This window comes from Trachypithecus francoisi, unplaced genomic scaffold (assembly GCF_009764315.1).
Source record: "Trachypithecus francoisi isolate TF-2019V2 unplaced genomic scaffold, Tfra_2.0 Lachesis_group20, whole genome shotgun sequence".
NCBI classification, from domain to species: domain Eukaryota; kingdom Metazoa; phylum Chordata; class Mammalia; order Primates; family Cercopithecidae; genus Trachypithecus; species Trachypithecus francoisi.
In genome coordinates, this window is record NW_022681466.1 from 16,072,793 (window position 1) to 16,194,688 (window position 121,896).

Below are 121,896 nucleotides of genomic sequence, written 5' to 3' on the forward strand. Positions count from 1 at the left end.
CGCCCACCTTGGCCTCTCAAAGTGCTGGAATTACAGGCGTGAGCCACTGTACCTGGCCCTAAACTCTCTTTAAAGTAGAGGTGTCTCTTCTGTCCTTGCTTGCTTTTTGCCTTCATCTCATGCCCCATCCCCCTACCCCGCTGATCCCGCAGAGGCCTGTCCATGATTACAAGCATGTTTTGACCCTCGAGCCCTTCTGTCTGTCTGGCACTGATGGTTTCCTGGTTTATTTCAGGTTAGCCTAATTTTCTTTGTCTTGCTGATGCTCAAACGATCTCTGCCCAGCAATGGACTTATCAACACTGCCTCTGACATCCTTGAAAGTTTTCTTGCTTCCTGGGATCAACCAGATTTTCAAGTCACATCCTGATTTTCTGGGTTTTTTTTTTTTTTTTTTTTTGTCTTAAGACAGGGTCTCACTCTGTTGCCCAGGCTGGAGTGCACTGGTGCGATCATGGCTCACTGCAGCCTCAACCTCCCAGGCTCAATAGAGCCTCCGCTCTCTGCCTTCCAAGTAGCTGAGACTACAGCCACACACCATCATGCCTAGCTAATTTTTTTTTTTTTTTTTTTTTGAGACTAAGTCTTGCTCTGTCCCCAGGCTGGAGTGCAGTGGCGTGATCTCGGCTCACTGCAACCTCCACCTCCTGGGTTCAAGTGATTCTCCTGCCTCAGCCTCCCGAGCAGCTGGGACTATGGGCGCGCACCACCACGCCCAGTTAATTTTTGTATTTTTAGTAGAGATGGGGTTTCACCACATTGGCCAAGATGATCTCGATCTCTTGACCTCGTGATTCCCCCCACCTTGGCCTCCCAGAGTGCTGGGATTACAGGCTTGAGCCACTGCGCCTAGCCACGCCCAGCTGATTTTTAAATTTTTTGTAGAGACAGTGGCTGACTATGTTGCTCCAGCTGGTCTCAACCTCTTAAGCTCAAGCAATCCTCCCACCTCAGCCTCCCAAAGTGCTGGGATTACAGGCGTGAGCCACTGTACCAGGACCTGACTTTCTTTTTCACACCCCAAGACAGAGAATCCATTATCATCCTAAGAATCTTATTTCCTTTGAGTGGAAATGTATTAGAGATTAACATCTGGATGTGGGGCCACATTTAGTGTGGCCAGTGGCCTCCAGTGGCAAAGAGTCCTGGTGTGAGCAAACACCCCCACGGTGGGGTCCTGCAAATCCAGGGTCTGCTGGGCAGATGAGGCAGAAGACAGGTGTTTATACATCACAGCGACTGGCACTCCTTCGTGGCATCTACCCTCCAGGCCTTCCTGTCTGAGATGAAGAAGGAATGGCAGGAGCCACCAAACTGCTGGCTCATTTCATCATTGACACACCTGCTACCAGGCTTCCAGCACGTTTACCTCTCTGCTAAATCACAGGAGGAAATCCCTACTAATTCCTGGGATTTGCTGGCCAAAATGATGTGTAACTTGGTGCATGAGTGGCTCCTATAGGCCCTGGGATGCTGCTTCTCTCTGCACAGACCCAGGATTGGGTGCGTTTACTCTCCCCTAGGCTTGGAGGCTTCCAGGTCCCTCAGCTTGGGTTTCAAATTTCTGTATCCCCAGGTGCCTAGCGCAGTGCCTGACACATGGGTGGTGCAGAGTGGGTTCAAAATAAATGTTTGTAGGTTGACTACCTGAATGAATAAATGAACCAACTTCCCCCATCTTCTCAAAGTGGAGGCTAGGAAACTCCATTCTTCCTATTTCCAAAGGATAAACTGAGGCACAGACTGGAAACTGAGCCCCACCCCAAGGCTGACATAAGAACCAGTATGTTTCCTCCAAAGCAAGATGGGTTAATATTGGCCCCTCCCAAGTCTCTCAGCTGACAGCACCGGGTTCTGAGATAGGAGCCTGGGCCCCATAGACACCAGTCTCTACTCCCCACCCAACCCCACCCAGGGCTCCTTCAACACCACGGACCCAGAGCCAGCTGAAATTAACCAGTGCAGGCCGGGCGCGGTGGCTCAAGCCTGTAATCCCAGCACTTTGGGAGGCCAAGACGGGCGGATCACGAGGTCAGGAGATCGAGACCATCCTGGCTAACACAGTGAAACCCCCTCTCTACTAAAAATACAAAAAAACTAGCCGGGCGAGGTGGCGGGCGCCTGTAGTCCCAGCTACTCGGGAGGCTGAGGCAGGAGAATGGCGTAAACCCGGGAGGCGGAGCTTGCAGTGAGCTGAGATCTGGCCACTGCACTCCAGTCCGGGCGACAGAGCGAGACTCCGCCTCAAAAAAAAAAAAAAAGAAAAGAAATTAACCAGTGCAGAGGCAGGCCTGCAGCTCTGGGTCCTGATTGGCTGCTCCAAGGTCTATTCAGAAAGAAACAAGAGGTGGCAGGACATGGGGGCTCACACCTGTAATCCCAGCACTCTGTGAAGCCTAGGCAGGTGGATCACTTGAGGTCAGGGGTTCAAGACCAGCAAAAACCCTTCTCTACCAAAAATTTTAAAAAATAGCCAGGCATCATGGCACATGCCTGTAATCCAAGCTACTTGGGAGGTTGAGGCAGGAGAATCACTTGAACCTAGGAGGCAGAGGTTGCAGTGAGTAAGATTGTACCACTGCACTCCAGCCTGGATGACAGAGTGAGACTCTGTCTCAAAAAAAAAAAAAAAACCCAAAAACCAAAAAAAAAAACAAGAGGAGCTTGGGAAAGGTGGCTCACTCTCCTAATCCCAGCACTTTGGTAGGCCGAAGTGAGAGGATCACTTGAGTCCATGAGTTCCAGACCAGCCTATGCTATATTGGGAGACCTGGTCTCAACAACAACAACAATTAGCCCAGCATGGTGGTGTGTGGCTGTGGTCCCAGCTACTTGGGGCCTGAGGTGGGAGGATCGCTTGAGCCCAGGAGTTCGAGGCTGCAGTGAGCTGTGATTGCGCCACTGCACTCCAGCCTGGATGACAGAGCCAGACCAAGTCACTAAAAACAGAAAGAAAGAAAGAAACAAGGAGCCAGAAGTATGGGGGAGCTTGGACTTGGGGGCTCCTTGTCCTTCTACAGGCTCTCGGAGGGACAGCTGAGTCTGAGTGGAGTCAGCTGGGGTCTGCTTGACCTCCCACCACAAAGGGAGACTGAGGCATAGAGGAGGAATAGACATTTCTGGGGTTTTCCCTAATAGGTCTCCCCGGAGCTCAACCTTCCTGCTGGGATTGGAGGTGGGCTTCTCAAGTCCCCTACTTGGGAAAGTCCACAAAGGAGGAGAAGCCAGGGCCAGGGGTTTGGGGCCCAAAGGGGTTTTTACTCCATCAGCCAGGCCTTTGGGTATCTAACTCCCTGCCCAGAGCATCCTGAAGGTGGCAGAGGTCCCTGGTCTCAGGGCCCAGAACAGGGAAGTCTCCCACAGCAGCCCCCATGCTCACTGGGGTTTCTCCTAAAAGTGACAATAGCTGCTATTTATCAAGCTTAACTGTGTGCATGGAGCTGTGCTAAGGGCTGCCTATGCAATGTCACCTACCAGCATATCCTCTCTAGGAGGCTGGGTGTTAAGGATGAAGAATTTTTTTTTTTTTTTTGAGATGGAGTCTCTCTGTCGCCCAGGCTGGAGTGCAGTTGCGCAGTCTCAGCTCACTGCAACCTCTACCTCCCAGGTTCAAGCAATTCTCCTACCTCAGTTTCTCAAGTAGCTGGGTTTACAGGCACCCGCCACCACACCCAGCTAATTTTTTGTATTTTTAGTAGAGATGGGGTTTCACCATGTTGGCCAGGCTGGTCTTGAACTCCTGACCTCAGGTGATCCACCCACCTTGGTCTCCCAAAGTGCTGGGGTTACAGGCGTGAGCCACCATGCCTGGCCATAAGGATGAAGAACTTGACTTTAGAGACCTCTGGGAACTTATTCAAGGTCGCACAACTAGTAAGACACCAGACCTTCTCAAAGCCATTGGCTTAACTGCTCCCCTACCTGCCCTGCCAAACACACACACAGTGGGGGACACACCCATAGCCCTGGCCCTGTGACAGACCCTGCCATCAGCTGTCAGGTGGAGGCCCCAAACATCTGGCTTAGCAGATAGGAGAGACCAAGAAGGGTTTGAGCTGCTCCCCAAGGGAGGCTTGGCCCTTTTCTGGGGGAACCATCTGTTCCCTCCTCCAGCACAGACATAGATAGAGTTTTTCCAACAAGGAAGGTGCCCTCATGGGCTCGGATGGGAGGCCAGGACTGACAAGAGGAGCTACCTGCCCTGAGGAAGGTTGGGTCAGCCACCGAGACGACCCAGGAACCAGGGTATTTGTAGTGGAGACAAGACAGGAGCAAGCCAGAGGGAAAATGGGAGTTGATCACCAACAATGCCATCCTTACCCCCTTGGGTGCACCAGCCACTGCCTTGTCATACAGACATGCCCTAGGACACGCAGGCACGTTGGCACGAGAGAGACTCTCCTTCCCTTTACCTCCACCCACCCCCCTGCTCCCCCTTCCTGGCCCAGCCCAGGCCTAGCCAGGAGTGTGGGTGGTCCAGTCACTTGCTGCTGTTTTGGGTTGATGTGGATTCACAGCTGCCGTGATTCTTATTTTATTTATTTGTTTGTTTGTTTGTTTGTTTGTTTGTTTGTTTTCAGACGGAGTCTTGCTCTGTCGCCCAGGCTGGAGTGCAGTGGCGCCATCTCGGCTCACTGTAATTTTCACCTCCTGGGTTCAAGCAATTCTCCTGCCTCCGCCTCCAGAGTAGCTAGGATGACAGGTGTGTGCCACCACGCCCGGCTAATTTTTTTGTATTTTTAGTAGAGACAGGGTTTCATCTTGTTGGCCAGCCTAGTTTCGAACTCCTGACCTCAAGTGACCTGCCCACCTCGGCCTCCCAAAGTTCCAGGATTACAGGCGTGAGCCACTGCACCTGGGCAGGGATTCGTATTTTAACAGTGTTCGGTTGGCTTTAAATCAAGTGCACAGCAGGGGTGGGGGAACCCCTCCTTAATGCTCGGGTTCCTTTCACACAGCCCATGTTGTCCATGGGAGCCCAAGTGTACCCTTCTAGACACAGCATCTCCCTACCCTGGCTCCAGGCATCAGGGGCCCTCTGATGGCCCCTGGGATGCTGCCTGTGGCTGACCCCTGACCTCTACCTTTACCCCACAGCAGAGGAGGTTGCTCTGTGGTTCTGGGTATTTCAAAGGGTCATGTCTTGCTGGGGGCTGGGGCGGTGCGGAGGCAGCTTCCCCAGCAGCGGCCTCAGGCAGTCAGCCCCCATCACACCTTGTTCTGAGCCACTGTGTGCCTGCTGCCCTGAAAGCAGAGGGTGACTGAGTCACGGGTGGGTCCTCAGAACTTAGAGGAAGGGGAGGCATGCATGGCAGAGGTCCGATGGGTTTCAGGAGAGAGGAGAGGAAAGCCAGTCCTCCACACCAGGTCCAAGTCGAAGAAGGAGTGGAAGCTGGACTGCAGAGAGGCCTGAGCTCAATTTTAAAGTGAATGAAGCTAAGGGAGTGTGCAGAGACAGGACCAGTAGGGCAGGCTGGGGATGGAGAGCAAGTTCACAGCAGAGGCCACGTCAGATGGAGGAATTTGGACTTTACCCTGAGGCCACAGGGAACAGCTGGAAGGGTCAAAAGTGGGAGGGAGCTAGGAGTGCAGGGTCAGGGGAGGAAGAGGGGGCTACCAGCCATAGGTTCTCCTCCACAGGGCTCCCCAGCATAGATTCCCCCGAGACATAGGATAGGTACTCTCCCCACACGGGTCCCACGCCCTGCAGGTTCTCTGCACCTGCATGCACGCCCTTCCAGGCACCCCCCTATGTCAGGCCTGCATTCCCATCACCTAAGCCTGAGTAGACAAAGCTGAGGGCTTCAACCACTGACTCCAATGACGTAGTGAATCAGGGCTGGGAACCAAGGCTGTCCCCGCCCTACCCAGCCAGCCCTACAGGCCAAGGTCAGTCTTAGTCGGCTGTGGTTTCCGGTCTGCTGCAGCCCCGCCAGAGCCTGGCTCCCTCTGGCCGGTTTGACCTCGAAATTTCACCGACTGAGAAGAGCCATTTCCTGGAGAGTTTCCCCTCCCTACCCCCATCCCAAGCTTCAGTGTGCAAATCCCCATTCCCAATCCAGCTCTGCTGCTTATGAGCTGTGTGACCTCGGGGAATTTACTTCACCTCTCTGTACCCTACTTCCTTCAAGTTTTAGGAAGATTGAGTACAGGCTGACAGTAAAGACAGCACCTCTTATTGAGGATGGTCTTTGTGATGAGCCTCTCATCCTGGGCTGGGGCTTTTTCCAAGACTAAACTATCCTTTTTTTTTTTTTTTTTTGAGATGGAGTTTCGCTGTCATCGCCCAGGCTGAAGTGCAAAGGCACAATCTTGGCTCACCGCAACCTCTGCCTCCCAGGTTTAAGTGATTCTCCTGCCTCAGTCTCCTGAGTAGCTAGGATTGCAGGTGCCTGCCACCGAGCCTAGCTAATTTTTGTATTTTAGTAGAGACGGGATTTTGTCATGTTAGCCAGGCTGGTCTCAAACTCCTGACCTCAGGTGATCCACTTGCCTCAGGCTCTCAAAGTGCTGAGATTACAGGCATGAGCCACCGCGCCCAGGCTCAATTATTTTTAATTTTAATTTTTGTGGGCACATAGTAGGTATATATATTTATGGGGTACATATATGGGGTACATGAGATGCTTGGGTACAGGCATGCAATGTGAAATAAGCACATCATGGAGAATGGGATATCCATCCCCTCAAGCATCTAAATGCTCTTTGGTGATCCTTGTGTGAGCTAGAGTTTTTGTTTTTGTTTTGAGACAAGGTCTTGCTCTGTCACCCAGGCCAGAGTGCAGTGGTGTGATCATGGCTCACTGCAGCCTCGACCTCCTGGGCCCAGGTGATCCTCCTGCCTCAGCCTCCTTAGTAGCTGGGACTACAGGTGTGCACCACCACACCTGGCTAATTTTTATATTTTTTTGTAGAAATGGGGTTTCACCATGTTGACCAAGCTGGTCTTAAACTCCTGGGCTCAAGCAATCCACCTGCCTGGGCCTCCCAAAGTGCTGGGCTGAGATGACAGGCATGAGCCACCACCCCTGATCATGTGAGCAGGTGTTGAACGAATAAAGGAATAGTAATTGCTGGTTGACTTGGTCATTTTGAACCCCTGGGTCTCTGGAAACTTGTGAGCCATCTGAGGGCAGCTCTATCCACCCATGGGCTGATTTTCGCCCCTGGGGACAGAAGCTAGACAGTGGGATTAGTAATGGTTAGAGGGTACCTAAAAGGATGGGAAGATGCAGGCCAGAATGGGAATTAGAGGTGACCTGGGAGGTCAGCACTACAGGGTACAGGAATGATTGTCAAATTTTCTCCATCAGAGGGTTCTACCCATCCTTCGAGTTGTCTCTTCTAGAAGCCTTCCCTGACCACTTCATTCTCTTGTTCAATAATTCCTGGGGCATGAGAAGCTACAGTTCAGCCACTGTGAGCTGAGTGTACCCTGTGACCACATGTGACATGAGCTGACCATCTCTGCAGCATCAAATCATTTCTAAAGAGCTTGCCAATACATTAGCTCACTTAACCCTCTTAACAGCCCTGGGACGGAGGAGTTATGTGTTTATCACCTCAGTTCTAAGGTCCAGGGAAGTTTGAATGTCTCGCTCACAGGAGCATTGGCTTAGACTCAAGTTTAGGCTCCCTGGTTCCAAATCACATACATTCTGTTCATTACAGCACTTTACCTGAGGTTGGGGCTGCCTCTGGGTTCTGCATGCTTACTTAAAATTCTAAGTTTCGTAGCAGCCAAAGTAAAAAGGGAAACCTGATGACTTAGATGGCCCTGCCTTGTCTGAAACAAAGAAACCTATCAGTTCATCTGGAGTTTCAGACTGTATCTGGTACTTATTTCTAGCAGGATTGATTTTATGGATTCTATGTGACATCCTCACCCGTTGATTGGCAGGAAGGTTACAGAAACTCTTCCCAAACAACAAGGTATTATGTTGATCCCATTAGAGGCTATAGGCATGATATTAGTGAGAACTTGGGGTGGAATTTCCCAGGGAAATTGCACTAAGAGATTCCGGTGATTACCTCCTGCCTTCTTCTTTTCCTTTTTTTTTTTTTTTTTTTAAATAGAGATGGGGTCTCCCTCTATTGTCCAGGTTGGTCTTGCACTCCTGAGCTCAAGGAATCCTGCTGCCTCAGCCTCCCAAAGTGCTGGGATTACAGGCATGAGCCACCGCACCCAGCCAAGTTTCCTGGCATCTAACTTGATCCAGGGTGGAGCTGAGACATCAGGGGAGCCAGCATGTGAAGTGGAAAGTGTTGAAGAGTGCTGGAGCCACAGAGAGCAAGGTTCAAATCTTGGCCCTACTGCCAACTGTCCTTAGGCAAGTTACTTAATTTCTTTGAGTCTCATTTTCCCCACGTGTAAGATGGGAACGAGAATGCATTCTCATGTCATTATTGTGGGGAGTCATTCAATCATTCATTCAGTAAAAATGTAGAGCCCGCTTTTGCCAGGCTCTGTGCCTAGGCACTGGCAACATGATGACAGACAAGGATGGCAAAGGACCTGCCCCCATTAAGCTTACGTTCTAGAGACAGCAATAGATCATAATAAACAAATAATTAAATAAGAAACTGTCGACCGGGCACAGTGGCTCATGCCTGTAATCCCAGCACTTTGGGAGGCCGAGGCGGGTGGATCACAAGGTCAGGAGTTCGAGACCAGCCTGACCAATATGGTGAAACCCCGTCTCTACTAAAAATACAAAAATTAGCCAGGCGTGATGGGGGATTCCTGTAGTCCCAGCTACTCAAGAGGCTGAGGCAGGAGAATCGCAAAAAAAAGAAAAGAAAAGAAAGGAAACTGTCAGCTGATAGGGAAAAGATAATTTAGTAGGTGATATGATGATATCATTCTGGCTGAGATTACTAGGGGCCTTCTAATTTCCATTCTCCTCTTCTTCTGGTGGAATAGAACACAGGACTTCCCAGAATAAAGGCTACATTTCCTAAGCTCCCTTGAAGCTAAATGTAGCCATGGAACTGAGTCTGGGCCAATGGGATGTAAACAGAAGCAACCTTTGGGAAATACCCTTAAAGAAAGGGAACACAGGCTGGATGCAGTGACTCACGCCTGTAATCCCAGCACTTTGAGAGGTCAAGGCCGGCGGAACACCTGAGGTCAGGAGTTCAAGACCAGCCTGACCAACATGGAGAAACTCCATCTCTACTAAAAATACAAAAATTAGCCAGGTGTGGTGGCGTGTAGCCTGTGGTTCCAGCTACTAAGGAAGCTGAGGCAAGAGAATCACTTGAATCGGGAGGCCGAGGTTGCGATGAGCCAAGATCGTGCCATTGCACTCCAGCCTAGGCAACAACAGCGAACTCCATCTCAAAAAATAATAGAATAAAGTAAGGGGACACATTCCTCTTTACCCCTTCCTGCTACCTGCAGAGCAAGACTCTGTCTCAAAAAAAAAATAGAGACAGGGTCTTACTATGTTGCCCAAGCTGGTCTCAAACTCCTGACCTCAAGTGATCCGCCTGCCTTGGCCTCCCAAAGTGCTGGGATTGCAGGTGTGAGCCACTGCGCCCAGTCAAGAAATAAACTTCTATCTTGCTCAAGCCACTAAAATTTTGAGTCTTCTCTCGCACACGGCCTGTCTTGATTTTCTTTGCCACAGCAAGAGTGGCTGGGGTTAATGTCCAATTGGGTGATGAAAGAAGGCCTTAGAAGGCCTTTCGCAGGGGTATAATATTTGACCTGAGACTTGCCTGGTGAGAAGGAGCCAGCCATGGGGAGATCAGGGAGCAGCATCCTGACAGGATGGCACTCATGCTTTCGAGGAACAGAGGAGGTGAGCAGAGGGCAGGAGTTGCCCGGAGTAAGGAATAGGTGTGGAAAAGTCATAAAGGATTTTACACACAGGATGATATCGTCTGATTTATGTTTCTAAAAGGTCACTCTGGCTGCTGTGTGGCAGCTGCATTTTAGGGGGCCTAAGTGAAGCCAGGAGGCCAGGTGGGAGACTCCTGGGGTGATGGAGGAGCGTGATGAGAGGTCCGGGGGTGGGCAGTGGAAATGAGGCGAAGAGGATGGAAGCATGAAGCTGGACCCAGTAGAATGAGCTGTTATTGGATGTGGGGATTGGGAGTGAGGGAAAAATAAGAATCAAGGAAGCAACTGGGTTTGGGGATTTGAGGAAGCAAGTGGATGGAGAGGACTGGGGGAGGCTCACGGTTTGTTTCTTTGCTTGCTTGTGTTTAGGGAAAAGATTCGAATTAAATAAGACTGTTAATGTATCACTTGTTTGACCTTTCTCAAATACTAGTTTTCTTTTCTTTTTGAGACATGGTCTCGCCCTGTCACCCAGGCTGGAGTGCAGTGGCACTATGTCGGCTCACTGCAACCTCCACCTCTCAGGTTCAAGCAATTCTCGTGCCTCAGCCTCCTGAGTAGCTGGGATTACAGATGTGTGCCACCATGCCTGGTTAATTTTTGTATTTTTAGCGGAGATGGGGTTTCACCATATTGACCAGGCTGGTCTCGAACTCCTGACCTCAAGTGATCTCCCTGCCTTGGCCTCTCAAGGTGCTGGGATTATAGGCATAAGCCACTGCGTCCAACCCAAATATTAGTTTTCTCACCTATAGTTTTGGCAGTGGGGTAAGGGACATAATTTTTTTTTTTGAATAGAGACAAGGTTTCACTGTATTGCCCAGGTTGGTCTCAAACTCCCAGTCTCAAGTGATCCTCCTGCCTCGGCCTCCCAAAGTGCTGGAATTACAGGCATGTGCCACTGCACTCGGCCAAGGGACGGATTTTTGTATTGATTTCATTCAAGTCAACAAACCCATATAAACTATTAACTACTGTCAGAGCCCTGGTCAGGTTTAAGGGCCTGAGTGAGGGTCCTTGTCCTTGGGAACATGATCTGTGGAGAAGACACACAGGACCATGGACCATCCCAGTAGGGAACAGAGAGGCAATGACACAGGTGGGCGCTGGGCTGGGACCTGTCAATCTCCAGGGGGTGGAAAGTGGGTGGGAGAGAAGGAATTCACAGAGTTGGGAATGCAAACAATGAACCTTGAAGGTCAAAGCTTTGGTCCAGCAAGTTTGGAAAAGAAAGGCATCTCAGGACAAGGGAACAGTGCATGGAAAGACCCAGAAGCCAAGAGAACAGAGAACATTCAGAGAAGGGGCGAGTGTCAAGACTCAGAGAGCTCACAGCCTGCCTTGAGCCCCTCAAGCAGATCCTCCTCCCAGGACACCCCCACACACTGACCTCTCTGCAGAGCCAAACTGATCCCACAGCTCTCCAAACCTGCCCTTTGTTTGTGTTTTTTAAATTATTTTATTTATATATTATTATTTTTTGAGATACGGTCTTCCTCTGTTCTACAGACTGGAGTGCAGTAGTAAGATCTCAGCTCACTGCAACCTGGGCTCTGCCTCCTGGGCTCAAGTGACTGTCGTGCCTCAGCCCTCTGAGGAGCTGGGATTATAGGCATGCGCCACCACACTCAGCTAATTTTTGTATTTTTAGTAGAGACAGGCTTTCACCTTGTTGGCCAGGTTGGTCTCGAACTCCTGACCTCAAGTGATCTGCTTGCCTCAGCCTCCCAAAGCTCTGGGATTACAGGTGTGAGCCACCAAGATAGTTATTTATTTTCTCTATTAGAGACAGAGTCTCAGTCACTCAGGCAGGAGTGCAGTGGTGCCATCATGGCTCACTGCAGTCTTGAACTCCTGGACTCAAGCGATCTTCCCATCTCAGCCTCCCAGGTAGCTAAGGCTACAGGCCTGTGTCACCACACTTGGCTAAAAAAGTAACATTTTTTTTTTTTTTTTTTTACTTTTTGTAGAGATGGTGTCTTGCTATGTTGCTCAGGCTGGTCTTGAATTCCTGGCCTCAAGGAATTCTCCCACCTTGGCCTCCCAAAGTGCCAATTACAGGCCTGAGCCGCCACACTGGCCCAAACCTGCCCTTTGACCTCCTTCCTCCTCCCATTTGGAGAAACTGCCCCCATCCTTCAAAGTCCTGCTGGAACTCCCGCTTCCCCTCTTTCTCCTCCCCAGCTCTCAGGGGACCCTGCAGAACTCCCAGCGTGTATCTCTGGAAGGATGCTCAGGGTGAGTTATTTTTGCACAAATCTGGCCTGGCTGCCCCCAGACAGTAGAAACCTCCTTCTTCCCAGGACTCCCCAGGGCCCAGCCGAGGGTGCTGGTGATGAGGGTCACGGGGCACAGGGTTCTGAGGGTAGGGGGACTGGATTGGCTCAGCTCTGAGGGCCTTTCCAGTTCCAGCCCCATCCCCCCGCTCTCCCACCCGATTCCCCGCACCTCCCCACTCCCTCACCGGGTGATAAAGGTGACTGGTCTATTCCTAATGTGTGTGCATCCTGCCCCACTTCATCCACCCTCAGAATGCTCAGGGCTGCACCTCACACCTCTAGGCCCTCCACCAGCATGGTCTCCCTGGGGACATCTCATACTTTCCACATTACTTGTCCCTCTGGGCCCATCCTTTGTTTACATCCCTTATCCTCCCTCTGAGGTTTGTATACGCTCCCCGCTGGACATGAACTCCTATTGCTGTGTGGCCTCTGCCCTGCACAGGCTTGGCACAGGATGCCTGATACACAAGCCCCATGACTCCTTCTCCCGTTCACTACTTAGCCCCTTGCCTGGGTCTAGAGAAGACTGTTTTCAAGCTGTTTCCCACCTGTCATCCCATGTGGTCACAACAGTCCAGAGAGGAAAAGGAAGTCCAGAGAGAGGATGTGGGGGTGTAGTCAGCTCAAGATCACACAGGGCTTCCAACCCGAGTAGGTCCTCTACAGCCCACATGTCCCGGCCATGAGACACTTGCCTTTAATGCAAAATTCCAGAGGTCTGAGTCCCTAGTCTATGAGGGCACAGAAAGTATCTTCACCGAGTCATGTACATAGGTCCCTCTAGGCCACCTTGGCTAGACCACATCCCTTCCTCCAGCCTCCTGGCTTCAGCCACCACACCTCCCTTCAGGGGCTTCCCTGTGCCATCTGGATGTCTACTCACCTTAGCTACCACCACAAACCATGGCCTGCTCTACCCCAAACATGGTCTCAGACCGTCCCCTCCATCTGCATGAGGTAGCAGAGGCAGGTGATCCAGTCCAGCAAGCTTTGCTGAGGACTTCAGGATAGCAGTTGAGAATTACCGGCTGGATGTGGAATTGCAGATGTGAGAGTCTGCTCACATGGAATGGGTCTGCCCTCAGCAGTCACAGGCCAAGCTGACACCTCATTGCCAAGCCCATTGCAAGAGACAGCTCCCTTAACCACTATCGAGCCCCCATTCTACCTAGTCTCAGCTTCTACTCCTGAGAGTAAGATAGAGAAAGCAACTGGCCCTTCTAAGGCCACTACCAAGTCCTCACTTCTCACTTGAGGGCTGACTGCATCCAGGATGATTGAAAAATGAGAAAGTAATGCCAGGTGCAGTGGCTCACACCTGATATCCCAGCACTTTGGGAGGCCGAGGTGGATCACTTGAGGCCAGGAGTTTGAGACCAGCTTGGGCAACATAACAAGTCCCCATCTCTACAAAAATTACAAAACTCGCCAGGTATAGTGGTGTGCACCTGTAGTCCCCGCTACTCAGGAACTCAGGAGGCTGAGGTAGGAGGATTACTTGAGCCGGGGAGGCGGAGGCTGCAGTGAGCTGAGATCGCACCACTGCACTCCAGCCTGGGCAACAGAGTGAGATTCTGTCTCAAAAGAAAGGAAAGAAGAAGGAAGGAATGAAGGAAGGAAGGAATGAAGGAAGGAAGGAAGGAAGGAAGGAAGGGAGGAGGGAGGAGGGAGGGAGGGAAAAAAGAAAATGAGAAAGTCTTGTCCTTTCAGAAGAACTCCACCCTCTGCCCATAGAGTCTCCCTCTGGGACAACCCATCCCAACCTGTGATACCTCAGCTGTGTGGTCTGAAATAACATTACAGGGTTCGCCCTCAGCTCACTTCGTTCCTGCTGACGTCTGCCTGGGCTCCCAACTTTCTCCCAAGCGAGCATAAATTTGAACGAGGACACATATGGACCTTGGGGAGGGGAATCTGATTGCTCCTCCCTTAGTGCTCTAGGAAGTGGTAGAGCAGTAGTGACAAGAGGGACTCCAAGGAAAGAGGAGGATGGGCTGTGAGTATGTGAAGGGCCACTCAGGGCACAGCTTAAGGCATCTTGGGACTCTGTTCAAGCCCTACAGGTGCCAATTTTCTGACCATCTCTGTCCAGCCCAGGGCATAGCCAAAGGGAGGTAAGACTCCCTCCTGCCTTGCTTCCCCAGAGGCCAGCCTAGTATCAGGCACATGGAGGCCTTCAGATGAATCATACTGACCCAAGTCCAAATTGGAATAAAATGAGTGAGGGTTGGTTGCCCTCACCTCTTCCTGGAAAAGCATAAACAAGAGTAAATGTGGGCCAGGCAAGGTGGCTCACACCTGTAATCCCAGCACTTGGGAGGCCGAGATAGGCAGATCACTTGAGGTTGGGAGTTCAAGATCAGCCTGGCCAACATGGTGAAACTCTACTAAAAATATAAAATTTAGCTGGGCGTGATGGTGGGCATCTGTAATCCCAGCTACTTAAGAGGCCGAGGCAGGAGAATCACTTGAACCTGGGAGGTGGAGGTTGCAGTGAGCTGAGATTGAGCCACTGCATTCCAGACGTCGGGCGCGGTGGCTCACGCCTGTAATCCCAGCACTATGGGAGGCAGACGAATCATCTGAGGTCAGGAGTTCGAGACCAGCCTGGCCAACATGATGAAACCCCATCTCTACTAAAAATACAAAAAGTAGCTGGGCATGGTGGTGGGCGCCCATAATCCCAGCTACTTCGGAGACTGAAGCAGGAGAATCACTTAAACCTGGGAGGCAGAGGTTGAAGTGAGCCGAGATTGCGCCATCGCACTCCAGCCTGGGCAACAAGAGCGAAGCACCGCCTCAAAAAAAAAAAAAGAATAAATGTGACATTGGGCAGAGTTAGAAAAGAAACATCTACATTCAGCCAGGGCAACAGGAATGATCTAGAACATGTGGTGTGAGTGGAAAGAACCAGCGTCCAAGTTGCTGTGCCTCTGCCTGGGTGTCTAGTGGGGCTGCCAGGGGGTGGTGCCTGCAGAACAGCCAAACAGCTGGCCAGATTCTCCTCCTAAGCCAGATGATGCCATTTGTTGTTCCATCCCCAGCCAGCTGCCAGCCCTGCGGTCCCGGGCCCCAGGAGAGGTGCGCCATTGCAGCCCCCTGCACTCAGCTGCCTCTGACTCCTAGGGCAGACAGAGGGGCAAGGGGACTGGGCACACTGGCTGGGTCAGGGAGTCAAGGCCTTCACTTGGTACTCACTGCCTCAGGCCATAGGAAGCCAATCCAGTGTGGGCCCAGGGTTTGGGACAGATCCCACCAGCTGGAGCAGGAGAAGGCACCTCCAGCCCCCTTTGGCCAGGGCCAATCTCTGTTCCTGACTGGCACGAAGGCCTGGGTGGCGGGAGGGGCTCAGATCCGGTGGAACACCAGCTGTCCAGGCAGATTACCAGGTCGGAGTGCCCACTCCGGCTTCACCAGCCCAGAGGCCTTGGGCAAGTCACTTCTCTCCTCTTGCTGCCCTTTCTCTATGAGAGATGAAAAAACATCGTAAACAGTGTTGTCCTCAGATGGGATTAGAGAGCTTGGCAAGATAGCGCACGTGAAGCCCCCTCATGGTGCGCTGCACAGGGCAGGTACTGGTCCGTTGGGCATTCCTTTTCCTGGGAAAGCCTCTCTGTGGTTTGTTTCCTCCTCTGTGAAGTGGGAGGTTTGTAGGAATCCAGCGTGACCACAAGGTGAAGGCCTCAGCATAGTTCCTAGAACCGAGGTCCCCCATAAACAGGATTCTGTCTCAGGGTCTGAGTCCCTGCCCTTTTCTCTCTCCACAGGACTCAGCCCCTGGCAGGCTTGTGCTGGAGACAGTGAATGGTCTTGTAGTGGCGGGATTTGCCCACCTCTGTGTCCCTGTGTTTGAGTCTCTTCTGCTTGAGTCTGAACTTCAGGCTGGTGGCCACAGAAGCCAACACTCTCACTTTACAGATGAGAAAACGGAAGCCTGGAGAGGGCCAGGGACTTGCCCCGGTTCCCACAGCCAGTCCATGCCGGAGCTGCGCTAGGACACCCTCCTCTCTGCGCCCAGAGCGATGGCCACAACACCCCTTTCTGTCTGCTGGAAAACTCCTTCATTCTTGCCGATCTGTACTCATCTTTCAGTCTCTGCCTCTTTAGCAACCAGAGCCTATGAAGAGGTGACCAGGCCCCGGTCACTCCCCGGAGCAGAGAAACTGGAGGTGTAGGGGTGGGAACTGAAGGGGAGGGGCATGGCAGGGGCCGAGAATGTGGCTGCTCTGGCCCGGGGCCTGAGCCAGGCTGCCTACAGAGGAGCCAGTATGCCCAGACATTAGGGCTTTGTGAGTTGAAGAGTTCGGTGTGGGGATGGTTGTTTTGTTGAGCTGACATTGTTTCAGGTTGACTGAATGTCAGTGTCTTGGTGTCCAGGAGCCAGCTCTTTAGAGCCAGCCAGGGTCTTGGGGAGAATGTGGCTGGAGCATCCTAGTCTGGATCAAGGAGGGGAGGGGGCTGCCCGTGCCCCATAAGCGCTGAGCAGGTCCTTGAGGAGAAGACTGCAGAGGAGGAGTGAGTCCTAGCGTGGATACCAAGAGAGGCGAGAGGAACAGGCGCCCTTGCATCTTGGGGCCAAAGTAGAAGGGCCTGGCCAGAGTGGAGGATGGACAGAGGCAGGACAGGGACCTCTGGAGGCTGGTGCCTTCCTGCCAGGGCACTGGGAGCCCTGAGGACACAGCGATTAAACCTTCGTCCACAAAGGAAGAACCAAGAGAACCCTGGGGACCAGGAGGGCCCCAGGAGGACTTGGGGACTGGCCAGACGGGTGGGGTGGGCCAGACTCACAGCTGTCCAGATGTGGGTAAGAGATAACTCTGTTTACTGGGCACCCAGTGGGAGCAGGGCGGGGGTTGGGAAGGGGCTCCCAGGGCCAGTGGGGCGGGCAGATTAGGAGGCGGGGGCATGAGTCAGGGGTTTGCGAGCTGCCCCTGGGGCACTGGTGCTGTCAGAACGAGTGGGAACGTAGCTGGTCGCAGAGGGCACCAGCGGCTGCAGGACTTCACCGAGGGACCCTGAGGCTCGTGAGCAGGTGGGCAGGGCAGGGAGGGGCTGGGGATGGTCCTTTGGTGCCTGCCCTGAGGGTTTCTGCAGGTGCCCAGCCTGAATCTATGCCCAGGTGGGCAAGGCTCCTGACCTCCAAGGGGATGCAGGTGGGTAAGGTGAGAATGTTACCAGGCGCATGTTGCCCCTAAGGGAACAGGCCCATTGGCACCTGAAAAGAGGAGGGTGGCAGGTGGCCAGTGGCAGCAGTGGTGTGTGTGGCTCTGGCGTGTGTGTTGCTGGGGGTATCTGATCCCCTCCAGGTATGGGCCCTTGTCAGCTTGTTGGATCCCACAGGCTCAGGTCTCGTCCACCTCAGACTCCTTCCTTCCTAATAGAGGTCCTCAGGCCACCCCATCTCCCACCTAGGAGGCAGGATGTCAGATGACACAGTCTTCCCTTTGGGACACTTCCAGGGTCCACCTGGGGCACCCGGCTCCATGCCCAGCGTGGTCAGTATTGGAGGGAACTACAGAGCCTCCTACCATGTGAGAATCTTAAAACGCTTAGCTCAGGCTGATTCCATGGGAATTGAGGGCAAATCAGAGGGGAAATGAAGATGGCAAGTCTGACTATAACCCCAGCAGCAGGGATAATGACAGCAAACATTTTCATAGAGCTCCTTATATGCTAGGCACTGTTCTAAGCCCCTTACACATGTAAACTTCCTTAATGCTTACAACAGGCCTATGAGGTGGGCATCATTATTATCACTCCCATTTTACTCATGAGAAAACTGAGGCACAGAGAGTTCAAGTCACTTGCAGTTAGTAAACGGCAGGGCTGGGCTTTGAACCCAGGCAGTCTGACTGCAGAGTCCGTGACCTTAACCACTAACTCTACACTAGCTATCAGTTGTTTTGTTGGAGGTAACTCAGCGTAGTGCTTAGGGATGTGGCTGGAGCCAGGTAGTCCAGGTTGTAACCTGCCTCTGATACCTACCTGCTGGGTGGCTGAAGCAGGTAAATGTCTCTGAACCTCAGCTTTCACATCTGTAGAATGGACTAATGACATTACTCTTCTTCCTCTTAGAATCTCCAAACCACTTCACAGAGTGCTTTGGGAATTCTAAGAGTTAAGGCATTAAGGTTCTTTGTGCAGTTCAGGCTGATTACACAAACGTGGTGCCACACCATTAGGAAGCTGTCCCTGTCATCTGGTCAGCCCCCTTCCCCACTGTGTCTTCCCAGCTGCGCTATACTTTCTAGGTTCAGCTGTCCTGCTCACCCTTATCTGGCCAGGTGTTTGGTACACTTCCAAACTTGGGGCAGCGGTCTGGGTCCAGGCCCTTATCAGTGCTAGGCAGCACAAGGCCTGAAGCTGGGGGTTGGCCGGGCTGGCGGGTGGCAATCCAGGTCATGGGCGTGCCCTGTAAGTCTCCAGCTGAGCTCAAGGCACCCCCGTTTTCCCCTCTTCTTTCTTACTGATGTCTCAGAACCCTGGTGGGAAGGCACTCCCATTGTACAGATGGGGTGACTGAGGCCTAGAGGCTAGAAGCTGCCCAAGGCCCTTCAGCCAGTCAGTGGAAGAGAGGCAGCCTGGACCTCTGGATTCTCCAGCTCTGAGGGCCCCTCTGACCGTTACAGTCCTCAGATGGGCAACCAAGGCCACAGTCCCAGCCCCATGGGCGGGACTTTTAGTACCTAAGGATTAGACATCCTGGAGACCACTCAGGATCTGAGGTCTAAGAAGGTACATGGGGAAGTCCAGAGAAGGAAGAAAGTGAATAAAGATGGAAGAGAAAGAGAGAGGAACTTTGGGAGAAGCAGAGAGGGAGGAGGAAAAAGAGAGAGAGAGAAGAGGTGGGTGATCAGGGTCCTCAGGAGCAAAGCCAAGCCCTGCAGTAGGGACTACCTCATCCTCAGGTCCAGGACCCCTCCCCTGCACCCCATCACTTGCCCCACCTGCCAAGGCAGGGGCCTCTCGCATTCTCCAGTCTGGTGAGACCCAGTAATCCCCTCCCTAGCCCCAGGACTGCAGGGTCACCCATTCCTCAGAAAGAAGGGGCTCTGCACATCCCTTTCCTTCTTTTCCCTTTTTTTTTTTTTTTTTGAGATGGAGTCACGATCTCAGCTCACTGCAACCTCTGCCTCCCTGGTTCGAGGGATTCTCCTGCCTCAGCCTCCCAAGTAGCTGGTATTACAGGCATGTGCCACCACGCCTGGCTAATTTTTGTGTTTTCAGTAGAGACGGGGCTCACCATGATGGCCAGGCTCCCTGCCCCATGCCCTCACGTGGCATTTTCCCACCTTGCTCAGCCCACCTGTGCAGCTCCATCCAGCCATGCCTCACACCTGGGTCCCAGACCTTCAAATCTCACTTGTGCTTTTAGGCTACACCAGTGACCCCTCCTCCAGTGACTCCACCCACCGGGTGCTGCAAATGCATCCTGCTCTTCCTCCTGCCATACAGATCCTTGGCACTCAGCATATTCGGCCCCTGGGGTCCACGTCACCTCGGAAGCACTGAGGCTGCCCTGTGTTCCTGTTTGCCTCCTTATCAGGGCTAGGAGCTTCCCCAGTGTAGGGATAGGCCTTGTTCAGCTCAGCACGCCCTCCCACCAGCCCCCAGTGCTCAGCACCCCCTCCCACAGCCCCCCGTGCTCAGCACCCCCTCCCACAGCCCCCAGTGCTCAGCACTCCCTCCCACAGCCCCCAGTGCTCAGCATTCCCTCCCACCAGCCCCCAGTGCTCAGCACCTCCTCCCACAGCCCCCAGTGCTCAGCACCGCCTCCCACCAGCCCCCAGTGCTCAGCACTCCCTCCCACAGCCCCCCATGCTCAGCACCCCCTCCCACAGCCCCCAGTGCTCAGCACTCCCTCCCACAGCCCCCAGTGCTCAGCATTCCCTCCCTCCCACCAGCCTCCAGTGCTCAGCACCCCCTCCCACAGCCCCCAGTGCTCAGCACCCCCTCCCACAGCCCCCAGTGCTCAGCACCCCCTCCCATAGCCCCCAGTGCTCAACACAATGCCAGGCACAGACTGGGAACCTTTGTTGAACCAACCCAATTCCCTGTCACCACAATGCCCTGTGCTATAGTGGGTGAGGGGGGAAAGGAGTCCCCTCCACACCCAGTCTGGGGCCACCTTAGGTGACCCCTGTCTTCCCCTTGGACCTGCCCTCACATTCCTGGGGAGGGCACACCTTTCTCTCTGCTAGGGGCACAACTGAGAAAACTGAGACCCCGAGCTCAGAGGCCTCTTGCCTGGGACCTAGTCATCCTGGCTCCCCAATCCCAGAGCCCCAACCCTGCAATAGGGAACCATTCTTACAGTCATTCGATAAATGTTTATTGAGCACCTACTGTGTGACAGCCACTCTGCTAGGAGTGGGGAATTTTGTAGGGATTGAGAGGTACAGGGTCTTCGCACTCAGGTGGCTTCCCTTCCAGAAGCATTGTCAGACAATATGAATACAAATCAATCAAGAAACCATGTATTGGTTTTTTTTGTTTTGTTTTGTTTTGTTTTGTTTTTCTTCTGAGAGAGCCTCACTCTGTCATCTAGGCTGGAGTGCAGTAGTGCCATCTTGGCTCACTGCAACCTCTGCCTCCCAGGCTTAGGCAATCCTCCCACCTCAGCCTTTCAAGTAGTTGGGACTACAGGTATGTGTCACCACACTCAGCTAATTTTTGTATTTTTGTAGACACGTGGTTTCACTATGTTGCCCAATTGGTCTCGGACTCCTGAGCTCAAGCAATCTGCCCACCTCAGCCTCCCAACATGTTAGGATTACAGGTGTGAGCCACCACGCCCAACCAAGAAACCATTTAAAAATTAGTCAGGCATGGTGGTGTGTGCCTGTGGTCCCAGCTACTCTGGTGACTGAGGTGGGAGGATCACTTAAGTCCAGGAGTTTGAGGCTGCTGTGAACTGTAATCATGCCACTGAATTCCAGCCTGGGTAACAGGGGGAGACCCTCTCTCAAAAAAAGAAAAAAGAGGAAGAAATCAGCAGCCCAGGCTGAGATAGTGAGACCCTGTTTTACACACAATTTTTTTTTTAATTAGCTGGGCACTGTGGCATGCCTATAATTCCAGTTACTCGGGAGGCTGAGTCAGGAGGATCCCCTGGGCCCAGGAGTTCAAGGTTGCAGTGAATTATGATCATACCACTGCACTCTAAGCCTGGGTGACAATGAGACTCTGTCTCAAAAAAGAAAAGAGAGAGAGAGAGAGAGAAGGAAGGCGGGGATGTAGGAAGGAAGGAAGGAAGAATGAAAAGGAAGGAAAAGAAACCAGAAGATGACAGATTGGGGGCCAGACACGGTGGCTCACACCTGTAATCCCAGCACTTTGGGAGGCCGAGGTGGGCTGATCACAAGGTCAGGAGATCAAGACCATCCTGGCTAACATGGTGAAACCCCGTCTCTACTAAAAATACAAAAAAATTAACCGGGCATGGTGGCGGGTGCCTGTAGCCCCAGCTACTTGGGAGGCTGAGGCAGGAGAAAGGCGTGAACCCGGGAGGCGGAGCTTGCAGTGAGCCAAGATCACGCCAGTGCATTCCAGCCTGAGCAACAGAGCGAGACTCTGTCTCAAAAAAAAAAAAACAAAAAACAAAAAAACAAGGTGACAGAGTGACAGATTGGGTCAAGGTGGTGGTCAGGGAGGGCCTCTGAAGAGAAGACATTTGAGCTGAGATGCGAGAAGGGCTGAGGTGTTATGGGGAGGGTGTCCGGGATACGGACAGCTGGATGTGCAAAGGCCCTGGGACATGAAAGGGCTTAGTGAGTTCTAGGAACCACAGGAGGCCAATAGGCTAACGGGGAGAGAGCAAGAGAGACGGAGTACAAGATGGGGTCAGGGAAAGAAGCAGGACCACATCATCCAGACCTGCGGACCACTCCCAAGGATGCTGCAGCCCATGCCCAGTAAGCAGCAGCTATTTCTGAGAGAAGAGCATGTGTTTAGAGCCCCTCAGGGGAGCTAAGCCCCCTCAAGAAGGGACCGGCATGTCCCCTGACATTGGCTGAGTCCCAGGGATGGGTAAGAAAAGAAGCCAGGTGAAGACTAGAGAATGAAGGAGGGAGATAGACCTGAGGGTCACCTGCCTATCTTCCCCAAACATCTTTCACTGGTGCCAGCCAGACTTACCTCTTCCCTGCACTGCCCCTCTCTCCTTGCCCCTGCTCACCTACCCTCACACCTGTAAATCCAGCTTGTTCTCCCGTTCCCTCCACACTTCCTTCCTCTGACCCTACCACCTCCAACACGTGGATCCCCTACACCGACATGTGGCCTCCTCTGGAGGAGGACCAGGAGATCCTGGGATGCCCTATGCCCCACTCAGCCTGTGCCCTCTGCTGCAGGGACCCGCGGTGCGGGTTATGCTGGGGGCTCGGATCACCGTGGACAACTGGACACTCAGGACCACGCCATGGAGGAGCTGCAGGTGGGTGTTCCCTGGCATCAGCAGCGCTCCCACCTGGAGGCTCTGGGGACCCCGGCCCTAGACTCCTATTTTCGTTGGGGGTGGAAGAGCCCCTCACAGCCCAGCCTCAATGGCCGCTTCCCACAGGATGATTATGAAGATGTGTTGGAGGAGAATCTGGAGCTGGAGGAATATGAAGACCCAGGCGTCCTCAAGCCCCAGGTGGAGGAGCCGGCAGGTAAGCCCCTCTCCCTCCCTCTGCTGGGAGCCCTAGACAGGGACAGGAGGGGCACTTGTCCTCTCCCCTTCTCCACAGTCCTCCTTCTAAGCCCCATGAGCCGTTCTCCCCTCAATTCTGGCTGATTAAAGGATAAACAGAGTTTTGTTTGAAATGATCACAGGAGGTGACTGGGAGAGCAGGGGCAGTCACCCATCCAGTGCTCCTGCAATGTGAGAGGGGTGGGCAGCCCGTTTAGGACAAGGGTGTGAGCCCACATGCCATCTGTGCCCATCCAATGCCAGCTTCCAGGCAAGAAATTGGGCTTGTTCTTGGGGAAAGAGGTCCTGAGAAATGAGGGGCTTGTGGGGACCCTCCTGGGTGGAAAGACACCAGGAACCACCCTGCCTTCCCTGGTCTGTCCAAGGTTTTAGGTGGGGAGCCCCAAGCAGGGCCTGTTTACTGTCAACAGGACTTAAGTGCTGGAGATTGGGATTAAAGTTAAGAGGCCCCTCTCGGAAATGAGGGCTGGGGGTGGGAGGGGTGGGAATATAAGGGGCTGACCCACCCTGGTGCCTGAGCTCAGTGAGACACTGCACGGATGCTGATGGGCTCACTGAGGCAGGTGGGAAAAGAGACTGGCCTCAGAGGTGGAAGGGGAGGGAGGAGGTCCTAGGAGGATCCTGAAAATTGCCACTCAGGGCTCTGCAGTCACCTTGGAGTGGTCCCTTCACTTCATCACTGCGGAGAGGCTAGGCCTCCCTGGCTGAGTTCCAGGAGTCCTCGACAAGGCTCAGATGGGGAGCCCAAGGCTAGGCCCAGCACAGGTGTGGGGAGCCCCATCCACTGAGTGGCCAGTGTGGGATGGGGCACCAGAGGCCCAGCCCAGGGCCATTGGGAAGGAGGGGGCATCCGCCCATGCCTAGGTCTCTGAGGCTCATGGTGGATCGTGAAGAGCCTCAGGTGGGGGACAGGCAGGTCAATACTAACCGACCTCCGGTTTTCAGCTCACGACACCGAGGCAACAGCCACAGACTACCACACCACATCGCACCCGGGTACCCACGAGGTGAGGATCCCAGCCTCCCCCATTCTCTCCCATGCTGCCTTTGGGGTCCACCATTTGACCCGGGAAGAGAGGAGCAAGGGGATAGAGGCAGCTTCAGACTGGGGGAGACCCTGCAGCCGATAGAGGAGTGACGGTCCCAGGAAATAGGTGGGAGGGATGCCCCACTGACGGGGAGGCCTGGGCCCCCTTCCAGAAGCACCCTGGGCAGGGATAACCTGATTGACAAGGGCTGAGTCCCCAGGCCCTCAGGCCCTGACTGGGCTGTCGGGCTTCACTGGGGAAGCACAGAATTGAAGACTTGCTTTCCTCTGCCCAGGCCCCTCAGGTCTCCACTGAGCACCGAACTGTCTAGCTGGTTAGGAATTTGGGCCGGCCCTCAGCTATGGCCCTTGGAGCAACCACCTGGCCCAGGGACATGCTGAGGCACAACCACGAACAATCTTAGAGGCTGGAGACTGACCCAATGACTCCAAAGTCCCCTTTAGCCTCAGCCTGCAAGGCCTCCGCTTCCTACTCCTTTCCCTCCCCAGTGGCCTCTCCAGCATCCCTTTGGGTCAGGGTTCTCCAAATGCCTTCTCAAAATGGGGTGAGGGCCTGGCCAGGAAGTTGGGAGATAGGGGAATGGTGTGAGCCATATCTACCCATATCTACGGACCCTTGAGCACAGGGATCCAAGCCTCACAAGCACAAGCCTCTCTCGAGAGCGGCTGAGCACCCACTATGCCCTGGACTATACCTGACGGACTAACTCAGGCGCATGGGGCCACAGGTCTATGTGGAGCTACAGGAGCTGGTGATGGATGAAAAGAACCAGGAACTGAGATGGATGGAGGTGGCGCGCTGGGTGCGACTGGAGGAGAACCTGGGGGAGAACGGGGCCTGGGGCCGCCCGCACCTCTCTCACCTCACCTTCTGGAGCCTTCTAGAGTTGCACAAAGTCTTCACCAAGGGTGAGCCTCCTGGGTCCTTGTGGGCCCCCTGCAGGTGAGACTTGTTGTGTGGGGCTATGGCTCAGCCTCCCAGCTCACTCTTCCACTGTCTGCAGGTACCGTCCTCCTGGACCTGCAAGAGACCTCCCTGGCTGGAGTGGCCAACCAACTGCTAGACAGGTTTATCTTTGAGGACCAGATCCGGCCTCAGGACCGAGAGGAGCTGCTCCGGGTCCTGCTGCTCAAACACAGGTGCCCCTGCCTGCCAGGGCTTGGATTCCATATTCAGCGGGCCCACTTCCCCAGCCCACTTGCCCCAAGTTCTCCCCAGGAATCCAGGTGGCCCTACCCTCACCAAGCAAGGGCTCACTTTCCTCCACTATGGCTCCCATCTCTGACACCTTGAAAGGGGTGGCCATGTCCTATGCTCAGAGTTGGGGGCTGCTGGTCCCCAGGAGGGCAGACCTGCAAGGCCCTTTTCTCTAGCCATTCTTTTGATCCTGCCTCGTCATTCCAGAGGCCACCCACTTACATCTACAAGGTACTTGAAGAGGAGGCTCTGATTCTCCTTCCATCCCAGGGTCTCTCTGGTCTGGTCTGGGAAGTCCCAGATGTCTACCCTTGATGTCTACCCCCGTCCCTTGATGTTGGCCCTTGATCCCTCCCACCACTGATAGCTCGGCCTGAACAGCTTACTCAGCCCATGTCCCCTGTACGTCCTGCAGCCATGCCGGAGAGCTGGAGGCCCTGGGGGGTGTGAAGCCTGCGGTCCTGACGCGCTCTGGGGATCCTTCACAGCCTCTGCTCCCTCAACACTCCTCACTGGAGACACAGCTCTTCTGTGAGCAGGTGCGTCAGTCACACGGTCAGGGCCAGGGTGGGGCATGGAGAGAGCTTCCTCAAACGCCAGCAGAGGTCCTGAAAAAACCACCACAAGCAGAGGACCAGAAGTACTCCTGCAACTGGGGTGTGCCAGGAGAGTTGCGAAGCCCCCAACCTGAACATGGTGGGAAGTGAGAATGGGAAGGGGAGGAAGGGGAGGATGCTCAGGTCTCTCAGGTCAGAGTGGCCCGAGGACTCCTGTCACCACCCTCCTTCCCACAGGGAGATGGGGGCACAGAAGGACATTCACCATCTGGAATTCTGGAAAAGATTCCCCCAGATTCAGAGGCCACACTGGTGCTAGTGGGTAAGAACAGGCATCTCTACCCTCAGCCCTCCACACCCCTTGTGTCCTGGCTCAGCCTGTCTTTCCCTCAGCCTGGACCCCCGCAGCCCCACCTCTTCAGCACACCCACCCTGGGCTCCTCGGCCTGGCCTGATCTTCTGGTCCCCTAACAGGCCGAGCCACCTTCCTGCAGCGGCCAGTGCTGGGCTTCGTGAGGCTGCAGGAGGCAGCGGAGCTGGAGGCAGTGGAGCAGCCCATGCCTGTGCGCTTCCTCTTTGTGTTGCTGGGACCTGAGGACCCCCACATTGATTACACTCAGCTCGGCCGGGCTACTGCCACCCTCATGTCAGAGAGAGTGAGGAAGGGCCGGAGAGGGCTGGGCTGGGGGAGCTTGGGAGCTGGGTGGTGGCTGAGGCCTGCTCTCCAACCTGACCTGGGTTACTTTAGGTTCACTGGTTTGACCCATTCAGCCTAATCCAGCTGCTGCTGTGCTACCTGACAGGGGAAGTCGGGTGTGTGCAGTCTGGCCCAGCTCTGCCTGCTCCGGCCTGGTCTCATCTGGTTGGCTTTGGCCTGGCTTAGTCTAGTCCAGCCCACTCTGACCTGGTTCCACCTGGTCAGGTCTGGCTTGGTCGGGCTTAGTTAGCTCTAGTTTCGTCTAGTCTGCTTAACCCACCAGGTTAGCTTAGTTCCTTCTTTCCCCACCCGGGGCCCCTGTCTGTCTCCCCAGAGCCCTTTCTTAGTGGAGAGAAGGGGTGGGAGTGGGTAGGAAAAGCAGTTCCTGGCAATGGGAGCTGCTGCCTAAGGGGGTTCTGGTCCCTGGAGGCCCTGACTTCGGACTCCTGGGTCCTTTCCCTCCGCAGGTCCAGACAGCCCTGACCCTGTCTCCTGCCCCTAGGTGTTCCGCATGGATGCCTACCTGGCTCAGAGCCGAGGGGAGCTGCTGCGCTCCCTGGAGGGCTTCCTGGACTGCAGCCTAGTGCTGCCTCCTACCGATGCCCCCTCCGAGCAGGCACTGCTCAGTCTGGTGCCTGTGCAGAGGGAGCTGCTTCGAAGACGCTACCAGCCCAGCCCTGCCAAGCCAGACTCCAGCTTCTACAAGGGCCTAGGTACCTGCCCTTCCCAGCCTAGGCTTTTTGAGCCCCCACCAACTCCCAGACACCTCAGCGTAGCCTGTCTCCCATCACATGTCCCTCTCTCACCGCTCCCTATGCCCACATTTCCCAGCCTTCTTGGCCACCCCATTCCAATCAGACAGTCTCCCCTACACCCTCCAGTCCCCTTTCCCCTCACGTCCTCCAGCTGCTCCCTCTGACCATGCTCTTATCCTCCACCACAGACTTAAATGGGGGCCTACGGGGTCCTGGGGGCCCAGACGATCCTCTGCAGCAGACAGGCCAGCTCTTCGGGGGCCTGGTGCGTGACATCCGGCGCCGCTACCCCTATTACCTGAGTGACATCACAGATGCATTCAGCCCCCAGGTCCTGGCTGCCGTCATCTTCATCTACTTTGCTGCCCTGTCACCTGCCATCACATTCGGTGGCCTCCTGGGTCAGTGCCAATACCTGTCTCCCTAACTCTCGCCTCTGATCCTCTGGCCTCTGTCTCAGCCCCAACTTCTGACTCTTTCTGACCCTCCAGACCCCTGCATCAGCCTGCCCATGACTTGCTCTATGGGCCCCTGGAAATGATCTTCTGACCTTGAGCCCACTGTGACCTCTACCCACAGGAGAAAAGACCGGGAACCAGATAGGAGTGTCGGAACTGCTGATCTCCACGGCAGTGCAGGGCATTCTCTTCGCCCTGCTGGGGGCTCAGCCCCTGCTTGTGGTTGGCTTCTCAGGACCCCTGCTGGTGTTTGAAGAAGCCTTCTTCTCGGTAGCTCTGTCCTTGCCCCACTGACCTGACCCTGTCATGTCCCCCGCCCCACCTGCCTGATGCACGGTGCCTTGCCCCAAGGCCCTCTTTGTCCGACCGAATTCTTCTGACCACCCTGCAGTTCTGTGAGAGCAACGGTCTAGAGTACATCGTGGGCCGTGTGTGGATCGGCTTCTGGCTCATCCTGCTGGTGGTGCTGGTGGTGGCCTTCGAGGGTAGCTTTCTGGTCCGCTTCATCTCCCGCTATACCCAGGAGATCTTCTCCTTCCTCATCTCCCTCATCTTCATCTATGAGACCTTCTCCAAGCTGATCAAGGTGGGGGCCTATGGGGATGTTAATGCACACGGGAGGTTGTGTATAAGACCGAGACCCTGACTGGGCGTGAGGGTTCACGCCTATAATCCCAGAACTTTGGGAGGCTGAGGCGGGTGGATCACCCGAGGGCAGGAGTTCAAGACCAGCCTGGCCAACATAGTGAAACCCCATCTCTATTAAAAATACAAAAATCAGCCAGGTGTGGTAGCGGGCACCTGTAATCCCAGCTACTCGGGAGGCTGAGGCTGAAGAATCGCTTGAACCCAGGAGGTGGATGTTGCAGTGAGCCGAGATTGTGCCACTGCACTCCAGCCTGGGCAACAGAGCAAAACTCTGTCTCAAAAAAAAAAAAAAGACTGAGCCATTGTGTCCTCGTACATGTGTCTGTGCAGCATTTGTGTGGCTTTGCTTTCACCTGTGTACATAACCATGTGACTGTGCATGTGACTGTGGCAACATGTGTGTGTGTGTCTGTGTAGTCACACATCTGCACACAGGACTGTGCAGCTGTGTTGACTGTGACCACATATGTGTTGGCACCTGCTGCTGCCTGTGGAAAGCATTCTTGCTGAGGCATGAGACGGTGCCTCTGCGTGCACATGTCCAGTTCATGACCACACATGATGTGAGCAATGGGTAAGTATGGGCGTGACACAGCATGTGAAACACATGCACAGTGAGAGCAAGGGGGACTCTGGAGCCTCTGAAGTCCCCCACTCCCTCCCCTGCACTTGTTCTCAAGAGCTGCAGGGCTTGTGGATAGAGTGCCCACCCACTTTGGCTTGCCTCCTGTCATCTTAAGGTCTGCTTGCATCTGTACCTGCATTTTACATGGAAGAAGGGTGGGCCCTATGTGTTGTCCCCTGATTCTGTCAGATGGAGGGTCTTTCTGTGTCCAGGTCTTTTAACCCCTTGTTGGAAACTTCCCTGACCCTTGTTTCCTGACCTCCAGCCTTCTCATGTCTCCCAGGTCCTGGGTGTGCATGTGTGCTCACACACACATGCATTGCCTTCCATGGCCCTCCCTGCCCAAACCTGGGCATCTTCATTCCTGAAAACCAAGCTGTAGAATCCCATTTATCCTCTGTTTCCATGTCAATTGAGGAAGAAGATAGATGGATGGATGGATGAATAGATGGATAATGGATGGATGCATGAATGATTGATGGATAATGAGTGGATGGATGATGGATGGATGAATGGATGGATAAATGGGTGGATGGATAGATGATAGGTAGGTGGATGGATGGGTAGATGGATATGAATGGATGGATGAATAATCAATGGAAGATCAATGAACAATGGATGGTTGAATGATGAATGGGTGGATAAATGGATGGATGATGAATTAATAGATGACTGGATGCATGGATGGTAGTGCTGGGTAGTTAGCTGGTGGTACTTTCCAGCCCAAGCCAAGGCTGGGAGGGAACAGAATGCCTTGGTTTTCTGCTGCAGATCTTCCAGGACCACCCACTACAGAAGACTTATGACCACAATGTGTTGATGGTGCCCAAACCTCAGGGCCCCCTGCCCAACACAGCCCTCCTCTCCCTTGTGCTCATGGCTGGTACTTTCTTCTTTGCCGTGATGCTGCGCAAGTTCAAGAACAGCTCCTACTTCCCTGGCAAGGTCAGCACACCCTCCTCACCTGTCCTTACCAATACTGCCCTATCCCAGCCCAAAGCCCCCCACTCCAAATTCCCCAGTGCCCTTAGCTTCCCTTCTTTTCCAGATTCCCATTCCCAATTCCAACCTCCCCTGGCCCTATCCTTACCTAGGGTTTCACTGAGGGCAAGCCCCTCCCACTTTTGTGGCATGCCCAGCCTGAGAACTGCTGGGGGAAAAAGAAAGGAGGCAGACATAGCTGAGGTGCAGGACAGGGCATTATATGCTGATGGATCCCCTGGAAGAGTAGGGCCCCCTGGGTGAATATAGGACAGGAAGGTGGCAGGAGGTGGGGAGTGACTGGGCACTGACCACTGGTCCTTTCACCTGTCCCCAGCTGCGCCGGGTCATCGGGGACTTTGGGGTCCCCATCTCCATCCTGATCATGGTCCTGGTGGATTTCTTCATTGAGGATACCTACACCCAGGTGACCCCTCCTCCCAGCCCTCAGACCATGATACCCCCCAGGTCCTCATTTCCACCCCCTAGCATGCCCCTTCCCTAGAATAGCTTTCCCCAACCTGAAGCCAGCTGGGACTACCTCTATCCCATCCATGCCTCCTCTGGGAGTCCCTTGTGCTTCTCACAGCCACAGAGGACCCCTGTGGCCAAAGCAAGGGACTGGGCCAAGTTTCTACCTTCATTCCTTAACCCAGAGCAGTAGGAATAGGTATTCTTTGGAGTCAAGCAGATCTAGGCATGAATCCCATCTCTGCCATCAAATAGCTGTGTGATGTGGGGCAAGCTACATAACCTCTCTGATTCTCTTTCCTCATCTGTAAAGCGGGGAACAAGCAGATGGATGTAAAGGGATTAGTGTAATGATTAGGTACAGAGCAAGTGCTCAATATAAGTAAGTTCCTGAGTGCTGCCAACCTAACTGCCCGACCCCCAGGACCCAACCCTGGCTCCTCCTGCTCCCACCCTTCCCCATCCTTCTGCCCTTGGCATTCTTACCTGCTACCCCCTCCCACAGAAACTCTCAGTGCCTGATGGCTTCAAGGTATCCAACTCCTCAGCCCGGGGCTGGGTCATCCACCCACTGGGCTTGCGTTCCCACTTTCCCATCTGGATGATGTTTGCCTCTGCCCTGCCTGCTCTGCTGGTCTTCATCCTCATATTCCTGGAGTCTCAGATCACCACGTGAGAGACAGGGTGGGGGCTGGGCCTGGGAGGGTGGGAGGCAGGGACCTTTCCCTGGCATTCTCCCAGGCAGGCAAGAGACCCAGGACTGCAAGCTAGTCCCTGTGGGTGTATGGCCCTCCCAACTAGCAGGAATAGTGAAAAGCCAGGGGCAGTTCCAGGTTTTGTGGGACCTGAGGTTGTATAATTTGGAGAGCTCTTTTTAAGAAAAAAAAAAAAAAATGTGGCCGGGCACAGTGGCTCACACCTGTAATCCCAGCACTTTGGCAGGTCAAGGCAGGCGGATGACCTGAGGTCAAGAGTTTGAGACCAGCTTGGCTAACACGGTGAAACCCTGTTCCTACTAAAAATACGAAAAATTAGCCAGGCATGAGCCTGTAATCCCAGCTACTCAGGAGGCTGAGGCAGGAGAATCGCTTGAACCCAGGAGGCGGAGGTTGCAGTGAGCCAAGATCTCACCATTACACTCCAACTTGGGCAACGAGAGCGAAACTTCATCTCAAAAAAAAAAAAAAAAACGCCAGGCGAGGTGGCTCACATCTGTAATTGTAGCACTTTGGGAGGCCAAGACGGGGATCACGAAGTCAGTAGTTTGAGACCAGCCTGGCTAATGTGGTGAAACCCCATTTCTACTAAAAATACAAAAATTAGCCAGGTGTGGTGGTACGCGCCTGTAGTCCCAGCACCTCGGGAGGCTGAAACAGGAGAATCATTTGAACCCAGGAGGCGGAGGTTGTAGTGAGCCAAGATCACACCACTGCACTCCAGCCTGGGTGACAGAGCAAGACTCTAGAAAAAGAAAGAAAAAGAAAAAAAAATGCAAAATGACAACTATAAAGTTAGGTGCTGGATCTTGGAGAGGCGTGTACAAGCAAAGCTCCCTGAAGCTGAAGGTTCATTGCCTGCGAATCAGCCTTGAATGTTGTGAAGACATTTCTGCTCTTCAGAGTCTGGATTCTCAAGATGGGGCGGGAGGGAGGGAGCAAGGAACTCAAAGAGGGAGGGGCACAGAAGACAAAACTGAGCTACAAGGACACCAAATATGGAGAAGGAAGGGTAGGTGGAGGAGGCAGGGGAGAACCCTGCTTACACCTCGCCTTCCCCTACCGCAGGCTGATTGTCAGCAAACCCGAGCGCAAGATGGTCAAGGGCTCCGGCTTCCACCTGGACCTGCTGCTGGTAGTGGGCATGGGCGGGGTGGCTGCCCTCTTTGGGATGCCCTGGCTCAGCGCCACCACTGTGCATTCCGTCACCCATGCCAACGCCCTCACTGTCATGGGCAAAGCCAGCACCCCAGGGGCTGCAGCCCAGATCCAGGAGGTCAAAGAGCAGCGGATCAGTGGACTCCTGGTCTCTGTGCTTGTGGGTGAGTGAAAGCTGGGTCGGGTCTCCACCATCCTCCTGTCCCCCACCCCCGGCCCCTTCCCCTACCCCTTCAGACCCAGTACCTCCTCCAGCCTCTTCCATCCTGCACCACTTTCCCACATCTCCCCAGCATCCCCTACTCAAATGAGGGGATCCTGGAGGAAAGGCCAAGGCACTGGGCTGGGCGTCTGAGCAGGGAGGAAGGGAGCTCCACTCCCGAGGCCTTCTCCAGACCAGATCCCACCTTCTGACTTATCCAACAGAAGTCCAGTGAACCGTGGGTTCTAGCCCTGCCCTGCTGCTAACCCCGTGTTCCTCCTTGTCTCTGGGTCTCAGTTTCCCTGTCTGCGCAGTTGGAGGGTTCATCAGATGTCCCCAAGTTATCTTCCAGCTCAGCTGCTCCATGACTGATACAAGGGGCGGTGCTCTAGGCATAGTCTAGGGATGTAGAGGGGAAGAAAGAAGGGTCACTGGGGTTGATTTCAGTTCTGGAGCAGCCAAGAGTCGAGCTGGCTTCAGTGTGGGCAGTGCCATGGTTGCAGATGGAGAGGTCAGGGAAAATTCTTAAAGGAGGCAAAGTTGATGGTATTCTGGACTGGGGTGAGGAGAAAGGTGTGTGTCTTTGACCTCTGTGACCCTCATTAGGTTAAGGGAGTGGGCTTACGTCAGGTAGGCAGGACTTTGACTGCCTGCCAGCTGTGTGGCCTTAGGCAGGTTGTTTACGTCTCTGAGCCTGTTTCCTCATCTGTAAAATTGGGGTAATACCTATAAAAAGGACCGATAGAGGCTGGGGGTGGTGGCTCACGCCTGTAATCCCAGCACTTTTGGAGGCTGAGGCAGGTGGGTTACCTGAGGTCAGGAGCTGGAGACCACCCTGTCCAACATGGTGAAACCATGTCACTTCTAAAATTACAAAATTAGCCAGGCATGGTGGTGCACGCTTGTAATCCCAGCTACTTGGGAGGCTGAGGCAGGAGAATTGCTTGAACCAGGGAGGCGGAGGTTGTAGTGAGCTGAGATTGCGCCACTGCACTCCAGCCTGGGCGACAGAGCGAGACTCCGTCTAAAAAAAAAAGACTCATAGGAATGGTTCCAAGCCAGGCGTGGGATCCCAACACTTTGGGAGGCCAAGGCAGGAGAATCACTTGAGCCCAAGAGTTCAAGACTAGCCTGGGCAACATAGTGAGACCTTGTCTGTACTAAAAATTAAAAAAAAAAAAAAAAGAGCCAGGTGTGGTAGTATGTACCTGTAGTCCCAGCAACTAGGGAGACTGAGGTGGGAGGATCACTTGAGACCAAGTGAGGTCAAGTCTGTTGTGAGCCGAGATCACACCACTGCACTCCGGCCTGGATGACAGAGCAAGACCTTGTCTCAAAAAAAAAAGAAAAGAAAAGAAAAAAAAAATGGCTCCATATGGTGCCTGTGTTTTATTCCCAGCCCCAGATAGGGGCCTGACCCCCACTGGTGCCAGGCCTCAGGCAACCTGGGCTGAGAGTATGCGGCTCCCCCACAGGCCTGTCCATCCTCATGGAGCCCATCCTGTCCCGCATCCCCCTGGCTGTACTGTTTGGCATCTTCCTCTACATGGGGGTCACATCGCTCAGCGGCATCCAGCTCTTTGACCGCATCTTGCTTCTGCTCAAGCCATCCAAGTACCACCCAGATGTGCCCTACGTCAAGCGAGTACAGGACCCTTTTCTGACTGCCCAGCCTGGGGTGGTGGAGGGTGCCGGGGCATGATAGGCACTGACCCCAGTCTCCCCCTGCAGGTGAAGACCTGGCGCATGCACTTGTTCACCGGCATCCAGATCATCTGCCTGGCAGTGCTGTGGGTGGTGAAGTCCACGCCGGCCTCCCTGGCCCTGCCCTTTGCCCTCATCCTCACTGTGCCTCTGCGGCGCGTCCTGCTGCCACTCATCTTCAGGAACCTGGAGCTTCAGTGTGTGAGTGGCTGCCTGGGCCTGGGGCACAAGAGCTGGGAGCATGTAAGGGGTGCATCTCAGAACTAGGGCAGGCAGGACAGCATCATGGGTAAAGTCTGGGGCTAGGGCTGGTGTCCAGGTTCTGGCCTGCTGTGTCCTAGTATATGATCTGGAGTACAGGGCCTCGTTTCTCTGTGCCTTCATTTTGCTCACCTGTAAAGGAGGGGAATGATGGCACGGCTGGGGAGAGTGTCAAGAGGCAAACAGGGTGTGCTGGGTGTGAGCTGGACCCCTGAGCAGCAAGTCCTGCCGTCTTCCGAGTCATTTGGGACAGAGTCACTCCTCTAATAGGATTTTTCCACAGTGTGACTCAGGTCACTGTGGGGCTGCCCTGGTGAAGAGGTCCCCTGCTCACCCTCTGCAGGCCCTCCCCTGCCAGGGTCCACATCCCCAGCGTTGCCTCCCACTTTGACAACTACTTATTTAGGCCAGTCCTAGTGGCTGGGGTGATAAAACAGGAGTGGCCCAAGGTTCAAGACAGCCAGACACTCTCCTAACTCCAGAGATACCTCTCGTGCCTAGGGAGGGCTCTTCTGGACCCAGAGTCTCTCACCCTGTCTCTCTCCTGTCCCTCCCCTCCAGCTAGATGCTGATGATGCCAAGGCAACCTTTGATGAGGAGGAAGGTCGAGATGAATACGACGAAGTGGCGATGCCTGTGTGAGGGGCGGGCCCAGGCCCTAGACCCTCCCCCACCATTCCACGTCCCCACTTTCCCAGGAAAAGCAGAAGTTCATGGGCACCTCACGGACTCCAGGCTCCTCCTGGAGCAGCAGCTGAGGTCGCAGGGCTGTGGGTGGGGAAGGAAGGGGTGTCCAGGAGACCTTCCACAAAGGGTAGCCTGGCTTTTCTGGCTGGAGACGGCCAACAGGGCCCACATTAGGGGGTTTGCTCCACAGTCCCTCCTGTTGCCACACTTTCACTGGGGACCCTGTGCTGGAAGACTTAGATCTGAGCCCTCCCTCTTCCCACCTCAGGCAGGGGTAGAAGCAAAGGCAGGAGGTGGGTGGGCAAGTGGGGTGCTTGCTGTGTGACCTTGGGCAAGTCCCTTGACCTTTCCGGCCTATACTTCCTTTTCTGTAAAATGGGTATATAGATGATAATACCCACATTACAGGATGGTTACTGAGGACCAAAGATACATGTAAAATAGGGCTTTGTAAACTCCACAAGGACTGTTCTACAGCAGTCGTCATTTGTCTTTGAACATACCCAAGGTCCCATAGCTGGGATTTGAACTGGGCTGTGCAGCTGGAATTTGAACCAGGCCTTCTGACTTTGAGGTCTGAGCTCTGTCCTCTGTCAGTCATGCGTCCACCTTCCGTTCCCCTGTGACTCCTCCCTTCCCCACTCTGCTCCCAGCCCCTACCTTGAGACCCTCTTCTCTGGGCCCAGAGAGAGGCGTCCTGGCGAAGGCAAGGTACAGGTGAGGATGATCCAGGGATCGGGCCTGGGACTCAGGTCCCCTGTGTTTGGTTCCTCCCTCCAAACACTCATGAGTTCACTCATTCATTCATTCCACAACATTTACTGAAGGCCCTGGAGTCAGTGGACTCCAAGGGGACTGAGACAAGCCCTGCCCTGGGGTGGGGGTGGGGGGCAAGGTACAGTCAATACTAGATTTGGATAGGGAGTTGGGGAGGGTGGGAAGGTAGAGGCGGGACAGGGAGGGGGTTTGTAATTTATTAATTGTGTATTTTCTAAGAGTTTTCATCGTACTTTGGCTTCACACACTGCTCCAGGCCCCTCATTTGAGACCCACTATCCTCAACCCCATCTAGATTGAATCTTGGGGAGAACCCAGATCTGACCAATTGGGGTAGGAGACAGCAGGCTCTCCAGAACATGGGCAAATTTATTTTTTTATAAAACAAAAAGATAAAAAGAGTTGAAAGACGTGGAAGTGGTGAGAGAGGGGGAAACAGAATCAGGGAGTGGTAGAAAAGAGAAGAGGTAGACTGGCGCAGTGGCTAATGTTTATAATCCCAGCACTTTGGGAGGTCAAGGTGGGTGGATCGTTTAAAGGCAGGAGTTCCAGACCAGCCTGGCCAACATGGTGAAACCCCGTTTCTACTAAAAATACAAAAATTAGCCGGGTGTCATGACAGGCACCTGTAATCCCAGCTACTCGGGAGGCTGAGGCAAGAGAATCACCTGAACCCAGGAGGCAGAGGTTGCAGTGAGCCAAAATTGTACCACTGCACTCCAGCCTGGGCAATAGAGCAAGACCTTGTCTCAGAAAAAACAAACAAACAAACAAAAAAAACAGAAGGAAGCATCAGCCTTCAGCCTTGGGGCCACAGACTCAACATGTGTGTGTGGTGGGGTTCTAGCCCGACATAGGGGATCATTATTTATGCCTCCCGGGCTAGCTGAATCCATGGGGGCTCTCCAGGTGTCCCTGAAAGCTGACATCCACCTTTCACCACTTCACCATGCTACAGCTCAGTTTTCTCATCTGTAAAGTGGGGATGATAATGGTACCTACCTTGCAGGGTTGTTATAAGGATTAAAGGAGACAGTGCAAGAAAAGGCTTTGGTTGGTGAAGAGCCAACCTCGGAGGGGAGCTGCTGGAATCTTTATCTTGATTGGGATGTCCCTGTCTCCCCCTCCCCTTGCTCCTTGAACATGACCAAGGAAAGTGAAAAACAAAAATTATTCACTCGGCTGCACCCTTCCCCTTGATGCCTGGGAGTAGGTTTTGCCAATAAATGTATCTGTGTTGGAGTGGCTGCCTTGCCTGCATTCCCCTTCCCAGAGGCGGGGATTCCGGGGGTCTTGGCTGAACTAGGTGGGCATGGTGTGTGTGGCACAGGCCTGGCACAGGGCTGCATCTGTGTGGCAAGGGGAGCCAGGCTGAAGTGTGACCCTGAGCCCTAGGGTGGGAGGCCAGCCCCCAGAGAGTGGCTAGGGATCAAGAGATGAGATTATGCTCTGAGACTCCTTCCTCTCTCTAATAAGCAAGACCTGTGGTGGTGGGAGGAGGGGCTGTAAGGGGACCCTGCCCTCTGCCCCTTGTACTTGTGAGCCCCCAATTCCCTTTAGAACAGTGGGCCCCTTACCAGGAAGCTGGACAACCCCTTTGACACAGATGACCAGAGAAGGAAACAGAGGCCCTGAGAGGGCGCATGGCCACACAGGCACAGGGTCTCCTGGCCAGCTTTCTGCTTACCCTCACCCTGGTCCCCTACCCCCAACCACTTCCAGCAATTCTAGGGTGCTGTTGGGCTAGATGTCCCCCACTCCGGGAGAGGAGGGTGCCGGGACTGGACATCTGCCCTCCCCAGACTTCCAATGAGAGGGCAGTGCAGGGCTGGGCCACCTGGCTTCCTGCCCTGGATCTATATTTACTGCCTATCCCCAGCTGACCCCTCCCAGGCTGGCCAGGGCAGCTGCCAAAGGGCCAGAGAGCTAACTGCCAGCGGAGAGCTGTCCCAGCGTCCACCTCCCACACATAGCAGCTGCAGATCCCCACAGCACTGGCCCTGTCCCCAGGGCTCGCCAGACCCCCCATTCCCTACCTGCATGTACCCAGAAGTCAGGCTATGAGACAAGCTTGCAGAGAGCTCAGGCCTCAGGCATCCCCAGGCCTCTTCCACAGGCTGGCTGTGCAGCCAGGGACAAGCCAGTCCCTTCTCTGGGCCTCCGTTTTCTGCTGGGCTAATTCTTTCTGGCAGATCCTTTCCATCACCTGGAGAAGGATCCTTTCCATCCTTCTCCAGCTCATCATATCTGGACTTTGGGAAATAAAAGCCGCCTCAATTTGGAAGACCACTTCCTGCTCCTGCCAAGGGTTAAGCATGTTTTTAATTGTAATTCTGAAACAGTACCTGGAGCTCGGGCAGCAGGGGAGGCTGGGACCCTGGCCAGAATCCATAGGGCATTGCTACTCAGTGGGGCTCTGGGACCAGCAGCAGTGCCATTTCTAGGGAGCTTGCCAGTAATCCAGGAGCTCAGGCCCTGCCCCAGAATTGAGAAATAAGAATCTGCATTTTAACCAGATCCCCAGGTGATGTCCAGCACGGGAAGCTGGGCCTAAGAACAGATAGCCAGGGAGCAGGGCGAGGGTGTGCAGACCTCACGCTTCTGCTTGTCCATCCCACTCCTCCCACCCTTAGAGAAGATTCAGAGGCCTTCTTGAGGGAGTAGAGGGGGCCTTGGGTGGGGGCGGGGTATCAGGGCAAAGAGAGAGTGGCTGGATCACAGTCTGCCTAATTCCCCTTCTACTGCACCTCAGACCCCAAATAGCTTGGGCCAGGAAGGCATTAGGGAAATGTGGGGGACACAGGAATCCCCCCAGACTGACTTCCTGCCTGGCTGAAGGCCTCACACTACCCCAATTTCCTGTACCTCACATGATCTCCCATCCCCCAACACACACACACACAGACACACGCGCGCACACACACACACACAGACACGCGCACACACACACAGACACGCGCCCACACACACACAGACACGCGCGCACACACACACAGACATGCGCGCGCACACACACACAGTCTCTGGGTTTTTCGGGGAGTTTTTTTTTTGTTTGTTTTTGTTTTGTTTTGTTTTGTTTTGTTTTGAGATGGAGTTTCGCTCTTGTGGCCCAGGCTGGAGTGCAGCGGCAAGATCTCAGCTCACTGCAACTTCCACCTCCCGGGTTCAAGCAATTCTCCTGCCTCAGCCTCCCAAGTAGCTGGGATTACAGGCATGAGCCACCACCCCGGCTAATTTTTGTATTTTTAGTAGAGACGGGGTTTCACCATGTTAGCCAGGCTGGCCCTGAACTAACGTGATCCTAATGTCCTCACGTGATCCACCTACCTCGGCTTCCCAAAATGCTGGGATTACATGTGTGAGCCACTGCATCTTGCCCGTCTCTGGGTTTTAACTCCTGCTTGCCCCTTCAACTCATTTGTGAAAACCATGTCAACGAGAATGAACTACTATAATGAGATCAACATTTGTGTGTGAACACAAAGGAACCCCACCCTGATAAGGAAGTAATTCAACAGGCTCAGAAAGCTCTGGACCTGAAGATAATTTATAGGACTATCTATGTGAGCAGAAAGCTAGAAAGAGCCCAAATACTCAGAAATAGGACAGCAGTTAGTAAATTACAGTAAATTACCCTCCATCAATACAATGGACCAGTAGGCAGACCTTAATAAGAATAATTATGAGGAAGCTATTGGATCAATTTAATGGCATCACATGACCCTGGGCCTTTGAGGCCAAGGTGTTTGGAACACCAGCTTTGTGATTTATTTTTTCATTTTGTTTTGTATAGATGGGGTCTCATTATGTTGCCTAGGCTGGTTTTGAATTCCTGGCCTCAAGCAATCATCCTACCTTGGCCTCCCAAAGTGCCAGCTTTGTAATTTATTAATAGTAGAAGTTGGATGAATAACCTGATCTCTGAGGTTAAATGTATCTGTAAAATAGAGATAATGATACTCACCTTACAATGTTGTTAAGCGGATAAAATGATATCATATATCCAGAAGTTCTGGCCCAGTGCTGGCATTTTCATAGGCAAAAATTCAGTGATGTGTTCCTCATGGTGACAGCCAGATAGAAATATATAGTAGGGTGCACAGGAGTGAGGGTTCGAGGCTTAGACAGAAAAAGTTAAAATGCCACCATGACAGAGTTATAGGAGATATCATTTTCTTTTTCTCCTTTGGACTTTAGGTGCAGAGGGTTCAATTAGTCATCCTCCTGAGGTCAGGGCAGGTTATCATCAACTGTTCTTGTGTCCTTTCTTTCTTCCTTTTCTCATTCCATTTCTTCTTTTCTTCGTCGGTCTTTTTTTTTTTTTTTTTTGAGACGGAGTCTCTCTCTGCCGCCCAGGCTGGAGTGCAGTGGCGCGATCTTGGCTCACTGCAAGCTCCGCCTCCTGGGTTCACGCCATTCTCCTGTCTCAGCCTCCTGAGTAGCTGGGACTACAGGTGCCCGCCACCATGCCCAGCTAATTTTTTGTATTTTTAGTAGAGATGGGGGTTTCACCGTGTTAGCCAGGATGGTCTCAATCTCCTGACCTCGTGATCTGCCTGCCTCGGCCTCCCGAAGTGCTGGGATTACAGGTGTGAGCCACCACGCCCAGAGCTCTTTTTTTTTTTTTTTTTGAGACAGAGTCTTGCTCTGTCACCCAGGCTGGAGTTCAGTGGCACGATCTTGGCTCACTGCAATCTCTGCCCCCTGGGTTTAAGCGATTCTCCTGCCTCAGCCTCCTGAGAAGCTGGGATTACAGGGGCCCACCACCATGCCTAACTAATTTTTGTATTTTTTAGTACAGATGGGTTTTCACCATGTTGCCTAGGCTGGCCTCGAACTCCTGACTGACCTCAAGTGATCCTCCTGCCTCGGTCTCCCAAAGTGCCTGGATTACAGGCATGAGCCACCACACCCGGCCTGCTCCTCTTTTGTCCTCATTCCCTACTCCTATTTTATTCCCCCTCCACAGCAACCATTTTAACTTGCTTAATTTGTTTATTTTTATGTGAATGGGTTCTTGAAAACATGCGTCATTGTTGTTTTTTAAAATTTTTTTTTTTTTTTTTTTTTTTTTTTGAGGCTGAGTCTTGCTCTGTCGCCCAGGCTGGAGTGCAGTGGCCAGATCTCAGCTCACGGCAAGCTCCGCCTCCCGGGTTCCCGCCATTCTCCTGCCTCAGCCTCCCGAGTAGCTGGGACTACAGGCGCCCGCCACCTCGCCCGGCTAGTTTTTTGTATTTTTAGTAGAGACGGGGTTTCACTGTGTTCGCCAGGATGGTCTCGATCTCCTGACCTTGTGATCCGCCCGTCTCGGCCTCCCAAAGTGCTGGGATTACAGGCTTGAGCCACCGCGCCCGGCCTGTTTTTTAAAATTTTATTACGAAAATTTTTATACACAAAAATAGAGAAAGAATCCCAATATACTCATCTGTCAAATTCAGAAATTATCATCTGGGTGTGGTGGCTAATGTCTGTAATCCCAGCACTGTGGGAGGCTGAGGAGGGAGGATTGCTTGAGCCCAGGAGTTCAAGGCTGCAGTGAGCTAAGATCATGCCACTGCATGCCAGCCTGGACAACAGAGTCAAACTTATTCTCTTAAAAAAATAATAAAATAGGTCGGGCGCAGTGGCTCACACTGTAATCCCAGCACTTTGGGAGGCTGAGGCAGGAGGATCACTTGAGGTCAGGAATTCAAGACCAGCCTGGCCAAAATGGTGAAACCCCATCTCTACTAAAAAATACAAAAATTAGTCTGGGCAAGGTGGCTCACACCTGTAATCCTAGCACTTTGGGAGGCCGAGGCAGGCGGATCACGAGATCAAGAGATCGAGACCATCTGGCCAGCACAGTGAAACCCTGTCTCTACTAAAAATACAAAAATTAGCTCGGCGTGGTGGCGCATGCCTGTATTCCCAGCTACTCGGGGGGCTGAGGCAGGAGAATCACTTGAACCCAGAAGGCAGAGGTTGCAGTGAGCTGAGATTGCGCCACTGCACTCCAGCCTGGAGATAGAGCAAGACGTCGTCTCAAAAAAAAAAAAAAAAAGTAGCTGGGTATGGTGGCATGTACCTGTAATCCCAGCTACTCAGGAGGCTGAGACAGGAGAATCGCTTGAACCTAGGAGGCAGAGGTTGCAGTGAGCCTAGATGGCATCACTGCACTCCATCCTGGGTGACAGAGCAAGATTCTGTCAAAATAATAATAATAATAATAATAAAATAAAAACAAAAATTATCAAAATTGTGCGTTGAAATCTTGCTTAAATATTTGCCTAAAATACATTTGCTTTATCTTCCTCTTTTTTCCCTTTGCCGAAATACTTTAAATCCCAGACTTCATGCCATTTCACCCCTATATTATTTAGCTATGCATGCCCCCCTCATTGAACCTAACCACAATGCTATCACACCCAACAAAATTAGCAGTAATACCTTCATATCATCTCATATCTAATCCATAACCAACATTTTTAAATTGTCTCAAAATGTACCTTTACACTTGGTTTGTCTTATGTGTATTTCTATATGTAATCAGCATTAGATTCTATATCTTGATCTGTTGTTTCCTCTTTTATTTTTTCTTCATTTCTTTTTTTTTTTTTTCTTTTGAGATGGGATCTCACTCTCACCCTGGCTGGAGTACAGTGGCACAATCACAGCTCATTACAGCCCCCACCTCCCAGGCTCAAGGGATCCTCCCGCCTCAGCCTCCCGGGAAGCTGGGACCACAGACACTTGCCACCATGCCCAACTAAATTTTTTTTGTAGAGACAGGGTCTTGGCACGTTGCCCAGGCTGGTCTCCAACTCCCTGGCTCAAGCGATCCTCCCACCTCGGCCTCCCAAAGTGTTGGGATTACAGGCTTGAGCCACCACGCCTGGTCTTTCTTTTCTTACAAAGCCACCAGTTCCCCTCCCATGATAACTCACTAATCCATTAACCCATTAATTCATTAATCCATGAATGGATTAGTCCATTCATGAAGGCAGAGCCTTCATGACCCAATCATCTCTTAGAGTCTTACCTCTTGGCTGGCGCAGTGGCTTACACCTGTAATCCAGCACTTTGGGAGGCCGAGGTGGGCAGATCACCTGAGGTCGGGAGTTCAAGACCAGCCTGACCAACATGGAGAAACCCCATCTCTACTAAAAATACAAAATTAGCTGGGCATGCCTGTAATCCCAGTTATTCGGGAGGCTGAGGCAGGAGAATCGCTTGCACCAGGGAGGCGGAGGTTGCAGTGAGCCAAGATTGCACCATTGCACTCCAGCCTGGGCAACAAGAGCAAAACTCCCTCCCCCACAAAAAAAAAAAAAAAAAAAAAAGCCCTACCTCTCTCTGGGTGCGGTGGCTCACACCTGTAATCCCAGCACTTTGGAGGCCAAGATGGGCGGATCACAAGGTCAGGAACTCGAGACCAGCCTGGCCAATATGGTGAAACCCCATCTCTACTAAAAATACAAAAATTAGCTGGGTGTGGTGGCGGGCGCCTGTAATCCCAGCTACTCAGGAGGCTGAGTACGGAGAATCTATTCAGGAGGCTGAAGCAGGAGAATTGCTTGAACTCGGGAGGCAGAGGTTGCAGTGAGCCAAGATCACACCACTGCACTCCAGCCTGGGCTACAAGAGCAAAACTCCATCTTAAAAAAAAAACATCTCATATATGGGGTCCTGTCTCTGTCTTCTCCGTTGTGTTTCTTCAGACTATTTCACGGCTCTTTTTATTACCAAAGTTTTAGAGAAGGCCTTAATATCTGGTAGACCAAGTCCTCCTTGTATTAAGATAGGGTAGATCATCTTGTGGTGATAACCCCAAATCTCAGTGGCTTAATCCATGAATGTTTATCTCCCACTTACACAAGATCCACTGCATTTGTCCATGGCAGCTTCCTTCATATGGGGCCCATGGATCCAAGATGATTATATCTGTGGTGAAACTGAAATATATGACTTCCAGGTCACTTTGGCAGAAGAAGAAAGGGCTGGAGGATGCAAACAAGCTCTTAAATGCCTGAGCTGGGCAATGACGAAGTCACTGTGCTTATAGCCCTTTGACCAGAACTAGTCATGTGGCCCCGCCTAACTTCAAAGAGGCCCCAGAACAGGAAGAAGCCAGTGATATTCAAAGCAGACTAAAATGTTTCCAACCAAACGCCTCTTCATTCTTTTTCATAAAGATAATTTAGCTATAATGAGGGCCTTTATTCTTACTCTTATTGTAGTCTTCCAAAACATTCAATTGGAAATCTGATTGAGATCGCTTAAATGTTTCTAATGTTGTTGGCATATCTTTTTTTTTTTTTTTTTTTAATTTGAAACGGAGTTTCGCTCTGTCGCCCAGGCTGGAGTGCAGTGGTGCTATCTTAGCTCACTGCAACCTCCACCTCCCGGGTTCAAGCAATTCTCATGCCTCAGCCTCCCAAGTAGCTGCAAACCTGGCTAACTTTTGTATTTTTTTAGGAGAGACAGGTTTTCACCATGTTGGCCAGGCTGGCCATGAACGCCTGACCTCAAGTGATCCACCCACCTTGGCCTCCCAAAGTGCTGGGATTACAGGCATGAGCCACCCTGCTTGGTCTTATTTTAATGAGAAAGATCATCTACCCTAACAAGTCCAAAGGCTGAGGCTGGAATGCTACCTCTTCCTTTATCCTTTATGTCCCCGAAGGCTCCCACTCCTGGGCTTCCAAGCCCTAGGTTTATATTTATTCTTTTTTTTTTTTTTGAAAGGATCTCACTCTGTCGCTCTTTTGCCCAGGCCAGAATGCAATGGTGTGATCTAGGCTCACTGCAACCTCCACCTCCCAGGCTAAAGGGATCCTCCCACTTCAGCCTCCCGAGTAACTGGGACTATAGGCACACACCACCACACCTGGCTAAGTTTTGTTTGTTTTTTTTGTTTGTTTGTTTGTTTGTTTTGAGACGGAGCCTAGCTCTGCTGCCCAGGCTGGAGTGCAGTGGCCGGATCTCAGCTCACTGCAAGCTCCACCTCCCGAGTTCATGCCATTCTCCTGCCTCAGCCTCCTGAGTAGCTGGGACTACAGGTGCCCACCACCACGCCCGGCTAGTTTTTTGTATTTTTTTTAGTAGAGATGGGGTTTCACCGTGTTAGACAGGATGGTCTCGATCTCCTGACCTCGTGATCCGCCTGTCTTGGCCTCACAAAATACTGGGATTACAGGCCACCGCACCCGGCCTAAGTTTTGTATTTTTTATAGAGATGGAGTCTCGCCATGTTGCCCAGGCTGATCTCAAATTCCTGAGCTCGAGCGGTCCTCCCACCTCAGCCTCCCAAAGTTCTGGAACTACAGGAGTGAGGCACCATGCAGGCCTATATTTATTCTTACAGTTGTGCGGCACTCTCCATTTTGATTTTTGTTGCTTATCCATGTCTAATCTCTCCCAATTGAGTGGAAGATCCCAGAAGTGGGGACTTTAGGTTGAGCATTTCTTTCCTCCTCCCACCTATACCCCAACCCCTGTTCCTAGCACAGTTTATGGGAAGACCGCACCCTAAGTTCAGTGTTGAGGCCAGGGTGGGGTTGGAAACTTGGGAGAGGTCTTGAAGGCTAAGAACCAGGGATAGGAACCCCACTCCTCTTTATTGGAGAGAGGCAGAGCCTGGAACTTGGAAACTCTTTCTGGTGCCCTGTGGCCATGCAGGGCATCACATCACATGGTCAGGGGGCTGAGCTTGCTGAAATGCTAATTCAGGTTTCTCTTCTTCTTATAAAGCTACCAGTCCCCCTCTAACCATTAATTATGAATGAATTAGTTCGTTCATGAGGGCCGCCCTCAAGATCCCTATCATCTCTCGCTCTGTCACCCAGGCTGGAGTGCAGTGGTGCTATCTCGGCTCACTGCAACCTCCGCCTCCCAGGTTCAAGCAATTCTCCTGCCTCAGCCTCCTGAGTAGCTGGGACTACAGGCGCCCGCCACCACGCCTAGCTAATTTTTGTATTTTTAGTAGAGATGGGGTTTCACCGTATTGACCAGGCTGGTCTTGAACTCCTGACCTTGTGATCCGCCCACCTTGGCCTGCCAAAGTGCTGGGATTACAGGCATGAGCCAACGCACCCGGCTCCCATCATCTAAAGGTCTCACCTTTCTCATTTTTTTTGTTTGTTTGTTTTTTGTTTGTTTGTTTGTTTGTTTTGAGACGGAGCCTAGCTCTGCTGCCCAGGCTGGAGTGCAGTGGCCGGATCTCAGCTCACTGCAAGCTCCACCTCCCGAGTTCATGCCATTCTCCTGCCTCAGCCTCCTGAGTAGCTGGGACTACAGGTGCCCACCACCACGCCCGGCTAGTTTTTTGTATTTTTTTTAGTAGAGATGGGGTTTCACCGTGTTAGACAGGATGGTCTCGATCTCCTGACCTCGTGATCCGCCTGTCTTGGCCTCACAAAATACTGGGATTACAGGCCACCGCACCCGGCCTAAGTTTTGTATTTTTTATAGAGATGGAGTCTCGCCATGTTGCCCAGGCTGATCTCAAATTCCTGAGCTCGAGCGGTCCTCCCACCTCAGCCTCCCAAAGTTCTGGAACTACAGGAGTGAGGCACCATGCAGGCCTATATTTATTCTTACAGTTGTGCGGCACTCTCCATTTTGATTTTTGTTGCTTATCCATGTCTAATCTCTCCCAATTGAGTGGAAGATCCCAGAAGTGGGGACTTTAGGTTGAGCATTTCTTTCCTCCTCCCACCTATACCCCAACCCCTGTTCCTAGCACAGTTTATGGGAAGACCGCACCCTAAGTTCAGTGTTGAGGCCAGGGTGGGGTTGGAAACTTGGGAGAGGTCTTGAAGGCTAAGAACCAGGGATAGGAACCCCACTCCTCTTTATTGGAGAGAGGCAGAGCCTGGAACTTGGAAACTCTTTCTGGTGCCCTGTGGCCATGCAGGGCATCACATCACATGGTCAGGGGGCTGAGCTTGCTGAAATGCTAATTCAGGTTTCTCTTCTTCTTATAAAGCTACCAGTCCCCCTCTAACCATTAATTATGAATGAATTAGTTCGTTCATGAGGGCCGCCCTCAAGATCCCTATCATCTCTCGCTCTGTCACCCAGGCTGGAGTGCAGTGGTGCTATCTCGGCTCACTGCAACCTCCGCCTCCCAGGTTCAAGCAATTCTCCTGCCTCAGCCTCCTGAGTAGCTGGGACTACAGGCGCCCGCCACCACGCCTAGCTAATTTTTGTATTTTTAGTAGAGATGGGGTTTCACCGTATTGACCAGGCTGGTCTTGAACTCCTGACCTTGTGATCCGCCCACCTTGGCCTGCCAAAGTGCTGGGATTACAGGCATGAGCCAACGCACCCGGCTCCCATCATCTAAAGGTCTCACCTTTCTCATTTTTTTTGTTTGTTTGTTTTTTGTTTTTTTGACGGAGTTTGGCTCTTGTCGCCCAGGCTGGAGTGCAAGAGCATGGTGGCGTGGTCTCGGCTCACTACAACCTCTGCTTCCCGGGTTCAAGTGATTCTCTTGCCTCAGCCTCCCAAGAAACTGAGAATACAGGCACCCCCCACCATGCTGTACTAAGTCTTGTATTTTTAGTAGAGATAGGGTTTCACCATGTTGACCAGGCTGGCAAACTCCTGACCTCAGGTGATCTGCCCGCCTGGACCTCCCAAAGTGCTGGGATTACAGGCATGAGCCACCACGCCTGGCCAGCCTCACCTTTCTCTTCTGCTCTCAGTCTTCTAGGCCCCTTCCCTCTTTGGGCCCTATCAAGTTGTTGAGAATTGTTGGGTGGGGGATGGTGTCACTCCCAGGCTGGGTAATAAACCCTTTTCTCTTCTGATCACTGCTAACAAGGTGTGTCATATTTGGGAGGTTAGTTTCTGTCTCTTTGTAAATGGGGGGTCTGGGTTCTCAGTTTTGCTGATCATATGGAACAGTTCTAGGGCTGTGTGACAGGATGTGACCCAGGGTTGGCAGGCTACAGGGATATGAGCTGTGGAAATTGAGAGGGCAGAGAGCAGAATAAGCTGAATAAGTAGCTTTTAGTATTTATTGAGCACATACTATGTGCTAGGCACAGTTCCAGGTGCTTTCCGTGTTCTTACTCTTTTCCTTCTCACAATAACCCTGTGAGGTCAGTTCTAGCCCCATTTTAGTGATAAAGAAACTGAAGCACAGAGAAGATAAGGAACTCACCATAGGTCATATGGCTTCTAAGAGGCAGGGTGGGATTCAGGCGCACGGCTGTTTGACCAAGAGCCTGGTGTCCTTCTACACCTCTATGCCATCAAGCTCATGTAGTCCAGAGACAGAAGGCTTCTGGAGAAGAGGAACTAGACTTTGGACACTGGATAAAATTCAAGATGGGGGCGTGCACAGTGGCTCACTCCTGTAATCCCAGCACTTTGGGAGGCTGAGGTGGGCGGATCACCTGAGGCCAGGAGTTCGAGACCAGCCTGACCAACATGGCAAAACCCTGTCTCTACTAAAAATACAAAAATAGTTGGGTGTGGGGGCATGCACCTGTAATCCCAGCTACTTGGGAGGCTGAGGCAGGACAATTGCTTGAACCTGGGAGGTGGAGGTTGCAGTGAGTGGAGATGAGATCGTGCCACTGCACTCCAGCCTGGGTGACAAGAGCAAAACTCCGTCTCAAAAAAAACAAAAGGGAATTCAAGTTGGTCTCTAAGGTCAGGGATAATGGAGGGTGGGGCAACTCCCAGGTAGGTAGGGGAGTGGTTTGGCCAAGGGCAGGGAGGTAGGAATGGTGTATGGACAGCACAGGGAAGGCTTGACTGCAGAGGTAAGTCCTTCTAGAACAGGTTCATATAAGATGGGGAAAGCAAGGTCAGGTTTGAAGAATCCTAACTGCCAAGAAGGGTTTGGACTTGATTCAGGGGGCACTAGGGAGTCTTGCAGGTTCTTGGGCTGGGAAGTGACATGATTAAAGTGATTCACTTAGAAGTGAATTCATACAGGAGGAATTCGCTGTAAGGAGGCAAATTGGGAATCTGTGCATGTCAGTGAGTCAGTAGCAGAGGCAGGTGGACATAGCCCATGCTGTCATAGGGCCTGCAGTCAGTATGGGAGCCTGACATTCATCAAGAGTGAGCACTGGCTGGCCATGGTGCTCATGCCTGTAAACCCAGCACCTTGGGAGGGGCTGAGGTGGGCAGATGCCTTGAGCCCAGGAGTTTGAGACTAGCCTGGGCAACGTGGCAAAACCCTGTCTCCAAAAAAAGAAAAAAGAAAAAATAGCCAGGCTTGGTGGCACGCACCTATAGTCAGTATTCGAGAGGCTGCGGTGGGAGGATCACTTGAGTCCAGGAGGTGAAGGCTACAGTGAGCCGTGATCGCACCACTGCACCCCAGCCTGGGTGACGGAGTGAGACTTTGTCTCAAAAACAAAACAAAAGAAAACACTGGTATTGTGCAGGGAGTGGCAGCAGCAGAGGGAGCTGGAGTTAGGCAGGGCTTCTTAGAGGCAGAGACATTTGATCTGACTCCCGAAGGACAAGCAGTAACTGTCCCAGTGATGAGAGAGGTGGAATATCTTGAAGGAATAGAGTCTAGGAAATGGAATATATGTGAGAAGTAGCCTGAAGAGAAATGGGTGAAATTTGCTCAGCAGAGTGAAGTGACATCATGGAAAGCCTACGGGGTTGGCAGACCACATGGTGACCTCAGAAGGTTGTTTCTTCCCCATGTACCTGCGCCCAAAGCCAGCTGACAGGAGGTGAGGAGGGAAGGGCCGGGTGAGGAAGCAGAAGCAGGACGTGTGGGTTGTGGTCTGAGGGTCCAGCAGGAGTGCTCAGCTGACTTTTTCCCAAGATGGACCAGAAAATGCTTGGCAGGCTGGGGGGACACATTCACACTCACACACATCAAATCGTCTCTCTCTTTCCTTTAAAACATATCTTTGTATTTTCCGATTTCAAAAATAATACATGTATAAAATACCTACAGGGCCGGGCGCGGTGGCTCAAGCCTGTAATCCCAGCACTTTGGGAGGCCGAGACGGGCGGATCACGAGGTCAGGAGATCGAGACCATCCTGGCTAACATGGTGAAACCCCGTCTCTACTAAAAAAAATACAAAAAACTAGCCGGGCGAGGTGGCAGGCGCCTGTAGTCCCAGCCACTCGGGAGGCTGAGGCAGGAGAATGGTGTAAACCCAGGAGGCGGAGCTTGCAGTGAGCTGAGGTCCGGCCACTGCACTCCAGCCTGGGCGACAGAGCGAGACTCTGTCTCAAAAAAAAAATAAATAAATAAAATAAAATAAAATAAAATACCTACAGAATGATCTAACATAGAGAATAAAAATCTCTAATAATTTGGCCAAGTGTGGTGGCTCATGCCTGTAATGCCAGTACTTTGGGAGGCCAAGGCAGGAGGATCACTTGAGGTCAGGAGTTCAAGACCAGCCTGGGCAACATGGTGAGACTTTGTGTCTGCTAAAAATTTAAAAACTAGCCAGGTGTAGTGGTGCTCACCTGTAGTCCCAGCTACTACTCAAGAGGCTAAGGTGGGAGGATCACTTGAGCCCAGGACTTTGAGGCTGCAGTGAGCTATGATGGCACCGCTGCTCTCCAGCAGAGTAAGGCAGAGTGGGAGGCTGTCTCTAAAAAAACAAAAAAAAATCTCCAGTAATCACTGTTAATAATTTAGAGTATAATATTATATGTGAACACTAATTTGCATACATATTTTTCTTTCTTTCTTCTTTTTTTTTTTTTTTCAAGACAGGGTCTTGCTCTGTCTCCCAGGCTGGAGTGCAGTGGCACGATCTTGGCTCACTGCAACCTCCACCTCCTGGGCTCAAGTGATTTTCCCACCTCAGCCTCCCTAGTAGCTGGGACTACAGGTGTGTTCTACCACGCCCAGCTAATTTTTTAAATTTTTGGTAGAGGTGGGGTTTTATCATGTTGCCCAAGCTGGTCTTGAACTCTTGGACTCAAGTGATTTCACCCGCCTCAGGCTCCCAAAGTGCTGGGATTAACAGGTGTGAGCCACCGCGCCCAGCCTACCTTACATATATTTTTAAATAGAGCATGTCTGTATGCACGTGTGTATTTTTTTTTTTTTCTTTAATTTTAGAGTGTCCCACTCTGTCACCTAGGCTGGAGTACAGTGGCTCAATCACGGCTCACTGCAGCCTCAACTTCCCAGGCTGAAGTAATCCTCCTACCTCAGTCTCTGGAGTAGCTAGGACAACAGGCACCAATCACCACACCCAGTCAATTAAAAAATAAAATTTGAGGCCGGGCGCGGTGGCTCAAGCCTGTAATCCCAGCACTTTGGGAGGTCGAGACGGGCGGATCACGAGGTCAGGAGATCGAGACCATCCTGGCTAACACGGTGAAACCCTGTCTCTACTAAAAAACACAAAAAACTAGCCAGGCGAGGTGGCGGGCGCCTGTAGTCCCAGCTACTTGGGAGGCTGAGGCAGGAGAATGGCGTGAACCCGGGAGGCGGAGCTTGCAGTGAGCTGAGATCCAGCTACTGCACTGCAGCCTGGGCGGCAGAGCGGGACTCCGTCTCAATAAATAAAATAAAATAGGCCGGGCGCAGTGGCTCACGCCTATAATCCCAGCACTTTGGGAGGCCGAGGCGGGCGAATCATGAGGTCAGGAGATCGAGACCATCCTGGCGAACACGGTGAAACCCCGTCTCTACTGAAAATACAAAAAAATTAGCCGGGCGTGGTGGTGGGCGTCTGTAGTCCCAGCTACTCGGGAGGCTGAGGCAGGAGAATGGCATAAACCCGCGAGGCGGCAGAGCTTGCAGTGAGCGGAGATTGTGCCACTGCACTCCAGCCTGGGTGACAGAGCAAGACTCCGTGTCAGAAAAAAATAAAAAAAATAAAATAAAATAAAATAAAATAAAATTTGGTAGATACAAGGTCTTCCTATGTTGCGTAGGGTGGTCTCAAACTCCTGGGCCCAAGTGATCCCCTCGACCTCCCAAAGTGCTGGGATTATAGGCGCGAGTCATTCTACCTGGCCCTTATATAATTTTTTTAAACAAAACTTCAAAATACATGAAGTTAAAACTGATGGAACTGAAAGGAGAAATAGATAACTCTACCATTATGGCAGGAAGCTACCACTACTCTCTCAGTAATCGATAGAACTAGTACACAGAAAAGCACGAAGGATATAGAACACTTAAATAGCACTAGAAACCAACTTGACCTAATTTATCTTTGGGGGACACTCCACCCAACTACAGCAGAATACATATTATTTTCAAATGCCCATGGATCATTCACCTTAAAATAGACAACATTCTGGGCCACAAACATAAACCTTAACAAATTAAAAGAATGGAAATCACAGAAAACATAGCCTATGTTCATAACATTATTAAATTATACATCAATAACAGAAAGCCATCTAGCAAATCCCTAAATATTGTTTTTGTTTGTTTGTTTTGAGATGGAGTCTCTCTCTGTTGCCCAGGCTGGAGTGCAGTGGTGCAATCTCAGCTCACTGCAAGCTCCACCTCCTGGGTTTAGCAATTCTCCTGCCTCAGTCTTCCAGGTAACTGGGATTACAGGTGTGTGTCACTATGACCAGCTAATTTTTGTATTTTTAATAGAGATGATGGGGTTTTACCATGTTGGCCAGGCTGCTCTCAAACTCCTGACCTCAAATGATCTGCCCACCTAGCAAAGTGCTAGGATTACAGGCATGAGCCACAGCACCAGGCCACAAATCCCTAAGTATTTGGAAAGTAAAACAATGCACTTCTAAATAACCCATAGACCAAAGCTAAAGTCATAAGTGAAATTGGCAAATATTTTGAACTAAAGGAAGATGAAACCATATCAAAATTTGTGAGATGCAATGAAGTAGTGCTTAGAGGGAAACGGAGCCTTAAATACCTAGATTGGAAAATAAGAGGCCAGGTGAGGTGGCTCACACCTGTAATCTCAGCACTTTGGGTGGCTAAGGCAGGTGGATCATTTGAGGTCAACAGACTGAGACTCCACCTCAAAAAAAAAAAAAAAAGAAAGAAAGAAAGAAAAAGAAAATAAGAAAGATCTCAATTCAATAACCTAAACTCCTGCTATAAGAAACTAGAAAAAAATGAGCAAATTAAACCCAAAGCAGACAAAAGGAAGGAAATAATAAAGATAGAATAGAAAACAATGAAATTGGCCAGGCTCAGTGGCTCAGGTCTGTAATCCTAGCACTTTGGGAGGCCAAGGCAGGTGGGTCACTTGAGGTTGGGAGTTCAAGACCAGTCCGGCCAGCATGGTGAAACCCCATCTCTAATAAAAATACAAAAATTAGCCGGGCATGGTGGTGCGCACCTGTAGTCCTGGCTACTTGGGAGGCTAAGATGGCGGAACCGCTTGAACCCGAGAGGCAGACTTTGCAGTGAGCCGAGATAGCACCACTACACTGCAGCCTGTGTAACCGGGTGAGTCGCAAAAAAAAAAAAAAAAAAAAAATCAATGAAATTGAGAACAAACTGTAGAGGAAGTCGGTGAAACCAAAAGCTAGTTCTTTGGAAAAAAATCAGTAAAATTGATAAACCTTTGGTCAGACTGACCAAGAAAAACAGAGAAGAGACACAAACTATAAACAACAGAAAAGGAAGACATCACTACAGACCCTAAAAACATTAAAAGAATAACAAAGGAGTACTACAAACATAAATACCCACACATTTGACAACTTAAATGAAATTGTAAAATTTCTGTTGGCCGGGCATGGTGGCTCACTCCTGGAATCCCAGCACTTTGGGAGGCTGAGGCAGGTGGATCGCTTGAGGCCAGGCATTTGAGACCAGCCTGGCCAACATGATGAGACCCTGTTTCTACTAAAAATACAAAACTTAGCCCGCCATAGTGGTGCGCCCCTGTAATCCCAGCTACTTAGGAGGCTGAGGCAGGAGAATCGCATGAGCCTGGGAGGCAGAGGTTGCAGTAAGCTGAGATCGGGCCACTACACTCCAGCCTTGGCAACAAGAGAGAAACTCTGTCTCAAAATAATAATAATAATAATAATAATAAATTAAATAAATTAAAAAGTAAAATAAAATTCCTATACATCAGGATAAAAAAAATTCCTATCATCTGTGCTGTGTGGGAATTTTTTTTTTTCTTTTTCCTTTTCTTTTGAGACAGGGTCTTACTCTGTCATCCACGCTGGAGTGCAGTGGAACAATCATGGCTCATTGCACCCTCAACTTCCTGGGTTCCAGTGATCCTCCTGCCTCAGCCTCCTGAGTAGCTGGGATCACAGGCATGAGGGCACTATCCTCGGCTAATTTTTGTATTTTCTGTAGAGACAGGGTCTTGCTATGTTGCCCAGACTGGTCTCAAACTCCCAGGCTCAAGCAATCCTGCTGCCTTGGCCTCCCAAAGTGCTGGGATTACAGGTGTGCGCTACCACACCCAGCCCCTATATAATTTTTTAAACAGAGTGAAAGACACAAACAGCCAAATTCACTCAAAATGAAATAGAGGATTTCGACTGGGCAAGGTGGCTCACGCCTGTAATCCCAACACTTTGGAGTTGGGATTATGAGCCCAGGGGTTCAAGATTAGCTTGGGCAACATAGCAAGACTTCCTCTTAAAAAAAAAAAAAAAGGCCGGGCGCGGTGGCTCAAGCCTGTAATCCCAGCACTTTGGGAGGCCGAGACGGGCGGATCACGAGGTCAGGAGATCGAGACCATCCTGGCTAATACGGTGAACCCTGTCTCTACTTAAAAATACAAAAAACTAGCCGGGCGGCGAGGCGGGCGCCTGTAGTCCCAGCTACTCGGGAGGCTGAGGCAGGAGAATGGCGTAAACCCGGGAGGCGGAGCTTGCAGTGAGCTGAGATCCGGCCACTGCACTCCAGCCTGGGTGGCAGAGCAAGACTCCGTCTCAAAAAAGAAAAAAAAAAAAAAAAAAGGCCGGGCACGGTGGCTCAAGCCTGTAATCCCAGCACTTTGGGAGGCCGAGACGGCGGATCACGAGGTCAGAGTTCGAGACCATCCTGGCTAACACGGTGAAACCCCGTCTCTACTAAAAATACAAAAAGCTAGCCGGGCGAGGTGGCTGGTGCCTGTAGTCCCAGCTACTCGGGAGGCTGAGGCAGGAGAATGGCGTAAACCCGGGAGGCAGAGCTTGCAGTGAGCTGTGATCCGTCACTGCACTCCAGCCCGGGCGACAGAGCGAGACTCCGTCTCAAAAAAAAAAAAAAAAAACCAAGAAGGAAAGTTTCCAGTCTAACACGTAAAGAGCTTGGAAATCACCTCTACACTCAAACAAGTAAAAGCTGAAAAAACTGAAAAATCAGCTCTTGTTAGGTCCATCAGAGAAGTGGGGTCACACAGCAAATTGTTGTGCCCTAAATTGGTGAGCCAGTCAGATAAAATCACAATTTTTTTCTTAGACAGGCTCTTGCTCTGTCTGGAGTACAGTGGCACAATGATAGCTCACTGCAGCCTCAAATACCCCGGCTCAAGCAATTCTTCTGTCTCAGCCTCTCTAATAGTTGGGACCACAAACACGAGCCACCACACCCAGCTAATTTTTCAATTTTTGGTAGAGATGAGGTCTCCCTGTGTTGTCCAGGCTGGTCTCAAACTCCTGGGCTCAAGCAATACTCCTGCCTCAGCCTCCCAAAGTGTTGGGATTACAGGCATGAGCCACGATGCCCAGCCTGAGAATCACAGTTTATGGGAGCAGAAATTCACAAGCAGCAACCTCCACAGGAACCAGTGCCACTGTAGGAAAACCTGAAGTGTAATTGACAAATTGCTATAGGCTCAATGTGAGCAACTCTGAACGTTAAAAACCCCAGGGGGCAAGGGTCAGGGGTTAGTGAGGCCGGAAGTGAGTATAATAAAGTGTCTATAGGGAGGCAGGGCCAGAGGAGAAAGTTGGAGTGGTGACCTAAGCAGGCAGTGGTGTGATCTGGAACCAAATCGGCCCCCAGTGCGATGCGGAGATTCCATGAGGCCCTGCTTTGCTCTTCCTCTTGGCCCTGCTCTGCATCCACTGAGACCACTTCCTTCCCGTCCTCATTTTGCTAGCTCCAATCCACAGCTGTTGTTGCAGAGGATGCTAATGGCCCAGGCTCACTTCCATGGGCTATATGGAGGTCTTGCAATCAATGCGTGCCCTCGACTTCAACACCCAACTCAGGTCACTCAGGGAGGCAGGCCATCAGTCTGGTGTGTGATGCTGTGCCTGGTGCTAAGAGGGTGACAAGGACGAGAAAGCCCTGTAGCTGCCTGTTCAGCTCTATCCTGGGAAAGAGTAACCTGAAATTTGCTGGAATGCCGATCACTCTCACAGTTTCCACTAGTAGCCTCAACTTCATGGCCGCAGACTGCCAACAGGACACAGCTGAGGATGTTGTCTACGTTGCCAAAGACCCTGTGAATCAGAAAGCCTGCCACATTCTGGAGTGTCCCAAAGGCCTTCCCAGGATGTCATCAGCACCATTGACCAGGCCTTCGAGTTGTGCTTCAAACAATACCTCAGGAACCCACCCCAACTGGTCACCCCCATAACAGGATGGCTGGCTTTGATGGATCAGCTTGGAATGAGGAGGAGGAGGAAGAGCCACCTGACCATTAGCACTATAATGACGTCCCAGGGAAGGAACCTCCTCTTGGGGAGTTCGTAGACATGAGGCTTCGGGAAGGAGCCGCTTCAGAGGCTGCTTGACCCACTCCACCCAGTGTCTGGTCCCCCAGCCACTTGGGAGCTACACTGCCTGTGGGACAGCCTGCTGGGGGAGATCCAGAAGTCCACAAACAGATGCTACCTCCACCACCCTGTCCAGCAGGCAGAGAGCTCTCCAGTGATCCCTCCTGTGTCAACGTCCAGAACCTAGACAAGGCCCAGCAAGCAGAAGGTGGTGCTGGGCCCCCCATCCTGCCATCAGTGGCAGCGCACCCTGGGACCTCTTTGACATGAAGCCCTTTAAAGATGCTCTTTGGGTGCCTCCCCCTCCCCAGAGGTGTCCGTGGCTGAGCAGCTCCAAGGGGAGCCCTGGTTCCATGGGAAGGTGAGTCAGCAAGAGGCTGAGGCATTGCCACAGCTCCACGGGGACTTCTTGGTGCAGGAGAGCATGACCAAGGCCAGTATGTGCTTACTGGCTTGCAGAGTAGGCAGCCCAAGCACCTGCTACGGGTGGACCCTGAAGGACTGGTTTGGACAAAGGATCACTGCTTTGAGAGTGTCAGTCCCAGCACTTTGGGAGGCCAAGGCGGGCGGATGACGAGGTCAGGAGATCGAGACCATCCTGGCTAACATGGTGAAACCCCGTCTCTACTAAAAATACAAAAAAATTAGCTGGGCATGGTGGCAGGCACCTGTAGTCCCAGCTACTCGGGAGGTTGAGGCAGGAGAATGGTGTAAACCCGGGAGGCGGAGCTTGCAGTGAACCGAGATAGTGCCACTGCACTCCAGCCTGGGCAACAGAGCGAGACTCCGTCTCAAAAAAAATAAAAATAAAAATAAATAAAAAGAGAGAGTGTCAGTCACCTCATCAGCTACCACATGGACAATCACTGGCCCATCATCTCTGCAGGCAGTGAACTGTATCTATAGCAACCTGTGGAGCCAAAACTGCGATCTGCCCCAGTACTCTCTTCCAGAAGATTCCACCCTATTCCCTAACTCTCGGGACCCCATTTGGGAGTGTTTTGTGGGTTTGGCCTTGTGTCAGAGCTGAGAGTAATGTGGACACTGGGTTTAGTATCCAGCTAAGTGAGAGCGTTCGAGTCAGAAGCCTGGGGAGAATCCTGCTTCTCCCCAAACATTAATCCCTGAAGTATTAATGGACAGAGTGGCCCCTTACCTAGGCCTTTCCTGTGCCAACCTGATGCCCCTTCCCCGTGCCAACCAGATGCCCCTTCCCCAAGAAGGTGAGTGCTTGTCATGGAAAATGTCCTGTGGTGATAGGCCCAGTGGAGCAGTCACACTTCTGGGCAAGGGGGAACAAATCACACCCCTGAGCTCTGTGTTGTACCCCCTCCACAACCCCCACCCCATGTTTAAACTTTGTGCCTTTGACCATCTCCTAGGTCTGAAGATATTTTATGCAAACAATTCATGCCAAATGTGGTGGCTCACGCTGTAATCTCAGCACTTTGGAAGGCCAAGGCGGATGGATCACTTCAGGTCAGGAGTTCAAGACCAGTCTGGCCAACATGGCGAAATCCCGCCTCTACTAAAAATACAAAATTAGCTGGGTGTGGTGGTGTGCACCTATAATCCTAGTTACTAAGGAGGCTGAGGCAGGAGAATCCCTTGAACCTGAGAGGTGGAGGGTACAGTGAGCCAATATTGTGCCACTGCACTCCCGCCTGGGCGACAGAGCAAGATTCCATCTCAAAAAAAAAAAAAAAAAAAAAAATTCATGGGTCCCTGAGTTCAATGACAGGGATGCTGACACTTTCTTGGCTTCTGGGACCCTGTTTTCTCCTTGCTCAGCACCCTCTCTGGTTTGGGTTGGGAGAACAGAGGCAGGAGTGGCAGCTATCCCCTCTCCCTGGGGGTATGCAGCCCTTAGAGATTGCCCCAGAGCCCCGCTCCCAGCCAGGGGGAAGATGGATCCCTCCCTTGCTCAGTGCCTCCTGGCCGGGGCCCCTCAATCCAAGGAGTCTGTGTATACATTTCATAAACCCCACCCTCCCATGATGCATGCCTGTTGTACTCTACAGCCAAAATGTAGCCCTTCCTCCTGGAGCCTCTGCCCTGCCTCCCTTTCCGGGAAAGGAGGGGTGGGGTGACTGAATTTGGGCTTCCTGTGCAGTAAACTCTCCCAGGTGGGTTTTGTGGAGGTGGGAAAAGGGGCATTGAGACCCTAAAGCAGTAGACCATACCTGAATACCATCTGCAAGAACTGCATTCTTTTAAAATTTTATATGCATATATTTTAGGGATATGGACTTACTTTCCTAATTTTGTTTTCCATGGCTTATTCTTGAGCACAAAATGATAATCGATTATTACATTTATACATCACCTTTTTGAATTTTCCAAGACCTTTTGCAGCTCTTGGCATTTTCGTTGCCCAGGCCTGTGGGGTAACAGGGATCAGCAGCATTATTATTTACGTCAGAGACCTGAGGCAGATGAAATTGATTTCCAGCTAGGACTAGAAAAACTTGGGCCTCTTACAACGAGGCTGGGAGGCAGAAGTTTGCGGGAATGCATGTTTGTTTCACAAAGGGGAAATGCAAAACCTGCAGTTCCTGAGTACCTTCTACAGGTCCAGCCCTGCGTAGGCCTGGAGTGGCCACACAACAGCAAGCCGGGCTTTCTCTTTAGGCCTTGTGGATAAAGGCCTCCTTTTATTGTTGTTGGGATGTTTCCATGGGTCTCACTTGTACCAAAGGGAAAACTCTTCACTGAAGTCCGTATTTCTTCTTTTTTTTTTTTTTTTTTGAGACGGAGTCTTGCTCTGCCGCCCAGGCTGGAGTGCAGTGGCCGGCTCTCAGCTCACTGCAAGCTCCGCCTCCCGGGTTCACGCCATTCTCCTGTCTCAGCCTCCCGAGTAGCTGGGACTACAGGCGCCCGCCTCGTCGCCCGGCTAGTTTTTTGTATTTTTTAGTAGAGACGGGGTTTCACCGTATTAGCCAGGATGGTCTCGATCTCCTGACCTCGTGATCCGCCCGTCTCGGCCTCCCAAAGTGCTGGGATTACAGGCTTGAGCCACCGCGCCCGGCCGTATTTCTTCTAAAAATAAAAAATTAAAAAATAAAAAATAAAAATTGCAGATGGACTAGGTCAGAGGGGGCCCTACATTTTTGTGAGTTTTACCTCCAAGAGCTCTACTCAGCTGCCCTTTCCTTCATATCCTGCCATCCCCTCACACCATGTACCCCAAATCACCACCCTCTATTCTTTCTTCTTTCTTTCTTTTTTTTTTTTTTTGAGACAGAGTCTTGCTCTGTCGCCCAAGCTAGATAGAGTACAGTGGTGGGATCTCAACTCACTGCAACCTCTGCCTCCTGGGTTCAAGTGATTCTCTTGCCTCAGCCTGCCGAGTAGCTAGGATTACAGGTGCTTGCCACCACGCCAGGCTAATTTTTGTATTTTTAGTACAGATAGGGTTTCACCCTGTTGGCCAGGCTGATCTCGAACTCCTGACCTCTGGTGATCCACCCGCCTCAGCCTCCCAAAGTGCTGGGATTACAGGCGTGAACCACTGCACCCAGCCTAGAAAATGTTCTATATCTCTACTATCCAGTAAGGTAGCCACTAGACACATACAGCCACGGAGCACTTGATATATGGCAAATGTGACTGAGGAACTGAATTTTCCATTTTATTTAATTTTAATTAATTTGAACTTATGGTCGGGTACGGTGGCTCACGCCTGTAATCCTAGCAGTTTGGGAGGTGGAGGCAGGCGGATTGCCTGAGCTCAGGAGTTCAAGACCAGCCTGGGTAACATGGTGAAACCTAGTCTCTACTAAAAATACAAAAAATTGGCCAGGCATGGTGGTGCAGGCCTGTAGTCCCAGCTACTTGGGAGGCTGAGGCATGAGAATGGCTTGAGCCTGGGAGGTGGAGGTTGCAGTGAGCCGAGATCACACCACTGTACTACAGCTTGGGTGACAGAGCGAGACTCTGTCTCAAGAATAAAACAAGTCCGGGCACAGTGGCTCACGCCTATAATCCCAGCACTTTGGGAGGCTGAGGCAGGCAGATCACCTGAGGTCAGGAGTTCAAGACCAGCCTGACCAACATGGAGAAACCCCGTCTCTACTGAAAATACAAAATTAGCCAAGTGTGGTGGCTTATGCCTGTAATCCCAGCTACTTGGGAGGCTGAGGCAGGAGAATCGCTTGAACCCGGGAGGCAGAGGTTGCAGTGACCCAAGATCGTGCCATTGCACTCTAGCCTGGACAACAAGAGCGAAACTCTGTCTCAAGAAAAAAAAAAAAAAACCAGGAGTTCAAGAGTTCAAGACCAGCCAGGGCAATATAGCAAGACTTCATCTTTAAAATAAATAAATAAATGTAGAATGGATAAATTGTGGTATATTTATACAATGGAAATACTACAAAAACAGGCAAAACTTATCTATGGTGATAATGGTGATAGAGCTCAGAACAGTGATGATATTTGGAGGGGAATACTGACTGAGTAAACTTGCTAAATGCACTAGGTGCAGTGGCTCACGCCTATAATCCCAGCACTTTGGGAGGCCGAGGTGGGTGGATCACGAGGTCAGGAGATCAAGACCATCCTGGCTATAACACGGTAAAACCCCGTCTCTACTAAAAATACAAAAAAAAAAGAAAAAGAAAAAATTAACCAGTCGTGGTGGCGGGCGCCTGTAGTCCCAGCTACTCGGGAGGCTAAGGTAGGAGAATGGCGTGAACTCAGGAGGTGGAGCTTGCAGTGAGCTGAGATGGCACCACTGCACTCCTGCCTGGGTGACAGAGCGAGACTCCATCTCAAAAAAAAAAACTTGCTAAGTACTAGAAATATTTGATATTTTGACCTGGGTGCTGGTTACATGGTATGCACGTATGTAATATGATACTAAATACACATACCTAAAAGTTCATCAAGCTGTATACTTAGGCTGGTTTGGGTGGCTCCTGCCTGTAATCCCAGTACTTTAGGAGGCTGATACAGGCAGATCACCTGAGGTGAGGGGTTCGAAACCAGTCTGGCCAACATGATGAAACCCGATCTTTACTAAAAATACAAAAATTAGCTGGGCATTGTGGTGGTCGCCTGTAATCCCAGCTACTCAGGAGGCTGAGACAGGAGAATCGCCTGAACCTGGGAGGCAGAGGTTGCAGTGAGCTGAGATCATGCCACTGCACTCCAGCCTGGGTAACAGAGTGAGACTCAATCTCAAAAAAATAAATAAAAATACAAAAAAAATTAGCTGGGTGTGGTGGTGCATGCCTCTACTCCCAGCTACTCAGGAGGCTGAGGCAGAATTGCTTGAACCAGGGAGGTAGAGGTTGCAGTGAGCCAAGATTGTGCCATTGCACTCCAGTCTGGGTGACAAGAGTGAAGCTCAGTCTCAAGAAAGAAAAAAAAAAAAAGTTGTATACTTAAAGTGTATGTACTTTACTATCTCTAACTTACGCAGCAATAAAAAAAATAACAAGGGGACTGGGCGCGATGGCTCACGCCTGTAATCCCAGCACTTTGGGAGGCCAAGGTGCGCGGATCACAAGGTCAGGAGATCAAGATCATCCTGGCTAACACAGTGAAACCCCGTCTCTACTAAAAATACAAAAAAGCCGGGTGTGGTGGCAGGCACCTGTAGTCCCAGCTACTTGGGAGGCTGAGGCAGGAGAATGGCGTGAACCCAGGAGGCAGAGCTTGTAGTGAGCCGAGATTGTGCCACTGCACTCCAGCCTGGGCAACAGAGTGAGACTCAAAAAAAAAAAAAGGGACAGGCCAGGTGCAGTCTTCTGTAATCCCAGCACATTGGGAGGCTGAGGCGGGCAGATCACCTGAGGTCGGGAGTTCGAGACCAGCCTGACCAACATGGAGAAACCCCATCTCTACTAAAAATACAAAATTAGCCAGGTGTGGTGGCGCATGCCTGTAATTCCAGCTACTCGGGAGGCGGAGGCAGGAGAATCACTTAAACCCAGGAGGCGGGGGTTGCAGTAAGTCAAACTCTGTCTCAAAAAAAAAAAGTAACAAGGGATAGTAACATTCTTGGCCCAAACATGTGTGTCTTTCTACCATCTTAAATAAATATTTAAAAACAGAACATTTCTAATACACATTAAAATATATAAATCTGAAAATATTGGTATACCATCTAAAATTACTCCCTGTAGACCGGGAATTTAAGTACCACACTTTGGTTAACGCATTCCAGGCACTCTGGGGGTTTTATATAAGCTGGTGCTTCGATGCTGGCAACCTGGGGAAATGCTGAGGCCAAGTAGAAATTGTGTAGCTAGGATCCTGCTTTGTCACCAGCCTGGGCTGGGGTTATTGAATGCCAGCGCTCTGCTTCAAGGCACATGCCAGAAGGCTGGAGGGTAGGGAGGGAGATGAGCTAGGAAAGGGGGCAAAGAAAAAGGGACAAGGGCAGATTCCCTCATACTCTGGCCCTTAGCCCAAGTCTTGGACTCCTGACCTCACCACAGACGAAATAGATGTAAAACAAGCCAACTGGTTTCCAAGTGGGAAGGGTGCCAGCCATAGTTTTTGCTGCCCAAGGAATCAATAAATACTCATTCTTATGATTCACGTTCATCCTGTTTTATTCCAAAGCATTTTACCGAAAAGCCCCTTGGCCCAGCCAAAAAGTTCAGGGCCAGGAGCCAGGACACCTGGACTCCAGATCTGCTTGTGGAAGATTTGGAACGTTGTTGGTGGGGGAGGTCTCAGGTTCTCTCACTGTAATGTGGCAAGTGCCATCTGTGGAGGACTTTACAATTTTACATACATCATCTCATTTGACCTTCCGGTCCCTAGTGAGAGAAGCAAAGTAAATAGGATTGCTATTCTAACTTTACAGATATGGAAACTGGGACCAGGGAAAGTTAATAAGACACTCAGATGCACACACTATTAAGGTGGGGAGGCTGGAACTTTGGATTCCAAACCCTTTGCTCTTTCCTAGTCAAAACAATAGTCAGTTCTATGCCTCACTTTTCTTTTTTTTTTTTTTTAAACATATTATAATAGGGTGTGTGTGTGTTTGTAGAGGCAGGGTCTTGCTATGCCGTCTAAGCTGATCTCGAACTCCTGGGCTTAATCACTTAAGACCTCCTGTCTCGGTCTCCCAAAGTGCTGGGATTACAGGTGTGAGCCAGTGCGCCTAGCCCACCATGCCTCACTTTTAGTGCAGTGTGATCCTACACAAATTGCCCTGTGTATATTCCAAAGGCCGATCTGGGTTTGTAAGGTCAGAAACATGTGCAATTCCAGGGTGAGGGGTAGGTGGTCGGTGGCTCTTTTGACAAAAAAAAAAAAAAAAGATGAAAACAAAACTAAGTTCAGGGTCTTGGGCAGGCCCTGAAAGTTAGGGGCCTAGAAGCTGAAATTAATCTACCAGTGGTAAATCCACCTCTCCTACATGCCAGTGCCCCCCAAAACAAACAAACAAACAAACAAAAACAGGACACATCAGATCTTGACAGGGCTTCCTCCCTGTTTGTGAAACGTGACAGAAGTGGGATCTGGAAGTCCTGGGAAAACAATCTCATTTCTCCCAGGAGACAAGAGGAATTACAGCAGCAAAGAGGCAGGCCGAGTGGAGGAGAAGGCTGCATGCCAGGGGAGAGTCGAAAGGGGCTGGGTGATCCAGCTGGCCGAGATGCAGGCAGTAGAGCCTCGGTGTGGGAGACTGGCAGCCTGAGAGCCAGGAGCAATGGCGCTGCCCCAGAAGCCGTGGCTGGAGGCTGGGCCTGCTGGAAGCAGGCTTCCTTCAGATGGTCTTCTGGCTCCCTGCGTCCTGTCCTGATAACCTTTCCTCTGAAAAGGGGAGGCAAAGACAGACAACCACAGCTATGGTAGTGGGAAGGTGGGTGGTGGACCCCGTCCAGGACTTTCATCCCCGGCCTGCAGGATAGTGAACCGGGAGACGTCTCGTCGGAGGCTGCTCCGCTGCCGCCCGGAGCAGCGAGAACCGGGTGCTGGGCTCCCCTCGCGGCTGCCCGCCGCCGCCGGGGGGCAGCGCCTGCGGCCTGCTTTCCCAGGGCCGGCCGAGGCTTTTTGACAAGCTGATTGCGTGGCGGGGATTGGCTGGTCCGGGCGTGACGCCGGTAACAACAAAGGTGGAGTTGGAAGAAATTAGATTAAAGGAGAGAAAAAAAATTAAAGGGGGAGCTGGCAGAAGACGGGCGATATAGACCGAGGGGGAGATGTGCCAAGTGGTGTCTCCCGGTTCCGACTCCCCCCCACCCGCCTCGACCCCAGAAGATCCCTCGCGCAAACCCACTGAGATTTTGCTCTTTCCCCTACCCCCGCCCAGTGACCGACGCCGGGGTAGGAAGGATAGCTGCTGCTTCTTGAAAAATCCCCGCAACTCCCACCCTGACACCCCTCACTACGACCCAGGGGGAGAACTTTTTGCTCGGACTCCTCGGATCCTAAACCCAGCGAAGAGGGGGGACATTGAGAAGCTCGTCCTTTTAAAACCCGGAAGGCCCTCGCGGAGCATGGAGATCGGATAAGGCGGGGTGCTCCCCCGGTTTTCCGATGTGTTGCAAATCTAAGAGCTTCTTTCTCGCTTTTTTTTTTTTTTTTTTTCCTGTAACTAACCCCCCCTCCCTTTTGCTTCAGGGTTGCAAAAGCAAAGAGCAATAAAAAAAAAAAAAAAAAAAACCGCGCACACACTCAGACACACACCAGTGGCGACAGGGGAGAGTTGGAAAGACGCAGGAGAGAAGCAGGAGGCAGGAGGCAGGAGGCAGCGGGGATGGAGCAATGGGAGCGGGAAGCAGGCAGGTTTCCTTGCAAATCCCCCTCCGGCCTCACGCCGCCTCGCCGGCCCCGGCAGGGGAGCGAGGACCCCGGCGAACAGATGGAGGAGTGGAGCTCGCTCTAGGCAGCTGGGCTTGGCCGGAGAATGGAGGAGCCACCAAGCGACCGGCTGATTGGAAGAGAAACGCAGAGCGATGGAGGCGGGGGTAGGAGGACGATTTCTCTGCGGGGACTGGCGGCGGCGTACACGCCCGGGTCGGGCGCTGCAGAGCTTGGCTGGCTTTCAACCCGCGCTCGCCGGCTCCAGCCCCGCGCGCCCCCACCCCTAGCCCTCCCGGCGGCTTCGCAGGTGAGTGCGAGCTGCGGGCTGAAAAATCCAAAAGTCTCAACACGCCCGCCCTGCAAAAAAGGGGAAAAAAAGGAGAAAAGAAAAAAAAGGAAGAAAATCATTTTACTTTAAAAAAAAATTTTTTTTTTTGTGCAACCCCTAAAGCAGTGGGAGGGAAGGGGTGAGGCTGAGCCGCCCGGAGGAGGCGGAGGGGCCAGGCGAGACCGGGGTGGCCCGGGAGGCGGCGGCGCCGAGGCGGCTCTGACGGGCAAGCGCTCGGAGCGGCGCTGCGCTGCGCCGAGGCGGGCGGGCGGGCGGGCGGAGCGGGGCGGGCGGAGCGCGGCGCGTGGGGCTCGCCATTAGCCGTCGCTCCGCTTCGCCATCTCGGGCTTTGTCTGGCGACTCGCTGCCCCGCCGTCGGCTGCAGCGGAGCTGGGGCTCGGCTCTTCCGCCCGCCGTGCTCCCAGGTGCCCCCGGCCTGCGCTCCCATCCACACGCTCGGTAAGTGAGCCCGGGCGCCGCGGATTTCGGGGGAGAGGGGTTGCTACGAGTGGCGGCGGCACCGATCTCCATGCGCCCGGGCAGGCCTGGGGAGCCATGCCGGGCTGGATTGAACCGGCTCCCACAGCGGCCCCTCCGCCGGAGCCCGTCGTTCCCTCGCCGTTTCCGGGGTGTAAAGAGCAACGGGGATTTTTTTTTTTTTTTAATGCAGAGATTTTCGGTTTTGGGTTTTTTTTAAAGTTCCCTATGTACCGTTCGGCAATGAGAGGACCGCAAGGTAGGCGCCGAAGCTGGACGCCGCGATCGGCGTGCGTGCGCCCCAAACCAGTGGCCACGCTCCGGGGGATGAGGGTGGGCGCGGACCGCTCGCTCCGGGAGGCGGGAGAGAGCTGGCCTGGAAGCCCTAGTCTGAGCTGGGAGGACTTGGGGGAGAGCTCCGGAGCAGGGCTGTGGGCGTCCCCCAAGCCTTCCCGGCCGCCGGGGACCCCTCCGGGCACCCTCTCCGCGACCGCGCCTCGGCCCTCCCTCCCGCGCCGGCAAAGCCTGCTAGTTTCCCCGCGGGTCTGGCGAGGTCGCTCTGGGCGCCCGCCCGCCCCGGCTCCGAGCCCCGCCGCCATCCGGGCGGCTGCGTGTCTCCCTGCCCCGGCGCCCCCCCCTTCCCCGGCGGCGGCGGCAGCAGCAGCAGCAGCAGCAGCCGCAGCCGCCGCCGCCACCAGCACCAGCACCACCACCACCCCCCTCCCCTCCTTCCTTCCCTCCGCCTCGGCCGCCCGGGTCCCCCCAGCTCCCGCCCCTCCTCCCAGCTGCCCCCCGCGGAGCCCGCCCGGGCAGGCTGTGGGAGGGAGCGGAGCCGGCGAGGCGGGCGGGCTGGCGCTCGCTCCCCGGGGGTCGGTGTGCGCTCTACGGGGAAGGACGCGCTCGCTGCCCCGCTTCTCCCGCCCCCCTCCCGCTCCTCCTCCTCCCTTCTCCCTCCTCCTCCCCGCTCCGGCGGCTGAGGCTGCGGCGGCGGCGGGGGGCGTGCGAGCTGAGGCCGGGGCCGGCGGCGGGCGGGCTGCCTGCAGGCGGAGGGCGCTGTGCTTTGTGCTTTTCGCCGCGAGGAGCAGCAGGCAGCAGCCACAGCCGCCGCCGCCGCCACAGCAGCAGCAGCCGCCGCCCCAGCGCCGCCGCCTCGCCCGGAGGAGGAGCCGCTGCCGCCGCGGGAGGGAGCTGCGGCTGTGCCCGGCCGAGCGGGGGAGGGCGCCGCCACTCAGAGCCGGGGAGGGAGCCGCCGGAGCGGGAAGCCCGGAGGCCGCGCTGCGCCGGGTAACCGAGGCGGCTGAGGACGCGCGCTGGGTTCGGGGCCGGACAGCAGGGAGCGAACCGCGGGGTGCGGTGGGCGCCCAGCAGGGACCCGGAGCGACCACCGAGCAGGGGACCGGGCGCGAGCAGACCAGGGCACTTGGGAGGACGCCGAGAGCCGGGGGAGGGGAAGGCAGGAAGCGAGGCCTGAGCCGAGCCACGGCCGCTGGCGGAGGAGCCCGCGCTTCTCGGATCCGGCAGGCGCAGTTCTCCCCGGCCGCCGGAGGGGGCGGCGGGGCCGGTGAGCGCTGCGCCCCCGCCTCCCGGCCGCCGTCCTCCCGCCCTCTCCTTGGCTCGGCTCCCCGGAGGCCGGGGCGGGGGCGCCGGCGGGGCTGGGCCGCAGGCTCGGGGGAGGAGGCGGCGGTTCCCGCCGCGGTCGCGCCTCTGTGCCGGGCTCCTCCGTGCGCGTCGGGGTGGCTGGGTGGTAGCGGCGCCTCTGGCCGGGGTGGGTGGCTCGGGGGCGGGGGGCAGGCTAGGCCGCTTCTCTCCGGCTGTTCGCCCGCCTGTGCGGGCGGGGACGGCGAAGGGAGCCCGGGAGGGGGGAGCGGCGGGAATCCGGATCCGGTCCCCGGGGGCGGTGCGGCCGCTGCGCTCCGGGGCTGGCGGCGGCTGCGCTGCGTCCGGGTCCCCGCCGGGTTGCGGAGGCTGGGGGAACCGGCTGGGGGGAGGCGGGAGGAGGAGACTGGGGCGCGTGCCCGCTTCCGTGGCCGCGCGCGCCCTTTACCCGCCCTTCCTCTTCCCCCGCCCTCCAGCCTGGGGCCTCCCCGGGGCGGGCGCTCAGAGGAGGAGGAGATTTTTTTTTTTTTTTTTTTTGGCTGGGGTTGGGGAAGGGGGGCGGAGGGCGGGAGCTCGCTGCACGCGGGAGCTGGGAGCAGGCCCTCGCGTGGGCAGGGGAGGGCGCGCACCGCGGAGTCGGGCCGCAGGGGCTGGGGGAGGGGGGTCAGGAAGAAGAGGAGGGGCGTATTCCCCCTCCCAGAGACCCCTTAAGTCTAATAAGGTCATGGCTGGGTCTCTGAGAGCGTGGACCTGCCCCCCTTTACTCTGGGCGGGGAGGGTTAGAAAGTCGTTCACTTCTCAGCCTTCCTGAGTGGGAACTTGTATGTCTTCCAAAGGGTGAGGTGGCTTTGACTCCGGGTTGCCCGGCCAGCACGACCGAGGAGGTGGCTGGACAGCTGGAGGATGAACGGAGAAGCCGACTGCCCCACAGACCTGGAAATGGCCGCCCCCAAAGGCCAAGGTAGGGGCATCCACTCCCAGCCCTCTGAAACTTAAACCCTCTTTGCCTCGTGGCTGTGGGGCACACTGCCTTCTTCAAGGGCTTTTCCAGTCTGCATACACTGAATTGGGGGAGAAAATGCCTTGAGTATTTATGAATCAAGCATCTCCCACACTTGGGGTTTGGCTGAATCCAAATTTTTTGGCCTGGAGTGGCTTACCTCCCCTCTCTCCCTGTCCCTCACACCCTATGTTAGAGGAGGCTTGCCTTCTGGGATTCGCCCAGTGTGTCCCAGCCCTGTGTCCTGGAATGGGAAGAATGATGACTGTAGAGGAAGGGTCAGGAAGCGGTTAGGGAAGGCTTCTCAGACTTTTTAGGAGGACCATGAGGCTTTTGTAGAGGCAGGTGGAGAAGAGGGCTGTTTTGGTGTTTTGAGGCCCCAAGCCATGGGATATATGTACTCAACTAGATCTCTGCCTCATTCAGCAGTGATCCAGTCTGGATGGGGGTGGAGGGTAGGATGGAGCTGGGCAGCTGGCCATGCTTGTGGGACATTGAGGGGAGAGGGGATTGTGGGTCCTCAGAATCCCTGGCCTAGGTTACGAGATGCAAATGAAAATGGAGAGCCCTTTTGACTTCTGGCCTTGGGTGGCTATTCTCCCAGCCCATCCACAGAGGCCTAGAGCTCTCTGGGGCTACATTTCAGTGGCTAAAAATAACTGGTCCAGACCTGGTCTTGCTTCCCTGGGGAGTTGGGCTGACAAGACAGCGTGTAATTCTGGGGGTTCTCCCTGGATCAGGGCCCTGAGAGCTTTTATGCACCTGCCTACTTTGCCTCAGAGTTGCCATGTATCCTGCTTCTGTTTCTGTTTCCTTTTTCTTATTTGCCAGAAATTCTCCCTTGATCTGCCTTGAGGGGCTAGGGGATAGTGGGTATCTCTAACATTGGTTTCCAGCTGTGCAGGAAAGACACCTGCATGAGTTTTCCTTACTGCCCACATCCCATCCTCAGTCCTTGCACATTTAGAATATCCACTCAGAACTTGAACTTGGCAGCACATTTAGTTACATTGCCTCCTTGCTTCCCTCCTTCTCTGACAAGCTACCTCATCTCCCACAAAGTCCTGAATCACTGTACCTTCATTTCCACCCCTCTTCCCCTTACAGCAAATAGCTGCCTGTTGCAACTTGGCACAGTAGAAATGATAATAGCTTTGAAGCAAGCCAGACTTGAGTTTGAGCCTGGCTTTCTAGGTATAGCAGGGTCTGGACTGGAGTCCCTGCCCTCATCCAATATGGCCACAGTTTCCTTAGGGCTGAGCCATATCTTGTCTCTGCCTTCAGATGGGAAGCAACCAGGGGCTGGGATGCCTTAGGGAGGAAGAGTTGAGCACTCAAGAACTGGGGAACAGATTGGGGGGATAGCGTGAGCCAGGCATGATGGCCTCTGTTACCCTTCACCAGACCGTTGGTCCCAAGAAGACATGCTGACTTTACTGGAATGCATGAAGAACAACCTTCCATCCAATGACAGCTCCAAATTCAAAACCACCGAATCACATATGGACTGGGAAAAAGTTGCATTTAAGGACTTTTCTGGAGACATGTGCAAGCTCAAATGGGTGGAGATTTCTAACGAGGTAACTGATCCCCCCTTTCTGACACACACACATACACATACACACATTACCCCCTCCTCAGCCGTGGTAGGGGAAGTGAAACAGGCTGTAAACAGGAAGGAAAGAGACCAGGAGAGGCGTTCATGTGGTCGCCCGTTAGCTCTCTACCTGCCCCTTTGCATTTTGGGAGGTGGCACGGTTGACAGCACTGGCTTAAAGTTATGCCACTTTCTATCTGGGTGGTCTTGAGCCAAACAGCCTGAGCTGTGCTGAGATTGACAGAGGTGCTAGCATGCTGAGATTGAAGGAGGTGCTGGCATGGACAACCAGGTTGAGGTCAGGTAGTCCCCTTGTTGCTGGCCTTTGGTGTGTACTGACTGCCTGGGCCTCTGTGGTAGGCATGGGCCAGTGCCTGGGTGTCAGGCTGCCTGCTTCATTTGGCTGTTGGCCTCTGCTCTTCTTTGGTAAATTTAGTCTAGTAAAGAGTAGAAGAGACCCGTTATAAGATGGGGGTATGCTACTGTGTGGCATTTTCCTTTTCCCAACTTCCCCTTCCTCCCGCCCCTCTTCCTCCAGGTGAGGAAGTTCCGTACATTGACAGAATTGATCCTCGATGCTCAGGAACATGTTAAAAATCCTTACAAAGGCAAAAAACTGAAGGTGAGTTACTAGGAGGAGGAGCATGAGGGGTAGGGGAGGAAAGATCCGAAGAACGGATGGTATTTGACTTCCATTGTGTCCTTGTTCCTTGTCCCTTCTTCCAGAAACACCCAGACTTCCCAAAGAAGCCCCTGACCCCTTATTTCCGCTTCTTCATGGAGAAGCGGGCCAAGTATGCGAAACTCCACCCTGAGATGAGCAACCTGGACCTAACCAAGATTCTGTCCAAGAAATACAAGGAGCTTCCGGAGAAGAAGAAGGTGGGGGGGAGGAGAGTTAAGGTGGGAGGAGGGGAGAGGCTGGGAGCAGCTGGTGTGGTGTGGGTCGGTTGGAGGTAGGCCTTGGAGAGACCTGGCATCAGGGACAAGGGTGAGTCAGCACAGCAGAGTAGGTCCTGGGCAGGCACACCTGATCGTCCCTTCCTCGGCCCACACGTGTTCAGGCACAGGCACCACCACAGATGTAAACCAGAGAGCAGATGCTCAGACCAACCTTTCCCCCTACAGAAAACCCACAGCATTCTGTTTCATCAGGCTCTCTCCCCCATACACCCATCCTCACTGTTAGGCTGCGCAGTACTTCTTCACTCTCTATGACGTTTCCCGTCATGGTCTCATCTAATATTTGCAATGTCTTCATAAAGGTAACCCCAGGAAAAGGTTATCCCAGTTTTGTGGGCAAGGAACTGAGGTGCAAGAGGGTTAAGTGTCCCGGGTGACACAACTATTGATACTAGAGCAGGATTTAGTGCCCCAGAGTCCCAGTCCAGTGCTGTTACTGCCATGTCCACCTGTGAAGTGCACTTCCTTCTCCACGCACACATGTTCACTCAAGGACACACATCGTCCCTCCTGGCCTCATACTGTTCCTTGCAGAGGTGGGGTACTGTCCCAGACCATCAAAGCATTAACTCTGGTTGGAGGGTTGCCCAAGCCTCCCAGGCAGGGCTGCAGTCACGCACAGAGCTCAGGAGGTCCCTCCCAGAGAAAGGCAGCAAAACATTGGAGGAGCCCTGCAGATGGGACACGAGGAAGATGGGATGGGGACGGGACACAAAGAAGAGACACTGGACAAGGAGACAGAGCCAGGGATAGATGGGGAAGGGCAGCGGGAAAGACAAGAAGCACATCTGCTTAGAGAGGAAACAAAGCCATACACAGCCAGTTCTCAAAAGGTGGCACCGGCCACCGCCATGCTATTAGTAGCCCTTTTTCCTGGTTGGCATACTCTGGCTGCAGACTAACATGCCCTTGGTGCTGTACCCAAAAAAGCCAGCTGTCGGCAACCACTACCCAAGCAGAGCAGGGGTATGGATTGCTGGAACTGTTGTTGACTCTTTTGATGAGGATGTTGGACAGCTGGCTGCACACACCCAAACACTCATGGGATGGGAGGGAGAGGCCAAGCTCTGGAGTTAGAGTCAGGGAAGGCCAGAAGAAACTGGTAGAGTGGATGAGGTGCTGTCCTGGGGAGCACAAGACTTGGGCCTGCTCTCCTGGCTCTGCCACTGAATTGCTGTGTATGGGACCTTTGGTAAGTCATTTTACTTCTCTGGGCCTGGTCCTTATGTGAGGTGAGCCAGGTCTGTGTGGTGTTCTCCAGCTCTAAAACTTGTCTGAGGAGGACTGAGATTGGGGAAGAGGAGGCTGAGCTCTGCTTCTGGTTTTCTGTGGGAACTATGGGAAAGGAGCGCTGCCTCTCTCTGTCTGGTACTTCTATAAGAGGTGGGTTGGGCTCAATTGCCATGAGCTCCTGGCACCTGCCAGTGCCACTCTTGTGAGCCTGCGAGGACGAAAGAAGAGATGGACATTGCATGGGAGCCAAGAGAGGAGGTTGATGAAGAGAAAGACACATTGGAAAGGAACAAGAGGAACAAGAGGGAGACTATGCAGAAGTGGGGAAAGATGCAGGGAGGGAGTGAGGTGAGGGTGGGAATGCAGTGGAGAGGCCAAAAAGGGGGTGATGAAGGGAAGGGAAGCCAAGTGGTGGGAGAGAATGGGTGGGCTGAGGGAGGGAGGGCTGGAGGGGACAGACAGCTGGGATCCTAGAGAAAGGGAAGAAGGTAATGGTGTCAGAAATGGGCAGGAAGATGCAGGGCAGCTGGCTGTGACTTGTACTGGAAGAACTTACTCTGGGTTCCCCTCCACACAATCTGCCCTCATGCCTTGGAAAGAGGACTCAGCCCAGCCCTGGCCCTATGTAGAGGCCACCTCCAAGGGGCCAGACTAATGTCAGCTGCCTCAGACAGTGAGAAGAGGGAACAAGGCCTGCACCTGACTCCACTGTGAGAGTTTCTGTGGTGTTGGAGAAATGAGTCGGGGAGCCTCAGCGCTGCCACTGCGCACTGTGTGACCATGGGTAATGCCACGGCCCCCTTCTGGGACTGTCGCTCAGAAGGAGAGAATAGGATATAGGATTCAGTGTCTGGGCAGCCCCTGCAGCTCCCACCATCTGTGGTAGAAGCCGGCAGGTCTGCTCTGTGGTGAGTCCCGCCGGGAGGCGGGCAGGGCGCCAGCCTCCACTCCCTGCATCACAGCGTGGGAGGCAGAAGAGCCAGCGAGGAGGGGTCTGGGTGGCCTTCATAGCTCAGGGCGAGATACTCTTGGGTCCTGGGTGACCCTATCCCCTCCTCCCCCCAGATGAAATATATTCAGGACTTCCAGAGAGAGAAACAGGAGTTCGAGCGAAACCTGGCCCGATTCAGGTAAGGCGGCGGAGCCCAGAGGAGGGCTCTGGGGAACCGGGGGCAGCAGAATAGGCTAACCCTGGCCAGAGCCTGGAGTTTGCCATCTCTGAGGCATGGAAGAGGATGGGTCACATGTGAGCCCTAGTGTGTCATGCTCAGGGGCAGGGACAGGCAGGCAGCCCCTGTCCCACTGAGCCCCAGCTGAAAGGCCCAGGAGGCTTGGTGGGTGGGACAGCTAGCTTGGGTCTGCCCTGGCAGCGTCCCCTGCTGATCCTTGCTCCCCATGTCCTGGCTAGGGAGGATCACCCCGACCTAATCCAGAATGCCAAGAAATCGGACATCCCAGAGAAGCCCAAAACCCCCCAGCAGCTGTGGTACACCCACGAGAAGAAGGTGTATCTCAAAGTGCGGCCAGACGTGAGTGTCCGGCCAAGGGCTGGGGGTGGAGGATGCACGGCGGTGGCCGGGGGGAGCCGCACCAGGTCGGCCGGGCACGGTGCAGGGGAGCAGGAGAGGAGGCCCCTCCCCAGGGGTGGGCTGCATGGACAGGGCCCGGGCCAGCTGGCGTGCGAGCGTGTGCGTGCGTGTGTGTATGAGCCAGTCCCCTTGCACCCAGGCGGGATCTCCGCCTCTCCACCTTCCTCTCCTGGCCTGTGGGGGACACTGATGTGACCTCCCATGGCCTGAGGGGGCGGGGGCCTCTGTGCCCCCTTCCCCCCTCCCCCTGCCCCTGGCTGCCTGTGCGTGTCTGACGGCTTTTGGTTTGCAGGCCACTACGAAGGAGGTGAAGGACTCCCTGGGGAAGCAGTGGTCTCAGCTCTCGGACAAAAAGAGGCTGAAATGGATTCATAAGGCCCTGGAGCAGCGGAAGGAGTACGAGGTTAGGCTTCCGCTGCGCTCCTCCCTGTCCGGCTCTTCACGAGCCTCTGCCCTCCGACTCCGTGGCCACCGCACTCTGCGGGAGGTGTCACTCCCCATCCTCTGTTGAGGGAGGGGCCTTCTGGGCCCCTCACCTCTGCCCCTACCTTCCTCACCCCCCACCCCCATGAGATCTAAGGCTAGGGCAGGGCAGGGCACCATGTCTCATGTGACACCATTGATGTGCAGCCATCCCCAGCTTTGCTCCCTGCCTGCCCTCCCCAGCGGCTCTCCCCGTGCCCCTGCCCCAGCTAACCCCACACCCCATTGCCCTCCATCCCCTCACCTGGCTCTGCAGGAGATCATGAGAGACTATATCCAGAAGCACCCAGAACTGAACATCAGTGAGGAGGGTATCACCAAGTCCACCCTCACCAAAGCTGAACGCCAGCTCAAGGACAAGTTTGATGGGCGACCCACTAAGCCACCTCCGTGAGTGCTGCCCTGTGGTGGGTGGGCAAGTGGGCAGCTGGGAAGTTGGGCTGGGCTCTGCCGGTGAGGAGGCCTGCTGTCCTGCTCGCTCACGGGCTGCGCCTCTCTCCCCGCCGCTCTGATAGGAACAGCTACTCGCTGTACTGCGCAGAGCTCATGGCCAACATGAAGGACGTGCCCAGCACGGAACGCATGGTGCTGTGCAGCCAGCAGTGGAAGCTGCTGTCCCAGAAGGAGAAGGACGCCTATCACAAGAAGTGTGACCAGGTGAGCTGTGGCAGGGGCCACCCTGCCTTGGGGTTTTGAAGCATGAGGTCTGATCCCATCTTGGGCTAGTCAGTCCCTGGTGGCGTATGCCTTGGGTACTTGCCTCCAATTCGGTGTGGGGCTGGGCTGGGCTTAGCAACTGAGCCCATCCAGGCAGGGAGTCCAGCCCACACCCAGGCTCTGGAGGCCCACTGAAGGTCACTGTCCTCCGAGTACTGCAGGGTCTGTGGTGACACTGTCACCAGAATGATCCTGACTCCACTCACTTTCCCAGAAAAAGAAAGATTACGAGGTGGAGCTGCTCCGTTTCCTCGAGGTAAGTGTTCCTCAGGTAGGGCAGTGGGCAGAGAGGACTGGGGCTTGGCAGGCAGAGCCCTTGTGAGCCCTGTGCCCCTCTTTCCTCTCCAGAGCCTGCCTGAGGAGGAGCAGCAGCGGGTCTTGGGGGAGGAGAAGATGCTGAACATCAACAAGAAGCAGGCCACCAGCCCCGCCTCCAAGAAACCAGCCCAGGAAGGGGGCAAGGTGGGCAGAGGGTACGGCCGCGCAGGGAGGGTGGGCAAGACTGGGCTCCCTGGCAGCACCACGGACCCCGACCCTCTGCACCTGGACAGGGCGGCTCCGAGAAGCCCAAGCGGCCCGTGTCGGCCATGTTCATCTTCTCGGAGGAGAAGCGGCGGCAGCTGCAGGAGGAGCGGCCTGAGCTCTCCGAGAGTGAGCTGACCCGCCTGCTGGCCCGAATGTGGAACGATCTGTCTGAGAAGAAGAAGGTCAGGCTGCCTGGCGGAGCGCCGTGCCCTCAGCGGGGCTGCCAGGGCCCCCTCCTCCCCTTGGCAGGCCGCGCCACCTCGCCCCTGGCCGCCTCAGCCAGCCTGAGCCACGCGGTGCCTGGGCTGGGACGTGGGGCCGGCGCCCAGCAGCCGGAAGGCGGGAAGCTGTCAGCTGAGCGCTGCGGGCCAGGCGGGGGCGAGCCCCAGGCGGGAGATATCTGCACCAGCCTACGCCTCTGCCTGCTGGCGGGTGCGCCTGAGCTGCTGCGCGGGGAGCGCGCGCCCCCTGGGGGTGGGTGGAAGGCTAACGCCCGGGCCATCCCCGCAGGCCAAGTACAAGGCCCGGGAGGCGGCGCTCAAGGCTCAGTCCGAGAGGAAGCCCGGCGGGGAGCGCGAGGAACGGGGCAAGCTGCCCGAGTCCCCCAAGAGAGCTGAGGAGATCTGGCAACAGAGCGTCATCGGCGACTACCTGGCCCGCTTCAAGGTGACGGGTGGGAAAAGGTAGTACTGCAGCCTCCAGCCCCGGGTGAGCCCTCCCACGGCTGATAACCTTGTTGGTCCCCAGAATGACCGGGTGAAGGCCTTGAAAGCCATGGAAATGACCTGGAATAACATGGAAAAGAAGGAGAAACTGATGTGGATTAAGAAGGCAGCCGAAGACCAAAAGCGATACGAGGTAGGAATGGGGTTGGGGCCACCCCATTTGTTGAAAGCTTGGGCACTCCCCTTTGGGTGAGCCTCTCTGAGCAAGAAGGCCCAGTCTTGGTCTGTGACCCTCAGCAAGCCTCAGCTTCCTTCTCTGAACCCCTGTCTCTCATCAGTAAGGTGGGGGTGACATTGCTAGCCTCCAGGCTGACTTGGGGACACGAGCAGTTGTGAAAGCACTTGTAAACTGTGGTGCCTGCTGCAGACGTGAGCTGTTAGGAGGTTGCTCACTAGCTCTACCTGTTTCTCTTCCTCCCCAGCACAGAAAAAGACAGCCAGCTAAGGTGCTGATGGCATGGGGCAGAAGCAACAGTATTTTGGGGGTGGGACTGGGGGGTGAGTGTGACCTTTCTCCCTCCAGAGAGAGCTGAGTGAGATGCGGGCACCTCCAGCTGCTACAAATTCTTCCAAGAAGATGAAATTCCAGGGAGAACCCAAGAAGCCTCCCATGTGAGCCTGGGGGTTGGAGCCTACCCTGGAGGTGGGGGAGGGTCAGGGCTGGAGGGCTGCTTTGTTGGGGTCCTGACCCTCCTTGTACCACCCTCACCTTCCAGGAACGGTTACCAGAAGTTCTCCCAGGAGCTGCTGTCCAATGGGGAGCTGAACCACCTGCCGCTGAAGGAGCGCATGGTGGAGATAGGCAGCCGCTGGCAGCGCATCTCCCAGAGCCAGAAGGAGCACTACAAAAAGCTGGCCGAGGAGCAGCAAAAGCAGTACAAGGTGCACCTGGACCTCTGGGTCAAGGTGAGAAGACAAGGGACCCTTGGAAGGAACAGGGAGGCATCAGACTAAGCCAGCACCAGCCCAGCCTGGCCCACCCACCCACTTGTGCTGGCTGGTCTCATTCATGATTTCATTCCATGCCCTCGCAATCCTGCAGGATAACGGTTACTATCACCCTTTTATTTTTATATTTTGAGACAGAGTCTTGCTCTCTTGCCCAGGCTGGAGTACAGTGGTGTGATCTTGGTTCACTGCAACCTCCACCTCCCAGGTTCAAGCGATCCTCCTTCCACAGCTCCAGAGTAGCTGGGGCTACAGACGTGCACCACACCACCACACCTGGCTAATTTTTGTATTTTTAGTAGAGATGGGGTTTCACCGTATGCTGGGCAGGCTGGTCTTGAACTCCTGACCTCATGTGATCCACCCACGTTGGCCTCCCAAAGCACTAGGATTACAGGCTTGAGCCACCGTCCCCAGCCACTATCACCCTTTTAAAGATAAGGAAAACAAGGCTCAGAGAGGTTAAGTAATTTGTCCAAGGTCACACAGTAAGTTGAAGAATCCAAATCAGACTGCGTTTTCCTCCCCCATCTGGGACCATGGGACCTCTCCTAGACTGCTGGCCTTTGTGCTTCCCCTCTGTGCTTTGGTTGAGTAGTCAGATCTGAAAAGTGGAGAGAATCAGCTGTGTCCTTCCCGCTCACCAAAGCAGGTTGGCCAAGGACCCAGGAAGATTGTGGGGATTTGCTGTTTCAGGAGCTCGGCGAGCCCCACTGCCTCATCTGTGGCTCAAGGGTTTGGTGTTGGGGTGTGGTTGATGATGCCAGGCTGACTCATCACAGGGGTACTTCTTTGGAGTGAGGAAGAGTGAGGAAGACTCTGATGGGAGCTTCCATTTGTGTAGAGCAACAGGGAGAATGTGAAAACCAACAGTCTTAGTGGCTTATACAAGGACTCTGGGCATCAGAAGCAGAAATACTAGAGCTTGGGCCAGTGCAGTGGCTCACGCCTGTAATCCTAGTACTTTGGGAGCCCAAGGTATGAAGGATCACTTGAGGCCAGGAGTTCAAGACCATCCTGGGCAACATAGTGAGACTGCTGTCTCTACAAAAAAAATTAGAAGGTAGCATGGTGTGGTGGCACACACCTGTAGTCCCAGCTACTCTGGAGGCTGAGTTGGAAGGATCACTTGAGCCTGAGAAGGTCAAGTCTGCAGTGAGCTGAGATTGTGCCACTGCACTCCAGCCTGGGTGACACAGGACACAGAGCAAGACCCTGTTTCAAAAAAAAATTGGAGCCGTGTTCTCAGATCACAGGGGCTCTCTGCAGAGACCTAAAATCTAGGGAGCCTGGGAGGAGTAAGATGGGGTGATGATATATAAATGCTCAGCCCACTGCCTAACACCGGGCCAGCATGCTTAGTCAGCAGTAGTTGGCTATATTCCAACCCTTGCCACCTCTGTCTCCCCCAGAGCCTGTCTCCCCAGGACCGTGCAGCATATAAAGAGTACATCTCCAACGTGAGTCTGGGAGCAGAGCAGCAGTGGGGTAGGGGTGGGGGAATTCAGGGATGTCTGGAACTCATGGCTGCCACCTTCGTGTCCCCATCCTGCAGAAACGTAAGAGCATGACCAAGCTGCGAGGCCCAAACCCCAAATCCAGCCGGACTACTCTGCAGTCCAAGTCGGTAAGGAGCCCCTCCCAGATGCAGGGGCGTGGGGTGGGTGGGACTGCCTGGCATGGCTGGGCAGAGACCAGAGACCACTGATGTGCCTCTGTCCCTCCAAGGAGTCCGAGGAGGATGATGAAGAGGATGAGGATGATGAGGATGAGGATGAAGAGGAGGAAGATGATGAGAATGGGGACTCCTCTGAAGATGGCGGCGACTCCTCCGAGTCCAGCAGCGAGGACGAGAGCGAGGATGGGGACGAGGTGGGGCAGACAGGGCACAGTGCGGAGGGGAGGGGATTCCTGCCAGGACGGTCACCTGATGACTCTCCACATCCTTTCTCACCCCCCAGAATGAAGAGGATGATGAGGACGAAGATGATGACGAGGATGACGATGAGGATGAAGACAACGAGTCCGAGGGCAGCAGCTCCAGCTCCTCCTCCTCAGGGGACTCCTCAGACTCTGACTCCAACTGAGGCTCAGCCCCACCCCAGGGCAGCCAGGGAGAGCCCAGGAGCTCCCCTCCCCAACTGACCACCTTTGTTTCTCCCTCATGTTCTGTCCCCTGCCCCCCTGGCATCCCCCACTTTCTTTCTTTCTTTAAAAAAAAAAAAAAAAATACGGTGGGGGTAGGGGGCTGGAGGAGCCCAGGCCAGGACTCTGCAGCCTCAGAGACATCAGCCTTGGGGGGTCCTCCTCCAGGGACAGCAACCATCAGACTAAGCCAGCACAGGACCAGCCTGGCCCACCCCACCGACTTCTGCACTTGCAGTTCCGGCATGGACAGTATACCGGAGAGTGGGGGTGGGGGGGTCCCAAAGAGTTCGATGAGGCCCTCCACACCTGCAGCCCAATCCAAGGTGGGGTAGAAGCTTGGGGAAGACCCATTCCTTCCCAGAGGGGCCTGCCACCTGGACCCCTGCATTGGAACTGGAGGCAGGAAATGTGGGGAGAGGAGGGCTGGTGCCTTCGAGAAAACAGGCGCTGCCCTGGTGGCCCTCTCCCCTGCCCCCTGCAGGAAGGAGCTGCCTGGACCCATTCATGGGGGAGGGGGCAGAAGTGTTTTTTATATATGTGTATATATTTTTTTTTAAGCTCTGAGCTGTCAACGAGACGTTTCCTACCGATCTCGGCTGCCGTCTCTGTTGTCATTTCTGGGAGAGGGAGGGTTTAGGGGTAGGTTTGGAACCTTTTAAAAATGGTCTTGATGTGTGTGGAAGAGAGTATGTGTATGTGTGTTCCTGTACATAGCATGGGTGCAGCTGTGGATGTGTGCAAAAGAGTGTGTGTGTGTGTGTGTGTGTGTGTAAGGGGGTCTGTCCTAGAGCCCACATCAGTTTGTTGTGAATCTGGAAAAAGGGTCGGTGAGAGCCGGGAGATGTTGACCCTGGTGGGAGCAGACTGAGGCTACCCCATTCTCCACATCCTCTGTTTTGCCCAGTCTCTGATTCCATTAGGGGGAGTGTGCCGAAGCCACGCTAGGATGCTTCCCAGGCCAGGCTTCCCTCTGCCAGGGTCACATGCATCCGAGCTGCTGGTCTCCATTGTCCAGCAGGAAGGCTTCCGGAAGGACAGGCAAGATGGTGTGAAGCTTAAAAGCTTGTATTTGGTGGAAAAGGCCTCCCCTGCTCATCTGAGGGGCCAAGCCTGGCCACCCTAGGCTCAGAACCTGGGCTTCAGGAAATATGCTGGGAGCTCCTATCTTACACATCCCTCCAGCTTTCCTTAAATCCTCCCACCACCCCCTATTTCCTTTAATTTCTCAGGTCTGCTCCCTCCTCCCCCAACCCCACAGCTGGGCAAGAAGTCTGCAAAAGCCGCTTCTCAGCTGTCTCTAACTCTTCCCAGCCATTTCCCAAATTTTTTGGTACCTTATTCCTCTTAATAAGCCAAGTCACCTTATATCTGTAGTTCTTACTTTTTTGTTGACTAAATTTGGAGAGTTCTTTTTTTATGATCATGTCAATGACCTATTAAATTGGGGCTTGGTGCTTTTCCACCTTCCCCCTCTGAATGAAAGCCAAGGAATGGGGGAAGAGTGGGAACTGTGCCGCAGAAGTGGGGCAGGAATGGTGAAGGGCCCTGGCCCCAGAGAGGCTGGTGGGTCCCTCTCCCAAAGGCAGGCAGACAGTCTCTGCTTTGCCTTGGACCTTGGTGCTGGGGGTGGGGAGGCCTGGGGGGTTACTCCCCACTCCCATTCCCCTTCCTTTGTCCTAATCCTGGAATTAAGTAACGGGGTTTATAGGTTCTATTTCTTCCCAAGAGCCCTGCAAAGAACCCCAGTCTCCTATTTGGCTGCCCTACACTGTTGTGTTTCAGTGGAATGTATTTTCATTTAAAAACAACTTTCAATGGGGCCCTTTTATTTTTCCTGTTTTAAAAATTGAAAAATTCTTACAGTACAAACAAGACTGTCAGGGTGGGGGTGTTGGTGCTGTAAGAGGTCACTCTTGAGTGCATTTTGGCACTGGGATGGGATGGCTGGGGTGGGAAGACCCCCGTCCCCGCCCCCAACTTTTTTTCTAATATTTAAGGAGTGTTTTGTAGGATTCAACAACAACCACAACTTGAATTTGTATCATGGGAGGTGGGAGGGAGTGGCTTAGAGGTGTCTGCCTATGCTTAAAGCCAACTGTGGAAGTTTTGTTTTCCCTTTTTTGTATAATAAAGTGAAAAACAAAGGTTTGACTGCTGTCTGGTCACTGGAATCAATGAAGGTGATGTAGTTCACAGGGGTGACCCAACAGGTTTGATCTATAAAAATGCTTGAAGCCAATTTGCCTTTTTTTCCTAGAACTATCTTCCTCTTCCCTGAAGATTCCATAGGCAACCTACATTCACATTGTTCTGTGCTACTTTTCTCAATTCCATTTGTTCACCTTGGGTTGTCAGACCACTAAAGACTCTAAGAAGTTGGAGAACAAATGCATTTTCATCCACAGTACATGGTCTTGGGGAACTGGAGGTGATGAGCTATTAGGGTCAAGGGTTTGCCCTGGGCATGCAAACCTTCCTAGCGTAGGGCTTATCGTGGGGAGTTGAGGGAGCACTCTCCGATTCTGAGCCTTCAGCTCCGCCCCGGGTTAAAGGTTAAGGGTTAAGGATGACTTTCCTAAGACCATCTAGACCTGATGGGAAGCAGGCTGGGCTGGGCTGAGATGACTTGCTCTCTGAGATTAAGGAAGACACCCTTCCCTGTGCAGGCCTTGGCTGGGTTCCTGGAACCTCAAAGGGCTGCAGACCCAGGTCCCGTCCAAGAACTCTCTCCCAGCCCTCGCCCCTATCCTATACTGGCCAAACTTCTAAAAAGCTTGTTGCACCTCTTGGCCTCCCACTTACCAACATCCCTTGAGGCTCCTTGCTAAGGTCACCAACATGTTCATTACATCTGGTGAACACTTGGTCTGTCTTTCGCCTTCTTGATCTACTCTGCTGGTGTCAGCTCTTCCTCATTTTATCCCAGGTGTTCATGTCTCTCCCTTCAACTTCCCATTATCGCCCATATGCAACCATTCTGAAGGGTGGTGCCGACAGAGATTGCTCTTCCAAGCTGCAGACCTGTGTAGACACCCTTGCATCCTCTGGGATATCTTGCAGGCATCTCATACCTCAAGACCGGAAATGATTACCAAACGCTTAGTCGTTCAACCTAGAAAGCAGAGTATTGGCCTTGACTTCTCTCTCCCTTTCACCTCCAGGTTCAATCACCTAGACCTCTCCATTCCACTTCCTAAAGCTGTATCAAATCTGTCGACCCCTCCCACAGGGTGACTCCCACAGCTGCCACGCCCATCCTATTTAAGGCCACCATCATTGCTCAACTTCGGCAAAGACCTCCTAAAGCTGATCTTCCTGCTTGCACTCTCGCCCCCTACAGCCCATTCTTCACATGGCAGCCAAAGTTATCTCAGAAATAAATCTGATTCTGTACTGAAAATTTACCATGTCTTACCATGGCCTTACAAGGTTTGGCCCCTGCATTCCTTCTCTTATCTTCGCTCACCCTGCTCTTCCTAACCACTCACAGTGATCCAGCCAAGTGATCTCTTTTGTTCCTCAAACATACCTACCCACGGGCTCTTGGCACCTGTTCTCTCTGCCCAGAATGGCTATTCCTCCAACTCTACACATACCTGATGTTTTTTTCATCCTTTAGGCCTCAACTCACACGTCCTCTCTCAAAGAAGCCTTTCCCAACCACCTGCTCTAGAGACGCCTCCTCCATCTTCTTGTTTATGTATTTATTATCTATCTCACCAAGTAGAAGACACCTTATCTGCTTGTTCATTACAGTAATCTCAGCACCTGAAACTGCCTGATATACATTTGACACCCAAGAAAGATTTGTTGAGTGGGTGAATAAGTCTGGCCCACAAGGCCCTAGGGGATCTGCTGACCCTGTTAGCCCTGCCCTGGCTCTAGCCACACTGGCCATTCATGTCTCGAACATAACATGCTCTCTCCCAGGGTCTATACCCATGGTGTTCTCTCTGCCTAGTTAATTCAGGGCTCCACTTAAAAGACCACTTCCTTCCCTGAGCTCCTGAGAAAAAGGGTCTCCACGCCATATGTTTCTTCAGCAGCCTGAATGCCTTCACACTTAGGCCTTATTTCCTTCCCATCAGGGATTGCTAGGCTGTAAGCCATGCTAGGACAAGGTTTTTGTGTCTCTCTTGCTTGCTGCTGTAACCCCAGGGTCTCACCCAGAGTCAGGACCAGCTCAGGCCTTAGTGTTTATGAACTGGTGCTAATAGTGAAGACTGTCACGTGCCCAAAGAGGTCACCATCACAGAGTAGCCCAGGCCAAGCACCGAATGAATAGTATAGTCTAGTTGTACAGAAGTTTGGTATGAGGATGGCCACGGGTGGGGATATGAAGAAAGATTTAGGTAAACAGGGAGAAGCCAGGAGGATTTTCTGGCCATGGCGCAAATTCCTTAGGGCAGAATGTGCTGGGCATATTTAGGTAAGAAACAGATCAGCATCACTGGTGGGAAGAATTCCTGAAAAGGAGGTGAGAGATAAGAGAAAAAGAAGGCTGAGGCTATGTTGCTGAAGTTCCTGAAAACTTAGCTTACTTCTCTGTGCCAGATCTAAGTTCAATCACCTTTCGGGTCTCCATCAGCTGATCCCACAGAAACCTCAATACATCCCAGACTGAAGTCATCCTGTGTCCTCCCATGTCCTCCCGTGAGTTCCCCATCCTAGTTAAAGGTGTTTTCGAGACCTCCCTCTCCTTTCCTCCACACACCTCAATCAGTAACAAAAACCTACTGCTTTTGGCCAAGCCCAGTGGCTCATGCCGGTAATCCCAGCATTCGGGAGGCTGAGGCAGGTGGATTTCCTAAGGTCAGAAGTTCGAGACCAGCCTGGTCAACATGGTGAAACCCTGTCTCTACTAAAAATATAAAACAAAAATTAGCTGAGCAAGGTGGCGTGTGCCCGTAATCCCAGCTATTAAGAAGGCTGAGGCATGAGAATCGCTTGAACCTGGGAGGCAGAAGTTGCAGTGTGCTGAGATCACACCACTGCACTCCAGCCTGAGTGACAGAGCAAAACGCTAAAAAACCAAAACCAAAACAAAACAAAACAAAAAAACCTACTGTTTCTAAGTTATTCTCCAGACCACACTCCAGCATGATCTACTAAAAATATAAGTCTGGTGAATGATTCCCCTTGAGGACTCCTCATGGCTTACAGGCGAAACTTTCAACATCTACTTGCTTTGTCCCGTATGATCCAGCCTGCTCACCTCCAGCTACTCTGCCACCCAATCCTCTGTTCCAGCTTGATCCATGCTTCTGAAGCTTCCGGTTGGGGATATCCAATGCTTTCTTGGCCTACCTTCACCTGGTTCATGTCCTACTACAAGAAGTTTTTCTTTTTCTTCTTTTTTGTTTTGTTTTGTTTTGAGACAGCATCTCGCTCTGTCACCCAGGCTGGAGTGCAGTGGTGCAATCTCAGCTCACTGCAACCTCCGCCTCCCGGGTTCAAGCGATTCTCCTGCCTCAGCCTCCCGAGTAGCTGGGATTATAGGAGCACGCCACCACACTCAGCTAATTTTTGCATTTTTGCAGGCTGGTCTTGAGCTCCTGGCCTCTCAAAGTGCTGGAATTACAGGCCTGGGCCACTCCGTCCCACCCAAGAAGCCTTTCTTGACCAACTTTCTTACATTATTTGATGTCTCCTTCTGGCTACCTCTGTTCTCTCTCTCTGCTGTTTTCGTCACACTCTTTTGCAATTATTATCCTACCTGTCTATCCCACAAGACAGTGAACTTCCTGAAGAAGCACAACTGTCTTATATCATCTTTTATCCCAGCACCTGGAGCACCGTAAGAATAACAGCTAAGATTTACCAAGCACTTACACAGAGCTAAGAATTTCACATGCACTGACTTGTTAATCACTACAGCAACGCAATGAGATAGGACTATCATTATGCCCACTGACAACAGAGGAAACTGAGGCACAGGAAACTCATTTGTTAGGTCCAACGATTTAAATTCAAATCAGACGCCTGATCTTAACTACTCTGGAATATCGCCTTAATAAATGTTTGCTGTTTCTCAGGAAAAATCGGTGAGAATAAAATAAATATTTGCTGAAAACTAAAAACCAAAGATGGCTCCAAGTATGTGACTTCAGACTATCCTCCTTTTTAATCTTATCTCTTGAGGGGAGAGGGCTGTCACACAACCGTTCCAGGACACCAGACACAGAGTAACCAAGATGAAAGCGCCAATCCAGCCATCCACCGCGGCTGGGAAAAGGCCCGCTCCTTCCTAAAGAGGGACTGAGAGCGTGAGCATAGGGACACTCTGCACCCAAGGGAAAAGCACTGGGTCGGGGGAAGGATCTGGCTAGTGCCAGGCAGGCTGTCTTGAGGGGTGGGGGGTCCAGCGTGGGTTCCGGAAGCAGGAAAGGCGAGCAGGTGTGGGATCTAAATTAGGATGAGGGGCGGGGAGGGCGCTCCGCGCAGAAGGGCGCAGCTTGGCCTCCGACCTCAGCAGCGGACCCTCATCTCGGCCGCTTGTTGGTCCGCAGGCCTGGCGTGGGCTGAGACCCGCCCAGAAACCGGGAGAACTGAGGCGCGGGCGAGCCCCTTCGGTTCTACGGGCTTTCCGCCCCGAGGTCCTAACTGCGCCCCACTTCAAGTCTGGCCTCTTCACACAAGTGGCTGCACGCCTCGGGGTAAAGGGGGGAGCGGAGGGTGGGGGGGAGAGAGCGGGGAGCCCCGAGGGAAGGGCGGGGAAGCCTGGGCCGGAAGGCGTCCCAAGATCGGCTGGGAGCCGGCGCTCTCTTTCGACGCCACCCGCTGCCCCCGCCCCCAAGCCGGCCGGGACGGCACAACGTCTCCGCCCCCAGCGCACCGCGCACCTCACCTTGAACGCCTCCCCACCCACCCCCATCTTATTGGGCCTCCCGGGTCGAGGCCTCCCGGCGATTGGTCGGGGAGGTCCGCGAAGGCCCCGCCCATCTCCCCGCCCCCGTCCCCGTCCGCCGGTACTTTGGACGGCGGCGTGGCGCCCCTCCTCCCCTCCCGGTCCCCGCCCCCTGGAGCAAATGCTGCCGAGCTGCGGCCGCGGGGCAGATGCACGCGCTCGGGCCCTTCTAGCAGGCGCGAGCAGTCGCTGGGCGCGCGAAAGCGAAAGAAGGAAGAGGAAGGGAAGGGGAGGGCGGGGTGTTGGGGAGGGGCGGGAGGAGGAAGAGGAGGAGGTTGGAGCGCGCTCGCGCTTGGCTTCGCGCCCGCGCGGAGGGAGGGGGAGAGGGGCGCGCGCGCGCACGCTCGCGTTCTCGCTCGCTCCATCCATCCATCCTCCGGTCGCGGCACACGCGCGCGCGCTCCGGGCTCGCGCCGCACCCCCCGCCCGGGAGAGGCGGGCTGGAGTGGGGGGCGGGGGGAGGGGCGCGCGGACGGCGCGCGGACAGCGCGCGGGCGGGGTGAGGTGAGGAGGAGGAGGCGGCGACGGGACAAGAAGGGAGGGGAAGGGGCCATGGCCGCCCGGTGAGGCGGCGAGGCGGGGGGGTGGCCCGACCCCCCGGCCCCGGGCCCTGGGCCCCGGGGAGAGGCGAGGACGGACCGACGGACATGGGGCTCCGGAGCAGCCGCCGCCGCCGCCGCCGCCGGAGGACGCGGCCCTGAGAGGCCGCCGGGCCCCGGCGCGGCCCCCCGGGCGGGGTGAGTACGGGACGGAGACGGGGACGGGGGAGGGGCCTGCGGGGGGCGGGGGGCGGGGCCCGAGGCGGGGCTTGGGCCCCCTCCCCCCAGGTCTGGGTCAGCGCCCCTTCCCCTCCCCCCGGGCCGACGCGGAAACGCCCGGCTTCCCCCAGCTTCCCGGCCGGACCGGGGCCCCCAGCTCTCCCCCGTCTGGGTCCCCCTTGGGCGGGGCAGGGCCGGCCGGGGAGGGGGCGCGGGGCCTTTGTTAGGGAGCCAGGCCCCAGCCCCCGGGACAATAGAGACACCCTCCCGGACTCCTCTCCCCGGCCGGCCGGGGCTGCTGGCGGGCGGGGAAGGAGAGGGGCCGGGACGCGTCCCACTCTGTCCACTCTCTGGGGGTCGGTCTGTCCCGGCCCGGCGCCGGCCCCGGCGGCTCGGCTCTCCTCCCCCCAGTCGGTATGATGCAGCAGCAGTGCCGCAGGGACGGGGGAAGAGCCGAGGCCCGGCCTCCTACCCTTCCCAGTGCCCCCGGCTCATTCGTCAGTCCCCACCCCACTCTAGGCCGGCGGCTCCTGAAACTCGTACCCACCGTTCCGAGGGGCCCTGGGCTGTGGGTGCTGTGTCTGAATCCTTGGGTGGGGGTTCCTGGACTTTGGGGCTCTTGGAGAGACTTCCGGGCTGGTCCTGAGGGAGGGCGGGTGGTTATTTAAAGGAAGAACAGGTAAGGGGAGTGCCCGCTCCTGGCGTGCCACCCCACCGGTCTCCCCCCGCCCGCCCCGCCGCTCCTGCTCATGGTGGCTGGAAATGTTCCTTAGCTCTAGGCTCCTGTGAGCTCTGCTTCCCTCGTGGAGTGGCAGGCTGATTTCAAGGGAAGGCAGAGTGGGGTGAAGGTTGTAGGGTCCTAGGACCATTTCTACTTCTGGTAGCAGTACCCCCCCAAGTGGACATCCTGGCTGAAAGCAGAGGTGACTCTGAGGAGAGTCTTTAGGGAAGGCGGGGGGGGGTGTATTTAGGAGTCTGTGCAGTTCTTTGCCACACCCTGTGGGTTTGCTTTGAGGCCTTGGAGTTCCTTCTCCTCCCCCTGCTGCATTGCACCATGGGTATCAAAGAGGGGTTTGAGTTTTGGGGACCTAGGGTGAGCTGCTGCCTCCTATAGACCCAGACTCTGATTGGCAGTGGAGTCCAGGGCCTGAGCTCAGGCCTGGGAAAGACTAGGCCCCCTTTAGGTTTCAGGCCCTGAAGGACCATCCAGACTTAGTGAGCCTGGGCCTTGGGGAGGGAGAGACCCTGATGCCAGGACTGAGCTCTGGGCAGCGAGGTGGGAGGGAAGGTGGCCGCCTTCAGAGGTGCCTTGGACTCACAACACCACCCCCACCCCCGTGTGTGCAGCCGTGTTGCCGCCCGCTGTGCTATGAGCAGTCAGAGCGCCGTCTCCACAAGAGTTTACAAATGAAAATGGAGGAAATGTCTTTGTCTGGCCTGGATAACAGCAAACTAGAGGTGAGGGCTCCCCCACGTGTGCCTCCAGTTCTTTCTCTTGATGTCTCTACATCGCTATATCTGGCATCCACACCAAAGAGGAATTTGGGTAGTCAGCCTTGTTCCTTAAAGGGAATAGCCAGCTGAAAAGGCCAAGGATCCAGGAAGAAGAAAGAACACGAAGTCAAGATGGGGAAAATGGCAAAGAAAGCATGATTTTTGGCTGGGGCCAGTTGGCAGCAGATTTGGTTGGTGAGAGTCCAGGGGGCTGTGACTCTTGTGACCGTAGATGTTCTCCCCTGGGGCCCAGGCCATCGCTCAGGAGATATATGCGGACCTGGTCGAGGATTCTTGTTTGGGATTCTGCTTTGAGGTACACCGGGCTGTCAAGTGTGGCTACTTCTTCCTGGACGACACGGACCCTGATAGCATGAAGGATTTTGGTGAGCTTCAGGGTGAAGGAGCAGCAGTCCAGCCCTTCCCTGGGACTGTTTGGAGTTTCCTTCTCTGGAAACTGTGCTAGATGTAGCATCTGGAGCTCCTGTGAGCCGGGGGAGGGATTGAAGAGGCCGTGGGACCCCAGGTGGGAACAAGAGGAGAGGGTCCCCTGCCCACCCTGATCGCCAGCCTCTCCTGTCCCCAGAGATCGTGGACCAGCCGGGGTTGGACATCTTTGGACAGGTTTTCAACCAGTGGAAGAGCAAGGAGTGTGTTTGCCCCAATTGCAGTCGCAGCATTGCCGCCTCCCGCTTTGCTCCCCATCTGGAGAAGTGCCTGGGAATGGGTCGGAACAGCAGCCGAATCGCCAACCGCCGGTGAGGGAACCAGAGCTGCCCATTCTCTGCAGCCTATGCCATGGTGTAGCCCCCCGGGGGCATTGGGGGGGTACAGAGGGTGGGTTTTACTTGGCCCCAGATACCCCACGTGCCTCTGAAGTTGGGGGCAGAGCGGGGGGACCTCCTTGACCCTTTCTCTTCCCTCCCTTTGGCAGGATTGCCAATAGCAACAATATGAATAAGTCTGAGAGTGACCAAGAGGATAATGATGACATCAATGACAACGACTGGTCCTATGGCTCAGAAAAGAAAGGTGCTTGGGGATCTGGGGAAACTTGGGGAGCATTGGGATGAGGTGGGAAACAGCAATTGGGTATAAAGTGGTCACAAGTTGTTGTCTTGAATGATGAAGAGAGAGTATAGTTGTGCGGTTTCCTTTTTCTTTTTTTTTTTTTGAGATGGAATCTCACTCTGTTGCCCAGGATGGGGTGCAGTGGCGCAATCTCGGCTCACTGCAACCTCCGTCTCCCAGGTTCAAGTGATTCTCATGTCTCAGCCTCCTGAGTAGCTGGGATTACAGGCGTGCGCTACCACGGCCACCTAATTTTTGTGTTTTTAGTAGAGATGGGGTTACACCATATTGGCCAAGATGGTCTTAATCTCCTGACCTCATGATCCACCCACCCGGGCCTCCCAAAGTGCTGGGATTATAGGCGTGAGCCACCACGCCCAGCCTGTTGTACGGTTTTCTTGAGATGCTTTTAGATTGAGAATTTAACCGAAACCCTGCCCTTTATGCTTTTGTTCCCCCTCAGCCAAGAAGAGGAAATCAGACAAGGTGAGAGCCGGGGCAAGCATTGGGGAATTAATGGGCAAAGGACAGATACCCTCCCCTTGGGGCAGGGAGTCCTCAAGTGTCTTGACTCAAGGCTGAGGTCACTGGGGGCTTGAAAGTGTCTGTGGTGGGCGGGTGGGGGGTGGGAATGGAGGGCGGGGGAGGGCACATGGGTAGACAGGCTTCCTACTGGGGAGGAAGAGTAGGAATTTGAGGATGCTGCTTTGTCAAATCTTTTTTCCTTCCCTGGGTTCTCGGCTCCCCCTTATCGTTACCCTTTCCCCAAAGCTATGGTATCTCCCATTCCAGAACCCCAATTCCCCTCGAAGATCCAAGTCTTTAAAACACAAAAATGGTAAGTGGGGCCGGAGCAATGGGAATGCTTCTAGCTGCGTCTTCTGGGACTCATTGCCGGGGGGTGGAGGTGGGGCCCGGGGATAGGGGAATTGAGGGAGGGCCTGTGATCCTTCTGTCACCCCCACTTCCTCTCTGGTTATTTTCAGGGTTCTCTGTCTGTACCTCTGCATCAAACACCCTTCCCCTTCTTTTTTCTTCTTCAGGGGAACTTAGCAATTCGGATCCTTTTAAGGTGAGTATGGGCCGCCCCTCGCGCTTGCTCTCATTGTCCTGGTTATGAGGTGGTAGGGATTTGGACAAGTAGGGATCAGAATGCTGACAGCCAGAGGCACTGATGAGCTATTTGGATCTTATATATTTATGTTCTTTCTGAGTCCCACCCCTTATCCATAGACAGGTGGGATGAGAGAAATCACTTGGAAAACGGCAGGGTTGTCCTAAAGCCTCTCGCTTAGAAAGGCACCAGAGGGACTGATTCTCGCTTTCCCCCTGCCCCTGTCTTTTCTCTGCCCCTTCTCTAACCTGTATCTCTGGTTCTCCTGCAGTATAACAATTCAACTGGGATCAGCTATGAGACCCTGGGGCCAGAGGAGCTTCGCAGCCTGCTAACCACGGTGAGGGGGACCGGCAAGGGAGAAGGCCCTTGGGAGTGGGCTGGAGCCATAGGCAGTGGTCAAGGCCCGGGAGGAAGCTGGTGACATAGCAGTCAGGGCCATATTGTTCTCTCTCTCTGGAATTAGGTTTCCTGGCCCATAGTGTCCTGGGACTGTCTGCTCTGGACACCTTGGAGCCATCTCTGCTTGTGCTTTCTAGCATTTATACAGAAGGGAACATCTAGCATCTAGAGTAGGTTCCCTCCATCCCTCCTTTCAGCTTATATTCCTCTTCCAGCAATGTGGGGTGATTTCTGAACACACCAAGAAGATGTGCACAAGGTGAGCACAGAACCTAGAAAGGGGGCCAGGGGCCTCCTGCACACTCACCATGGGCATGGGTCGGACTTGAGCAATGGGGCTCCTGCCCTTCCCCTTCCCTCCTCTAATGATCAGGCCTTCGGCCACAGTCTGGGGACGAATCTGCACTCATCCCTTCCCTGTCTGTGCCTGTGGCTCCTGCCTTGCCGAGGGGAGAGGCTTTACCTGAGTTCCTCAGACCCTTCCCTGCCTTGCCTCACCACCAGGTCCCTACGCTGCCCACAGCACACAGATGAGCAGAGGCGAACTGTGCGGATTTATTTCCTCGGGCCCTCGGCGTAAGTGGCCCTACAGGAGGGGTGGGGGTTATGACCAGTTAGGGTGATGATCGCTATCTCTAAAACCCTTCTTTGGCTCATCCCCTTTCCAGCGTCCTTCCAGAGGTCGAGAGCTCCCTGGATAATGACAGCTTTGACATGACTGACAGCCAGGCCCTGATCAGCCGGCTTCAGTGGGATGGCTCCTCTGACCTCTCGCCCTCTGATTCAGGCTCCTCCAAGACGAGTGAAAATCAGGGATGGGGTCTAGGTACGTGATACAGTTGGGCCCCAGGGGCCTGAAGCCATGGGAGTGCCACCTCTCCTGCCACAACCCTACTCTCATCCCTTGTGTCTCTTTCTCTACAGGTACCAACAGCTCTGAGTCACGGAAAACCAAGAAAAAGAAATCCCATCTGAGCCTGGTAGGGACTGCCTCCGGCCTAGGTTCCAACAAGAAGAAGAAGCCAAAGCCACCGGCACCCCCGACGCCCAGCATCTATGATGACATCAACTGACTTGGGTGCAAGGGATAGCCTTTGGCTGAGCAGAGCCCTCTCTCCTGACCCCCACCCAGGTGGCATAGCCTGGCAAATGGACGGCTGCTGGGGGTTGGGGCTTGGGAAGCTTGGTGGGCCAGGCAGGCAGAGGATCCGATTATGCGCCCCTGGGGGGTGTCAAAGTCCTCTGCAATGGAGCACGACTCCTCGGCGTGCAGGACTCAGACCTGGACATATGATGCCTTGGACATAAGTTTGGTGGGGAGGCGGTTTTCCTATTTATTCTGTGAGTTACTGGATGTCCAGCTAGGCCAGGGGCCTGACCTGGGCGCTGTGCCAGGGCACTGCCTGCCCCCCACCCCAGGAACTGGACTAAGCCCTGCTGAGGGGCAGTGTGGCGACCCGGGAGGCTGTGGGTTGGAAGCTGAGCCTGGAGGGGGCCTGCCTTGGCCGCCCTCAGCAATGTGAATGGGTCCGGTGCTTGGAGCTGAGGGGCAAGGCTGGGCATGTCCTGTCTGTGTGCAGAATCCTATCCAATGCCCCCAGTCCCAGGGGTAGGCAGGCACAGAGTGCTGTCTGCTGAGGTGGCGTCCAGAACTGCCGCCACCGTCCCTGCCCTCACAGGGGCAGCCCTTCCCCTCAGTCCCCACGGGCCTCCTTGGCAGCAGGAGCTGTCCTTTTGTTGTTGGGTGCCAGGAAAGGGCCTCCAGCCTCTACAGCTTCAAGGAATGGGAAAGGGAGGGTAGGAAGAGGGAGAAGTGTCAGAATTCCTCCCCCTGTCTCTCCTCCCTGACCCAGGGCTGGTGAGGAGTGGGGCCCCAAGGTGAGAGGGAACGGTGCTGCTTTATTTGAAATGTTTTCTTACCTCATTCCCTGCCCCAGGAAGGGACCCAGCCTCACCCTCCTGGGGTGGCCCCGTGTTCCTCCTGCCCATCCTGCCCCACTGCCCTACCAGGGCAGCCCAGGTTCCCAACTGCTGCTTCCACCCCCTTCACCTTGACTGGCTTCAGTTTCTCTCGGCGCTCCTGCCTCCAAAGCCTGCCCTGTTTCCCTTCCTTAGCGCTTTTAAGTTATTTATTCTGTACTTGTGGTTTGGGGCTCTGAGGAAAATCCTAATCTCATGCCTCTCCCCCTTTGCTAGGAGTCGGGTGGGAAGAGAGGGTGGCCTCTGTGCTCCGGGTTGTCAGTGGAGGGGAAGGGGTGTCATTGCCCCTCTCTGGGACTGTCATGCCAGTGTGCCCACCTGCCTGGTCTACATCCTGAAGAGATGTACCGTCCCCCCCTCCATGCGGGCACCACCACTCCCAGGAGCCAACCTGGAGGACCGCAACCTGGGCTGGGAGCAGAGCTGACTGACACGGGTGGAGGTGACCCTGAGCCCAGTTCTCTGGCACTTCCTGGACATGTCCCCTGCCCTCTTCCCAAGAGGAGCCATCCCACATTTGGGTAGCTAGTACCCAGGACTGGTTGGACTGATCGGGTTAGGGACCCTAGAGGGTTAAGGGAACAACAGAGATGGGGCTGCAATGCCCTGTCTGGAACTCCGCTCTCCCCCTGGGGTGGTTCTGATTGTGGCTCATGTTTGGTTGCAAATTGGTTTTTAACCCACAAATTGTGATTATTTTTTAAAAAGCCAAACAGATTTTGGCAGGAGTTAGAATAAATCCTGGGGCCTGGGCTCCTCCGTTCTTGGCCCTCCGTAGCCTTCTCCCTCCGAGGGGAGGCCGGAGGGAGAGGAGGATCTCAGCAGGCCTCCAGCCGCTTCCAGATGCAGTCTGGGGAGTGGGCTGAAGGTGAAGGGAGGAAGGCCGTGGGCCACTCTCCCTTCTGAGAGGCAGCTGCAGCTCAGGCCCTAATACACTCTTTGCCCTGTGGCTTCTCCCTTTTTCCCCCTTCTGGTTGGAGGAGGGAGAAGTGGGAAGTAGTTTGGGAACTGGTTTGTCCACATAAACTTCCCCATTGTTCCTTGGCCCGCCCTCAGGGCAGAGCCCCCTGCCCAGGCTGGGTAAGAGATGGGCTTGGTCCAGCAGGGACCCTGAGGGAACAAACCCTTTTCCTTCTGGGGAGAGAGTGCCCCCCTACCATGTAGTTGAACAGGGGCTAGGAGCTCCCCACTCCCCTCCCTTTAACAGCAGGCTGTGTGGGTTTCAATTCCCATCCTTCCCACCCCGGCTAGGTGTCGTCCGCCCTGTATCCTATCATTTGTCTGAGTGTGTGTGGGGGGGTTCTGTACTAATTTCCATGGCCGGTGGCTTTTCCTTCCATGCATCACTCCCCCCCGCATGCCCAGGGGCCACCCGCCTGGCATTACCGCATGCTGGGGTCATTGGGGGAGGGGGGTGGGGCTCACGCTGTCCTGTGGTCTTGAGATTTTTATTTTTGCATATGTAATCCATTCTGTACAGGTAGCTAACTTTGTAAACGCTGTGTATTCCCTCTGCCCCCATGGCTGCTGGTGTAAATAAACTGCATCTCCCGTTGGTAGCCCTGGCCTACCTACCCTCATTACCACGTTGCTGGGGGCAGCGCAGTCATTCTCTGTCAGAGAAAGAGGCTCCAGGACCACAAAATGGAACTTTATTCAGTCACAGACACTGACCCTCCAATAGCCCCAGAAGCAGGAGCCTAGGGCCCAGCGATCCATACCCAGTCCTTGGAGTTGGGAAGGGTAGGATGCTGGCCAAGGGCCAGTGCTGTCTCTTGCTTATAGCCTGAGGCCTACGGGAGCAGCAGCTGTGGCCTGGCCGCTCCCAATGCTGGGGGCTTGGCTTGGTGTCCTGTCCCCTTCCTGACTGAGCTCTATGAAGGACTCTTAAAAAAATAAAATAAAATGCAAGCAAAGTGCTTTGAAAGAAGGGAGGACACCCTATTCCTGCTAAGGGGTAGAGGGGGGTGAAGGCGGCTAGGTGCCCATAAGAGAAGGCTGGCACAATCTTCATTCCCGCCTGTGTGATTTCAGTCTCAAAAGGTATTTGGCTGAGAAATGGAAGGATACTCCAGGATTCCTATGGAGGTGTGCTGGGGCCATGCTCAGCTGCCCTGGCAGGCAGCCCTGGGTGCTGGGGGCAGACATGCAGGACACTGGGAAGAGCCAGGACCACAGGTGGGAGGGAATCTCAGAGCCCAGGCTCCCCACTGAGCTTGGCCAGCAGCTTTGAACTTCAGGAGGACCCTAAAAGTGAAGGAAGATGACATCCTCATTTCTACCTGAGTTGTGCTTGCACAGAAGGGACGTCTGTACTCCTGTGGATGAGAAAAGGAGGCTCCGTACCTGCCTCCTGTGTCCTATGGAGGAGATTTCCATCACATCCTTTCCACCCCTCCCTCCCAGGCCCTTGGGCCCAGCTCTGGCCAGGAAAAGGGGGGAGGCCATAAAGGAGGAAGACCATGCCTTTCATTTTCTTCCTATGTCCTTATCGTCCATACATCCCAAATACTAGGAAGCTGAAGAAGACGGTGACTCCCACCAGGGAGACAGTGGCAGGTGCTGTGAAGAATTGGCGGTAATTGATTCGGAAGTACCAGACCACACCCAATAGCACCACAAAGACAGGCACCATGAGGCTGCCCACATTGACACCAAGGCTGGGTGGCTCAGTGGCTGAGGGAGCCAAGGAGGCTGAGGGGCCTGGAACAGCTGACCCTGGGGGTGAGCGGTGGCAGTGAATCACACAGTTGTCAGTAATGTTCAGAGAACGCAGTGTGCGGGCTGGGTCCTGTAGCAGGCGGCCCTGGTAGATCAGTTTCATGTGGCTTTCTTGTCCAGGGAAGTATTTGCTATAAGGATGAAAGACATGGAAGGAAAGACAGAGGGTGAGGAATGAGAAAGCAAACAGGCCTGGACCAACAAAGCAGGGGAGTAGGGAAAAATTAGAGGATGGATTTTTTTTTCATTTTTTTTATTTTTATTTTTTTTTGAGACGGAGTCTCGCTCTGTTGCCAGGCTGGAGTGCAGTGGTGTGATCTTGGCTCACTACAACCTCCGCCTCCTGGGTTCAAGCAATTGTCTTGCCTCAGCCTCCCGAGTAGCTGGGACTACAGGAATGCGCCACCACGCCCAGCTAATTTTTGTTTTGTTTTGTTTTGTTTTTAGTAGAGACGGGGTTTCACCATTTTGGCCAGGATGGTCTTGATGTCTTGACCTTGTGATCTGCCCGCCTTGGCCTCCCAAAGTGCTGGGATTACAGGCGTGAGCCACCGTGCCCGGCCTCCCTCATCTTTATCCTTAACTAATGAAGGGTGTATTTGTTTTGTTTTGTTTTTTGAGACTGAGTCTCACTCTGTCACCCAGGCTGGTGTGCAATGGTGCAATCTCAGCTCACTACAACCTCTGCCTCCCAGGTTCAAGCGATTCTCCTGCCTTAGCCTCCTGAGTAGCTGGGATTACAGGTGTGTGCCACCACGCCCAGCTAATTTTTTTACTATTAGTAGAGGTGGGGTTTCACCATGTTGGTCAGGCTGGTCTCAAACTCCTGACCTCGTGATGCACCCACCTCGGCCTCCCAAAGTGCTGGGAGCCACCGTGCCCGGCTTGAGGGGTGTATTTCTAAGAAAGTATCTACCTGCCCTTAGTAGGGGCTGGATCTAATACTTTCCTGCAGCTCCTACGTCTGCACCAGCCTCCTTAGAGGCAACCAAGGGCTGGGGGATGAGCACAAGCAGCTTCCCACTTCCCAGGCCACTCACCTCTTCAGGGCACCCACGGTATCCTCTGGCCTAGCCACAGCCAGCTCCTCGGTATCATTGAGGAATTTGAGCCGTACAGTGATGAGGCCAGGGCTGGGAGGGAGGCAGATGCTATCCTCAGATCTCAGGGGGGCCTCTGGACTGCCGCTGTCTGCACCTGCTTGTCTTTTAGGCAGGCCTTGGATGTCAAGGAGATGCTCAAGGCTGGGTTCAATACCATCCCCAGCTCCAGCTTCCCCTGTGGAGTCTCCCCGACCTTCACCAGCCTCTTCAGCCTTCTCATCATTACCCTCTGATGGATGGGGGAGTTCAGTTGGCTCGGAGTTGCCTTGACCTGCCACCAGGTGGTCCATATGCCCCAGGTGGAGGACGGATGTGTCACCTGCTGACACAATGGCGCCCAGGAGCTGGTTGCTACCGCTGTCTGCTACGTAGGTAGAGAGCCAAGCTAGGACCAAGGCTAGAATCAGCACCACCACACCTGCCACCACCATCACCTCATTACCCACACCCTCAATGAGGGTGACATCAGAGAGCTCCATGGCCTGGCTGCCGGCAGGGTCCACGCTGCAGGAACAAAGGGGGACAGCATCAGCAGAGCCTGAGGGGTTGCAACCAGGTCTCTAGTTTGTTTAGGTTCTAACTGACCCAGCCCTGGAAAAAAAAAGGAGTTCAGTGTTCTGTAAAAGGGGGCACAAACCTTCCAAATTCTGGCACCCCAACGTAAAGCTGAAGACCTATCGTACCCTTTGCCTCTATTGTGAAACTCTTGCTTTCAGGTTCTGTGACCTTCCTCTCTCACACTCCAACTTCCCAATGAGCGTGGATCAGCAGGAAAAGCCCACAGCCTTGCTGCTGCTGCTGCTACTGTTGTTGCTTTTTTGGCGAATGAGGAAAAACCTTTGCTGAGGCCTGAGTTTCTCTAGGATTTCTATCACTTGGTCAAGCAAATATGTCTCCTAAGCAGCCTCCAAAGTGGCTTAAGAGAGACCCAAAAGTCTGGAATATTTTACTGCGGGGCACGCTTAGAGGCACTGTTTAGCCATCCCTGCCGGATTGTCTCATTTCAGCCTATTTCATTCCTGGTCACAGATCCAGGCTGCCAGATGTCAAGAGTCAAAGAAAACTGACCTACCATCAAAAGCAGAGTCAGACAACCTCAAACTACAGGGCAACTCTGTAGGGGTCGCGAGCAGACACTATGCAGCAGACATTATGTGCCACCTCTGAAACTTCTGGCAAGCCCTGGGGAGCAACATGGGACAGACACCAGAAGCACCACCCTCCTGGGTCACCATGGGCCCACTCCTGCAATGACCACTTCCCACGTGGAAGTGATTTGAAAAAGATTCCATAACAACTCTCACAATCCATATCTCAATCTCTCTTCTTTCACTGTGAAGGTTCTGCTGCTGCAGTTTCTTAGAAAGGCAGGAAGGGTCCCTGCTTGCTCCCTGGAGTACCTACTATGTCCCTTGGAGAATCTGCTGCTTTCACAGCTGTCCCTGGGCAAATCCAGTCTGGTGATTATCATTATCAGACTATTCTCACAGCACCTATAAAACTTCATTATACTTATCTACCTCTCCATCTCTCTCTTAGACTCCTGGTAGACAAGGATCGTATGTATTTCTCTCGGTACTGAAGTGTCCAATATAATGCCCCAGTAGTTGCTCAAAGAATATCTGTGGAACACATCAACATCCTTATTTAATATACCGGCCCTGGAGTTAGAAAAACAACAACTAATTATAACCCCAGTCTCGCGTCTTACTAGCTATATCACCTCAGACAACCTTCTCAGAGCCTCAGCTTTCTCATCAGTAAAATGGGGTTAAAAACAGTACCTACCTCATGAGGTTGTTTTGAAGATGACGTGAAATCATCGAAGCAAAATACTTAGCACAGTGCCTGGCACAGTGCAAATTGCAATTGCTCAATAAATGGTAGCAATTATATATCACACCCACAACTAACCCCTGATGGCAAGAAGATTAATGTCATTAACCATGATTTACAGAAAAGGTAACTGCGACGAAGAAAGACGAAAACGGCTGGCAAAGACACAGGGAACTCTCGTGGGGAGGGGCCCAGCAGGACCCCAGGTGTCCGGCCTGAGAGATCTTTACTCTGTCCCTCAGCCTGTGATCTACCCTGTCCGTACCGTGACCGCACGGTGAGGAGGGGTCCCGTACCCTTTTTCTGAGGCGAAGGTTTCGCGTTTGGATAGTCCTATTCCCGCGGCGTTGGACTGGGGTCCATGGACCCAACCGAACCGAAGGGCTCCCTGGCCCTGGCCTCCGTGATAAGCCCAGCTCTCCCGGCCCGTGAGGGGTAGGGTCGGCTAAGGGGGTCACAAACCGTCCACACCCCTCAAACTTCGGGGCGGGGCTGGGGGACTGGGGGCGGGGCTTGAGGACGCGGGGAGTCATGGGAAATTAAAGGGGGATTTGACCGGCACTGTGCCTGGATGGGGAAGTCCTCACCTGAAAAGGCCAGACTAAATGTTTTGACCTCGCCAGGACGGCCCCTGGACTCGTCTTTCCGTAGGGGTCGGGAAAAGGGCTGGCAATCTGCGATTCTGTTCAGGGTCCGGTCTCTTCCGGCTTCTCCCGGAAGCTGTTATGCCAGGGACAGGAAGTCCCGCCTCCACGCCTTGCACTGATGACGCAAAGCTACGTAAGGCGGGCTGACGTAAAAGGTATTCTTTAAATAAAAGGGACAGGTTTCTCAGCGGAAGGAGGGGCGGAGTCATTGTTGGCGGGATTGCGGTCCTCCCAGAGCGGGGCCACGCCTGGTGGGCGGGGACTTAGACAATCCGTGTGAGAGGCGGGGCCAGGGGGAGGAGTTAGCTGGGAGGTACTTGGGGAAAGGGGCGTGGCTTCGCGTCTGTGTAAGGATGCCCGGCCTGGCGCCGCTGGGCAGAGCCGGTGCGAGGTTTCCCTTTCCAGCCTTGTTCTTCCGGCCTTGCTGTCTGCCTCCGGGGCTGATTGGATTCGTTACTGCTTTGCAACGCGCACCGAACTACAGGTTAGCGGGATTAGTAAAAACTCAGCTCTGGGCCAGTCTGGAAGACAGATAAGGAGACGAGTTAGTCAGCATCCAGTGTTTGAAGGGTGCGGCCCCAGGTAGCGTGGGACCTGGAGAAAGAAGGCGGGAAAGCATTTCAAAGGAGGCACAGATTCAGCGTAGGTTTAGGGCACAAAAAGCGGGAAAAGTCCAGCTTTCAAGAACTTATTCGGATTTTTGCAATTAAAATTTTTTCTTTTTTGAGACGGAGTTCCGCTCTTGTTGCCCAGGCTGGAGTGCAGTGGCGCGATCTCGGCTCACTGCAACCACCGCCCCCCGGGTTCAAGCGATTGTACTGCCTCAGCCTGCCGAGTAGCTGGGGTTATAGGCATGCGCCACCACGCCCCGCTAATTTTGTATTTTTAGTAGAGACGGGGTTTCTTCCTGTTGGTCAGGCTGGTCTCGAACTCCTTTCCTCAGGTGATCCGCCCCCGTCTCGGCCTCCCAAAGTGCTGGGATTACAGGCGTGAGCCACCGCGCTCGGCCGCAATTAAAATTTTTTCCCATCGTTTTGGGAGACAGAGATGGGAGGATCGCTTGAGCCCAGGAGTTCGAGGCTGCAGTGAGCTATGATTTGAGCCACTGCACTCCACCCGACAGCGAGGCCTTGTCTCAAAAAAAAAAAAAAAAAAAAAGGCGCTGGAGTTTGAGGATTTTGGAGAACTAATGATTAAAGGATAAATAATGCATACAGGGGCAAACATAAGCAAAAAGCTTGGTGGCGTGTACCAACTGAACACTGGCAGAAGTAGCACTTAGATCAAGAAATAGATAATTAGGCCCGGCGCGGTGGCTTACGCCTGTAATCCCAGCACTTTAGGAGGCCAAGGCAGGCGGATCACAAGGTCAGGAGTTCAAGACCAGCCTAGGCAACATGGTGAAATCTCTACAAAAATACAAAAATTAGCCGGGCGTGGTGGTGCACGCCTGTAATCCTAGCTACTCAGAAGGCTGAGGAAGGAGAATGGCTTGAACCTGGGAGTGGAGGTTGCAGTGAGCTGAGATGGAGCCACTGCACTCCAGCCTGGGTGACAGCAAGACTCCATTTCAGGAAAAAAAAGAAAGAAAGAAATAGATAATTACCCCAGAACCTCCCCCTTCATACATTCTTCTAGCCATTAACCTCCAAAGAGCAGTCACTGTTCTGATGTCTGTCACCAGACATTAGTTCTTCCTGTTTTTGTACTTGCTATATAAATGGGATCCAACTGTGTATTCTCTTCAGTGTCTAGCTTCTTTTTTGTAAGTCCTTTCATTGTGGTAAAACAAACATAGCTGCTGGGCCCGGTGGCTCACGCCTGTAATCCCAGCAATTTGGGAGGCCGAGATGGGCAGATCACGAGGTCAAGAGATCGAGACCATCCTGGCTAACACGGTGAAACCCCGTCTCTACTAAAAATACAAAAAATAGGCCAGGCGTGGTGGCGGGTGCCTGTAGTCCTAGCTACTTGGGAGGTTGAGGCAGGAGAATGGCGTGAACCCGGGAGACAGAACTGGCAGTGAGCTGAGATGGTGCCACTGCATTCCAGCCTGGGCGACAGAGTGACTCCATCTCAATAAATAAATAAATAAATAAATAAACATAGCTAGGCACGGTGGCATTCACCTGTAGTCCCAGCTACTCTGAAGGCTGACTCAGCAGGGTCACTTGAGCCCAGGAGTTAAAGGCCAGCCTGGGCAACACAGGGAGACCTCTATCTCTAAAGATAAATATATACATATATATAATATAAAATGTACCATTTTAACTATTTTTAAGTTTACAATTCAGTGGCATTAAGTGCATTCACAAAGCCGGGCACAGTGGCTCATACTTGTAATCCCAGCACCTTGGGAGGCCGAGGCAGGAGGATCCCTTGAGCCAGGAGTTCAAGACCAGACTGGGCAATATGGTGAGACCCACATCTCTAAAAAAAAAAAAGTAATTAGTTGGGCATGGTGGCGTGTGCCTGTAGTCCCAGCTACTCAGGAGGCTGAAGTGGGATGATTGACCCTAGGAGGTTAAGGCTGCAGTGAGCCATACGCCAGCTACTCAGGAGGCTGAGGTGGGAGGATTGCTTGACCCTAGGGTCAAGATTGCAGAGAGCTGTGATCATGGCACTATGCTCCAGCCTGGGAGACGGAGTGAGACTCCATCTCAAAATAAAAAAAAAAGTAAAGGAAAATAGCTGAGCATGGTGGCTCAAGACTGTAATTCCAACACTTTGGGAGGCTGAGGTGGGAGGATCACTTGAGCCCAGGAGTTTGAAACCAGCATAGGCAACATTGCAAGACGCTGTCTCTACAAAAAATTTAAAAATTAGCCAGGCCTGGTGGTGTGTGCCTGTAGCCCCAGCTGCTTGGGAGGCTGAGGTGGAAGAATCATTGGAGCACAAGAGGTCAAGGCTACAGTGAGCTGTGATTGCATCACTGCACTCCAGCCTGGCATACAGAAAGACCCCGTTTCAATCAATCAATAAAAACCACTCTGGGAGATCTTCCCAAGGCAGTACACATGCTGGTCACTTGGAATCCCTCCCTAGTTCTTTCCTGCCATGGGTAATATGGATTTGTCTAACCACTCCAACATGAGTTGTTGCAAGCAGTGCTGAGAGGAATATTCCTGTATGTAGCCTGCCTTTTGTGTAACTGGGAACAGTGTTTAAGGAAGTGGCCAAATTGTCCCCAAAGAGGCGATTTGCTCACCAACAGGATTTGCACACCTGGCCTTGTACCCTGAATTTTTTTTTTTTTTTTTTTTTTTTTGAGACAGAGTTTTACTCTGTCACCCAGGCTGGAGTACAGTAGGAGACCACGGCTCACTGCAACCTCCGCCTCCCAGGTTCAGGTGATTCTCCTGCCTCAACCTACTGAATAGCTGGGACTACATGTGTGCACCACCACACCTGGCTAATTTTGTAGGGACAGAGTTTTACCATGTTGGCCAGGCTGGCCTCAGGTGATCCCGCCTGCCTCGGCTTCCAAAAGTGCTGGGATTATAGGCGTGAGTTACCACGCCTGGCCTAATTTTTGTATTTTTAGTAGAGAAGGGGTTTCACCATGTCAGCCAGGCTGGTCTTGAACTCCTGACCTCAGGCGATCCACCCACCTCGGCCTCCCCAAGTGCTGGGATTACAGGCATGAGCCACCGCACCCAAGTATTTTTCTTTTTTAACCGTATCTTTTGTAGTTGTAAATATATCAGAAAAGGCTGAGCTGGCTGTGGTCCGTCTGCTGTAAAGGGGTAGAAAGTTCAGCATTGCCTCTGAGAGAGTGTGAGGCTCCCAGCCTCCCTCTCTAGGGAGGAGTTCTTTTTCTTCTGTTAGGCCTTTTGGCTCTGTAAAACTAAAGCACAAATTTCATCCAGAAACGGGGTGTTGCATTCTGCATAGCAAGGTAAAAAAAAACTGTCTTTGTGTTGATGAAATGGAATCCCACAGATAACAATTCTCCTGGAGGAGGGAAGGTTGGGCCGCTGCAGCAGGAGGCCGACCCCAGGACTTTGGATCCCTGTCTCCACTGTGTAATTCCAACTGGTAATGGGACTGGAGACCCCAGGATCCCTCAGCAAAAAGACTGCTGACTAAGGAGAAGACTGCTGGGAGCCCCTCCCCAGTTCCCTCCTGTGATAGGTACTATAGGTTCTGGGTCTGTGAGGGGATTTGTGTTTCTGTTATTTTTATTTATTTATTTATTTTGAGATGGGGTCTCACTCTGTCACCCAGGCTGGAGTGCAGTGGCACAATCTCAGCTTGCTGTGACCTCAGCTCTCTGTGACCTCTGCTTCCTGGGCTCAAGCGATCCTCCCACCTCAGCCTCCTGAGTAGCTGGGACCACCATCTGCACCACCATACCTGGCTAAGTATTTTGTGTTTTCTTTTTTTTTAATTTCTTTTTTTTTTTTTTTTTTTTTTTTTGAGACGGAGTCTTGCTCTGTCGCCCCGGCTGGGGTGCAGTGGCCGGATCTCAGCTCACTGCAAGCTCCGCCTCCTGGGTTTACGCCATTCTCCTGCCTCAGCCTCCCGAGTAGCTGGGACTACAGGCGCCCGCCACCTCGCCCAGCTACTTTTTTGTATTTTTAGTAGAGACGGGGTTTCACCGTGTTAGCCAGGATGGTCTCGATCTCCTGACCTCGTGATCCGCCTGTCTTGGCCTCCCAAAGTGCTGGGATTACAGGCTTGAGCCACCGCGCCCGGCCTTTTTTTTTTAATTTCTAGAGACAGGATCTTGTTATGTTGCCCAGGCTGGTCTCAAACTCTTGGACTCAAGTGATCTGCTCCCCCTTGGCCTCCCAAAGTCCAAAGTGCTGGGATTACAGGCATAAGCCACCGTGCTGGGCCTTTTTTTTTTTTCCCCAGCCTCAGCAACTGAGGCTCACATAGTGAGACCCGTGATGGTGCATGCCTGTAGTCCCAGCTACTTGGGAGGCTGAGTTGGGAGTATTGCTTGAGTGTGGGAGGTTGAGGCTGCAGTGAGCCGTGATCATGCCACCACACTCCAACCTGGGCAACAGAGAGAGGCCCTGTCTCAAAAAAAAAAAATTGTTTTCGGGACAGTGTCTCAATGTGTTGCCCAGACTGGTCTCAAACTCCTGGGGTCCAGTGATCCTCCTGCCTCAGCCTCCCTTGTAGCTGGGACTACACAGCACCTGGCCCTTGTGTTTTTCTTGTAACATTTGCTCAATGCAGAAAACTTGAAAGAGCACCAGCGGGTGGGGAGTGAACATGGAACGATGGGGACCTCTGTCACATTTAAACCAAACAACATCCGTACTTTCGTTTCATGCACTAATCATTTATTTGCACTCATAAAAACTGGCTTGCTTTGAAAAGCTTCTTCCAAAAGCTGTATTGTGGTACTTTTGACTCTGGGACAAGAGGAAGAAGTTGGGGGATTCGGGCAGTTGGTGGCTGCGCCCTCAGAGACATATGTGGTGACCACTGTTTAAGACACCATTCATCACTTGGGGACGGAGGGAGCACATAGATGGACCCCAGGCTCATGGATGTTCCTCCTTCCACAATCATTTACCAAAATACCCGTTCAAGAAATACAGTTCCAGTCTCAGCCTAGTTGAGACAGACACAGGCACTTAAATAAGTACCAAGGAGGGCTCTGCAGAGACAGTGCTATTGGAACTGAGTCCTGAGGGCCAAATCAGCCTTGACCAGACCAAAAAATATGGAAGAGTATTTCAAGCGGTGGGAATAACGCATGCAAAACCTGAAAGCAAAGAGGAGCAGGTCACATCCAGCAACTGGTGGATGACTTGTTTACTAAGGCTGGAGATGAACCTTGGAAGGAAGAAGGGAAGTCAGAAGGCCAGGTAAGGCCGGGCGCGGTGGCTCAAGCCTGTAATCCCAGCACTTTGGGAGGCCGAGACGGGTGGATCACGAGGTCAGGAGATTGAGACCATCCCTGCTAACACGGTGAAACCCCATCTCTACTAAAAATACAAAAAACTAGCTGGGCGAGGTGGCGGGCGCCTGTAGTCCCAGCTACTCCAGAGGCTGAGGCAGGAGAATGACGTAAACCAGGAAGACGGAGCTTGCAGTGAGCTGAGATCCGGCCACTGCACTCCAGCCCGGGCGACAGAATAAGACTCCGTCGTAAAAAAAAAAAAAAAAAAAAGAAGGCCAGATAATTTGGCAGAGGCTAGAGGCTTTCTTTTACTGAGTTGTTTTTGTTTTGTTTTGTTTTTTGAGACGGAGTTTCGCTCTTGTTGCCCAGGCTGGAATGCAATAGCGTGGTCGTGGCTCACTGCAACCTCCACCTCCCGGGTTCAAGCAATTCTCCTGCCTCAGCCTCCTACGTAGCTGGGACTACAGGCATGCGCCACCACGCCTGGCTATTTTTTTTTTTTTTTTCAAGACCAAGTCCCACTCTGTTGCCCAGGCTGGAGTACAGTGATGCAATGTTGGCTCACTGCAACCTCCGCCTCCCAGGTTCAAGTGATTCTCCTGCTTCAGCCTCCTGAGTAGCTGGAATTACAGGCGTCCGCCACCATGCCCAGCTAATTTTTGTGTTTTTAGTAGAGACAGGGTTTCACTATGTTGGCCAGGCTGGTCAACACAGGAGGAGGAGGGAGGTAAAGGCTGAGTCTGGGAACAGGCCAGAGTCTGCAGCCCTTCCTGCTGGAGAGAGGGTCTGAAGCTCAGGTCCGGTTAGAGGTCAGCAGGTGTCTCAAGAAGCCCATGGAGGGATGAGGTGGACCAGAACAGCACATGGGGTACAGAAAAGAGGGGCAGGCAGCTGACCGCAGTGGCTCATGCCTGTTATCCCAACACTTTGGGAGGCCAGGGCAGGTGGATCACCTGAGGTCAGTGTGAGAACAGCCTGGCCAACATGGTGAGACCCTGTCTCTACTGAAAATACAAAAAGTAGGCCAGGCGCAGTGGCTCACGACTGTAATCCCAGCACTTTGGGAGGCCAAAGTGGGCGGATCTCGAGGTCAGATCAAGACCATCCTGGCGAACACTGTGAAACCCCATCTCTACTAAAAATACAAAATAATTAGCCAGGCGTGGTGGTGATCGCCTGTAGTCCCAGCTACTCGGGAGGCTGAGGCAGGAGAATGGCGTGAACCCGGGGGGCGGAGCTTACAGTGAGCGAAGATCCAGTCACTGCACTCCAGCCTGGACAACATCGAGACTTTGTCTTAAAAAAAAGCCAGGTGTGGTGACTCACGCCTGTAGTCCCAGCTACTCGGAAGGCTGGGGCACAAGAATCGCTTGAACCTAGGTGGCGGAGGTTGCAGTGAGCCGAGAGAGCCCCACTGCACTCCAGCCTGGGCAGCAGAGTGAGACTAGGTCTCAGAAAAAAAAAAAGAAAGAAAGAAAAGAGGGCCAGGAACTGGTCCTCCGGGGTTGGAGGCGGGGACAGGTGGGAAGGGCAGAACACACCATGGGACAGCCTGACATGGGGCTCACTGGATGCGCCCCTCCACACGCAACAGCAGGTAGTCCCTGAGGAGCGGGGGCAGTGGCAGCCCGGTGGCACCCTGCCGGCAGCGGCTTCCCAACCGAGCGCGCACAGCTAGTCGGGCCAGGTGCTGCAGCCGCCTTGGCTGGTTCACCATGCACAGGGCCGAGCTGTAGAAGGCTTCGTGCTCCTAGACCAGGAGTAAAAGAGGGTCAGATGACCCTTGCCCTACCATCTGGGGGCAACCCAGTGGTGAGGGTCCTGGGACTTTGCAGCATGCACACACCTGGGTGTTTCGTGTGTCTCAAAGGACTCAGATTCAGAACCACAGAGGCCCTGCAGTGATAATGGGGGCTGGGGCTCCACTTCAGGGAAGGGTCTTCACTATGTCTGCACCCACTCCCACCCCAGAGAGGCTAGCACAGTGCCCACCAAGTTAGAGATGCCAGATAAATGTGCTGATGCAAGTGAGGGAGGCAGGAGAGGTGTGTGGAGTTAGGGGGTCAGCCTGGGGTACCAGGGGGAGGGGGAACCCTGAAACTCAGGGGTACCACTCTACCCATCCTCTCTACCCAGGGACCCTCCTGCTGCTCCCTCCATGACGCTGATCCTGAAGGAATAGACCTGTGGCTCATCCCTCCTCCCCATCTCGGCCCTGAGGCAGACATACCTTCCACAGTTCTGGGAGCACCGCCTCCACCCAGGTCTCACAGGATGGGACACAAGGATAGGCATTAAGCAGGACTTCCAGGGCCCGAGGGAAGTTGGCACAGTGTTTCAGCATCTAGGGGTCAAAAGAGCGTATTGGGCACATGCCTCCCGCAGCCGAGGGCAGACCAAGTCACAACCCACATGGCCAATCCTAGCCTCATCTGGGGGGCTAAGGTCCGAGTCTCTCTTCCCTTTTCTGTGCCTCTGTCTACTCCACCCTCAAGTGCTCAAACCTTTTGGCCCCAGTTTTCCTCTGGGGCTCTTCCCTCCTTTGGACTCTCACGGAATCCTCTCTCCCCCTCCCAAGCTGGGGACAGCCCCCTGGCCACTGAGGGTGGGCTTTCAGTCTCTTAGACCCTCTCTCTTCCCCAGAGGCTGAGTAGCTCCAGCCGTGGGCTCCCCCACACAGGAGCCTCCTATCTCAGGGTCTCCCAGCGCACCTCAGGGCGCACAGGCTGGGCCCCGTAGTCCAGCAGTGCGGCGAAGAGGACCTCGGGCTCCCAGTTGGGGGCGTCCTGGACGGCCTGCAGCGCACAGTCCATTGGTGTGTGGCCCGCCCCATTGGGGACCTCAGCCCGGGCCCCGTGGCGCAGCAGCAGCTCGGCCAGGCCCCCGCAGCCGTTGGCACAGGCGTTGTGCAGCGGCGTGTGGCGCTTGCGCCCGGCCGCCCGGGCATCAGCTCCAGCTTCCAGGAGCCGGCGCGCCGCAACCTGATGCCGCCTGCAGCTGCCTGGGCCCTCGGCCCCAGCGCACGCCGCGTTCAGTGCCGTCTCGCCCTGACTGGTACGCAGGCCCACGTCGGCGCCATGCTCCAGGTACAGAGCCACATGCTGCTCCAGGCCGCGCGCCGCCGCCACATGCAGGGGCGTCTCCTGGCTCTCGCCTGCCGCCAGGTTCACCGTCGCTCCCGCTTCCAGCAGCAACTTGGCGCACCTGGGGACAAGAGAGCAAGGTCCCGGGGGAAATCCTGAAGGCCTGGGACTCCTTCAGCTTGCTGTCACCCTCCCTTCTCTTTCCACCCCTCTCACCTTCAGGTCCTACCTGGTGTCCTCCATGAGAATCACACAAGCCGCGCTACAGACAACAGAACTGGAAGGTGCTGAGAGCTACCAGAAGCATCTTCAGTTTTCATATGAAAAACTTAAGCCCAGAAGTGATTTGTGCAGCCAAGGACACAGCAAGTTAGTGGCTGCACCAGAAATAGTACTCACTGCCTCAGACAGTCCCTCCCAGAGTCTACTCTGTCTCAGTTGTCAGTTGTCTCCTAACTTTTTTGTTTTTTTTTTTTTTTTTTTGGAGACAGGGTCCCTCTCTGTCGCCCAGGCTGAAGTGCAGTGGTGCAATTACAGCTCATGTAGCCTGGACCTCCCAAGCTCAAGCAGTCCTCCTGCCTCTGCCTCCCAAGTAGCTGGGACCACAGGTGGGCACCATCACACCTGGCTAATAGATTTTAAATTATTTTTTGTAGAGACAGGGTCTTACCATTTGCCCCAGCTGGTCTCAAACTCCTGGGCTCAAGCAATCCTCCTGCCTTGGCCTCCCAAAGTGCTGGGATTACAGGTGTGAGCCACCACACCAGGCCTTATTTCCTAATATTTTGATAGCACAAAATTTGGAAAACCGGCCGGGCGCGGTGGCTCAAGCCTGTAATCCCAGCACTTTGGGAGGCCGAGGCGGGCGGATCACGAGGTCAGGAGATCGAGACCATCCTGGCTAACACAGTGAAACCCCATCTCTACTAAAAAATACAAAAAACTAGCCGGGCAAGGTGGCGGGCGCCTGTAGTCCCAGCTACTCGGGAGGCTGAGGCAGGAGAATGGCGTAAACCCGGGAGGCGGAGCTTGCAGTGAGCTGAGATCCGGCCACTGTACTCCAGCCCGGGCGACAGAGCAAGACTCCTTCTCAAAAAAAAAAAAAAAAAAAAATTTGGAAAACCCACTTCTGTGTACGTTATGAAACACAGAAAATTAAAAAGTATGCACCAAAACAAAAATACAAGTTATAATATTTTATTTCTGCCCTCACACTTAAAAGACCACTCTTCTAAACCAGGCCACAATCATTCAAGCAAAGGCAGGCACTTGGGGCCACCCTCCTCCACTTTCCCCTAGAGAAAACAAAACCAAAGGAAAAACAGCAACAAAAACAGGTTTTAGAGAGCACATGTTTCCCAGTTCCAGGGAAAATTATAGACCAGAACACTGTGGCAGCAAACATGCATCTTTACCTACTGCAGGGTAAACCAAACATGCAACAAACTAAATTAATAATGATGAAACCAAACTAACAGTAACTTACAACTAAAAAGCCAGAACGGCAGCTTCTGGAAACTCAGGAGCAGATCCACCATCCTCACTGAAATCCTGATAACCAAATACCCTTTCCCAAAATGGCCAAAATTCTTGCTCACATATTCCACGTAGGTGTCTTGCTCTGTAGCCAAGATGTGAGTAGCAGCCAGTCTTCCATAAGCTACTGAATTATCTCCTTGGTAAATTCTAATCATAGGCTAATTTTTGTTTCCAAATACTAAATTTTTTTTTTGAGGCGGAGTCTCGCTCTGTCGCCCAGGCTGAAGTGCAGTGGTGTGATCTCGGCTCACTGCAAGCTCTGCCTCCTGGGTTCATACCATTCTCCTGCCTCAGCCTCCTGGGTAGCTGGGACTACAGGCACCCACCACCATACCCAGCTAATTTTTTCATTTTTTTTTTTAGTAGAGATGGGGTTTCACCGTGTGTTAGCCAGGATGGTCTCTATCTCCTGACCTCATGATCCACCTGCCTTGGCCTCCCAAAGTGCTGGGATTACAGGCATGAGCCAAGTCTTGCTCTGTCGCCCAGGCTGGAGTACAGTGGCACCATCTTGGCTCACTGCAGTCTCCACCTCCCGGGTTCAAGCCATTCTTCTGCCTCGGCCTCCCAAGTAGCTGGGACTACAGGCATGCACTACCATGCCTGGCTAATTTTTGTGTTTTTAGTAGAAACAGGGTTTCACCATGTTGGCCAGGATGGTCTTGATCTCCTGACATCGTGATCCCCCTGCCTCGGCCTCCCAAAGTGCTAGAATTACAGGTGTTAGTCACCACACCTGGCCTTCAAATATTAAATTTAAGTAACACTCCAAAGCTCGCTCAGTAGGGTTCCAGTAAGTGGGCATTCTCACGTTATTTAGAAAGATGAAGCCTGTTGGAAGGCACACCAAATGCCTGTAAGAACCCAAGAAAGGGCTGGCAAATGTGGACCACTTCTTGGACCTCATCTAGATGTAGCGGAGAGAGGTCCCCAGCTTGTGGGCAGTGGAGAGTCTTCCAGGAGCCCTTGGATCCTTACCTGCCACCCTGTCTGTTGACCTGATTGTATTTTTTTTTTTTTTTTTTTTTTTTGAGATGGAGTCTCGCTCTGTCGCCCAGGCTGGAGTGCAGTGGCGTGATCTCAGCTCACTACAAGCTCCGCCTGCCGGGTTCACGCCATTCTCCTGCCTCAGCCTCCTGAGTAGCTGGGACTACAGGCGCCCGCCACTGCACCGGCTAATTTTTTGTATTTTTAGTAGAGACGGGGTTTCACCGTGTTAGCCAGGATGGTCTCGATCTCCTGACCTCGTGATCCGCCCGCCTCGGCCTCCCAAAGTGCTGGGATTACAGGCGTGAGCCACCACGCCCGGTGACCTGATTGTAAAAGTGCAAATACCCTCATGCAGGGACTCCAAGAAACTGCCAACCTTAAAAAAAGTGGCAGGGGCCGGGCGCGGTGGCTCAAGCCTGTAATCCCAGCACTTTGGGAGGCCGAGACGGGCGGATCACGAGGTCAGAAGATCAAGACCATCCTGGCTAACATGGTGAAACCCCGTCTCTACTAAAAATACAAAAAAACTAGCCGGGCGACGTGGCGGGCGCCTGTAGTCCCAGCTACTCGGGAGGCTGAGGCAGGAGAATGGCGTGAACCCGGGAGGCGGAGCTTGCAGTGAGCTGAGATCGGGCCACTGCACTCCAGCCTGGGCGGCAGAGCGAGACTCCGTCTCAAAAAAAAAAAAAAAAAAAAAAAAAAAAAAAAAAAAAAAGTGGCAGGGTTGGTATATTGGTTCATGTCTATAATTCCAATACTTTGGGAGGCCGAGGCAGGAGGATTGCCTGAGCTCAGGAGTCAGAGACCAGCCTGGGCTACGTAGAAAGACTATGTCTCTACTAAAAATAATTTTTAAAAAAATAGCCAGGTATGGTAGCACTGTCCTGTAATCCCAGCTTCCCTGGAAGCTGGGGCAGGAAGATCATTTGAGCCCAGGAATTGAGGCTACGAGTGAGTCATGATTGTGCCACTGCACTCCAGCCTGGACAACAGAGTGAGACCCTGTCTCCAAAAACAAAAAATCTAGCCCTGTGTTTCCTAACGTTGGTGTGAGGTACCCCCATACCTCTCCTCCCACTTTTTTTTTTTTTTTTAAGACAGGGTCCTGCCCTGTTGTCCAGGCTGGAGTACAGTGGCAGCATGATCATAGCTTACTGAAGCCTAGACCTCTTGGTCTCAAGTGCTTTTCCTGAGTAGCTGAGACTACAGATGCACGCCACCATGCCCGGCTAATTCTATGTTTTACAGAGACAGGGTGTCACTATGTTGCCCAGTCTGGTCTTGAACTTCTGGGCTCAAGAGATCATCCTGCCTCAGCCTCCCAAGTAGCTGGGACTAGAGGCTCATGCCACCATGCCCGCCTAGTTTTTATTTTTTATTTTTAGTAGAGACAAAATCTCACTTATGTTGCCCAGGCTGTTCTCAAACTTCTGGACTCAAGCAATCCTCCTGCCTCTGCCTCCAAAAGTGTAGTTATTACAGGTGTGAACCACTGCACCTGGCCTGTAGATCTTTCTTTTTTTTTTGCTTTTTTTGACAGAGTCTCACACTGTCGCAGGGGCTGGTGTGCAGTGGCACAATCTCGGCTCACTGCAATCTCCGCCTCCTGGGTTCAAGTGATTCTCCTGCCTTAGCCTCCTGAGTAGCTAGGATTACAGGTGCCCACCACCATGCCCACCCCAGCTAATTTTTTGTATTTCTAATAGACACAGGGTTTCACTATGTTGGCCAGGCTGGTCCTGAACTCCTGACCTCGTGATCTGCCCTCCTTAGCCTCCCAAAGTGCTGGGATTACAGGCGTGAGCTACCGCGCCCAGTTTTTTTTTTTTTTTTTTTAGACAGAGTGTCGCTGGAGTGCAGTGGCAGAATCTCGGCTCACTGCAACCTCCGCCTCCCGGGTTCAAGCGATTCTTGTGTGTCAACCGCCTAGTAGCTGGAGTTACAGGTGTGAGCCACCACACCTGGCCAGATATTTCTTAATACCTCAAAACAACTAGGAATTTAGACTGGGCATGGTGGCTCATGCCTGTAATCCCAGCACTTTGGGAGGCCAAGGCGGGTGGATCACTTGAGGTCAGGAGTTCAAGACCAGCCTGGCCAACATGGCAAAACCCCATCTCCACTAGAAATAGAAAACCTATCTGGGCGTGGTAGCACACATCTGTAATTCCAGCTACTCGGGAGGCTGAGGCAGGAGAATCATTTGAACCCAGCAGGCAGAGGTTGCAGTGAGCCGAGATCACGCCACTGCACTACAGCCTGGGTGACAGAGCAAGACTTTGTCTCAAAAACACAAAAAACAAACAAAAAAAAACCCAGCTAGGTTTGGCTACAAAGGATTCACAGGGAATTGGAGACCGCAGTTGGAACAGTTTTCCCAAAAAGCAACAGGGCTTCTGCCTCCTGGGCTTAGCAGATGTGACCTTGGACAAGTTACTAAACCTTTCTGAGTTTCATTTTTCTCATCTGTAGAATGAGGCCTGTCTCCAGGTTATTGTGAAGATGTGTATGTGAGATGCTTTATGAACCACAAAGCTGCATGTAGTTGTCAGCTTCCCTCTTCTGGCCTGTGAGCTGGAGACACACACACACATTCCTCCCCAAATGGTCTCAGTCCCCAGGCACCTACTGCAAGGACTCGGGAATCGTGCAGAGATGCAAAGGAGTCATGCCCTCCTCGGTCAGCACATTAGCCTTGGCTCCGAAGGTCAGCAGCAGCCGCACACAGTCGAGCTGGGCCCGGGCACAGGCCTCGTGCAAGGCAGTGCGACCCCCGACGCGGGCATCCAGCTCAGCTCCCTGCCGGATCAGGTGGCGAGCACAGTCTGTGTAGCCTCGAGCTGTGGCGATGGCGAGGGGTGCCGTCTGCTTGGTCTTGGGGGTCAGCACCCAGAACCCTGGGAAGAGCAAATAGTTTTGGGGCGTGGTGCATAAGACAGGGCAGGGCAGGGAGTGGGGATGCTGGTTCCAGCCAACAGCTGACCCTGGCCTTCCCTCTGCATGGTCTGCTGAGGACAAACACTGTGCCAGGCTGTACCTGTGGAAAGGGGCTTATTCAAGTCCTGAATTGGAAGAATAAATTGGAACAGCCTTTTAGAACAGCTTATCAATCTGTAATAAAACATAGTATGTGTCATAAAAAATTAATTGCTGTATAAAACCACAGGGGCCAACTAAGTAGAGTGACTCCCATTAAGGAAACCTCAGCGTCGGCCGGGCGCGGTGGCTCAAGCCTGTAATCCCAGCACTTTGGGAGGCCGAGACGGGCGGATCACAAGGTCAGGAGATCGAGACCATCCTGGCTAACACGGTGAAACCCCGTCTTTACTAAAAATACAAAAAACTAGCCGCGCGAGGTGGCGGCGCCTGTAGTCCCAGCTACTCGGGAGTCCCAACCTCAGGAGTTTGAGACCAGTCTGGGCAACATAGTGAGACCTTGTCTCTATTTTTTAATTTTAATTTTAATTTTTTTGAGACAGGGTCTTGCTCTGTCGCCCAGGCTGGAATGTAGTGGTGCAATCTTGGCTCACTGCAAGCTCCGCCTCCTGGGTTTAAGCGATTCTCCTGCCTCAACCTCCTGAGTAGCTGGGATTACAGGTGCACGCCACCATGCCTGGCTAATTTTTATATTTTTAGTAGAGATGAGGTTTCACCATGTTGGTGAGGCTGGTCTCGAACTTCTGACCTTGTGATCTGCCCGCCTTGGCCTCCCAAAGTGCTGGGATTATAGGTGTGAGCCACCGTGCCTGGCTATTTTTTTTTTTTAATTTAAAAAGGAAAAAAAATATTTAGGGCTGGGTGCAGTGGCTCATGCCTGTAATCCCAGCACTTTGGGAAGCCGAGGTGGGTGGATCACAAGGTCAGGAGTTCTAGACCAGCCTGGCTAACATGGTGAAACCCCATCTCTACTAAAGATACAAAAAATTAGCTGGGCATAGTGGTGAGTGCCTGTAATCCCAGCTACTCGGGAGGCTGAGGCAGGAGAATTGCTTGAACCCGGGAAACCGAGGTTGCAGTGAGCCAAGATCGTACCATTGTACTCCAGCCTGGGCAACAGGGCGAGACTCCATCTCAAAAAAAAAAATTTTTTTTCAAAGAAAAAATGTTCGGCCGGGCACGGTGGCTCAAGCCTGTAATCCCAGCACTTTGGGAGGCCGAGACGGGCGGATCACGAGGTCAGGAGATCGAGACCATCCTGGCTAACACGGTGAAACCCCGTCTCTACTAAAAAATACAAAAAACTAGCCGGGCGACGTGGTGGGCGCCTGTAGTCCCAGGTACTCGGGAGGCTGAGGCAGGAGAAAGGCGTAAACCCGGGAGGCAGAGCTTGCAGTGAGCTGAGATCCGGCCACTGCACTCCAGCCTGGGCAGAGCGAGACTCCGTCTCAAAAAAAAAGAAAGAAAAGAAAAAGAAAAAATGTTCACCTTGGTCTTGGGTGAACAAAAAAGGGGAGTGGAGCTGAGTTTGGGAGTGGCCAAAGAGCAGAACTGAGTTCTGGGATACTCCTGGGGCAAGGAAGGTTGGATGGAAATTGTGGGGAAAAGAAAGATCAGACTGTTACTGTGTCTGTGTAGAGAGAAGTAGACATAAGAGACTCCATTTTGTTCTGTATTTGTGATGCTGTTAATCTGTGACCCTACCCCCAACCTTGTCCTTGCAAGAGACATGTGCTGTGGTGACTCAAGGTTTAACAGATTTTGGGCTGTACAGGGTGTGCTTTGTTAAACAAGTGCCTGAAGGCAGTATGCTTGTGAAAAGTCATCACCATTCTCTTAATCTCAAGTACCCAGGGACACGTACACTGCCAAAGGTCGCAGGGACCTCTGCCTAGGAAAGCTAGGTATTGTCCAAGGTTTCTCCCCATGTGATAGTCTGAAATATGACCTCGTGGGAAGGGAAAGACCTGATCGTCCCCCAGCCTGACATCCGTGAAGGATCTGTGCTGAGGAGGACTAGTATAAGAGGAAAGAAGGCCTCTTGGCAGTTGAGATAGAGAAAAGCATCTGTCTCCTGCCCGTCCCTGGGCAATGGAACATCTCAGTGTAAAACCCGACTGTATGTTCTGTTTACCGAGAAAGGAGAAAACTGCCTTAGGGCTGAAGGTGGGACTTGCTAGCGCAATGCTGCTCTTTATGCACTAAAAAGGTTTATGGAGATGTTTACATATGCATATCAAGGCACAGCACTTTTCCTTAAACTTATGTCACAGAGATCTTTATTCATATGTCTTACTGCTGACCTTCTCCTTACGATGATCGTAGTATCCTGCCACTTCCCTTTTTCTAAGCTGGTAAAGATAATGATCAATAAATACTAAGGAAACTCAGAGACCGGTGTGGGCGTGGGTCCTCTGTATGCTGAGCGCTGGTCCCCTGGGCCCACTTTTTCTTTCTCTATACTTTGTCTCTGTGTCTCATTTCTTTTCTCAAGTCTCTCGTTCCACCTAACAAGAAACGCCCACAGGTGAGGAGGGGCAGGCCACCCCTTCAGAAATAGGGGGAAAGGAGAAGGGGGAGAATAAGAGGTGGGGATGGGAAAAGAATGAGGAGAGGGTAATTGTGGGACTAGTGTTGGATTTGAATGGTGGCAGTGGTCAGGGACTTGTTTAAAAGGCATAGATGCCTCATATCAAACTAGAAGTTGTTTGCATGGCAGCACAGTCTGTCCCTGGCTTTTCTAAATCTTGAGTAAAGCATGTTTTGTTTCTTTTTTTTTTTTTTTTTTTTGAGTCGGAGTCTGGCTCTGTCGCCCAGGCTGGAGTGCAGTGGCCGGATCTCAGCTCACTGCAAGCTCCGCCTCCCGGGTTCACGCCATTCTCCTGCCTCAGCCTCCCGAGTAGCTGGGACTACAGGCGCCTGCCACCTCGCCCGGCTAGTTTGTTTGTTTTTTTTTTTTTTGTATTTTTTTAGTAGGGACGGGGTTTCACCGTGTTAGCCAGGATGGTCTCGATCTCCTGACCTCGTGATCCGCCTGTCTCGGCCTCCCAAAGTGCTGGGATTACAGGCTTGAGCCACCGCGCCCGGCCAGGCATGTTTTGTTTCTTAGTAGAGTTGAAATTAAGGCTGAGTTCCATCGTGGGGATTCTGGACAAGCTGCAGGACAAGACCAGGATGCCCTGGTAGGGTCACAGCCAAGCAGGAATTTGGAACCTGTAGTTCCAGAGCTTATGCTCTCCCAAGGATTCAAGCCCCAGATCCATGGGTGGGGTTTAAGCAATCTCCTGTCAATCTTGAGATCTTGGTGATCTCAGCTAAGGTATTTAGTTAACCTGGACAGACCCGCTAGCCAGAATATATAATATATATATATATATATGTGTTGTTTTTTTTTTTGAGACGGAGTCTCTGTCGCCCAGGCTGGAGTGCAGTAGCCAGATCTCAGCTCACTGCAAGCTCCGCCTCCCAGGTTCACACCATTCTCTTGCCTCAGCCTCCCGAGCAGCTGGGACTACAGGCGCCGCCACCTTGCCCAGCTAGTTTTTTTTTTTTTTGTATTTTTAGTAGAGACGGGGATGGTCTCGATCTCCTGACCTCGTGATCCGCCCGTCTCGGCCTCCCAAAGTGCTGGGATTACAGGTGTGAGCCACCGCGCCCGGCCGTATTTTTTTTTTAAGACGGAGTCTCGTTCTGTTCCCAGGCTGGAATGTAATGGCACAATCTCAGCTCACTGCAACCTCCGCCTCCCAGGTTCAGACGATTCTCCTGCCTCAGCCTCCCGAGTAGCTGGGACTACAGGTGCCGCATGGCCAGCTAATTTTTTTTTTTTTTTTTGAGACGGAGTCTCACTCTGTCGCCCAGGCTGGAGTGCAGTGGCCGGATGGATCTCAGCTCACTGCAAGCTCCGCCTCCCGGGTTCACGCCATTCTCCTGCCTCAGCTTCCCAAATAGCTGGGACTACAAGCTTGCACCACCACGCCCAGCTAATTTTTGTATTTTTAGGAGAGTCGGGGTTTCACCATGTTAGGATGGTCTCAATCTCCTGACCTCGTGATCCGTCCGCCTTGGCCTCCCAAAGTGCTGGGATTACAGGCGTGAGCCACTGTGCCCAGCCTAGCCAGAATATATTCTAAGGATATCATCTGGCAAGTACATAAAGATGTTCATCATACTGCTATTTAAAATGGTTTTTAAAAAATCTACCCAATCGGCCGGGCACGGTGGCTCAAGCCTGTAATCCCAGCACTTTGGGAGGCCGAGACGGGCGGATCACGAGGTCAGGAGATCGAGACCATCCTGGCTAACACGGTGAAACCCCGTCTCTACTAAAAATACAAAAAAACTAGCCGGGCGAGGTGGCGGGCGCCTGTGGTCCCAGCTACTCGGGAGGCTGAGGCAGGAGAATGGCGTGAACCCGGGAGGCGGAGCTTGCAGTGAGCTGAGATCCGGCCACTGCACTCCAGACCAGGCAACAGAGCAAGACTCCGTCTCAAAAAAAAAAAAAAAAAAAAAATCTACCCAATCGATTTGGGGGCTAGTTATAAAATTCATGGCAGATGCCTCTACAGAATTTATGCACATATATATACATATGTATTTTTCTTCCCCTGTGGAGATGGGTCTTCTGTGTTGCTCAAGCTGGTCTAAAGCAGTAGTCCTGCCTTGGCCTCTCAAAGTGCTGGGATTACAGCCATGAGCCACCGTGCCCAAGCCAAGAATATAACTTTTACCTTTTTTTTTTTTTTTTTGAGACAGAATCTCATGCTGTCGCTTGGGCTGGAGTGCAGTGGGACAATCTTGAATCACTGCAACCTCCACCTCCCGAGTTCAAGCGATTCTCCTGCCTCAGCCTCCTAAGTAGCTGGGATTACAGGTGTGCGCCACCATGCTAATGTTTTATATTTTTAGTAGAGACAAGGTTTCACCATGTTGTCCAGGCTGGTCTCCAACTCCTGACCTCGTGATTCACCCGCCTTGTTCTCCCAAAGTGCTGGGATTACAGGCGTGAGCCACCCCGGCCAACTTTTAATTCTTTTTTTTTTTTTTTTTTTTTTGAGGCGGAGTCTCGCTCTGTCGCCCAGACTGGAGTGCAGTGGCCCGATCTCAGCTCACTGCAAGCTCCGCCTCCCGGGTTTACGCCATTCTCCTGCCTCAGCCTCCCGAGTAGCTGGGACTACAGGCGCCCGCCACCTCACCCGGCTAGTTTTTGTATTTTTAGTAGAGACGGGGTTTCACCGTGTTAGCCAGGATGGTCTCGATCTCCTGACCTCGTGATCCGCCCGTCTCGGCCTCCCAAAGTGCTGGGATTACAGGCTTGAGCCACCGCGCCCGGCCCAACTTTTAATTCTTAAAAGACATACAGACTGCTAACTCTGCCTCATCTCTGTTTAGGAGGGAGCTAGGATGGGTCACGGTGGAAAGGGCTGCTGTAGTCTGTGGTCTGCAGAGAAGGGGGGGCCTAGACTCTCCCCCCTCCCCACCCACTCCCCTTCTTTCTCCCTCCTCTTCTGCCCTCTTCTGGTGCTCCCTACCCTGTTCAGCTGACCAGGCCAGCTGGTTGCTCACAGTCTCCACAATCATGTTGGCGGCCTCTTCATCTTGGAACAGGGCTTGGACCTGCTGCAGGTCGCCGGAGAACAGGGCATGGTGGACAGCTGGGTCTCGGCAGGAACGGTGAGGCCTAGTGAGTCGGGCCCGGGGACTTGACGGGCACCTGTGGCTCCGGCATTGCTGGGCAGCTGCCCGCCGCCGGTCCTCCCATTCCAGCCACTCCCGCTGCAGGCGGAGAGAGCGCAGCGTGGAAGAGGTGAAAGGGAAGGTCTCCCTTGCCATGGATGGGGCCCAGGGTTTGGAGCAGTGGCACCTGGGCAGAGCCAGGTTCCCTCGACCCGACTACCTCCCTTGCTCTGAGAAGCCACCCTGCCCCCTCCACCGTGAGCCAGAGAAAGCAGCAGCTGAGGCTATAAATAGATCCTTCTCTGCTCTGGTAAACACAGTTTGCTCGGAGTCATGATCCTGGTGCTGAGAAGCTGCTGGCCCAACCCCCAGCCCAGGGTGAGGGCCAGCCCCTGCCCCTACTGATACCCTTTGGTTGGTCAGCAGGCCCTCAGCTGAGGCCACCCCTGAACCCCAGCATCTGCATCCACCTTCATCTCTAGCTAGAGCATCTTGGGTTGGCAAGGTCCGGGGTGCGCGAAAAGGTCAGTCATGGAGATGGGCAAGGCTGGGAGGAAGACAAGGTGCCTCCAGCCTCTCTGATGTTGGCTCGGGGGCAGAAGCCACCACTGGCCCACATGGAGGAGATAGGACTGATCTCAGTACAGGACATAAGGGGAGGTCAAGGCAGAGTTACTGAGTAGGTGAGCAGCTCTTCCCAGCATCTGCAAAGTAATCTACTGGCTCAGGGTCACAGTTTGTGAGAGGCAGAGCCAGAACCCCACATAGATGTTGTGCTTTGGGCCAAGAATGGTGGCTCATGCCTGTAAGCCTAGCACTTTGGGAGGCCGAGACAGGAGGATCGCTTGAGCCTAGGAGTTTGAGACTATCCTGGGCAACATCCTGAGACCTACATCTTTTTTTTTTTTTTTTTGAGACACTCTCATTCTGTTGCCCAGGCTAGAGTGCAGTGGTGCAATCTTGGCTCACTGCAGCCTCTGCCTCCTGGGTTCAAACGATTCTCTTGCCTCAGCCTCCTGAGTAACTGGGATTACAGGCACCCACCACCATGCCCAGCTATTTTTTTTTTTTTTTTGAGACGGAGTCTGTCTCTGTCTACCAGGCTGGAGTGCAGTGGCCGGATCTCAGCTCACTGCAAGCTCCGCCTCCCAGGTTTACGCCATTCTCCTGCCTCAGCCTCCGGAGTAGCTGGGACTACAGGCGCCCGCCACCTCGCCCGGCTAGCTTTTTGTATTTTTAGTAGAGACAGGGTTTCACCATGTTGGCCAGGCTGGTTTCGAACTCCTGACCTCGTGATCTGCCTGCCTCGGCCTCCCAAAGTACTGGGATTATAGGCATGAGCCACCGTGCCCGCCTCTCCATCTTTTAAAAAAAAAAAAAAAAAAAAAAGGCCGGGCGCGGTGGCTCAAACCTGTAATCCCAGCACTTTGGGAGGCCAAGACGGGCGGATCACAAGGTCAGGAGATCGAGACCATCCTGGCTAACACGGTGAAACCCCATCTCTACTAAAAAAAAATACAAAAAACTAGCCAGCGAGGTGGCAGGCGCCTGTAGTCCCAGCTACTTGGGAGGCTGAGGCAGGAGAATGGCGTGAACCTGGGAGGCGGAGCTTGCAGTGAGCTGAGATCCGGCCACTGCACTCCAGCCTGGGCGGCAGAGCGAGACTCCGTCTCAAAAAAAAAAAAAAAAAGATGGTGCACTTTTTGGCTTCAGCTGCTGCAGCCACTGGGCAGCCTCCCCCATTCTCTAAGCAGGACAGACTGGTCTCTAGAAACTGCCTTCAATCATCCTTTTTTTTCTCTCTCACTGTGTCGCCCAGGCTGGAGTGCAGTGGTGTGATCTCAGCTCACTGCAACCTCCGTTTCCTGGGGTTCAAGCAATTCTCCTGTCTTAGCCTTCTGAGTAGCTGGGATTATAGGCACACGCCACCACGCCCAGCTGATTTTTGTATTTTTAGTAATAGGTTTTGCCATGTTGGCCAGGCTGGTCTGAAACTCCTGACCTCAGGCGATCTGCCCGCCTCGGCCTCCCAAAGTGTTGGTACTACAGGCGTGAGCCACAGTTCCCAGCCCCTTCAATCATTCTTGATTTATTTTTTTAACCCAGCTGCTAAGGGGGCTACATGGCTGGCCTGAGGAGAGCCAAGGGGTTGAGCTGGAAACTCTGGGAATGGACCTGAGATGTTCAAGCCACAGACCTTGTTCTCTCTTAAGAAAAAGCAGCTGTGCTTCCAGGAGCCTCTAGGGGGAGGAATGAAGCCATGAAACCACACAAGCTGGTGTGCCTGCCAAGCTGGGGAA

At 53.3% G+C, this 121,896-nt stretch overlaps 5 protein-coding genes, 1 long non-coding RNA gene and 2 pseudogenes across 24 annotated transcripts; 5 read left to right on the top strand and 3 right to left on the bottom strand.

Annotated features, from left to right (window-relative positions):
- The first annotated feature begins 17,007 nt into the window (after positions 1-17,007).
- Positions 17,008-37,012, top strand: SLC4A1 (solute carrier family 4 member 1 (Diego blood group)). Of its 3 annotated transcripts, XM_033182771.1 has the most exons (20): positions 17,008-17,161; positions 22,482-22,564; positions 22,691-22,781; positions 23,768-23,829; positions 24,599-24,779; positions 24,875-25,010; positions 25,484-25,607; positions 25,863-25,947; positions 26,100-26,281; positions 26,825-27,035; positions 27,266-27,478; positions 27,657-27,805; positions 27,927-28,121; positions 29,580-29,753; positions 30,127-30,216; positions 30,766-30,932; positions 32,045-32,298; positions 33,812-33,981; positions 34,068-34,241; positions 34,863-37,012. In XM_033182771.1, the coding sequence occupies exons 2-20, from the start codon at positions 22,550-22,552 to the stop codon at positions 34,941-34,943; spliced, it is 2,754 nt and encodes a 917-aa protein (XP_033038662.1). In that variant the 5' UTR covers positions 17,008-17,161; positions 22,482-22,549; the 3' UTR covers positions 34,944-37,012. The 3 variants fall into 3 exon arrangements, with proteins under 3 accessions (XP_033038662.1, XP_033038663.1, XP_033038665.1); XM_033182772.1 differs by lacking the exon at positions 30,127-30,216; XM_033182774.1 differs by lacking the exons at positions 17,008-17,161; positions 22,482-22,564; positions 22,691-22,781 and adding an exon at positions 23,338-23,385.
- Positions 37,013-55,778: 18,766 nt separating this feature from the next.
- LOC117066580 lies at positions 55,779-64,397 on the top strand (annotated as a pseudogene).
- Positions 64,398-65,019: 622 nt separating this feature from the next.
- UBTF (upstream binding transcription factor) lies at positions 65,020-81,623 on the top strand. 4 transcript variants are annotated; one of them, XM_033182776.1, is made up of 21 exons: positions 65,020-65,453; positions 68,384-68,508; positions 69,952-70,127; positions 70,683-70,766; positions 70,871-71,026; positions 73,406-73,470; positions 73,749-73,869; positions 74,222-74,332; positions 74,669-74,802; positions 74,928-75,069; positions 75,344-75,385; positions 75,478-75,591; positions 75,681-75,836; positions 76,165-76,320; positions 76,402-76,512; positions 76,903-76,991; positions 77,096-77,285; positions 78,740-78,787; positions 78,883-78,954; positions 79,056-79,199; positions 79,289-80,065. In XM_033182776.1, the coding sequence occupies exons 2-21, from the start codon at positions 68,451-68,453 to the stop codon at positions 79,412-79,414; spliced, it is 2,295 nt and encodes a 764-aa protein (XP_033038667.1). In that variant the 5' UTR covers positions 65,020-65,453; positions 68,384-68,450; the 3' UTR covers positions 79,415-80,065. The 4 variants fall into 4 exon arrangements, with proteins under 4 accessions (XP_033038667.1, XP_033038669.1, XP_033038666.1 ...); XM_033182775.1 differs by lacking the exon at positions 65,020-65,453 and adding an exon at positions 67,014-67,235; XM_033182778.1 differs by lacking the exons at positions 65,020-65,453; positions 74,222-74,332 and adding an exon at positions 65,791-65,933 and having other exon boundaries at positions 79,289-81,623.
- Positions 81,624-86,978: 5,355 nt separating this feature from the next.
- On the top strand, positions 86,979-94,760 carry ATXN7L3 (ataxin 7 like 3). Of its 6 annotated transcripts, none has more exons than XM_033182785.1 (13): positions 86,979-87,119; positions 88,488-88,598; positions 88,888-89,020; positions 89,221-89,392; positions 89,569-89,666; positions 90,169-90,191; positions 90,477-90,543; positions 90,692-90,777; positions 91,091-91,159; positions 91,437-91,480; positions 91,726-91,797; positions 91,890-92,047; positions 92,146-94,760. In XM_033182785.1, the coding sequence occupies exons 2-13, from the start codon at positions 88,548-88,550 to the stop codon at positions 92,292-92,294; spliced, it is 1,122 nt and encodes a 373-aa protein (XP_033038676.1). In that variant the 5' UTR covers positions 86,979-87,119; positions 88,488-88,547; the 3' UTR covers positions 92,295-94,760. The 6 variants fall into 6 exon arrangements, with proteins under 6 accessions (XP_033038676.1, XP_033038677.1, XP_033038671.1 ...); XM_033182786.1 differs by lacking the exon at positions 86,979-87,119 and adding an exon at positions 87,608-88,063; XM_033182780.1 differs by lacking the exon at positions 86,979-87,119 and having other exon boundaries at positions 88,091-88,598.
- A 73-nt stretch (positions 94,761-94,833) lies between these two features.
- On the bottom strand, positions 94,834-99,602 carry TMUB2 (transmembrane and ubiquitin like domain containing 2). 8 transcript variants are annotated; one of them, XM_033182789.1, is made up of 4 exons: positions 99,449-99,587; positions 98,546-98,647; positions 96,963-97,529; positions 94,834-96,053 (listed from the first exon to the last, which is right to left on the bottom strand). In XM_033182789.1, exons 2-4 carry the CDS (start codon positions 98,551-98,553, stop codon positions 95,690-95,692), a joined length of 939 nt encoding a protein of 312 aa, XP_033038680.1. In that variant the 5' UTR covers positions 98,554-98,647; positions 99,449-99,587; the 3' UTR covers positions 94,834-95,689. The 8 variants fall into 8 exon arrangements, with proteins under 8 accessions (XP_033038680.1, XP_033038678.1, XP_033038682.1 ...); XM_033182787.1 differs by lacking the exon at positions 99,449-99,587 and adding an exon at positions 98,814-99,429; XM_033182791.1 differs by lacking the exon at positions 98,546-98,647 and having other exon boundaries at positions 99,449-99,602.
- Positions 94,837-95,373, bottom strand: LOC117066893 (annotated as a pseudogene). The gene has a single exon (XR_004430535.1). The product of XR_004430535.1 is annotated as an uncharacterized LOC117066893 (transcript).
- Positions 99,603-99,705: 103 nt separating the features above from the next.
- Positions 99,706-103,793, top strand: LOC117066894. The gene is made up of 3 exons (XR_004430536.1): positions 99,706-99,992; positions 103,451-103,642; positions 103,736-103,793. It is a non-coding gene; the product is annotated as an uncharacterized LOC117066894 (long non-coding RNA).
- A 3,032-nt stretch (positions 103,794-106,825) lies between these two features.
- On the bottom strand, positions 106,826-120,262 carry ASB16 (ankyrin repeat and SOCS box containing 16). Its single transcript, XM_033182779.1, has 5 exons — positions 119,452-120,262; positions 113,613-113,880; positions 108,083-108,575; positions 107,602-107,715; positions 106,826-107,121 (listed from the first exon to the last, which is right to left on the bottom strand). Exons 1-5 carry the CDS (start codon positions 119,750-119,752, stop codon positions 106,936-106,938), a joined length of 1,362 nt encoding a protein of 453 aa, XP_033038670.1. The 5' UTR covers positions 119,753-120,262; the 3' UTR covers positions 106,826-106,935.
- Positions 120,263-121,896: the final 1,634 nt, after the last annotated feature.

Coding starts and splice junctions, on each gene's coding strand:
- SLC4A1 (XM_033182771.1), top strand. Junction 24,780..24,874: donor GCACAAAGTCTTCACCAAGG/GTGAGCCTCCTG, acceptor CACTGTCTGCAG/GTACCGTCCTCCTGGACCTG. Junction 27,479..27,656: donor CACATTCGGTGGCCTCCTGG/GTCAGTGCCAAT, acceptor CTCTACCCACAG/GAGAAAAGACCGGGAACCAG.
- UBTF (XM_033182776.1), top strand. CDS start 68,451: ATGAACGGAGAAGCCGACTGCCCCACAGACCTGGAAATGGCCGCCCCC. Junction 73,471..73,748: donor CGAAACCTGGCCCGATTCAG/GTAAGGCGGCGG, acceptor TGTCCTGGCTAG/GGAGGATCACCCCGACCTAA. Junction 75,592..75,680: donor CAGCCCAGGAAGGGGGCAAG/GTGGGCAGAGGG, acceptor GCACCTGGACAG/GGCGGCTCCGAGAAGCCCAA.
- ATXN7L3 (XM_033182780.1), top strand. CDS start 88,389: ATGCCAGGACTGAGCTCTGGGCAGCGAGGTGGGAGGGAAGGTGGCCGC. Junction 90,544..90,691: donor GTCTTTAAAACACAAAAATG/GTAAGTGGGGCC, acceptor GGTTATTTTCAG/GGTTCTCTGTCTGTACCTCT. Junction 90,778..91,090: donor GCAATTCGGATCCTTTTAAG/GTGAGTATGGGC, acceptor GTTCTCCTGCAG/TATAACAATTCAACTGGGAT.
- TMUB2 (XM_033182787.1), bottom strand. CDS start 98,848: ATGATTTCACGTCATCTTCAAAACAACCTCATGAG. Junction 97,530..98,545: donor TCTAAGAGAGAGATGGAGAG/GTAGATAAGTAT, acceptor TTGTTCCTGCAG/CGTGGACCCTGCCGGCAGCC. Junction 96,054..96,962: donor ACCGTGGGTGCCCTGAAGAG/GTGAGTGGCCTG, acceptor TCATCCTTATAG/CAAATACTTCCCTGGACAAG.
- ASB16 (XM_033182779.1), bottom strand. CDS start 119,752: ATGGCAAGGGAGACCTTCCCTTTCACCTCTTCCACGCTGCGCTCTCTC. Junction 108,576..113,612: donor ACGATTCCCGAGTCCTTGCA/GTAGGTGCCTGG, acceptor TCTTGTCCCCAG/GTGCGCCAAGTTGCTGCTGG. Junction 107,716..108,082: donor CCCAGCCTGTGCGCCCTGAG/GTGCGCTGGGAG, acceptor TTTGACCCCTAG/ATGCTGAAACACTGTGCCAA.